Here is a 144,179-nt window from a genome sequence, read left to right as displayed (position 1 = left end):
TATGTAATTCTTCTCAAGCAGCAGTCACACATCAGCACTTTTGGAAGTTCTCCCAGGTTCTTCCAATGTGCAGTGAGGGCTGAGAACCACGAATTTGAATGATGTCCTTACTTGGCTGGCTATTGGAATCAGTGGGAGAACTGTAGAGGATAGAGGTTCTTGGGTCCTATCCCAGGCCTGCTGAATCAAATTCTTCAAGGGAAAATCTGTGGTTTGAACTAGCTCCTGGAATGATCTGGATGCAATGAGCCTTAAGATTTAAGGCTTAAGATTTAAGACATGTTTACAAAAATTTTAGTTACCTTTTTTTCCACTGAAAGACACACACAGTAAGAAGCAAAGAGAAAATTAAAGCAGTCCATTTGCCTATGCAGTGGAAAGGAAGCCTTCTCCTATCCTAGACTCCCAGTACCCCTCCATAGAGGTAACTGTACTGTTGAGTTTCATGTTTTGCGTGTATTCTAAAAATTTTTGGAACATACAATATTTGTTAAGATACTTTATGTCACAAGTCATTGAAAACTCTTCATGCACTGGCTTCAGTTTTAAAAAGAATGTGGGAATAACTGATTTCCAGAACTGATTAGTTCAGAGTTAGTCCTGGCTTCAGGAAGTCAACGTTTTACACCTCTTAGCTGTTCCTTCATTATCAGGCCCATTCCCTTCATGGCAGCAACAGGGAGGCAGCTGTTTCTGGCCTCAGAATTTCACCCCCACACACACACTTTGCTCTCTACAGATTGTGGCATTTTCTCCACCTCACTGGTCTGAATTGGGTTACACACTCATCCCTGATTGGCTTAAGCCTGTCTCTTAGCTCTGAAGACTAGGTCTTTTTTACCAAAATATGTGATTACAAATGTGAGTGAATTTCCTGAAGGAACGTTAAATGAATGTTCTCCACAGAGTAAATCATGACTAATCCTTATTGCCATTTACTATGGAACAGTACACTCTATAGTTATCCAAAACCTGTTTCAAGAAAGCACGTTACAGCGCTCTGGTCAAGACAGGTTGTCTCAGAGAATTCAGTCTAAACCCCAAAATGTCCTTTCAATGTTTGTTTTATTATCTTCTTTCCTCTTGTCTTAGCAGCAGGGTAATGGAGAGTATGCTTAGGGGCAGAAGCTTGGGGAATCTTGGAAGTGAGGGCTGTTTGGTTTGGAGTGCGCACCCACTCTTATGTTCAGCTCTCCTTCCTCCAACTTGGAAATGAATCGGCTGAATGTTATTTATTTCCCAATTAATAGGCCTTCACCTCTTTCTGAAGCAGTGAGGTTAGGTTAGCTTCCTTAACAGCCAAGATCCTTTACACACACATTCTGGAGTAGCCTCATTATCGACTGTGCTTGCTGTGGCAGCAGGGTTAGGAGGACAATGCTGGCACGTTAAGGATTCGCCTTACAGTCCCATTTAGCTCCTCAAGACAACCTTCTGGCCACCCTTTGTTAAGACTGGTTCTTCCTTAATGTCAGCCCTTAGGAAATCCAGGGGTCTCCTACTCCCACACTGATGCTGGGCAGAATGGTACCAAATGAAACAGCTTCAACATACATCCTAGGACCTGCCTAGTTAAGACCTATAAGCAACTCTCAAATTGTAAGATTTGTATTAGCAATCTTAAAAGGTTTTCCTTCCTATCTCTATTTATCAGTGATGGCCACAATAATAGGAGTTGTCTAAAACAAGAATGGAAATTGTATTAACTTAAATGAATTAATAAACAGCTTTATGGGGGGGGCATGGGAGAATTGGTTACAGTATTGTAAACTGTTGTGTGTCTTACAAACTTCCTTGTATATATATTTTATATGACCTATTTTTATAGCATAATGCTTTTGATAGACACAACTTATTCTAATGGACTCTATACTACTATCATTACTATTAATTATTATAAATCTGTTCAGGTTTTTTTCTATCTTAACAGTAGGAATCTGCTTTTCTTTTAACACTAGTCAGAACTTTCTAAAAGTATTCTTGCTTTTTGACAGTATTAGAATGTTTTCAGCCTATCTTGTTTTTTCTCTAAGACTGGTTCCTAGATCCGCCAAGGTACTCTGGCTCCTTTTCATGGCAAATAGTGAGAGAGGTCAGATTGTGGAATCTGGTACACTCCAGACTTGACTGTGACTTTTGCCTGCAGGTATGACAGAGCCAAAGGCACAATGTACCATAAAGCATGGTTCTCAGTCTGGGCAAATTTATCCCCTATAAGACTTTTGACAAAGTTTGGAGACACTTTTACTTGTCAGGACTGGGGAGAGGAGACTTTCTATTGGCATCTGGTAACTACACACTAGATGCCCATGGGTACTAAATATCCTACAATATGCAGGACAGCCACCACCATAAAGAATTATCTGGCTCTAAGGTCAATAGTGTTGACGTTAGAAACCTTGCCATGAAGCATTAGTTCATGTTGATAACATTCAATTCACCTGCTCTAGTTCCCTCCCTTTGTTTTGAACTTTCTTATTAAATATATAGGTAAGTCCCCAAGTCTTTTGTACATACTTACACACACACACGTTTGTGCCATATACATATATTTTATATATATAAAAATATATATATCCCTATCAAATTTGACATTTTATATTATATGTTATCACATAAAATTCTGTATTTGAATTAAAGGGCTGCCCAGAACAGCAGATATTACCTCCACTTCCCATATAAGAGCATTTATGATCCTCTAGTAGCTGCATTTTAGGTCTTAGGGTGACTAATGTGATTTATAAACAATATATAAGTAGAAATGTCATGGGAAAGTGTGGTGGCCATGTTTAGTTTAGTTTTGTTTTTTATTTTATTTTTTTCCTTCCTTCTCAACTCTTAGTTCAAAACCTGGGAACTTGTTCCAAACTGTGCAGAGTCTATGATGTTTTGGTTGGTCCTATCAGAGAGGAGCACCAGCTGTCAGAAAAGAAAAGCAAAATCCAACAACCCTCAAGAGGACCATCCCTCAAAGCAATCTCAAAGGCATGCAGCCCTTAGTATGACAAGGAGAGGCCCTGTTGTGGAGTCCATTTTTGTATTTTCCTATTAATAGTGTCATTTTCATTCCCTCCTTATTTATTTATGTATATATTTTAATTATGTATATATTTAATTAATATATTTTTAATTATGTATATATTTAATTAATATATTTTAATTATGTATATATTTTTAATATTAAAAAAATTTTAGGGGCACCTGGGTGGCTCAGAGGGTTAAGCCTCTGCCTTCGGCTCAGGTCATGATCCTGGGGTCCTGGGATCGAGCCCCACATCAGGCTATCTGCTCAGCGGGGAACCTGCTTGCTTCCTCCCTTCTCTCTGCCTGCCTCTCTGCCTACTTGTGATCTGTCAAATAAATAAATAAAATCTTAAAAAAAATAATTTTAAACTAGTCTCTACACCCAAATCACAACCCCGAGATCGAGAGTCACACACTCTACAGACTGAACCAGCCAGATGTCCCTCATTCCCTCCTTATTTTTAAAACTATTTTTGAAATATAGCATACATACCGGAAAGTGTGCAACTTGATGAATTTTAAAAATCTGATCACACCTGTATAACTAGCACCTAGAGTGAGACATTAGCGATGACCAGTAACCAGAAATCCCCTTGTATTTTTCCTTTCAGTTACTACCACACCTCCCAGCCAAGTCATTCTTGTAGCTTCTAACAGCATAGACTAATTTTACCAATTTTATAATGTAAACAAATGAAATCATACACTATGTATTCATTTGTGTCTGGTTTCTGCCACTCACCAGTGTGTTTGTGAGACCCATGGACACTGTTGAGGGTTATTTAGCCAATCCCTTATTTTTACTAATATATAGCATTGCAGTATGTGAACTACCACACTTTACCCATCTGACTATTGATGAACATTTGTGTAGCTTTCATTTATGGGCTATTTGAAATAGTGCTGTTATAAACATTTTTGTCAATATCTTTTGGTGAACCTATGTGACACACATATGCATTGCTCTTGGTTCCTAGGAGTGGCATTTTGGGGTCATAAATATGCACATGTCTAACTGTAGTATATAATGTCAAACAGGTTTCCCAAGTGGTTGTGCCAATTTACACACCCATCATTAGTGTAAAAGGGTTCCATTTGCTCCACATTATCACCAACACTTGATATTTTCTACCCTTTTTTTTTTAAACCATTTTGGTGGGTGCACAGTGGTATTGCAATGTGGTTCCAATTTGAATTTTTCCCTATGAGGAATGCAAGCAAATACCTTTTCATATACTGGCTGTCCATTTGGGTGTCATCTTTTGTGACAAGTCAGTTCCTTATTCTTTATTTTTAAAATCTTATGGTATTACCTTCCCTGTTCTATTTTCTCTTGCTGTGTAAAGACTTTCTCCCAACACTTACCCTGGGGAGTCATTATAACATTTGAATTTTTTAAGGTAACATTCTTTCATCTTATTTTTGAGCCTGTGCTAATTCACTCTTCGTTTGTTTCTCTTAATGAGGAGCATAGTATTTTATTTTAATGATCAGTTGTTAATATACTAAAGATATAAAATAAAGGACTTCATTTCTTCAGAAACTTAAAATGTAAAAGTATAACCTCCTCAGCAAAGCAAGTCCTCCTCACGAGGTTGGCTTTTTGGCAGATGTTTTAACTCTAGACCAAACCGGTGCCAGAGAAATCTGTCATATTGAGGGCTTTCTGCTAAATCTTTAATTTGAGTAATTTAAAATGTGGTTAAAATGCATATCAATTTTTTTTAGTGAAATACATATAAGATTACAGAATACAAGGTTATATTCTTACTCACAAGGTGGTCTGATTCATCAATACTGATTATGAAAAATACATATGTAGGGGCACCTGGGTGGCTCAGTCATTTAAGCATCTGACTCTTGATTTTGGCTCACATCATGGTCTTGAGGTCATGAGATCAAGCCCTACATTGGGCTCTGTACTCAGCAAGGAGTTTGCTTGAGATTCTTCCCCACTCCTTCCCTCTTCCCTTCACCCTGCTTACTCCCACTCTCAAATAAGTAAATGAATAAATAAATAAAATCTTTTTGCAATACTTATGTAGTTAAAAGCATATTTCAGTTAAAATTCCACCTTCATTATTACATTAGCTCAATTTTTATTAATATTTTTGCTTACAATTTTCACCTATATTTCATAATAGTCTCAGATATTTGTATAAAGTTTAACAGAGAAAGGTTATATTGTTTTGATGTTAAGTATCCAAATTTTTTTATCTTAATAATTACTGTGCTTGGAACTCCCCCCTCAATTATACATTCTGTGGGAATTATATAGCTACTACCAATAAAGTTTGCCAGTAGAAATTTATTCCCAATTTCACATGGACTTATCTTCTAATGTCCCCCATAGTGAACCCAGAAATAAACTTGCATATATATGGTCAATTAATTTATGACAAAGGAACCAATAATTTATGATGGGGAAAGAATGGTCTTGTCAATAACATTGGAAAAACTGGACAGCTACATGCAAAATTGAGAAACTGGACCATTATCTACATGATACACAAAAATCAACTCAAAATGGATTAAAGACTTGAACACAAGACCTGAAACCATACATCTCCATAAAGAAAACATAGGGGGAAAGCCCTTGGATCTCAGTCTTGGGAGCAACTTTTTGGATTTGGCACTGAAATAAAAAATAAACAAGTGGGATTATATTGATCTGAACAGCTTCTTTATAGCAATGGAAACCATCAGCAAAACATGAAAGAGCAACCTGTGGAATGGGAGTAAATATTTGCAAAAGGTATACCTGATAAGGGGTTAATTTCCAAGATATATAAAGAGCTCATATAAGTCAATATAAAACAGATAATTTGATTTAAAAATAGGCAAAGGACATGAATAAACATTTCTCCAAAGAAGACATACAGATGGCTAACAGATATATGGAAATATGTTCAACATCCCTAATGAGCAGCGACATGCAATTCAAAACCACAATGAGATACTATCTCATGCCTGGTAGGATAACAATTATTAAAAAAAAAAATAGACAAGATGTAACAAGTGTTGGTGAGAAAGTGGAAAAAAAAGGAACACTTAGGCAGTGTTGGTTAGAACCCAAACAGGTGCAGCCGCTGTGGAAAACAGTATGGAGGTCTTCAAAAATGTTGAGGAAATACCATAGAACAGAAGTAACATATGGTTCAGAAATTCCACTTCTGGGTATATATCCAAAGGAAATGAAGTCACTATCTTAAAGAGATTATCTGCACCCTGTGCTCATTGGAACATTATCAACAATAGCCATGACATGGAAACAATCTTAGTGCTCACCAATGGATGAATGGATCAAGAAGATGTGATATATACACACACATACAATATAATATTATTCAGCCATAAAAAGGAAGGAAATCCTGCCATTTGAGACAACAGGGATGAACATAAATGAAATAAGTCAGGCAGAGAAGGACAAATACTGTATGATCTCGCTGATAACATGGAATCTGGGGGAAAAAAAAAAAAAAGCCAAACTCATAGATACAGAGAACAGCTGGTGGTTTCAAGGCAGGGGGTGAGGGGAGAAATAGGTGAAGGAGGTCAAAAGTTACAAACTTCCAATTATAAAACAAGTCAGTCTTGGGGATATAATGCACAGCATGGTGACAATAGTTAATAATGCTGTATTACATATTTGAAAGTTGCTAAGTGGGGGGAGGCTCCAAAGTTGTAATCAAAAGAAATTTGATACAAATTTGTAATTATGTGTGGTGATGGAGGGTAATTAAACTTCTTGTGGTGATTATCTCACTGCATTTCCATATGCTGATCACCATGTTGTAGACCAGACACTGATACAATATTATTTGTCAATTATATATCAATTTAAAAATATTTTAAAAAGGAAATCCCTCAACTGAGATATAACAGAGTTTTTATATTGTTAGACTATTTTACCATCTTTTAATTTTTAATTTAATAAAAACTTCAAAATTACTTATCAGTACTTTCATTAAAAAGAAAAAGAAAAAGAAAACAAAGTTGTTATTCTCCCGTGCCCACATTATAGCTTAGCAGGCAAAGCAATGACCTCAGGCCAAAATCATAAAAGCTTTCCATTAACTAATAATTGCTGGCATGCTTCCATTTAAATATATTTGCTTTGTTATCTCTGGTTGCTTTTCAAACTGTTAGGTCACTAAAGTCTGCTTTTGAGACAAAGACTATTCCTCCCCCATAAGTCAGGGGAAATATAAAAAATGAAATTAGTGATTAAGGACGTAAGTTAATTAATGCAATCAATTTGGCTTAATTATTTAAAGTCCAGTTCTTTTTTCTCCAGCACACCTGACAATACACTATCCCCCCAGCTACCAGAATCATACTGAGATCTGTAATTTTTCAATGATGCATTTATAGCTCTCATATACATGGAGAGAAGAGAAAGAAAGAATCTTAAAGGCAAGCCACACAAATTCATTACCTGCAGTCACACATACACCAAGTTTTGCATGCCACACTTTTCCACCTCCATTATTTTATTTTATTTTTGAAGATTTTATTTACTTATTTGACAGAGAGAGAGATCACAAATAGGCAGAGAGGCAGGCAGAGAGAGAGGAGGAAGCAGGCCCCCTGCTGAACAAAGAGCCTGATGCGGGGCTCAATCCCAAGACCTTGGGATCATGACCTGAGCCGAAGGCAGAGGCTTTAACCCACTGAGCCACCCAGGTGCCCCCCCACCCACCACTTACTTTAAAAGATGGGTTCTTTAACAATGAGATTTTTGTTCCAACTAAGCAATGTCAGGACGTCTTTTGGGACACATTTGCCTAGTGAACAGTCACCTTTTAACCCTATACTCTCTGAACTTTGTGATCTTGTTTTTACCATTTTACCTATTTTTAAGTGTATAGCTCAATGATAGTAAGTATATTCACAGCATCCATCTCTAGAACTTTTTCATTGTCCTAAGCTGAAACTCTGTTGCCCTTAAACAATAACTCCCATGACTTCCCCCCTCTACCCCTGCACTGAGCAGCCAGTTTTCTATTTCCTGTCTACAAATTCGACCACTCTAGGTATCCCCCATAAGGAGAAGCCTAGGATTTTGTCTTTTCGTGACTGACTTAATTCACTCAGCAGTGTGTCTTCAAGTTTCATCCATGTTGTTGCTGGTATCAGAATTTCCTCCTTTTTTAAAAAAATTTTATTTATTTATTAGACAGACAGGGATCACAAATAGGCAGAGAAGCAGGCAGAAGGGGGGGCAGGGAAGCAATGCGGGGCTCGATCCCAGGACCCTGAGATCATGACCCGAGCCAAAGGCAGAGGCTTAACCCATTGAGCCACCCAAGTGCCCCTTCCTCCTTTTTTTAGACTGAATAATATTCCCCTGTACACAGGGGAATTTTGTTATTCATCCATCTGTTGACAGACTCTCCGATGGTTTCTGCCTTCCAGCTATCATGAATGACGTTGCTATGTACATGAGTGTGCAGATCCCAGTTGGAGCCTTGCCTTCACTTTTTTGAGAGCCGTGAAAGAATGCCAGGAGCGGCAATCTTGGGTCACGTGGTGAGTCTGGGTTTCATTTCGATGAGACACTGCCGGGTGGTTTCCACTGTGGCCGTATCATTTTACCCCCACAGTCATGTACAAGGGGGAATTAATGCTTTTTAAACTCATAACTTCTGAAAGCCTTTTGTAAAAGTCTTGTGCTCTCAAGACCTGCATTTGTCTGTTGACTTATTTACAGAAATATTTAGAATAAAATACTTTGCAGCTGGTGGAGGCGCTCTGAATCCCGAGGTTGTTCTGATGGGTATGTGTACCGGCCCGGCAGGCTCCTCTCTCGCTGGGGGTCTCTCATTCTTCTGACCGACTACGGAGGGAGGTGGGTGTGGGCAGGTATCTCTCCCTCGCTCTGTAGCCGGAGGGGAAGATAAGCACTGCTGGGCAAGCCCCGGTGACCCAACTGTCCTCAGTAACAGAGACCCAGTCTCTTCCAGAATTCTTTTTGGCAAATTTGTGACTGTGTTCTCCAAGGTTGTCTCCAAACAGCGCCACCTAGAGGGATTCTGCTTACAATTTACTTTATCTTTGATCATCTTGTTGGATTCTCCTCTGATTTTCTTTGTCTGGTCTTCTAATTAATTGAATCTTAAGCGTTTTCATATTTTTGATGATACATGTCTGAGAATTCCTCTGGGTTTCCTTGGACCCGGATCGTTCACATCCTAGGCAGGAATTTGCTTTTGGATGGACTTCTAGCAAGTGATGGCCATTCGATGAGGATCTGTGAGTTTTAATTGTTGTGACCCTTGGCAAGACAAGAGAAGTTTTTAATACCTGAAAAATGTGGACCTGACTTTTGTCACTTAGGGTTTGGAAGAGGTGGCAGAAGAGGAGGGGGTGACACAGAGGTTCATTCTCATGGGATGGAGAGCCTCTGGAGTGTCGCCGTCATAGTTCTGGGAACCGATGAAGCCTGAGGGTTCTCCGTGGATCCTTCTCTAGCTTCCCTTATGCCTTCTGAAAGGTCCCTCTTCCAAACAGGGCTGTAGCAAGGACTGGGACATAGAGTGATCGTGTGTGTAAGCATGTGTGTGTCTGTCCTCTGTCCTCGCTGACACTGCTGAGTTCCTCTGCCGGATCCCTTTCCTCACAGCCTCTAAGTGTGGAAGTGCCCGGACTTCAGATCTTAGAGCTCTTCACTATTCTATCTACAGTCATTCCCTAGGGGATTTCTCCCCTTCCTTGCATTAAACAGATCATTATGCTAATAACTCCCCTTTTGTCCTATTCTTAAAACCCTGCATTTGTTTATCCAACTTCCAACTTGTTATCTCAAATTGGATATCTGAGAAGAATGCTGAATTCAAGGTAATGAAGACCAAACTCTTCATTTTTTCCAGCCAAGTCAATTTTCACCTTCTTTCTTTCCTAGCACTGTAAATGCCCCCTTACCAGTAGCACAGGCCAACGTTTTTTCATCTTGAGCTTTTCATTCTCAACCATACATCCAATCCAATCTGCAAATCCTGCCACTCTTGCGTCCTAATGTCTATTCGTTCTCACCTCCTTCACTGCCTCCCCAGCAGGCCCCTGCTTCCAGGCTTGCCCCTTCACAGGGTTCCCAAGATTGTCCATTCATCATATCACCTCTGTGCTCAGACCTTTAAGGGCTTCTCATTTTATTCCCAGAACCAAACTCAAAGTCTTTGTCATGACCTGAGCGCCCCAGAAGGCTCTACACGATCTGTCTCTGGCTGCCCCTTCCGTCTTATCTCATCCTGCCTTTGCCCCTCGTCCTCCACTGTATCTACACTGGACTTCAGACATTCTTCACACTCAGTACTCCTACCTCAAAATCTTGAACCTTGCTTTCCCCTACATCTGGACTGCTCTTCTGTTTCGACATGGCTCGTTCCCTCCCTGTATTCAGGTCTCTGCTCATCTACACCTCCTCTGAGAGGCCTTGGCTCATGACCTTATGTGGAATGTCACCCTGAACCCCCAACAATATGGTGGGTTGCACCATATGAAATGGCCATCTTTGTAGGTCAAAAATGGTAGAATAGTGTCAATTTCCATTGGCTCAACACACACACACATAACATTATCATACTTACCTGTCATCCTTTAAGTATTTATGGTTTTATTGCTTATTTTTTGGCTTATTTGTCTCTTCCCTGGGAGGTAAATATCTTGAAGGCAGTGACCTAGAGAGCTCATTTCGAGACGGCACCTGTAACAAAGGGGCATGGACTGATCACCATCTGCTGTACACCTCTCCTATCTTTGGCCGAACACTTTGATAAATTAAGCTCAGTAGACTACTCTCTGTGCAGGCATACTGGCATTTCTGGAGGCCGATCTCTTTCACTCCTTGCCAAGAGCCTTACTCTTCCATCCCCAGATTTCCATTTTTGAGATCCGGTCACCCCTCATATACTATTTTCTCTTTCAGATCATCTGGCTATGGGATCAGACTGCCCTTTCCTCTGAACTTCTGAGAGCTGTGTGCTGACTTTAGGATCCATATCAAAGCCTCCCCGAATGGTTTTTCTTGGACATTTTAACCCCCCATGTGAAAGATTCCCAGCCCTGCAGCTTCCTACACTTCTGCTTCAGTAATCAGTTTTTAGTTCTTCCTCCAAGGTCAGAATTAAATCTAGGAGGAAAGTTCCTTGCGTTTCTTTCTCTTCCTCTGCAAAACGAAATTATCAGCAAGACAAGGTCAAAAGTATACTGTATGTTCTGCTTTTAGAGAAATGAGATTTCCAGTTGAAACTCAGAGGGCTGGTAAGTTCCCATTATTGCTATGACTTGCAAATGTGTCAATTCTGTGATTTTTTTAGGAATATATTAATCAGAGCTCAGTTTTTTTATTTATCTGAGGCTTTATATTCACTTATGTTATGCTAGGTGCTTTCCAAACCATTAACAGTGGATGGAACCTTCCACCACCAATATGACAATGTTTTAGACGTTCCCCAAGGAATGCACCCAAAGACTGTAACTTGAGTTCCTAATGATACTTGATTCAAAGTGGTTTTTGAATGACACTGTTAATAAAAAAATTTTTTTATGATATTTGTTGAAGGTGGTGAGACAGACTATATCAAGGACCGTTATGAATGTATGGGGAGCACTGCAATGGGATTTCATGGTGGGAGAGAGAGACGGGACTCAACTCAGAATACAGGATGGGCAAGTGGGAAGCATGGTGAGGGTCAGTAGATAGAGAATTACTGAGAGGAAACATGTGGGGTAAGGGGGATTGGTCTGGCTAAACTGACCAAACTGAATTCCTGCTGAAGACAAGTCAGGGTGACCAGACACCTGGGGGGTGCCGGAGGATGGGCAGCCAGATCAGATACCGAGGGTGGAAGGTTCTGGTTAAACTGAGTTAGTGGGGTTTTTGACAAAAGTAGATTTTTATAATGTGGTGCATGGATGGGCCTAGCAGAAGAATTTAGGAGGTTGAGTAGATCAATGCCTCTTTGCCTCAGGTAGCAAAAGGGAGTGAGAGGGAACAGCACATAGCGGGGATCAAGGTTCTGGATTTGAGTCAAACATACTTGGTTTTGAATCCTAATGCTCTGTGTATTAGGAAAACAGAAACCAAGCCAGTAACTTTAACAGAAAAGGATTTAACCAGAAGAATTGGTTAAATGGATAGTGGAGATGGAGTATTAAAAAAAATACAACGAGGTCACGGAGGCACAGAGGGATGGTGACTTCAGGAGGCAGCGACTGCTGCAGGGCTAGTGGGGCAGAGAGAAAAGGACGAGGGTATTAGAACCTCAACGCTCGGAGCAGAGCCCTTCATAACTGGGACCCAGAGCTCTGGGCTGACTGACACTGGCATTTCTGAGGGGCCCGTCTGAGGATGTGGGAAGTCGTGAAAACCACAACAGGCGAGATGCTGACCCTACTGGGAAGCCAACGGGAGGCAGCAGTCCCTTCTCCTTTGCCCAGCCCGACTGTCTCCTGCTGGCCTGCCAACGAGGAGCCAGTGACAAAGCAGAAATGCCGCTTGCAGAGTCCGGCCTCAGCATCACAGAGAAGATGGGTTCTGAAGCAGAAAAAAAAAAAAAATCGCTTCCTAACCAGTCCAATGGCCTTACAGGCAGGACAGAAGCTCTCTGAGCCTCAATTCCTCTCCCCCGATCCTGCAGCCAGAGAGTGACAAAGGAAGGGAGAAAGAAAAAATGGAAAAAGGGAAGAAGAAAGATGAGAGAAGGGGTAGGAGGGATGGAAGGAAAGTGAGGCGCACCCTGGGCTTGCCTGGCTACATCTAGAGGGAGACTCCCCCCCACGGAGGGGAGGGCTGAGGCTCTGTGGACCATCCCTGGTCCCCCCAGGGGAGACTTTTCCCCTTTGGAACAGATTACATGCTCCATGTACTTTTAATGACTCCTGGGTGTTGCTATGATTTCTGAAAAATCAAGGGAACCACTGAGAGTGGCTGGAGGTATGGGGTCATTTTCTAAGAAGTGAAGGCTCAGTGGCTTTGCAAAGGGTGGCAGCAGGAGGTCGTAATGAGTGAGACCACAAATTAATCCTGTCTTGCTTCTCCTTTAACTGTTTTTTTTTTTTTTCCCCTTGTCTTTGGCGGGCGCTAGCAGCTGTTCCGACTGTGTAATTAAGTCATTTCTGAAAGAACTGAGCAGCTGGGTCAGTACTGTATGTTCCAGTGATCATTGGCTGTCAGGCTGAAGCTTAAATTAATATTCTGAACAGTTATTGAATTTATGCTGCCCCATCTTCATGGAAACCAGCGACGGGAACGATACCGCTATTCAGGCTTCTACTTTCATCAACAAATTCAAGGAGGGATAAAATCCAGAGCCAGCCTGCTCTCTCCAGCCATAGTTCTTAGACTAGCTGTTGATGTGCAAAGTAGATAAGCCCAAATTGAGTCTGAGGAATTGGAAATGCAACTGTTGGCGGAGGCTGGATGGAGAGGCATTGCCCGGCCACATGGAGGTGTCTTTCTTGCCTTCCAGCCTCGTTTCCTTCCTGGAGAATAAACACAGATTCCCTATAATGCAAAAGGGTTACTTTTGGGAGGTGCAAATTGAAATTTGCTGGCTATATAAACTTATGAAATTAGCTTCGCTGGTGGAAGAAATCTTAATTAAGGGACTGCTCTGAAATAAGGGAGAATAATAAAGTATTTTTCAATATGTTCACCTTGGCACCAGTCACCGTCACTTTAATGATCTAATTTCTATTTTTCTTATTTAATGGATGACATTAGATTAGCTTTCCCAACAGTTTCATTTTCAAGTTAATGAAGTCAAAAGCTAAGTACATATAGTAGATCATTAGGGTTTCTGCCTAGAACCACCAAGATCCCATGGTCCTGGGTTCTGTTGTTTTGTGACAAGATGAGATTTATCAGAAAAATCAGTCCCACTTTTCATACTAAATGGCTGTGTCCTGTGTATGGGGAGATCATTGAACTATCAGAATTACAGAGGAAGCAGCGTCTCCTCCTTGTCTGTAAATTTGCTCCAGTATTGGTTTTTCTGTGACTTTTCATACAAAGAATCGGACAAAAAGAAGAGATTTAATGTATGAAAATCAAAATTTGGGAATTTAAAAATTGATGTGTAGTAACCCAATTATATCAAGTGGTGGGGGACAGGGTTTTAAACATTTATTGAAGGTAGTAACAGGAGTAAAATTTAACTTCTTATAAAATCTTTTTTGTTTGTTGGTTTGAAGGTGAGGCTATACTCACCTTCTCTTCCATCAGTCTTCTTAAGGAAAGAGCACAGGATTTGGGGTCAAAGACCTTAGTTTGCTCATCTGCCATTTCCAGTCAAGATGGAGTAACAGGGAAGAGATTTATAATTCTCACCTAAAACCACTGACAGAAAGAAAGAGAGAAACAATGGTTTTCAAAAATATGATATTAGAGGGCACCTGGGTGGCTCAGTGGGTTGGGCCACTGCCTTCGGCTCAGGTCATGATCTCAGGGCCCTGGGATTGAGTCCCGCATCAGGCTCTCTGCTCAGCGGGAAGCCTGCTTCCCCCCCACTTTCTGCCGGCCTCTCTGTCTACTTGTGATCTCTGTCTGTCAAATAAACAAAATCTTTTTTAAAAAAATATGGATATTAGAAAACAAAGGACTGTGACTCCTGAGACATGATTTTTATATTTTATTTTTATTTTTTAAAATTTTATTTATTTATTTGACAGACAGAGATCACAAGTAGACAGAGGCAGGCACAGAGAGAGGAGGAAGCAGACTCCCCGCTGAGCAGATAGCCCGATGCAGGGCTTGATCCCAGGACCCTGAGATCATGACCTGAGCCAAAGGCAGAGGCTTTAACCCACTGAGCCACCCAGGCACCCCTCTGAGACATGTTTTTTTAAAAATGAGGTGAATCTTACAATCTGTGTAAAGTCAATGCAATCCTAAACAAAATTTCAGAAGCCTTTTCTGTAGAAATTGAAAAGCTGCTTCTGAAATTCACATGGAAATGCAAACAAACAAAACAACAACAACAAAAACACAACAAGAATATTCAAAACAAGTTTGAAAATGAAGAGCAAATTTGAAGGGCTTATACTACCTAATTTCAAGACTCATCATAAAGCTATAGTAATCAGACAGTCTGGTATTGACAGAAAGATAAATAGCGGAAAAGAACAGAGATTCTAGAAATAGGGTTACATATATCTGGCCAATTGATATTCAAAAAAGATGCAAAGAAAATCCAATGGAGAAAGGACAGCTTTTTCAATAAATGGTGCAGGAATGACTGGATATCCATTTGCAAACAAACAAATAAGAAATTTGGTACACTCTCACATCATGCAAAAATCAACCAAAATGGATCAGAGACCAAAAGTAAAACCCCAATCACAGAACTTCTAGGACACATAGAAAAAAATCTCTGAGACATAGGGTTAGGCAAAGACATCTTAGATACAGCACCCAAACCATGATCTATAAAAGACAAATTTTATAAATTTGACCTCATCAAAATTTAAAACATCCACTGTTCAAAAGACATTAATAGAAGGAAAAGACAATCTACAGAATGAGAAAAGTATTTGAAAAAATCGCCTATCTGATAAATACTCATGTCCAAAATAAATAAAGAACTCCTAAAACTCAAAAAGCAAACAACCCAATTTTTAAAAATGGGCAAAAGGTGCTCAAAGTGTAACACGCTAGATTGTGGTAGGTCTTGAGGACCAAGCTCCTGGACCTAGTTCAGTACTATTTTTCCACAGTAATCTCTGCTGCTGGTTCCCTTGGCTAGACTGTGGCAGAGAGGCAATTAGATACTGGTTGTCTTAGCTCTCAGTGCTCTTGCCACGGTGCAAGGTAATTTTTTTAAAAACCACCATGAATTGGAATTAACTTATTAATTAGGGAAAAGGACACCTAGAGATAAAATCATACTAGCTGCAGGAAAAAATCCCTGTGGGCTGTACTCCCATGCCATGCATTCCCAGTTCAATCCTCAGTGTCTCTCTAGAGATGCATCCTCGGATTGCTATTGCCCCTGAACCAGAAGCCTGTTTAGAGCTTTACAGCAGGTAACTGCGGGGCTGGACTGGGAAGGAAGGCCTCCCTGGTGCATAACCGCTGTCATGGCGCCCTTCCACCACAAGATGGCACACAACTCTCTTCTTTTGGGAGGGAAGTCTGCGCCGCAGCCAAGTCTGAAACGACGCATATTTCAAATCAGTGGAAGATGCATTTATTTTTAAAACTGACTTTCTTCTTCTTCTTTTTTTTTTTAAGAATTTATTGATTTATTTGACAGAGTGAGAGACAGCGAGAGAGGGAGCACAGCAGGGAGAGTGGGGGAGGGAGAAGCAGGCTTCCCGCAGAGCAGGGAGCCTGATGTGGGACTCGATTCCAGGACCCTGGGATCACAACCTGAGCCCAAGGCAGACACTCAACAACTGAGCCACCCAGGTGCCCCGCACTTATTTTTAAAAGTTGCCCCCTTCACTCTGAAAAACGGCTGGGACAAAACGACGAGCACAGAAGGAGATTCTGCTTGCCGGAGAGGTGATGGGAGAAAGGAGGCTGCGACGGAGGGTCTCCTCGAGACTTGACCTTCACGTTCCTGAATTCCTCTTCTACTTCCCATAGAGACCCGTGTTCCTGATCTCTTTTCCCATAATGACGAGGACATGTGTTTCACGCTTCCCTCCGTGTTCTCTGCTGCTGACCATCCACTTCGGACATGCTGCTGTTGGGCTGCCAGTCCAGGCACAGAGAGTCGATGTTATTCTGTGTCTCACCTGGAATACAACCAGGCCTGGGCGGCAGCCCTGCCCCTCCTCCAAGCTGCGGCTCCACACAGCCCCCTGCTGACAGGGCCACCATCTTCCTTCCAGATCCTTCCTCCTCGCTGAGATCCATCAGCTGGCAAAAGGCATATTATGGAGCCGAAAGTCATTTTTAATGCCTCCCGAAGAGCTCATACATCTCACTCAAAGAGAGGAGTGAGCCTAAAGTAAGAGAAGCCTGGCACTTCAATCCCATGTCATCATTATTCCTAGGAAGTCTTGAGGAAATGTGGTTCAGACATACGGACAAATCAAGTGGGTGGGAAGGGCGAGTTTGAGATGCTCTCCAAAGGCTGAGTGGAAGTTAGCTAGTTCTAGGTGGGCAGAGGTGTGGGGCTGGCAGGAGGGAAAACGTTCTCCACAGACACGACCACATGCAGGCCTGAGGTGAGGAACAGCAGACGTGAGCAGTGTGCCCAGGTTGTTCTGTGGTGCTAGAGACTGAACTGCAGAGAGTCACTGAGGAAGCCACCCCATGACAGGTGGTTGCTAGACACAAGGGCCCGATGTTTCCCTAGTCAACGGCTGGGCCTCTGGCTCTGAGGGATGGACTGAACCCCTGACGAGTTTGACAAAGAGGGTGTATGATTTAAATAAATCATTCTATCCCTGAGGTGAAGGACAGATTAAGGAAAGATATTCCTGAATTCTGGGAAAGTGGTTGGGAAGCCATTGTGTTAATTCAGGCGGGAGAGGATGTGGGCTGAGCCTGGTCGGTGGTGAAAGCGTAGAGAGGAGCACCGACTGAGAAGGCTCCTGCAGGAGACTCCGTCAACCAACTGCACGTGAGGCATCAGGGCGACTCCTAAGTGTCTGGCTTACAAGAGTAAGGAGCTGTGGCTTCAGGAGGAAAAGCTGATTTGGAAGGAAGGGGACAAAATAGGATTTGGGTTTGTTGAGTCTAGAGTGCTCAGGGGACATCGAGCTGGAGATGACCAGCGGGCAGGTAGTGATAGCCGAAACCTGGTCAAGGGCCTGGAGCAGCGGTATTTACTGGGATATGGCAACAGAGAAGTGTGGTTAAAACCAGGACGGAGGGTGAGACGGTCCTGGAATCGAGTGAAGAGGAAGGAAAGCAGTGGGTTACAGCTGATTCCTTTTAACATTGACAGTGAAGGGATAAGAAGCAGAAGAGAAGTTAACAGAAAGAGAAATCCATCCAGGAGACAGAAAAGGAATGGCAGAGAGGTGTAAGTCGAAGCAGGAAAGGGCTTTGACTCCAAACGATTAGTAGGAAGGAGTCCATGGCTTCAGTGCAGCCGAGAGGCCCAGCAAGATTGGGACTGTGGCCTCTCCATACTGCTTGGTGGCAGGGAGGTTGCAGAAGGCTGAGGGGCTGGACTGGAGAGCCAAGGGAAGCTGAGAAAGTGAAGACAATAAGAGCAGATAGCATTTTGGGTGGCACAGGCTGAGAAAGGGAAAGAGAGGAGGGAGATGGGGTGGAGACTGTGGGGTGAGCAGCCAGCTGGGCTGAACTGAATATAGGAAAAGAACCTTCTGTTATTTGCTTGATTTTAAAGTACGTGAATTTTTTTATTTTTTACTTTTTATTTTAAAATCATTATAGATCCCCAGGAAGTTGCAAAAACAGGGCAGAGAAGCTCTAGGTACCCACCACCCAGATTCACCCACAAGGAACACTTTAGGTTGCAGAAGTTGAGAGTCTCCAAACCAGGAAATTGACATTGACATTGACAAGTAGACCTTATTCAAATGTTAACAGTTTTTACAGGCACTTAGTGTGTCTGACTAGTTCTGTGCAACTTCATCATCGGCCTGGATTTGTGTCACCCCCACCGTCGAATACAGAACTGTTCCGTCACCACAAAGAACTCCATCATGGTACCCCAACCCCAAGACCATGAATCATTATAACTGTCATTTCGAAAATATAATAGAAATGGCACCATAGAGTATATAACATTTAGAGATCAGCTTTTGTTCACTCAGCCTAACGTCCTAGAGACCATCAGTGTTGTTGTAAATATCAAGAGTTTGTTTTTAATTACTGGATAGTATCCCATTAGATGGAAATACCACTCAGTTTTTCACTTCTTTGAAAGACATCTGTGTTGTTTTCAGTTTGGGCCTCTTACACAGAAAGGTGCTGTGGACATTGTGTGGTAGTAGGGCAGAGGTTTGGGGGATGTTCGTTTACATTTCTCTGGCATATTTGCCATTTTTGTATCATATGGTAAGTGTATGTCTACTTTTATAAGAAACTACCAATTGCTTTCCAGAAGAGTGTACCATTTTGCATTCCCACTAGCAATTTTTGAGCGATCCAATTGTTCCATATCCTCACCAGCATTTGGTATTGTCTGTATTTTTTATTTTAGCATTTCTAATGGGTACAAGACATAGGGTGCATTTATTGTGTTGTGTTGTATTTGTTTGCAGGTTTGCTACCAAAAGGTGAGCCTCTGACAAGTTCATGGGCTGAAGGGAAGGAATGAGCAGAGATAAGGAATTGAGGGTCTAGGAGAAAGGAGATGAGTGAACGTGGTCTAGAGGAGAAGGAAGGAAGATGGGGGTGGAATGAACTTTGGCAGCAAGATGTGTGCCTTATTCTCTGACCCTGGAGGAAAGAATGTCAGGATGGCTAAAAGTGGGTAGGGAGAAGCTGTAAGTGAGAGTTTAAGAAGTTGACTCTAAGCAACACAGTAGCAGAAGCAAGATGAGAAGTGGAAGGCCCTGGAGATCATTATCACCTGGGGAAGAGCCTGGGCACTGGATGCTGGTACCAGGGCTGCCCAACCCCCTCACCAGCTACGTGACCTGGGGCACGCTATCTGATCCCCCCAAATACTCCATGTCCTCATTTATAAAATGGGGATGATAATAGGCCCTCCTTCCTAGGGTTATCGTGAGACTCGTGTAAGGTTCTATGCATGCTGTGAATGGAGAGTGGCAGTGAAGATGGTCACACAGCAAATCAAAGAATTAAATATGCCAGGGAAATTCATGGTCCAACTAGTTCGATAATTTTTGGTGTATATGTCTTTCTACTACCTCCTACAAGGCTGAAAATAACTTGAGCGTACTTTTCTTTGTCTTCCTAGCATCAAGTGCCATGTCTTCTTCCTAGAGGGCTCTCAGTAAAATTTGTGAAATTGAATAAATGAGTTGCAGTAAACCGGAAAACAGCTCAGACTCCTTGACCCTCAGGCTGCCTTCCCCTTCAGCACACTATCCCTGGGTGGAGGGGGACAAGGTGAGAGGCTCTCACGTCTGTGCTTGCTAGCCTGCTACACCAATCTTTCTCTGGGACCACCAGATGAAAGAATAATGATTCCTCGAATTGGGCTCTATAATTCAGTTCTGAAAATGCAAAAGCATATTACTTAGGATTAAAGTCAAGTGATCTATTTCTGTTGGTTACAACTTAGGGAGAATTTAAAAAGGAAAAGCAGAGGGGTGCCTGGGTGGCTCACTCCATTAAGTGTCTGCCTTGGGCTCAAGTCATGATTCCGGGGTGATGGGTTCAAGCCCCACGTCGCTTTGGGTTCCCTACTTAGCGCCGGGGTGGGGAGGGGGCTGCTTCTCCCTCTGCCCCACCCTACCTCCTGCTCTCTCTCTCTTTCAAATAAATAAATAAATAAATAAATAAATAAAATCTTTAAAAAAAAAAAAAAAGGAAAAGGAGAGAAAGATTGTCAGAGAGATTTCTTTGAATTACCTGTTTTTAGGACCGTCTCGCCTTCTGGGAAGGACCAAACTTCAGCTAGTTCAACAGTGCAGAGTCAGAGGGCTTAGTAGGCGGCTGGGAGCCGGAGAAGGCGGAGTTGGGGGGTGGCGGAGGGGTAGTGGGGCCAGCTGGCTGGTTCTCAGTGGGTTCAGGTGCGCAGTGTGGGGGAGGGGCTTAGACCAGCCAGGCTCACCAGGGAAGGGCAGCGGCCAGAAGAGCGGCGGCCACAGCACACCTGTGTCTGGTCGCATTTTTTAAACCTTGGTCTTCGCCCCAACCTTTAAAAAAATGATTGTAAAAACACCAGCTTCCGGTCCATGTCTTCTCTCTCTCTCCTCCATCGCTCGGGTAAGATATGGGGCTAACTAACAAGGGGCCTGCAGACGTTCCGGGGGCAGCGGCTCCAGCAAGATGAGTGAGCCACGGAGGCAACACAGGAATTTGGAAAATCCGTGAACTGCATACCACCCCCCGCCCCCGCCTCAAATCCTTCCAGTCTTGGCAATTGCGCCCCCGCAAGCACAGGTGGAGTGTAACTTTTTCCCCCCTGAACCTCCACGAGCCCCAAGCCCTGGGTCCTTCCTGCCGAGCCACTCGCTCTGACCGCCAGGGGGCAGGCTGCGGCCAAGAACGCGCTGGGACACCCCGAGGCTGAGCTCGAGGCCCCGCTCTCCCTCCCGCTCCTCCCCGCCAGCCGGGCGGACAGCGCCCCCAGACTCAGCCCAGCGCGTCCCGCACTGGCCTGTGGGATTCCTTCCCCATTTGTCACAGAGGCTGCCCAGGAGTTGAATTAGGCCCGCGAGGGAATCATTCCCGCATATCCATTTGAGTTTGGGAACCACGCACCTAAGAATTACGTGGGGGTGGGGGGAGACAGCGCTTATTCCGGGTCCTGATTCTGGAGGCTGACTCTCTGGGTGGGGGGTTTGGGCCCAAGAATCTGTATTGTATGCAACCTTTTTGAGGGTTCTGAGACAGGTGGTGCAGGAACACACTTTGACTAGACAGTGCCTTAAGCGGTTCAAACCAGGACAATCCATTCATGCAGGGATTTGGCTTTGTGTCTAGCCCAGGACTTAAGCAGGTCGATGGGATGAGGCGTCAGATGCGTGGTCTCCCGCCACGTGAAAGAACGCCCAAGACCGGGCTGAAGGAGGCTGAGGATGAAGGGAAATTCTTACTACTGGTACCAGATGAATACTGCTGCTCGCCCAGCCCTGTCCTGATGTCCTTCACGCCCTCTGTTCCTTCTGACCATTTCTGGGCACTGGTTTCCTTATGTCATCCTCTTCGATGTGCTTCCCGCCTCCTCATTGCTCAGAAAAAGCATCCTGGATTAGAGGCCGCTAAACCCTCTGCTCAGGATAATGCTTGCTGTCCTTCATTGGTGCTAAGACACAATCTACCACATGAGCCTCTTGATGGACTAACAGCTCTTCAGGGAGAAGTGGGAGTGAGATAGGGCATCAGATAAGCTCATCGGTCCAGTCCCAGACCAATACAAAATGTGTTTGAGAATTGAGAAAGGTTTCTTCTTCTCATGATCGAATGTTACTTTATTCGTTCAACTCAAATTCATAGAGAACCTTCTGTCCAAGAGCCTGTTGGGAGGGGTGAGCCAGGTTCCTAATGTCACCCTCATGGTGCTGCTACCATGGTGTAGGAGGCAAGAGATGAGAGCATAATAAGTGAATCAGTGAATCACAAGTTGGAGATTTTGACCAGTGCTAGGAAAGAAAGAAATAGGGTGATATAGCAGAGACGCAACGGAGAGGCCAATTTCAGTTGGGTGTTCAGGGACGAACTTTCTGAGGACGGGTCACAGAAATGTGGTTGGAAAGAAGAGAAGGACCTAAAGTGGAACATTCCAGGTAGAGAGTGCTTTCTTGTAGTTTCAACCAAGTCCACCAGGTGCCTTGGCCCATGGCGGTGAAACTTGCTCTCATTGCTTAACTCAGCGTTTTCCGGAACACCCTTTTTGAGTCACGTGATACTACTTGGTGAGGATGCGGGTGTGTACGAGAATACCGTGGCTTCTTCCCTCCTAAAGTTTATAACCCGGTGCAATTCTTAATGATAAAGCTCTGCTGAGGCTCAGTTCCTAAGTTTGCCATTAATCTTCGTTATAGAAGATTTATTTTAGATTTTGGTTTAGTGTGGCCCTGCTGGGGAGGCCTTTGTGACTGCAAATACCAAAGTCCAATGGGGAAATCATCCCCGGGGATTGGGGGTGGGGGTTGTCCCAAAAACCTGAATGGGATGTCTGGTGGCACAGATTAAAAAAAAAAAAAAGTCCAGCCATCACAGCCTGCCCATTTTGAGGGGGGGCGGGGAAGCTTTTCTTGACTCTCTAGCCTTCCCTTCATAACCATCGCATCTCACCAGTTCTGGGTAAGAAGACAGATTGGGTTCCCAAAGCAGAGCAGGAATCTTTCATCACTGAATCCCGCCAGTTCCGGCACTTTCATTTGGGGCGTCATCTATTGGTGTTGAGCAGAAGCGCAACGGCTGGGGCGGCCCGCACTTCCCAGACCTTGGAGGCTGTCAAAGGGGGGAGAACGATTTGTGCTTGAACCTCTCAGTGGCCTTTCTGAATTTCTCACTGAAGATAAACAATGCTATAGAAGTGGCAACAATCTATAGGAGCTCTTTGCTCCCACCCTTCCCAGGAAGCCTCTGCTTCTCCTATAGCATGAATTTGCAACTGCCAGATGCTGTCAACCCTCCCTGGCAAAAAGAGTTTTCCCCTGGGTTTCAGAAAGATCCTACTGCATCTGAATTGCTACTGAAGAAGGAAGAAGAGAAAGCTGAAGTAAGAGAGGACTTCCCTGGGGCCCCGTGCAGGAGTGGTCTGGAATGGTTTGGAAGCAGCAGAGCAGGGCCTCTAGGGGACGATAGAGGAATGAGTGGGCACTGCAGAATCCTGAGCCTCCCCTCTACAGGTTCTGATGGGCTGGTGGCTTTTTTGGCCTGGAAATAAATCTGTCTTTTAAAAAAAGCTTCTTTGGAGCTTCTGAGACTTATTCAGGTTTGTGGACACTTGACCGAGGGCATAGACCCATCAACAGTCCTACTTACAGTCATCTCCCATGCTGACATCCTCTGTGTCTCCACCCACTCCCTCCGCATGCAAGGCCTCAGGTTCGTTTTCTGCCCCACTTTTTGTCTTAGCCCCTGGAGGCCGGGGGCTGAAACCTGAGTCAGCCCCAATCCCATGCCAGGTGGAGCAATTGACTTGAGCCGTTTCAATAAAGGCTTTAAGTTACCAGACACCCATCTGCTGGCTGTTCTCCCCAAGGAAACAGGAGCCAGATCGCTTTCACTGGGCATCGACCCCACATGTCCCAATGTGCAGGGAGAAAGGGAGATTCATCCCGGCCTTCTGGTGCTTTCACTACGAACAACTCCCATGTGGTTGCATGAAGTCTTCTTCATTAATAGCCCAACACCTCCCAGAATAGCCTGCAGGCATTGTCAGAAAGAGTTCAAGCCCAGAGGAACAGCCTCCCTCTTCCCTTCCACCTCTTGGGTTGGTGCCCACATTGTGTTCTGTTCATTGGAGATCAACTTAACAGCCCACTCCTCAAAACAAAGCCTGACTCCCCACCCTTCTTGCTTCTATGTGCTGATCCTTTTCTCTTTATGGTCTCTGGGAACCCAGGGTTCTTTGCTAGTGACTGAAATCAGTTTTATTTTCTTAAAAAGAATTTTTAAAGTAATAGATCTATAAAGCCTCTAACAAAAAAGAGCAGTTTCCTCTTCCCTCCCCAGATGCTAACACTTTGAGTTCTTGAGGTGGTTCTAGAAGAAAAGTATTTGCCTCCATATTTTCAAGTAACATTCTTGTAATACTGGTATATGTTTATATGTTTTGTTTTTTTTTTTTTTTTTCAATTTAGGATATTATCTGTCAGCTTCCTATTATGGAAGATAAGATACCACTTAGTATACCCAGTCACTCTCCCTCTTCTAAGACTAGAGGTTCTCTGGACCTAAGAGAGCTTAAAAAGAAAGTCTTTTAAATATTGAAAGAGAAGTGCTCTTCAGTACTATACCCAGCAAAGATCTCTTTCAAAAACAAAAATGAAATAAAAACTTTTTTTTAAGGCTTGGCAATAATTTTATTTTTAGATTTATGGACATCAGAATATTCCTGTGGCAGAAATAAAATTTAACAGATAACCATACATACCTATGTTTCAACATGTAAATTATACATTTGCATTTCTTCCCAAAACTTGGTTTCAGCATCAGAACTGAAATAAAAATTTTTGTAGGCTTACAAAAGCTGAAAGAATTCAACATCAATAGATGTGTATAAGAAATGTCAATGGAAATCTTTCAGGCAAAAAGAAAATGCCAGATGAAAAAATTTATTTGCACAAAAAATGAAGAGTACCAGAAGTGGGAAATATGTGGGTAAATATAAAACACATTTTTTTTTCATATTTTAAGTCTCCTTTTAAAAATAACTGACCATTTAAAGCAAAAATAAAAACAATGCTTTGAAGTTTATAACATATGTAAAAAGTCAAATGTGCCACAACTGCAAAGGACCAGGAAAAGGAAGCAAGTATTCTGTTGTAAGTTTCTTATACTATATTTGAAGTGGTGTAATACTATTTGCAGGTGGATTATGAGAGTCTAAGATGTATACTATAAACTTTAAAGCAACCACTACAAAACAAAACAAGAAGCGTTAGAGAGAAAATGAAATAAAAATTTTTAAGGCCAAAGAAGGCAAAGAGGAAAAAAGGAACAAAGAAGAGAACGAGTAAAAACAAATAGAATGTTGGTACATTTAAACCCAATCATACCAATAACCAATTAAATGTAGAATTCACTGAAGACATTTATTTACAAGGGATAGGCCATAACTTTTTAAAATACAGACACGATAAGAACATTTTTTTCCAGAGACAAAAAAACCCCATAGAACTCCTGTTATTAATGAGAGTGATGAAGGTTAGCAAGATGGCAGAGGAGTAGGAGACTAAATTTCATCTAGTCCCAGGAATTCAGCTAGATAGTTCTCAAACCACTCTGAACACCCATGAACTCAACAAGAGATTGAAGAAAAGAATAGCAGCAACTCTATGAATGGAAAAGTGACTGACCACTTTCTGGAATTTCCAGGTCTCTTCTGATTTGTTTAGTGTATTTTTTTCTGGAGTCATTGCTACCCTTTTAGCAGTTTGTTCTCTCCTCCATCTATTCTTCTTTGGACAAAATGACAAAACAGAAAAACTCATCTCAAAAACAAAAGAACAAGAGGCAGTACCAACTACCAGGGACTTAATCAATATGGACATTAGTAAGATGTTGGAACTAGAGTTCAGAATAACAATTATAAAGATACTAGCTGGGCTTGAAAAAAGCATAGGGAATACCAGATAATCCTTTTCTGGAGAAATAAAGTCTAACCAAGTAAATATCAAAAAGGCTATTAATGAGGTTCAATAAAAAATGGAGGCTCTAACTACTAGGATAAATGAGGCAGAAGAGAGAATTAGTGATATAGAAGACCACATGACAGTGAATAAGAAGTTGAGAAAAAGAGAGACAAATAACTACTGGATCATGAGGGGAGAATTTGAGAGATAAATAACACCATAAGATAAAACAATATTAGAATAACTTGGATCCCAGAAGAAGAAGAAAGAGAGAGGGGCAGAAGATATATTGGAACAAATTATAGTGGGGAACTTCCTAATTTGGGAAAGAAAACAGCCATCGAGATCCAGGAGGCACAGAGAACACACATCAAAATCAATAAAATAGGTCAATACCCCAACATCCAATAGTAAAAGTTACAAATCTCAGAGACAAAGAGAAAATCCTGAAGGCAGCATGGTAAAAGAGATCTATAACTCACAATGGGAGAAACATTAGACTGGCAGCAGACGACCTATTCACAGAGACCTGGCAGGCCAGAAAGGATAGGCATGATATATTCAGAACACTAAATGAGAAAAATATGCAGCCAAGAATACTATATCCAGCTATTGAAAATAGAAGGTGAGATAAAAAGCTTCCAGGACAAATAGAAATTAAAAGAATTTGCAAATACCAAACTAGCCCTATAGGAAATATTGAAAGGGGTCCTCTAAACAAAGAGAGAGCCTAAAAGTAACATAGACCAGAAAGGAACAGAGACAATATACAGTAACAGTTACCTTACAGACAATACAATGGAACTAAATTCATATCTTTCAATAGTTACCCGGAATGTAAATGGGCTTAAATGCCCCCAATCAAAAGACACAGGATATAATACTGGATAAAAAAACGAGACCCATCAATATACTGTCTGCAAAAGACTCATTTTAGACCCAAAGACACCTCCAGATTTAAAGTGAGTGGGTGGAAAAAAATTTACCATTCTAATGGAAATCAAAAGAAAGCTGGCATGGCAATCCTAATATCAAACAAATTAGATTTTAAACCAAAGACTATAGTAAGAGATGATGAAGAACATTACATCATAAAGAGTCTGTCTAACAAGAAGATCTAACAATTTTAAATATCTATGCCCCTAACATGGGAGCAGCCAATTATATAAAACAATTAATAACAAAACCAAGGAAACACATTGACAATAATGCAATAATAGTAGGGGGCTTTAACACCCCCCTTACTAAAATGGACAGTTCATCTAAGCAAAAGATCAACAAGCAAATAAAGGCTTTAAATGACACACTGGACCAAATGGACATCACAGATATATTCAGAACATTCCATCCCAAAGCAACAGAATACACATTCTTCTCTAGTGCAAATGGAATATTCTCCAGGATAGATGACATCCTGGGTCACAAATTAGGTCTCAATCAGTATCAAAAGATTGGGACCATTCCCTGTATATATTTAGACCACAATGCTTTGAAACTCGAACTCAACCACAAGAGGAAAGTTGGAAAGAACTCAAATACATGGAGGCTAAAGAGCATCCTATTAAAGAATGAATGGGTCAACCAGGAAATTAAAGAAGAATTTTAAAACTTCATGGGAACAAATGAAAATGAAAACAACTGTTCAAAATCTTTGGGGCAGAGCAAAGGTGGTCCTGAGAGGAAAGTATATAGCAATACAAGCCTTTCTCAAAAAACAAGAAAGGTCTCAAGGGCCTAAAAGAGTTGGAGAAAGAACAGCAAATAAATCCTAACTACAGTAGGAAAAGAGAAATAATAAAGATCGGAGCAGAAAACCAATGAAATAGAAGCCAAAAGCACAGTAGAACTGATCAACGAAACTAGGAACTTGGTCTTTGAAAAAATTAATAAGATTGATAACCCCCTGGCCAGACTTAGCAAAAAGAAAAGAGAAAGGACCCAAATTAATAAAATCATGAATCAAAGAGGAGCGATCACAGCCAACACCAAGGAAATAAAATTATAAGAACATATTATGAGCAACAATACACCAGCAAGTTTGATAATCTGGAAAAAATGGATGCATTCCTAGAGACGTATGAACTACCAAAACTGAACCAGGAAGAAATAGAAAACCTGAACAAACCCATAACCAGTAAGGAGATTGAAGCAGTAATGAAAACTCTCCCAACAAACAAGATTCCTGGACAAGACGGCTTCCCAGGGGAATTCTACCAAACATTTAAAGAAGAATTAATACTTATTCTCCTGAAACTGTTCCAAAAAATAGAAATGAAAGGAAAACTTCCAAATTCATTTTATGAGTCCACCATTACCTTGATCCCCAAACCGGACAAAGACCCCATCAAAAAGGAGAATTATGGACCAATATCTTTGGTGAATGCAGATGCAGAAATTCTCACCAAAATACTAGCCAACAGGACCCAATGGTACATTAAAAGGATTATTCACCATGACCAAGTTGGATTTATTCCTGGGCTGCAGGGTAGGTTCGACATGCACAAATCAATCAATGCGATACACTACATTAATAAAAGAAAGAACAAGAACCACTTGATAGTCTTAATAGATGCAGAAAAAGCATTTGACAGAATACAGCATCCTTTCTTGATTAAAATTCTTCACAGTGTAGGGATAGAGGGTACATACCACAATATCATAAAAGCCACTGATGAAAAACCCAGAGTGAATATCATTCTCCGTGGGGAAAAACTGAGAACTTATTCCCTAAGTCAGGAACATGGCAGGACTATCCACTATCACCATTGCTATTCAACATAGTATTAGAAGTCCTAGCCTCAGCAATCAGACAACAAAATGAAATCAAAGGCATCTGAATCAATTTAGCAAAGAAGTCATGCTATCACTCTTTGCTGATGATATGATACTTTATGTGGAAAACGTAAAAGACTCCACTCCAAAATTGCTAGAACTCATACAAAAATTCAGTAAAGTATCTGGATGTAAAATCAATGCATGGAAATCAGTTGCATTTCTATACACCAACAATAAGACAGAAAAAAATGAAATTAAGGAATCAATCCCCTTTAACATTGCATACAAAACCATAAGATACCTAGGAATAAATCTAACCAAAGAGGCAAAGAATCTGTACTCAGAAAACTATAGAATATTCATGAAAGAAACTGAGGAAGACACAAACAAATGGAAAAACATTCTATGCTCATGGATTAGAAGAGCAAATATTGTGAAAATGTCTCTTCTACCTAGAGCAATCTACATATTTAATGCAATCCCTATCAAAATACCATCAAGTTTTTTCAAAGAAATGGAATTAATAATCCCCAAATGCATGTAGAACCAGAAAAGACCCTGAATAGCCAGAGGAATGTTGAAAAAGAAAAGCAAAGCTGGTGATATCCCAATTCCAGACTTCAAGATCTATTACAAAGCTGTAATCATGAAGACAGAATGGTGCTGGCACAAAAACAGACACGTAGATCAATGGAACAAAATAGAGAGCCCAGAAATGAACCCTTAACTCTACGGTCAACTAATCTTCAACAAAGCAGGAAAGAATGTCCAATGGAAAAAAGATAGTCTCTTCAAGAAACGATGTTGGAAAAATTGGACAACCACATGCAGAAGAATGAAACTGGACCATTCCCTTACATCATACACAAAAATAGAGTCAAAATAGATGAGCAACCTCAATGTGAGACAAGAATCCATCAAAACCCTTGAGGAGAACACAGGCAGCAACCTCTTCAACTGAAGCCACAGCAATTTCTTCCTAGAAACATCGCCAAAGGCAAGGGAAGCAAGGGCAAAAATGAACTATTGGGACTTCATCAAGATCAAAAGCTTTTGCACAGCAGAGGAAACAGTCAACAAAACCAAAAGATAGATTGAGAAAAGATATTTGTAAATGACATATCAGATAAAGGGCTAGTATCCAAACTCTATAAAGAATGTATCAAATTCAACACCCAAAGAATAATCCAATCAAGAAATGCACAGAAGACATGAACAGACATTTCTTCAAATAGCCAACAGACACATGAAAAAATGCTCAACATTCCTCCACATGAGGGAAGTACAAATCAAAACTACAATGAGATACCACCTCACACCAGTCAGAATGGGTAAAATTAACAGGTCAAGAAAAGACAGATGGTGAGCATGCAGGGAAAGGGGAACCCTCCTACACTATTGGTGGGAATGCAAGCTGGTGCAGCCACTCTGGAAAACAGTGTGGAGGTTCCTCAAAAAGTTGGGAATAGAGATACCCTACAATCCAGGAATTGCACTACTGGGTATCTGCCCCAGAGATACAAATGTAATGATCCAAAGGGGCATGTATACCTGAATGTTTATAGCAGCAGTGTCCATAATAGCCAAACTATGGAAAGAGCCCAGATGTCCATCTACAGATGAATTGGTAAAGAAGATGTGGTATATAGACACAATGGGATACTATGCAGCCATCAAAAAACCCTGAAGTCTTGCCATTTGCAAAGGTGTAGCTGGAACTAGAGGATATTATGTTAAGCAAAATAAGATAATCAAAGAAAGACAATTGGCATACGATCTCACTGATTTGTGGAATTTGAGAAACAAGGCAGAGGATTTAAGGGAAGAGAGGAAAAGATGAAATAAGATGAAACCGGAGAGGGAGACAAAAGATAAGAGTCTTAATCTAAGGAAACAAACTGAGGGTTGCTAGAGTTAAGGGGTGGGGGGAAGGGTAGGGGTTGGGTGATAGCCATTGGGGAAGGAATGTGTTGTGGTGAGTGCTGTGAATTGTGTAAGACTGATGAATCACAGACCTGAAACAAATACATTATATGTTAATTTAAAAAATGGGTGGGGGGGGGCGGGGAGATAGCAGTGAAGAATTGGTGATTTTTTTCTATAAAGGGCCAAAGAGTAAGTATGTTGGGCTTTGCAGGCCCTATGGTTTTGTTGTAGCTACTTCACTCCACCCTCACAGCTGGAAAGCAGCCCAGATGATAGGTAAAAGATTGAGCAGTGTACTGAACATTCAGTCCAAGAGTGGGGAGAAGCTCAAGCAGACCTCCAGGAGGCATGCGTGCTCTCCATTGCTGGCCCTCTCCCGAGTCTTTCCGCTCTGTGCAGCGCTCTTTTCTGGTACTCAGCCCTATGAACTCAGCCCTATGAACTCTGGTACTCAGCCCTTGGGGCTGTTGGCTTCCCCAGTTCCCCACTCTGCTTTCTCAACTCTGGGAGACCCCTGGGATCTGCTTGGGTCCCTCCTCCCTTGGTGGCCTGGAAACTCTCTCCAGGCAGTAAACTGGGACAATGACTAGGCTCGCCTTGTTTTTCTCCTCTCAGGGCTGACTCTACTACACTGTCTACTGTTGAAGTTCTAAAAATTTCTTAGATATGTTTTCCTTTTGTAGATTTGTTTAAGGTGAGAGGGTAAAATTGGTCCTATTACTCCATCCTGGTTAAGATGTTTCATTGTTGGGATTTAAAATTGATCTCCTATTATTGAGTCTTTCCTCTTAAGAACATGGGGTATTAATTCAGACCTTCTTTTAATTTCTCCAGTGGCTTTGGGGTCTTCCACATTCACTTAGCTGTCGCATATAAAGGCCCTTATCGAGGCTCCTTCATTTTTTTTCCTTAGCATCTTATTTAGACCCTGTAGCAATATAGAGATAGAATCTAAATAAGACCCTGGGGTTTCTGCTTCTACAAGTATCTCCTAGACCCATCCTCTTCCCCCTACGTGCAGATCAGTAGAGGGCCTGTGACTTGACCTTTGGGGTTCGCTTCATTCCAGCTGACTCTTTCATGACGGTAGAGCGGGGTGGGCGGCTCTGGACTGGGGCCTGGGCTGGTGCTTGGGAAAACCCTAGAAGCACTCCTCATGGGACCCCAAGGTAGAAACTGAGTTAGAAGTGTACCCGGGTAGCTCAGTTGTTAAGTGTCTGCCTTTGGCTCAGGTCGTGATGCCAGGGTCCTGGGATTGAGCCCCACGTTGGGGTCCCTGCTCTCTGGGGAGCCTGCTTCTCCCTTTCCTACGCCCCCTGCTTGTGTTCCTTCTCTCGCTGTCTCTGTCAACACATAAGTAAATAATTAATTAAATAAATTTTAAAAATCTTTAAAAAAAGAAACTGACTTAGAGTGGGTTCATTTTGGCATGGCTTGGCTGAAGCTTTTTTCTACTTTTTTTTTTTTTTTTTTTTTAAAGTAGGCTCCACACCCAGTGCAGAGCCCATTGTGCGGCTTGCCCTTATGACCCTGAGATCAAGACTTGAGCTGAAAACGATCATCAGACACTTAACTGACTGAGCCACCTGGACTACGTGCTTTTTTCTACTTTTATCTACCCTTGGGCATGGATGTGCTCTGAGAAGTAAAGCCTAAAGATTGAATTATACGTCTTTCTGTATCTGGTTGTGGGGTCACTCTACCTTCTTTGTACTCTGGGCCTCTTTGTTGATGGTTACTAATATGCAGAAAAAATAACCTCCAGTAATATCTCTGGGATAAACATGCATTTGTGGGCTAGTTAGGGAAGTTGGGGATGTTGTGTTGTAAACACCAAGCAAGGAATTTAGAAGCAAACTTGGAACACAATTCCTTTCTAAGTTGAGAACTACCTGTTTTTATGAAATCCATATCTTGTCATAATGACAGTAATAAAATGAGGAGACCTTAACTGACTACAGTTGACACTAGATGGGTAAACACCCATCCTATGTAATGAGCTGGTTAATTATAGCTGTGCCCTGTTTATAGATCTTCGATTAATCTCTTCAGAGTATATAACTCCATCACCCACAATGTCTCATGGCATCTGAGCAGGACTTTTCAGAGGCCAGACTCCTCCATTAACTCAAACTAATGTCTAAAAATCAAAGCGCTAGGTGGAAGTTAGCTTACTTTTATTCACCCTCCTCTTTATATAAGGTAGCAATCATGACCTTTATATAAGGTAGCGATCACCTTATATAAAGCGTCAGAGAAATGAAGCAAATAAAAGTGACAGGGAGGAGATCTTCGAGTATTTCACAGAACTCACATCACTTCCACTCTATACTTGGCAAAACAATTATACATACGTATGTACCACCCAGCTTTCTAGAATGTGGGTGTATTCAGACTTCCCGAAGCGGTGAGTTCCATGGACTTGAACACTGGTCCACGCTCTGACCTCTCTCTGCATTGGTAAAAACAATGTCACTCTCATAAAACGCAATAAACCAAGACACTCTGGCAAGGCAACTCAGCCCAAGTGTGGATGCCGGCTCAGCTGCTCGGGCTCACCTGCAGAACGACGGGTCGGCACCCTGATGCACACTGGCATCACTGGCCGAGCTTCTTGGTAGAACCATCCCCACTCGGACGGAGTAAATCAGGAGCTGTGGTCTGGGCCCCGGACACTGCTGTTTTAAGTTCTGCTGGTCACCCTTATGTGATGCCCAGCTTGAGAGCCGCTGCCTCCACATGAGAATGGTGGTGGCCATGGAGCCAATAGTTAACACTCGAAGCATTCATGCAGAGTAGATTTTAATTCATTATATAAAGCGGTAGTGAACTTTTTGGTCTTCCCAAGGAGGTTGCTAAGTATGGAAAACTTGCCTCTTTCTCTCTTATTTAGCTTATAAGGTGATGTGTCTGTGAGACAGAAAGGAGAGAGAGGGAGGAGAGGGGAGAGAGAATGAGAGAGACGGGGAGAGCAGCATAGCTCCGTAATGTCTGAATTTGTCTTCTCCCTGTGGCCACATCCTTTCTCAGGTCATCATCTCTCCAGTCCTGCTCCCCTCTCCCTACCTTCTAGCAGCTCTGATCCCAGTCTTCCTCTCGAACGTGTCCCTCCTTTCATCATCCCCTTTAGTGGCACCCTGTCCAGAGGAAAACTCAGCATCCTCCTCTGGGCACCAAGGGCCTTTCATGACTAGTCTGGAGAGAGTCGTTCCTCAACCAAATGGCCCTGAGTGAGCACTGTTGTCTCTGGCTTCTTATCTTTGAGCGGTCGGTTTGCACCTCACCCCAACCGGCCGGAAGTTCCCTCTCAAGGCTCTTCCTCGGAGTAAAACCTTTGTTCTTTCCACCTTCCACTTCCTACCCACCCCCTGCTCTTCACTGTTTTTGCACCAGAGCAAAACCCAAATAATCCTACCACAGGTCTGGTAGAGGGGAGCTCAAAAAAAAAAAAACAATGTTCAAGTGAATAAATTTCATTTCTTGCAGTAGCAAAATTGTAAGTCTGTCTTCTGTATTAGATTGCGAGCTCTCTCTAAGTGCAGTGGGTAACACAGTATATGTAGTAGAGACAGCAAAGCTTTTGGAGGTGGATTTGGGTTGCAAATGCTGCCCGAGATTTAAGAGCTGTAGGGTGTTGGGGAAGTCTGTTTCCTTGGCTATAAAATGAGTTGATTCCCTGAAGGTTGTGATGATTAGACATGGCGTGTGTCGTGTCAGCTACACAGCAGCTGACCAGAAACTTAACTCACAATTTACCAGGTGCACTGCAAAATCCACAAAGCTTGTCTTTTGGATTATATACTTCCAAATGGTCACGATTCTATGCAAGTTACATGTTGGTTAGAAGATCTGAAAACACTCCTCTCTCCCACCTTCGTTCTCGGGCATATTGTAACCATGACCTTATTGAATCCCCGCAAAATGGCCCTCAGAATTATTACTCCCACTGAAGGCAAGAAAACTGGAGTAATGGGAAGTTCACGGCCATCCTTTCACAAGGCTGCCGGGGCTCTTCAGACCCCTGTCTACTGACCTTAAGTGGAGGTCCAGGCTTGAACCTTGATTCCACATGGCACTCACCTTTAGCCTGGGGACTGCCTGCTTTGAAATTTAACCCCTTACTTTTTACAACTGGAAATTCAACACTCCAAAGATGATTATTTTGTGGGCAAAACTAAGGTATTATTTTCATTTAAAAAATGAAAACCATTCTTTACTGAGTGCTTTCAGCCTCTCAGCATGGGCGTGCCCAGCAGCTGGCTGCCACGGCCTCTTGGAGCCTTGGTTCCTTCCTTTCTAACTCGGGAATAAGACTGGCACCTGCCTTATATGCGTATGAGGATTAAAGGAGTTGATCTGTGAGCTCCTAGCATTCGTGGGACGGGCACAGCGTGTGGCGGGGCTCAGCCTCTGTCCTCACGAGCATCTCCGCCATGCGGGCCATCAGGCTCGGAGCCCTACCTACCACACCGGGCCTTTAGGAAGTCCCTCCAGGTGCTCTGTTACAGGAAAGAAGAACACAAAACATTCACTTCTTAATGCCTCTTGGCTAACTTGAGAACTCTAATTTAAAAAAAAAAAAAAAAAAGGCACTTTAAAGACAAATAAAAAGTAACTTTATTGACTGCTAATCTTACCATGAAATGCCTATAAGAAATCATTACAAAATACTGCAGTTTTCTTTTACACACTTTTGGTATCATCCTGATATGATGATCCTTTCACAGAAAGGATTATTTACAGTTTATGTAGATATAAAGCTCATTGTTGCAAATACAAATGTAGACGTAGAGAGGCCATATGTACCAAACAGGTATACCAACCAGCAATACTATTAACAAATGCAGAATAAATTACAGCTTCATATGTTTCTTTTCCTTTTTTTTTTTTTTTATTGTTTAAAACAATTTCCAAATACAAAATGTCAGTAACCAAAATGGATTTTCATATACATATATATAATTCTGCTGCAAACAGTGGATCAAAAAGCAAAAAAGTTCCTTAGCATGTTTCATTTTTGAAAACCCACAAGACTATTCATAAACCCAATTAGAAAGAGGGTGTGCAAAACCACCAACGATGCTGGCAAAACCCTGAAGACCTGATTCTGGTTGAAGTACAGAGAAAAAAGAAAGCACTACATACTTAATTGAAGATGCTTTTGTCTTGATGTTTGCAAGAAATGCTATGAGCTAAGGAAATGCACCACATTATGATCTGGGTTCTTTTCAGTTAAACCTCCCAGGATGTGTCTCTGAGGCATCTATACGAAATGGTGGATAATTCAATGACTTACTTGTGAGTGAAGCAGTCAGTAGCTGATCCTTCTACCCTTTCGTACAGAAGACTGAGACCCTTTTGTACATTCAGATATCTGAAACTTTGGTTCTTTTAGAACTTTTGATAAACACAAAATAATTTCATGACTATAGAACTCTACAGAACTTGTGTTCCTTTCTCAGTGTTGGGTAAAACTGATCTGCCTGGGCTTGGAGGGCACACACTGCCCAGTGGGTGTACACGCACGTGGGGGTGTGCAAGGGGCGGCACAAAGGCGGGGCTGGCCGTGTTCTCCACACGTTCATCATACCAACTCCCACCTATGCGGAACACTGCATTTTCTGCTGTACCCAAAATCTATTTCTTTGTTACCTGAAAACTTAATCTTGTATAAAAATATGACTGTTTCTTTAGAAAATAATATGTTTTTTTTTTTAAGAAAACCTGGCAGATAGAAAAAATGGTATATCAAAATATGGTAAACAAATGTTGTAAAATACGAAATCATTACAAACATCTCATAGAAAGACACGTTGTGCTAAAGTTCTCTCCGGAAGTGCGAACAACATTGTTACTATACATCTAAAGGTTATTAACAGATTCACTCTCCTGGACCTGGTTTCATTCTCTATCTTAACAGCAGTGGCAGTAACTGTCTTAGAAATGGCCCTCTCTCAAACACTAACATTTTCTGTACACTTAAACTTCGAAATTAACAGACACCCTCTGCAGCTGTGGTTTTAAACCCCAATGTGTATTAGCTCCATTTGGAGAGCTTAAAAGGAAAAGGCAAGGGCGCCTGGAACTTGCCGCAACAGACTGAGTTTATTGGCCTGAAGTGGGACCCAGACATTGTCACTTTTTCTTAAAGCTCCCCAAATAATTCTATTGTGCAACCAGGGCTGAGAATCACAGCAAAAGACCCGTGAGAAAACAGTCATTCTTAACTTGACATATATTAACTGATTGTCTGTAGGTATCATTCATTCAGCAACACATTCTCCATGGTCAACAAGAAAGACCATGTACACTAAAACAGTCCTGGAAGCCAAGAAGAGTTAGTAAGCTTTAAACACATATAAACACACGCAATCTCCGGTATTTATATATGTATAACATATACGTACAGTTATGGTATTTTGGTTAAGCAGAAACTAGCATTACCATAATTGGTTCTTGATTAAAACAAAACAAACAAAACACCAAGCACAAACATTTTCTAAGACATTTCCATAGTTTTAACAGAAACTCGTTTTGTAAACGCCACAAAATGCACACAGACATGAACACCACTGATCAGTTTTTCTGAGGAGAAACTCTGCTGGGTCCTAGAGCTTTCTGGGAGAGCAGGAAGAGGACAATGGCACCGAGCAGGCGTGAAGGGGTCACAAGGCATCAAAGCACACAGAGCCTTCTGGTTATTGCTTCATTCCCGTCTTCTGGACCTAGGCTGTGCTTCTGTTACATCCATGTCTTTGGCTTGCTAGAACTACAGGATTTTGACCACTTTGTTAGTGTTCACTTTGGGACAGCCCCGGAGAGGCGGCAATGGCTACGTACTAGACACTAGACATCGGTCTCTCCGTTAAAAGGAGAGACTCTTCTCTCCTCCCTCAAACCACGTGTGTGAGGGACTGACCAAAAAAAAATAAAAATTACAAGCAAACAAATAAATCTAACAACATCTTCCACATGATTTAAAAAAATGTGATGTCGTGTAATCAAACGAAGAAACAAAAACGAGGAACAAACACCACGACTCAATGTTCTGAAGGCCTGGTAACCAGTAAAGCACATTTCCTTCCAAAGGATCATGAACTTCTGGGCACTGGTCTTGGTGTACATTCTCTGTAGTTCTTTTATCTCTGTGTGATACTTAAAGTGCAGTTGTCCCAAGGCTTTTATTTCCATCGCAAGTATCATCAAGAAAGAGCTATATGTTCTGGGATGAAGAAAATCTGGCACAATTCCATGGCTTTCCAGCCTCCAGCAAACAGCAGGCTGCCCGTGGAGCCAGCTGTGTGCCAACGTACTCTATACAACGAACTCTGGAACTTCATCATGAGTGAGATCCAGAGAAAAGTACTTGCTGGTTCTTTTGACTGGAAAAGCATCTTGGATGTTGACACACTGCTGAGCCAAGCAGCTATTGCAGTACAGGCCTTCCTCATCCAGTTCATGGCCGCACCCAAAAGTGTAGCTCTGAGCAGTGTCTTGACACAGACCTGCGATGCGCAGGAAGTCTTTCTGATAAAGTCGGATGTCATCCAGGCTCAAGCTATGTCGATCAGTGGAGGTCTTTGGTTTCCGACATATAGTCTGCAGAATAAGGAAAGGTGAGAACAACTTTAAGAGTAAAGACCAAAGTGAAAGGTTAGCAATATTTTCCCTTGTAAAGAGAGAGCTGCAAAGTCTTAGAAGGTTATGGAATCTTTGTATGTTGGAAAGTGATTTCCAGTCTGAGGTTTCAGGGCCGCTGAGGCCCTGTGGGGAAAATGTCACAGCCACTAGTAACAGCAACAAACATTCACCAAGCCCTTAGGTACAAGGCCCTGACTGTTCAGTCTTCCCATCAGCCAATGGCCTGAGGTCAGTGCCATTATTCTCCCTGTTTTACAGATGAATAATCTAAGGCAAAGGAAGTAAATCCAACAGGAACCAACTGTCTCTACATCTCAGAAGTCAAGCAATGGTCTTGAAATGGGACTGGATAGGTAAAGATAGGGCCCAATTGTTTTTTCCCACTAGAATATGACAATTCAGCATGGTAACATTTTCATGCTGAGGCCTGTTATTATTTTAATAAGAAGTGGGGAAATGATGGGGCACCTGGGTGGCTCAGTGGGTTAAGCCCCTGCCTTCGGCTCAGGTCATGATCCCAGGGTCCTGGGATCGAGCCCCACATCGGGCTCTCTGCTCTCCAGGGAGCCTGCTTCCTCCTCTCTCTCTGCCTGCCTCTCTGCCTAATTATGATCTCTGTCAGATAAATAAAGAAAAAATCTTAAAAAAAAAAAAAAAAAAAAGAAGTGGGGAAATGAACCCATTATTATTCAAGAAACACAACTTAAAGAAGTGTTTTTTTGTTTTTTTTAAAAACTAGAATTCTTGGATAGAAAAATAATACAAAGTACGGAGAAGGCTGGGAGGCAGGAGTCGGGTCCCGAACACTGTCAACGGTGTTCTGCCAAATACTTCATACAGCAGGCAGCAGACTTCTAGAACTCATTATCCTAACAAGTGCTACTGGCTGAAAATATAAATAGGTTAAAAAGTGGTTCAGATAATTACATGAATGGAAGATGCTTAATGGGTGATGGAAGGAAACAAGGCATCATTCCTCTCAACTCAAGAGCTGCTTGAAAATGCACAAGCCAACCTTGTCAGAATAAGTGCTCACGTTTTACTAAAGGCTAAAGTGCTGGGAAAAAGAACAGGATATGAACCCAAAAACATTTTATTAGGAACTACCACCTCCGGGCACCCTCTGAAGATACCAATCGGCTGTACTCAGGCAGGCCTCCTGGGGACCGCCAGGGTCTCCCACACAGAATGTGTTAGGTCCTCTCGGCAGGCACACAGGGGTGCTCCTGCCTTGTAGCTGTGAAGCCCGAGCTGGGCCCCACGGACATTTCTGTACCGTCAGACCTAACACCGGGGGCAGAACTGGGGGACGAACCCAGGCGGCGTGACCCTGGAGCTCATAATCATCATGCTACACATACTGCTTTAGAAATGACTCAAAAGCATTTAATAAAACAGCAGGTGCGCATTAAGGCTACTTAAATGAGACAGATGGAGAAAAGGGAAGAGAGAACCATACACAGAAGACAAAAAAAAAAAAAAAAAAAAAAAGAATTTAAAAAAAGACGGAGACAGTTCGAGAGAGAGAGGCATAAAGAGGAGAGCAAGAGAATGCTCAGGAAGAAGATGTGAGAATCAGTTATAGAATAAACCCGGATACTGCAACCACGAGTTTCAGAGTGCTTTATCTTCTGATATGTTAACAGTGTAGCCAGTGACCACAGGGTATCAAACAGCCTCACTCAGCATACTTTGAAAATCCAATCTGGATGGAAAAATCAGGGTGTGGAAACACTTCTGCCAAACACTCCTCACGAGAAAATCCTTCTCCCAGTTGTTGAGGTCAATAAATACACACACACACACACACATACACACAGTTAACCAGAAGTCTATAGAGGCTTCCCAGCTATAAGAAGTGTGAAACAAAGTACCTAATTTATCTGAATGAAAATCAACTCAAAGATGAATGGAACAAGCAAATAAAATGGACATAGCTTTCAACAAAACTGGAATATCATTTCCTGAAAGTTTTTAATTTTTGCTCATTTATATTAATAGAACAGTGAGTTCTATTTCAAGTTTTCTATAACTTCCAATTCCTTCTGTACCTGCGGAAGAGAATCAGTGCTCTGGCCGCGAAGCTTGACGACGGTTTCTGAGGAGCTGGAGGTGGAAGAACCGATTTCTTTCACAATCAACCCTAAAGTAAAACACAGGGAAAAAAATAGTAAAACCAATGAAGACTTCTTATTAGTCATACCTCTTGCCACATATCTGACATATACGACCATCAAGATCAAAAGGTCAAATATTGGCTGTGACTGAATAATCTGTTACTCTTCCGTGGTGTGCGACCAGGATGGAACACATTCTGTCTCTTGTCTTACAGCAAACAGGGAGGAGAAGGGTTAGAGGACAGGGAGGAGTTTAGAGCCTGAATTTTTCTTTCTTTCTTTCTTCTTCTTTTTTTTTTTTAAGTATTTTATTTATTTATTTGACAGAGAGAGACACAGGGAGTGAGGGAACACAAGCAGAGGGAGTGCGAAAGGGAGAAGCAAGCAGGGAGCCTGATGTGGGGCTCGATGTCAGGACCCTGAGATCATGACCTGAGCTGAAGGCAGAGGCTTAACAACTAAGCCACCCAGGCACCACTAGAGCCTGAATTTTCTAAACAACAACTTCTAATTAAGGTATTTATGAAGTCAGTGGCAAAAAGAAAGACCGTAGGTGAAAAAGCAGTTTATTGCCTAAAGTTCCCTCATGTTCCATAGAGCACGAAGTCTGAACTTAACCCCAGCTGAACCACGACATGGCCTTCTATGTTTGCTTCCCCTTAGATGTGAGACAGTTTTGTAGGGGCTCTGACCACATGGATCTGGGATGGAACTCGGGCCAGATGAGTCATTACTGTGATTACTGTGTCTGCTGGCCAGTGACATGGCCTCCCTGTGTCGTAGTCTCCTCCTATAAAGGGCTGAAAGCAGCATTTAACCCACAGAGTTTAACAATGACTGAAGAGCAAATGCATAGAAAGGGCAAAGGGTTGGACCTGCCTGCGGGACACACTCAACTCACAGGACCTTCTTGGGCTGATAGGGGCCCTGTGGCACTTGCTTCCTGCAGCAAATCCAGCTGGCAGGGGCCACAAATGGGAGGTCGTCCTGAACACTTGGTTCTGGATCTCTGAGAGCAATAGGGCTCCTAATCTTCTAATATTTGGAAGCAGAAATTCAAAGCTGAAACTTCCCTCTGTGGCTGTGGTATGTGAGTGAAACGTCAGAAATTAATGTTTCAGAAGATAAAGCTGCTAACAAGAACTGGAGATGGGAGTGAAGATGATCACTGACATTTTTCTTGCAGATCAATGAAGCAAGTCAGTCAAACCCCAGGTCCTCAAAGGTGAATGATTTCTTAGGTAAAGTACGTTTCCACCTTATAAAAAAAGAACCTTGAGTAATGTGATTTTTATTTAGCTACTGTTAATTACCTCAGAAATGGCCTTTTGTGTTCTATCTCTTAATTCTTTAGAAATGACTCATAAGTGACTAGTATAGGCCTTGCATATATTAAGTGTTTGATAATTAGTTCAACTGAAACACGAAAGGAAGACATTCTTGGTTTACATGTAGACAGAAACTCTCAGGTGGATACTTACATCTTGAGGGTGATACAGACTGCTTTGTAGGGGGTCTTTCTCTAGAATATCCTTATATTTTAAAAAGCTTCAACTTTTAAAAAAAAATTTTACTTATTCATTTGAGAGACAGCCAGAGAGAGCATAAGCGGAGACAGAGGCAGAAGCACACTCCTTGATAAGCCGGGCACCCGAAGTTGGGCTTGGTCCCAGGACCTGAGGATCATGACCTGAGCCAAAGGCAGACCATCTGAGCCACCCAGGCACCCCAAAGCTTTAAACTTTTAATAAATCCTCACAGAAAGATGTAGACTGGTGCACTAGGACCTGGAATGGATCCTTCTGGATTTCCTGGTAAATGTGCTCTTGGCCCTTATGCCTGTAAATAATCTGCTTCTAAACCCAGACTCTGCGTTAGATAAATCAGCATCAAGTCTGGGGCTCAGAACACTAAACTGACATTGCCCAGACTTCCACCACTACTCAATGTGAGCTCCACATTTTAAAAACAACGTTTAAATGCTCAAATTGTAGAGAATTTGGAAAAGTAGGATGACCCAAGAAATAAAATAAGATCCTCTGTAACCCCATCATCCAGAGAAAAGGCTATTTTTATGTATTTTTTCATATATATACACACATTTTTATAATTTGAGATCTTACTGTTAAAACAATTTGTGTTGTTTTTCTTGCCTTTCTCATATGATTAAATATCCTTTGAAAATCTCATTAGTTAATAGTTGTACAATATTCCACCATATGGACAGAATAAACTTTTCACTGTTACCTGTTGAGGTTTTCTCCTTTTCTTTACTATTATAAATAATATTTCGAGAAGTGCTTTCATATATAAACCTTTTTAAACAACTATCTAATCTATACTTCATTTCTATTTAAAATTACAAAACCTGGGTGCCTGGGTGGCTTAGTCAGTTAAGCATCTGCCTTCGGCTCAGGTCATGAACCCAGAGTCCTGGGATCGAGTCCCACATCAGGCTCCCTGCTCCACGGGGAACCTGCTTCTCCCTCTGCCTCTAGATCTCTCTGTGTCTCTCATGAATAAATAAATAAAATCTTGAAAAAAATACAATAATTACAAAACATCATAAAAGTTAAACGTAGGAATATATAAATAAAAAGCAAAAAACTGTTTCCCTCCCACCGCCTCTTCCCACCGACACTTTGGTGTCTATTGTTTAGAGTTTTCTTTCCACACAAACACACATGCACAAACCGAGAGCATGCACCTATAATATGCATACAATTTTAAGTTTATATTTAATGTATATTAAAATGTATTTATAAGGAAAAATGTCTATGTAATAAAGCAAATGGGCAAAAAAGCCAAAAAGGGTCAAGTGTGGCACAAGAAGTCTAATTACAGGACTAGGGCAAGCAGTCTGATGATTCTGTGTTGGTTCGGCAGAGGGATTCTCTGTAACCGCTGTCAGGCCTTATCCTGGCGGAACATTAGGGGGCCACGGTTCTGCTAGGTCAGCAGGTAAAATTCTGCAATAAAGGAGCCTCATGCTCTTTTGATTAAATGCCAGGATGAGGGGGCCCTGCATGCTGGCCTTGTTCATCTCTGATTCCCAGCACCTGTTGCAGCAGGGAGACCCACTATCGGGGACCATGGGTCTTGACCGAGCAATCGCAGGTCATCCCTGTTGTCAACAGGGTATCTCACTCAAAGCTTGACACGGCTGAGCCATAAGCCCCCACGCTGTGTCCCCACTGCTGATTCCGAACGCGTGGTTTTGTATGGATCGGAAACCAAGGCATGAAATGTGACAAGAGCCATTAGGGTAGACTGATGCTTAAAAACAAAACCCACAGTGCTGGTGTCTTTTTAGGGTAACATCTTTTACTTCATAGAAATAGTTTTTATATAAACCTAGATTAGGGTTCCAGTGAATGTGTGTTCTCTAACAGAATTAATTGAATACGGAATTTAGTAAGTGTCTTTTTATGTCTACCTTTTTTGACACTTTTTCCTCCAGACTCCTACAGCCAGGATAATCTAGAGTGGGGGAAAACAAAACAAACCCAGAGACCTGTTTCTAGGTGCAAGCATTTGTCCCCCTCATGGACAGGGTTTCCCATCTGTAGAAAGGTTTCTGAGGCCCCTTCTAGAAGTATTACAGGAGCCTCTGATTATCATTTAAAACAACAAAACAAATCAACAACAGGAGGAAACTGTACTTCGCCCAGAGCTTGGGGTGGAGGGTGCTTCTTCCCCTTCCTTTCCCATACTCCCTGGGAAGATCCTCAAGCCGGCAGTCTGCGGTGCTGATCTGGAAACTTAATTCCAGTCCAGTCGGACCTAGAGCCCCACCCCAAACCTCCTGTTTTCTGAGACCCCTGCTTCTCAGCCTGGGACGGTGCACTCCTGAAGAAGAACTTCCCGTAAGAGCTCACCAGAGTGTCCATTCAGCTTCCGCGACAGGAGCATGTCCTCGGTGATATAGATGCACATGTCTGGGCTGACTTCCAGGGACTCTTCATTCATCCGCTCCAGGTCCCGGGGGTCGTCGACCAGCATCTCTATCTCTGACACAGAAGAAGGAAAAGGCATTTGGGGATACGAAGAGAAATGGACACCAGAATGCACAGCCATACTGTGAAGGAGGCTATGTGATTCCCTGTATTTTAAAATAGATTTGCTGATGAGAATCTACACTAGGAAATTCAAGGGGAAATTCTCAGCTAGATGTATTCTCTTTTTTCACAAGATTGGTGTGTTATCGACATGTCTTCTCGTGCCACGATTTGTCAATTTTTCTTTACTCTTTAAGAAAGCAGGTTAACTGACTCTTGATTTCTGCTCAGGTCATGATCTCGGGGCTGTGAGATCGAGCCTGGGTCAAGCTCCTCACTCAGCACAGAGTCTGCTTGTTGCTCTCCCTCTGCCCCACCCTTTATACATGCTCAGGCCCGCACACTCTAAAATAAATCATAAATAAACTCTTAAAAATAAAAAAAGAAGGAAAGAGCTCTACCACCTTGCTGAGATGACAGAGGGAAAACTAAGACTGATAGGCTGTTTGCCTGAGGCCAGAGCATAAAGAGTTGTTCACGAGGGGTGCCATTTCCCATAGCTGCCTACTCGCAAGGCATTGAAGGGACTTCATTTGAGATCCACATGAATTCTACAGTAACCACACCAAGCAAATGTGCTGCAGTTTTCCTTAATGAAGTCAGTATCTTTTTCCCAAACGTGAATGTTACAGCACTTGAGGCAGAAAAATAAAAAAAGAGAAACATACAAGGGCGCCTGAGTGGCTCAGTTGGTTAAGCATCTGCCTTTCACTCAGGTCATAATCCTAGGTCCTGGGATCGAGCCCTACATGAGGCTTCCTGCTCTGAGGGGAGCCTGTTTCTCCCTCTGTCTCTCACGAATAAGTAAAATCTTAAAAACAAAACAAAACAAAAGAAAGAAAGAAAGATGCACACATAGGCTACGTTTGTCTGATACATGCTGGAGGTCTGGTTTTCTCTCCTTAACACAGAGTTAAGCAGCCAGGCGCTAACTTTCTATTATAGTCCCAGAATTCCAGTTGCATAGGAGGAATTTAAGTAATACTTACTAAATAACCAATGGCCTGGACTCAAATCTTTTTTTTCTGCAAAAAGTTGAAGACATTTCTGTCACCACTGTTGCATCTACTCTGCTGTCGGAATCAATGTCTACTTAATCTGGGAATCAGAAACGCAGACCTGAGCACTGCAGGCTGACTTCTGCTCTACTTCATAGAAACCACTAGGACTCAGAAGCCACTAGCACCCCAGCCTGTGGCCACAACGGATCACCCCCAGAGGGATGCTTTCTTTACCACACAAGCAAGTCCACCGAATCACGGGGCAGGGAGGGGGCATTAAGAACCCTCTTCTCTACCAGTACTTCCAAGTGGCACTCACACAGCATGTCTCCAGAACTGGTAGTTGAAAACAATACTAGGCAGGAGGAAGGAGGGGGCCAGTGCTGGCGGGGCAGCACTGCAAGTGGGGAGAGCCCCGGGGAGCCCTTACCGTCATCCTGTGAGTCCTCCTCCAGCCGGTCCTTGCCGCTGCTCTCCACTCCGGAGGTGTGCGAGCTGCCGTGGCTGGTCATGGAGCTGCAGGTTTTCAGCTTGCGGTGGATGGCGCTGCCGGAGTAGCTGTCCTCCGGCCCCGCGTCTCGGGGCTTGGTGTCCGCCTCGATGCCCGAGGTGTGGGAACTGCTGTGGCTGGCGGTGGAGTGGCGGGACAGGCGTTTGTGCCGGACGCTGCCCGCGCTGCTCCCGCTGGCCCGGGACCGCTTCTCCAGCTGGTCCACGTCGAGGTCCAGGCTGTCGCTAATGTAAGATTCCCGGTACTGCTTCTTCTCTGTGGGGGGAGGAGCACAGCGCGTCATTACAGGCACCAAGACAGAAGGAATGGCCGGCTGGCTTACATGAGGCTAAGAACCAGGGTGCCTGCGTACCCAGAATGGAGGGGTTGGAGGCTGCTGGGGTTTGTGACAGGAGCACAACTTAAGAAGACTGCAAATGAACAGAAACCAGGACAATAGACCTGAAGTAGTATTCACACCACTCCAAGAGTTTTAAGGCTTTAAAACTGGAAAAGTGCTCTTCCGAAGAGAGTCGCCAGGCCACCTCTGCTCCTCAAACCACTATGGGTCCACAGTGACATGGGTTCAGTAAGTGCGGATAAATACTCAGAAGTGTTTGGAGCCGTGGGACATCGCCACGACAGCCACTATTGTGATTTTGTATTATGCAGAAGTATCAGTTCCTCAACGGATTAGACATTTTAAGATAATTTCAGAAGCACTGCTATAGAAGACTGTTTAAGAAATATAATTATACTAATTGCCATTGATTTTATTTATTCAGTTTGGCCCATTATTAGTTTAGTTCTGACTGCTGAATATAATTTAAAATAAAACTACTCTTCTGCAAATTTCTTCCAAAGAGTTCTAAAATTTAGTTTCTCATTAATGAAGACTCCTTTTCTCTATTTTGGGTGAACTAGTGAGACTTTATTATCTATTTGGAAAATACAGAAATCGCTACTGGTTTGGAGATTTATACCGGGGTGACCTCTGACTGATAAAACTGTTCTTTCACAGGTCAGTGCCATTCTTTAACACAAAGACGTATTAGAAAGTCCCTTTTGTCAAATGCTTAACTAACCATTACATTAAAGCACCAAATCACAACTGAGTTGCAGGTATACATTTATACCCTTGTGTTACAGGTCAGAATTTTAAAACAGGGAAGTATATCAGATTCTTTGTCTTCTTAATGCAGATGAGAAATAACACATTAGAACAATGTTAAAGATGGCAAATGCACATGAGGAAGGTTAAATTGGTATTATTTCAGAAATTGGTAACTTGTAGACTAACTGGGTTCTCAGGGGACCTACTAATGGATTTAATTGTCTTGTTTCTTGGTAAGTGAAAACACTTGTACTCCTGACGTCTAAATTCAACTATGAAGTATAATCACCATGGGCTCCCCAGAGAGGAAGGAGCATCAGCAGAAAGAGAAGATGTTCTTTCCAGGAAGCAAAGTGCAAAAATGCTTGCAGAAGGTTACGTGTACATTTTTGCGCTCCGGCCATTCATATCAATTCTAAGGAGTCCAGCTACACCACAACAGTGAGTACGTGTAGCCATACAGGAGGCAGACCGGGACTGGAGACCAGAGCCCAACACACCCATACATCTGAGACAATTCTCACGTGCATCATCTACAACCCATCTTCTAGAGCTAGACCGGGTTCCAAAGATTCCTATTTCCTGAAGGCAACCGCGTTTGAGAGGAAGATGGAGAGCTAAAGGGGTATACAAAATTCTCATACAATTTCTGTTCGCAGTAGTTTCAAAATCATAGCCACGGGGCACTGGGAAGGTGGAAAGCAAAGAGAAAATAGCTTTCTAAAAACTTCTTTAGGGTGCTGGAGTTCTAAGACAATTGGGAACTATGGTTCTAATAACTTAAAAGCTTTCTACCTTTTTACAAATAGCCCTTTTACTCTCGACACTTCCCAGCACGTTCAGAGTCAATCACAGTTACTCTATATTCATTAGGATAGCAGAAGATAAGCTCTTGTCAACCTGTCCTCTACCTCATAGGAGCCTAGCGTTAATCTACTTCCTGTCAACTTATAGGAACAGCCTCGGTGTTCTATGTGGCTGGCCAGTGTTCCTTTCTTAGGGCTGAAGCACTTAGACCCAGTGCAGACATTTAAAAAGTATCATACCGCTCGGTTACTAACTGAAGGATATGTTTACATAATTCTGAAATTTATTTATTGCAAAAATGCAACCTCTCGCCTCCCTAGTAATCAATGGTGTCAACAGCACAGATCATCGATGTGTTGGCCTTCTTTGTATTCCCTTTGTTGTAAAAGCCCAGAGACCACAAAGCTTTTGATACATGATTTCGAACAGATTGCAGTCAGTGTGACATCTTGACATAAGACCTAAAAACTAAGCTCTAACTGCTGAATAAAGTTGGGTTAAAAAATCTTTTTCATGACAAAGCAGTTCTTTTTTTTTTTTTTTTTTACTTCTCTTTTAATGCTATGGAAGAATTCTTGCGATCATTTCCTATTATAAAATGCTAAAAGAGTGTTTCAGACAAGGTGACTCTAAAGAAAAACAGTCTCTTTTTGTGCTGAGCTTTTTGTTTGTTTGTTTTGCTAAACTAAGACTGGGAAAAGGGCTTTCTTGTAAAAATGATGAAGCCCTTAAGTATGAATGAGATAAATGGAGTCAGGTCAAGGCTGGCCCAGAGAAACTTAGTTCAGGCTTTCTTTAGACCTAGACGAATCTCTAAGTAGAAGAAACTAAGAAACTAAATCTGGTTTAGAAAAATAAAGAAAGATGTCCCCCCAAATCTCTCTGCATTTATCCAAATAAAAAATCCAATTTACACCTTTATCATTTCTTCATTGCCCTCCTCATGTAAGCCCCCAAACAGGCACTTGGTACTATATATGGTAAGAGAGAAACCCTGCCCTCTAAGAACTGAAAATTCTTTGTAATTTTACCTTAGAACCTATAAGGGAGGTTCGCGAATTCTCAGGCTCTAAAGGGCTCTCCTTAAGGTCATCTAAACAAGAATGTACTAAAATGCTGATGGCAAAGCTCATGGAATAACTCTCAATGCCCTACAAGCTGGCCATTTAGGAATGTGGCCAACTTGACAAATAATGGGCTCCACATGGAGGTCACCTACTCTTACAAGTTTCCTTGGTGCTTCTGTCCCATCTTCCTTCCTCCTGAGATTCATGTCAGCACTGGAGAGATGTGATCTGCTCTACCGATGAGTCATGGTGGGGAGGAACTGGCTGTGTGGCCGCGGAGGAAGCCGGGACACCTGGCAGTGACGCCAGTTCTCTCCAAAGACAGAAGCAGTTTGGTGGCAGACGGTGGGGAATGATTCATGTTCTAATGGCTGCTTACAAAGCAATGACATCTCCAAACTGTGTCTCATTCAGTTAGAGATAGCTTTGGGGAGAAATCGCTCAGATGTGCAAACCGCTATAAGGTTTTTTTGTTAAGAGGACAGGTATCTGTCAGGTTTCTGTAGGAAAGGTGGGGTCTGAGAGGTCAAAATTTATTTCCACATACATGACCCTGAATATGAATCTGCATCCAAATGTTCATGCAGATATCCTAGATCTAATCTAATTGAATTGTAAGAATTACCACAATGTGAATTTGCAAAACAAATTGAAGACATTAAAATAGGCAAATATGCAAACTAACATTTGGGGGGATTAGAAGCTGAAGTGTGTTAAGTGGAGACTCCCTGGGGTGCCAGAGCTCAAGATGAAGGGTTAACCATCCGGTTAATATTATAGAGCTCTTCCTTACCATGACTGGTCCCCTGTTTAAGGGGCCCCAAATAATTTGCTCTCTTCTGCGTCTCAGCAAAGCCCCTGTGGGACTGGCTGATAAAATCCTCGAGTAAGAAATCCTTTCTCCTTTGTCATTCCTGCTCACTTACACTGGGAGCCTCCTGGCAGTCTATGAGAGAGACTGGAGACATTCTGTCACCCACCTTTATTGTCACTCTAATCTAAGGAATAATTGCACTGGAAAAAATTCCAGATCCCAAGGTGCTCCGAGCTGCCAATAAACCTTGGCCTGCACCTTCAAGACATGGCTTTCTGTAGCCATCTTCAAGGCAAGTGTGGGGAAACTTGAGAGACCAGTACCCAGGGACAGCTGAATGACAGGGACAGCCTCAGGTCTTCCACACAGGTGCTGCAGCTGGTGGGCCTCAAGGCTACCCCTGGTCTTCCAGGACAGTGAGGAGAGGCGAACAGGAATGTTGCTCTAAATCTGAGAGGCCCAACCCTTGCATCCTATTCTTCAGAGCTCTAGATAGTAAAGGGCCCCATGTGGCAAAGGCACCACTGGCTGCCCTGCCCAAGACGCCGCCATACCTTCATTTTCCTCCAGCTTCCGGATGTGGCGCAACACGGGCTGCAGATTCATGTAGAGACGGTGGCTGTTGCTCAGGAGCTGTAGCAGGTGTCGGGAGCGCATGGGGCATCCCGTGTAGTAGATGAGCTTCCTGGCTGAGGGGAGGCCATCTGGCAAGATCTCAAATTTCTTACCCTGTGGAGCGAAAGCACACATTGGATTTGGGAAGAGAGGTCTCTTGTTTGCCAAGGTCCCCTTCATTGTCTTCTTACTAAGGAAGACTCCAGACTCAGAAATAGATGTAGAAAGCTCCATCCAAAATTCACTCAGAGACAAATTATTATTTTTTTATTCAAAAATGCCACAGGACTACATTTACCAAAAAAATTCAGGAAGTGTCTAGCCAGGGTCTTCTGGTAAACACTGACTGGGAATGATAGTCAAGGAGTATCTTTAGTTTCTCTGGCTAAAGGGGCCGTTTATATGATGGAGAAAAGAGGGGCCCATCATGGAAGCATCTTCTAATGCAATTCCAACACCCTAGTTCAGCAAACAAGTTGACAAATTCTAGAAGCATAATGCAGTCACATATTAGTTAAACACTATGTACCAAACACTGTGCTAGTCACTGAGAAAATGACAGTGGGTAGGACAGAAAAGGTGCCTACCTTCATAGAGATATGTTCTGGTGGGAGAGACATACATAAACACATAAAATAACTATAGTTTATCATAAACTCTGGGGAGGAAATAAAAAGTTAGGAGAGCAAACACCACAAATTCCTATTTAGGGTTAAGAAAAAAAAAAATGGAAAAACTTCTTTAGCTGGATCAAAGAGGGAGGCTGGGGCGGGGGCGCGGGGACGTGGGGAGCACCTGGCTGACTCAGTCAGTAAACCGTGGAACTCCTGATCTCAGGATTGTGAGTTCAAGCCCCAAGCCCCACGGGGCATAGAGTCTTAAAAAAAAGGAAAAAAAAAAAAAAAAAAAAAGGAAAAAAAGAGGGAGCTGGAAGCTAGAGGGACAAGAAAAGAAGAGATAGAAGTAGTGTAAGTATCTCTATCAGTAGAGATATAAGGAATCTCTTGTTCTTTAAGCCTGGGATCATTAACATAAAGTTCATTAACGTTAAGTTAAGAAGGAGAGTTTGGCAAAGTTTCTTATAGTCATTGGATATTATAAATTCCTTCACCTCTCCCATTAATGAATACAGCAGCAGGCCTGCAAAGGAATATTCCAAACAATTCTCAGCCAGAGGGGAAAAGTAAAGCAAAGCGGGAGGCATCTTCCAATTATATACTTCAAGTTAATACAAAACAATATGGCTTTGTGTCTCTCAGATGGGGATGGAGTTTTCACCCCTCGACTTTTCATTTTAAAGGAATCACTGGTGGATCCCAATGCTAGAATGGTAATAACTGTCACTTAATGAGCACTAGGAAGGTATTAACTCATTTAATCCTCACAATAAGCCTATGGGGGAAGACAAATTATCCCCAATTGGGAACAAAGAAACCAAGGCACACAGGGTAAGTAACTTACTTAAGGTCCTACAACTTGGGCAGGAATGGGCTGGCCACGAGAAGAATCAACTGCGACATTCATCAGAACAGATGCCTTGTTCCCAACCCACATCCACTGAATCAAAAATTTCAGAGGAGGAGGGCGAGACCTAGAAATCTTTATCTTAAGCTCCTCACATAATGCTAATGCACAACTCAATTCAGGAACCACGGAGTCCAGGACCCTTAAAGCACTCAATTTCATAAATGCATTTTATTACTACTCAATTTGGGACATGACAGGGACAACTGGGGTAATAATATCCTCATTTTCATATTGCTCAGATCCTTTCACAAAGGGCCTGGATGAGAGAGACCAAGTGAGGAGGAAGTCAGGCCCCATTTGATGTATGAGTAAAGTGGAATCAGATTGAAGTATGCCCAAGTAATTAAAATAATGTAGAGTCAGGAACAGATCTTTTGACTTCACAGGGCAGTGTGGAGTCAGTGCCCAAATGCTAGTTGGCAATACAGCCCTTTGTTTATATATGCCATCTTCCTTATGGGAGAGAAGCACACGTGTACAAATCCTTATTGTCCTGCTTTCTTTGGGCATTTTTTCCAACAATTTCTGAACAAATAAAAAAATATGGATTTTAATGACCACTAGACATACATATCATTAACTGTAATTCTTTGAACCCTACCAAAAACCAGATATAGCTGGCAAGGTAGAGAAACAGCTGGGAAAAATCATGAATTTGCTCTTACAATGAAAAAAGAATACTATTCTCAATATTCTAAAAATAACAGCGTTTCTGCTATTAAGAACTGTAGACCTTTCTTTGTAATGATGAGTTTCAAAGAGATAGATATGAATAGAAACATCTTGTTATCATTCTTTATTCTCTGCTCAAAAGAAGCAACCTCCAAAAGAACTGGTGAACCCCCATGCTATAAGTAATTTATCCTGTGATTATGGCTCTGTTTTCTGATCCCTTTGCTTTTAAAAACAATTCTGTCTGATAAACTCATCTTGTACACTCCCCCTACTACATTTCTTCTGTAACTAGAGTAACTTAGGAAAGCACAGTGGGGACCAAACCCACAAGTTAAAGTTAGTAATTCCTTTGCTGTAAGATTCTTTAATTTTAGGTTCACTCTTAGTGAGTGGCAAGGATTAAAGCACATACAGTAAGAAAATAAGAAAGCTAGTTGTCTTCTTTGACAACTTTTTAAAAATACAAACTTTTTTTGCCTGGGACAGTATTATTTTTAAAAACAAAACAAAAGAGGGTACAACAAAAATCCACAAAAACAAACAACGGGGCAATTTTTCTTTACTCGGTTATTTTAAACTTACCACAAACACCAACTTTCCAACATTTGTCCAGGGGAAATCATAAAGCAATTGCTTCTCTTCATCTAAATTCTGTGGGAAAATTATAATGCATACAGAGTTACAGGGGAAAATGCCGGACGCTCTACAATGGCTCTAACTTCTCTCCCAGAAAACTAAAATACAGTAATTAAACTCTGATAGGGGTCCTCAACTCTCTTTGGAGATGTTCAGATAATAATGAAAAAATTAGTGACACAAAACTGTAGCTCTGGGTTCCTGAGTGAGTCATTATCTGGTCTTTTAAGGCAATCTTTTCCCTTTGAGCCTATCCTTAAATTTAAATAAAAAGTCCAAGACTCAGGCATTCAAGAGATGAGATAAGGCACTTAGACTTTCATAACTGGATATTTGCCTAAATCAAAGATAAAAGAACCTTATAGTCTCCTTGGTCTCATAGAAAGAGGCATTCTCTCTCCCCTGCTGACGGCTGCAGTATAACACTACCCCACTTGCAAGAACGTGACAGGTATTACTTATTCAAGTGACAGGCTTTATCAGAAAAGTGTAATGGAAATTAAAATGTCTGGTCTGGCACTGTATTAAAATGTCACTTTTTTCTTTACACAGTTATAATGCTCCAGAGGATAAAAGAGAATATTTGAAATCCATAACCACAAAGAAGAATGTCTGTATATTAATGATCTATTAGTGATGAAATTGGGTCAATCTTTGTTTATTCTTTTCTGTTCTGGAGGACTTACTACTGTCGAGGTTTGGACTGTATCACTTTATCTATCCTACCTCATCCACATCTGGAAGAAAAATAGGAAGCAATGGCCAGAAATGAACCAGTGAACCTATCAAAGGACCAGACAAGAGCACTTGTCAACATAAGGCATAGTAGATACCGTATGACACTTATTCCTCATTTACGAACCTGAAAAATCTGTATTCCCCGCATGGTCAATCCAAGGGTCAGAGAAGCTTCAATTTCCCTTTTATCCTATAGAAATAAGATCACATGAAAAAAGTACGTTTTTCTAGTATAATGGACTACTAAGCACCAAAGAAGAGAAACAGAAGGAGAAATTCCAGGATTAGAAAGTTTTTGACTAAAATAACTTTGCTCATTTTTTTGCATCCCTACTTTACTATAAGATTTAAGAAAGTCTTGAGTACATACTAAATCAATAATGATATATTCTACTTTTTAAGCCACTGAGATTTCAGAACATTAGTATTGTCACTATATCATATAACACTCTCATATCTGATAATATTCTAAATATTTACATTAATGAAACTCTGATAAACAAGACTATTTTTGCCCCTTATCTTTATTTTTCAGTTTTCTACCTTTTCTCAGATATTAGAATATTGAATACAATATTATAACTATATTCTGAGATGCACTAGATTTTATAGGTTTCAAACTGTGTAACCCTCCAGCTCTGAAGCCAAAATCAGAGGCAGCCTAATACTTAAGGGTGTCATTTCATGAGGAGAAAAGGCTGCATGTAAAGGCTTTATTCTTAGTTTGGAAAGAAAATACTTATATCTAAGAAATTCAATTATCACTTGCCAATATAATATGCATTCTTTTTTTAGCTTTATTTAAATTCATTTAATTAATATGTATTGTATTATTAGTTTCAGAGGCAGAGTTCAGTGATTCATCACTTGCATATAATAAGATATCCATTCTATCAGCTAAACCATAAAGTATAAAAAATAAACTACAATGAGCATATGGGAAAAAAATTCCTGAAATGGTCTCTGAATTTTAAATGTATTCTGAAAGTGCTTATCTGTAATAATGGGATATAAGGTATGAAGTTCTAAACAGAATATAAATAAAATTACTCAGTAACCAAAATATTTTCATATGAGATTCTTCAATAAAAATAAATGAGTCTGTTTAGAGCCTGTTTTCCCATGAACATGGGAAGAAATGTGTTTAGAAAATGCATCCTTGTCTGGCATAGTAAAGACAAGACGTGGCCTATTTTCACTATTTGGGCTGTTTTTTCTAACGTGTATGTTTTTACATCAAGAAAGGCACATACAGTATAGGTTTAACAGGAGAAACCAATCTATTACTGTGAGTTTAGGTCAATTTCCTCTTCAAGGCTACTCTGATTGCTTCCTGAAATAAGACTGTGCTCATAAAAACTCTGGCTGGGTGGGCACAAGGTGTGTGTTACTGTGAAAAGGGCTCAGGAGTTTCTTTTCCCAGAATGTTGCCTGTCCTCTCTCTACTTTATAATTTCCACTTTACAAGCGGGTCTTAAAAATGAAGCATTTTAAATAGCCACTTGATTTCTCTAAAGAATGAGAACTCTGCCCAATATCTGTTTCCCCACTTCATTCAGTTATATTATTATTAATTATCTTGTTTTAAGCAGGTGAGAGGGTCATTTTCCATGCCATACAGAAGTACCACACCGTACGCCAGTAAAAGATTAACTTTTACACAAAAAATAAGTTGGGGAGATTTACTTTACTAAAGAATTCTTAATTCTTTAAAATACTAAGTTCCCCTATCAAAGCAGCAGCAGTTGATATTTACTGAGCACTGATTAATGTGCCACACATTCCACCTGGTCATTTCAGATTCACTATCTCACAGAATTTTCCCAACCTTGTGAATTGTATAGAACCCTAGATGGCCAAGGATTAGAGTTGTATTTGCCTAGGACCCCATAATAGTGGTAATGTAGGGTTTCTAATATCTGACTCTAAAGCCACATTTTTCCTTATACACCATTCATGCTTCCAGTACATTTTAAAATACAAACTGATCATCAAATGTCATTTTCTCATACACTGAGGTGTCACAAATGAAGTCTCTTAAGGAAAAAAAGAAATAACAACACACAATCCTTCAGGAATTTGGCCAAAGAGATCTTATGGAACTCAATTATGCCTCTCGAGGGTGACAGGACATTAACGATGCTTCTCTTGGGCATGGAAGCAAGAAAAAAAATTTTTTTGGTACCGTATTAAGTTTTCTGACCCAGCCAGGGAGAATATTCAGTAACACATCCAAACTATACTCCAGCCTCCATTGGTCCGGTTATGCTAATCTTACCACAAAGGGTGTGGTAGTAAGAAAAAGCCTGACAGTAACAGTGATGAAGCTAACAGCTGAACATCAGGCTGAACAAGTGCTGGGCACTGTTTTTAACACTTTTTATCCGTAAATTCTTCTAGTCGGGCAGACCTGGGTTGAATCCTGGCTCTGCCACTTGCTAGCTTTGTGCTCTTTGGTCTGTTTCCTCTTCTGCAAAATGAATATCACAGTTTCTATCTTACAGAATTGTGATAATTAAAAAAATAAATAAATAAAGTGTGCCCCAAGGAAATAATACTCAATAAACATTAGCTGTTGTGGTGGTTCTTATTTGTGGATACAATGAAGTATGGCTTCACTCTGAGGAATATTAAAAATTACTAATCAAATAAGTTGCAAATGTTAGTCCCCAAGGCAGACATGCAGATTTGGAAAAGAGAAAAATAACTATTTCATAATCACTGAAAAGCCAGATTCATGATCTGAAGCCACTTTTTATCTCAATATTAGAACCACTGAAGAAGAAAGATTCCATTGTGCTTCCAGGCCTGAGAAAAAGCATCATTAACTCCAAGACTGACCTACGACAAGAGTTCACCTGAAACTTTTTTTTTTTAAAGCCCTTTTAATGGGGCACATGGGTGTCAGAGTTGATTAAGTGTCCAACTGTTGGTTTCAGCTCAGGTTGTGATCTCAGGGTCAGGAGATCGGGCCCTGTGTAGGGCTCCACATTCAGTGTGGAGTCTGCTCAAAGTTCTCTCTCTCCCTCCCCTCTGTCCCTTCCCCCACCCTCGCCTGTGGGCCTGTGCGCTGTCTCTCTCTCAAATAAATTTTTTAAAAAGTTACATATAAAAAGACCATTAAAAAATGAAATGACAAATTTTAATAAAAGCTTCTTCTAATCGAGAAGGTATTTTTTGCTCAGAAGCTGTAGACACACTACAGTTCAGTACCTTATACAATCTGTAGTAATGCACGGCAACGTCATCCAGTCGGACAGCCTCTTTGATGTATTTAAGATGAGCCTCAGAAGCTGTCAGTGCGAACTGATCTTTGTGCATGTTTGGAATGTGCTTCAGGATGTAGTCCTTCCCTCTCTTGGAAACAACCTGTTGGAATACAATGGGCATGCAATGTGACATTTGTTGGAAGGATGGAAGTCCTACCCTCACCCCCAAAATGAAGAAAGGACAAGAACCTAAAATAGGCCATGTAAACTGGCTAATTTCCAGTAGGAAATTTCCCACTTTCATTCCATTTTCACCATCTGTTATCTTACTAGGCTGAATCAGCTAATACTAGAAGCTACAAAGACGATTTAGCTGTAATACTGCATATCTGAGAAGAAAAATCACAAGAAATGAGAAAAATATGTTCTCTTGGCTCTAAACTCATGGAGAGAAAAAAAAAACATGCAAACTTGCGAAATTTGGTACACATCACTGTTTATACTTGCAAAATGACTGGTACCATGAAATACACTGACTGTCAACATTATCTTCAGGTTCTGGATCCTACTTAACTCTTCTAAAATTACAGCCAGAGTGGGAGGTTCTAAATGTTAATCCAAAGAAGGCAGGGGACTGAGAGGAATTCTCCGAAACATTTCTGGTTTTTACATAAAACGCTGTTATGAACGCTCAATTTGAATACTTGTGAGAAAACAAGTTCATTCAAGCATTCATTACAATTCACCATGGCTCAGGTTTTCATGGGACAGTAGCCTGAGCCTTTAAATGCCCCAAATATACAGTAGCCAGCAGCTTCAGACTAAGAAAGGTGCTGATTAGTTCAATGAGGATTATAAAATATGGAAAGAATTATGTGAAGGCAGCAAAAAGATTAGTGCTTAAAACGATCAGAATAACAAAATTAAAGAATTTTTAGATTGAAAATGTTTTTACAGATACTGACATTATGTTTCTTCCTACTGAATTATACATGATCAATTACTGGGCCATTTAAGAGGTTTTGCTGAGAACTCAGAGTTACAGATTTTTTCCTTCTAGCCTCCTTTTACATGGAGATCACCTAAGTGAGCATTTGTCAAACTTTCTTCAGTCAAAGAACTCACAGAAAATAGTATTTGTAGGGTCACCAAAGTAGGTGGCTTTGGTGATCCCAAAGATTGAAGGAACTCAGATCTCAGCATACTGGAGGCTGTGGTGCCCTGACAGGGAGCTCGGATTTTTAAAGGACCAAGATTCAGTGACTACCTGACAACAACCAGGCAATGAAAATATGGGCTAATCAGAGACACTGATATGTAAAAGCCTGACACCTTTTGTGGTTTCTCTTCAACAACTGGAGCACTGTTGATCTGTCCACAAAAACTTACGTGGAGCACCTCACTCTGAAATGCTGAACAAACAGTAAAGGTGACGTTTGTGCCTGTCCTTCAGAAGATACTAAACAACAGTTTACTTGAGGAAAAAGATAAACATATCATTTGAAAAGGAGATGCAAAATGTTCTGTCGAGAGTCTTACAGAGCCCAGAGGTGGGGGGGTGGGGGTGAGTACTTTGATATTTTTTTTTTTTTTAAAGATTTTATTTATTTATTTGACAGAGAGAGATCACAAGTAGGCAGAGAGGCAGGCAGAGAGAGAGGAAGGGAAGCAGGCCCCCTGCTGAGCAGAGAGCCCAATACGGGACTCGATCCCAGGACCCTGAGATCATGACCTGAACCGAAGGCAGCGGCTTAACCCACTGAGCCACCCAGGCGCCCACGATCTGACTTTTTAGAGTTATGTTTTTCTCCCTCCAAAGGGAAGAAGATGGAAGCTTGAATAAGAAGAAAGCAAAGACAATGCAAATGCCAAAAGCAGGCCAGCAACTCCAAGTTGCACCCTAGTTAGTACGGATAGCAATCTTCTTGCCTGTTAACTCTAAGGAGCAGATGAGCTGTATCGAGAGATCATGTGTACAGTGCTCTCAAGTGTTAAATTTATATTTGGGCATCATGAAAGGTTTTCCTGGCCACAAACATCTGGGTTCCCATTTCTTGAAGCAACACGAGTAGCAGCATAATGAACTAGAAATGTGCTAGAGAAAACACTTTAAAATTTGAAAACAGTGCCTACCCAAGATGGGAAGTAAGCCTCTGGCTCAAAGTATTTTCCATAGTGCTTATTCCTTTTGAAGTTCCCAAGATCAGCCTGCAGGGCAAAGGCTGCCAGCAGGAAATAGGCCTCTTCTCGGAGCACACACTGAGAATGAAGCACTTGTTTTCTCAGGTGCCAGTAATAATAGTATCTTGCTGTTCTGTCACTGGGAAAATAAAAGAAAACCGAACTCACATTTGATGGAACAATCTGATGGCATGTAAACAGAACCCAAATCCTGCTATCCATCTGGTGACAAGAGCTCTTCTGTTTCTGCTCCCTCTTCTTCCCTCCCCCCAATCAACTCCATGAAAAAAAGGGGGGAGGGTTATAGCTAATACCTGATTGCTGTCTCACACAGGTCACAGGGAGGCAGAACTCCAAGTTAGACTACCCAACAGCAAACATACCATTTCCAGAGGCCTATAACATTTGATTCATTCAGAGAATAGAAACAAGGTCTGAATCATTCCACTCCAATATGGTAAACATTTCATTGAAGAAGGATTAGTATAGAAGCCTAGGCATTTGTTGTCCACATTAAAATTATTTTGCTGTAATAATGCTACACATATTTCATAAACAAGGACAAATCTGAAGGGACAATCCTGGCTCTAATGTTTTGCTGTTCTCTTTTGGTTTGGTTTACAAGTACTCTAAGGCCCTTTTAAAAATATTTCTGTTTATGTGCCCATTAAAAAATTTATTTAACTCTACATTTTTTTTTCTTTCTCAGAATGAATGAACTGGGAAAAAAAGTGTGCCTTAAATCTATTTTTTAAGCAGATGTTACCTTATGGGTGTGGTTTTATAAGCACATGTTATGACAATCATGATGCTCCTCACCAATGGAAATACTAATAATGCACTCATTACAATCTGTTGAGGTCAGAAATAAATATAGTTCCCATTAAATACATACAGTAAGAAGTGCTGACCGGGGGAAAACATGGTCAAGCTCCAAAAAATGTCACAGGCAAATGGGATGCCTTGTGATCAAAGTAAAAATGCAAGGGGAAAAAAAAGTGTGTGTGTGTGTGTGTGTGTGTGTTTAAGGAGTTTATTTGCCTTCCTATTATTTTAGGTCGAATGTTTACCTGAGATTCATAGCTCATTAGCTGATGACAATAAAAACATGGGTTGACTTCAACTAAGATGGTGTTTAAGTATGAAAAGTTTAAAAATAAGGCATTTATGTAACTTTTTTCCCCCTTGGGACAGAATACTCTCCAGAACACTTCTTTTTATAATGCTGACCACACAGTGTTTGGACTAGTTCATCCCTGGGGAAAAGGACAGAAAAATGTGGAGAATTAAACATTCATTAGTCCCAGAGGGTTAATTAGTGGCTACATAACATATTTTGCTTCTTTTCAGCACATTCCACACTTAGTAGGTAAAATAAGTAAAAACTTTACATAAACTTGTAGTAACTAAAAAAGTTTCTTAGCCTTTTAAAAAAATTATTTATGGGTTCATATATTTTTTACTGTTAAATTTAAAATATTGGTATTACAAAATACAAATATTAAGAGTGAACTTCACATATAACTCATTAGCCAAATGTATCTGTCTCTTTTACATGGTGTTTCTCAGAGTTTAAAAGTAAAGAAATAAAACAGAGTCCACATTTCCCGTATTTTCTATGGGTCAACAAAACCACCACCTCTGAAAGTTTCTGGCACTGAACCCTCCTATAAAAGTGATAAACTGAGCTTCTGAGATGGTAAATTCTGGGTCTGTATCGTGAGCATAGTATTGTTCACGCACCCACTTCCGGAAAAAGAATCAGTCACCTGCCCTTGCCAAACTGCATCTAGGATTCTCACAGGAAAGCTCCAGTGGGTGTAATCTTAGCTTTAAAGCTACTGCCAACAACAGAAGCAAGACCCCAAAAGTGAAAAGAAAACCAGGCTGTATAAACACCATGCATTTTTATAGGGCAGAGTTCTTGCTTGCTTGCCCTACTACTCCCCTCCCTACCCCCAGAAAAGAATAGAATCCTTTAGTTTTTCTATTCTTCACAAAAATGCTAGTTCCTTCTCGAATGAAGTATCTTTTTGTTGACTGATTTGTTATAAAAAACGTGGAGTATGGAAAATGTGCGGCAGTGATATTATTAACATTTTTATCGATAGTTTATCATTCATTCATTCAACAAATATTTATTTAGTGTCTACTGAACCTCTGTTCTAGGAACTGAGGATACATGAGTGTATAAAAAGATTTTTTTTTTTTTATTCCTCCCCTTTGGAATTTTTATCATAGCAGCTGGAGACAAACACATGCAGGGACTTTATTCAGTATGTTAGAAGGTGAGTGTTGCAGGAGAGTAAAGGTATAGAATTCCTGTCCTCATACCTGATCAATCTGCCATTTTCCACATAGTACTGCACACGGAAGTGAATGATCATGGGAGGTCCAAATTGGTCAATACCCTAAAACAAAGACACATATAAAAAGCAATATATTTTTAGTTACTACAAGGGGTTTCCAAATCAACAAAATACCATTATTTACAGGACAGTTTTAGAGTCTTGAAAGGTTTTATCTACTTCTAATGTGGGAGAGGGTAGTAGAGGCAGGCAGAGGACAGATAACTGTCCCATATGGATGGATACCAAGTTCATGCAAACCTGGGAAGTTATAAAGCATCATCACGTATCTGATACTCATTCACCGTAATGCCAATGACAACACAAGGGAAGATAAAAATAAATACCGGTGGAAATTTCTAGTTGAGATCCAGCTCCTCTCTCAGCTCTATCCCCTGTGGTGACCATTTGCTCCTCATTACAAATGTTCTCTTGTTCCTCTGACATTCCACATACCAAAACCTAATATGCTGTTTGTTTATTTAGGCTTTAATGTGCCTTACTTTGTAGTTGGCTTTCAAGAAGCCTTCCCGTTTATCCCAAGAATTCTTAAAATACAAATTGGAGGATCTGGGATTAGACACTAGGGATTTATTCCTGATTTACTAGGATGGTCCTGGAAACACTAGGTGAACTCCCTGTGAATGATCTCCCAATGTAAACGGAATTGATGTTTACTAAATAAAGACATCACCCAAACAAAAAGTAACAAAGTATCAAAGGTTAGTAAAAGTAGATTAAAAAATTATGAGTAACTTCTAGAACATCAGTTTTGACAGCTAATAATAGAGTCACAAAAGAGGAGTAAGCATTTTTTCCATGGTTTTCATTTCAAAGCATTGTCCCAAAATTACTACAAAGTTATTATCCAACATTATTTAAGAGATTTTTTTTTTAAAGATTTTATTTATTTATTTGACAGAGATCACAGTAGGCAGAGAAGCAGGCAGAGAGAGAGGAGGAAGCAGGCTCCCTGCTGAGCAGAGAGCCCAATGTGGGGCTTGATCCCAGGACCCTGGGATCATGACCTGAGCCGAAGGCAGAGGCTTTAACCCACTGAGCCACCCAGGTGCCCCTAAAATATCTTTTTTTAAAAAAGATTTTATTTATTTATTTGAGAGAGAGAAAGAGAGAGAGAGCATGCACACAAGCAGGGGAGTGAATGGAAGAGGGAGAGGGAGAAGCAGCCTCCCAGCTGAGCAAGGAGCCCAAAGTGGGACTCGTTGAACCCTGGGATCACCACCTGAGCCTAAGGCAGACACTTAAGTAGCTGAGCCACCCAGGCACTCATATATAAGCAGAGATCTGAAATCTACTGTTATATGCTATAAGCTCCTAACACTTGATTAACATGATATTGTGGAACTTAATTATTCATTTCCCTTTCCCATTCTCTACAAAATATTTTTATGAATTAAAATTTTTTAATTTAATATTTTTTCTAGTGTATAACAGCTAAAATAAACCCTTTAAAAAATCAAAATAATTTTGCTTATAAATGTAATCTCACCCAAGTGACTTCGTATTGTCGTACCTTGCTGGCCTCTTTTTTCCATTCTTTTGGACAATACTTATACAGCTTTTGTGACAACTCCATATAGACATGTTCATTATCTGCACATTAAAAAAGGAGACAAGATGACAAAGAAAAGGTTTAAAAGAAAAGAATATATACAAAGACAGGTTTTTTTTTTTTTAAAGCCTCAAGATTTGTAAATGTGTTCTGAAGTCACACAGTACCACAAAAACTCAACAAGATACTAAAAGACAAAAGGTTGGTTAGACATTACTGAGCTATTTTATGAATTATTTTGCATTTTCAATACAGAACACATACTATTAAAAATCTGTAATATTTAGAAGAAACAATAGCTTCTCCCTCCTGTTTTTACTTAGTTTCTATGGTCATCCTAATGCACAAACTTCCAGCACTGTGAGCTTCCTTGCTCTTAGAGAAACATGCTTTTGTTGAGTTCACAGAGTATTATCATCAGAGATGCAGAATAATGAAACAGGGCAGAAACACCATCCTAACTGCTATGTAAGAAATTAGGGGACATTGAGGATAACTACCTATTTCTAAGTGAGGGGCCTGACCCACAATTTGTGAACAACAGCCTTTAAGACTATTGCTTCTCTATTCTCCACTATAACACAGCCTGATAAAATGGCAAGCCATTGCTCTCACTGCCTTTGGGATTGATCCTGTGGAATGAGAAGAATCTCATGCAAAAAAAGAATGCCAAAGTGTTTCCTCAAGGGGATGATGTTCTTAAGATGAGCACAAACTATGATTGTTGAAAACTCATGTAAAAATGATCTAAACATGTTAAGACAAGCTGGTAAAAATATTAAAATTTTCAGATTTCCCAAAGAAAATCTTTTAAAAGAGATATTTCACAACAAAACCTTTCAGCATTCCTATCTCAAAGTTCTAAGTCTTCTTTTTTAAAGATTTTATTTATTGGAGCACCTGGGTGGCTCAGTCATTAAGTGTCTGCCTTTGGGTAGGATCATGATCCCGGCATTCTGGGATCAAGCCCCATATATCAGGTTCTGTGCTCAGAGGGGAGTCTGCTTCTCCCTCTCCAGCTCCTCTGTGTTGTGTTCCCTCTCTCGCTCTCTCTCTCTGTCATAAATAAATAAAAACTGTTAAAAAAAAAAAGATTTTATTTATTTTAGAGAGAGAGCAGACGTGTGTGCAGGGAGAGGGGCAGAAGGGGAAGGGAGGAGAGAGAATCTGAAGCAGACTCCTTGCTGAGCTCAATCCACAACCATGAGATGATGACTTGAGCCAAAACTAAGAGTCAGCAGCTTAACTCACTGAGCCACCTAGGCTCCCAAAGTTTTAAGCTTTTTTAAAAAGTTTATTCCTTTTTTCTAAACACCACTAAGGGAGTATGCTCATGGAAAGCGCTGCATAAAAATGTAGTGTCTGTTTGACTACTCCCAGGATAACAAGCCTGACCACACTGTCACTCCTGTCTGAACGCTGGAGGTGGGGGGAGGGAGGGGGGTTGATGGAAAAAGAGCCCTAAGACCATAGGAAGGGTAGAGCTACTGTTTATAAATGACATATTAATCCAATCAATTTGAATGAAAGGGATAGGGAAAAAGGTCCCAGGGACAAAAAAGGGTGCTACTTAAATCCACTTATCAGATCAACTAAATTATCTCCCATCTCTCATATGCCACCAATTAACATGAAATGAACAAGACCAGACAACCTTCCTATTGAATAGGATTTGAGTTTGGCTTGAGCTGCCATCTGAGGAAGCAATATAATAAACAGAACTGAGACTGTTCACTGTGTAATAGCACATACTTTTAAACTACCACCACATCTCTACCATCTGACAGGTTGAGCATGGCCTTAAATTTTAAGAATTCAAGAGCACATATCAAAATCTGACAAAGCAGGTGAAGCAGTAATATCCAGTTGACCTGTGAGAAAAGTGAAGTCAAGAGAAGTCAAGTGATATTTCTAAAGCCACACAGCTAGCTAGCAGTAGAACCACAATTAGAACCAGGTCATCTGATTCCTTTTCCAATGTTCTTTTGCCACACTACAATCTCTCTTTTAAAAAAAAGGTATCTTAAAGACTCTCGTTTTGAAATCTAAGGAAGCTGTAAACTGGTTTTATTAGACTGACTTGTTGAACGACACAGACCAACAGTCTGGCTGTTGTCATAGAATTAAAAGAATCAACTTTGAGTTTAGAATAAAAGGAAAGTTTTTTAGAATCTATAGGGCATCTTATTTCTCCTGGACCCTTCCTCAAAAGAGTGACTGAAGGATACACTGTTAGAAGGATGGGGCTAAGCATTTGTAGTTTTATCACTTTAACTATTACAGGAAGAAACTGAAGAGCAAATAGTGGATTCACTGGTTCTTGAGTTGCCCCCTGCTCCATGTTCTCTGGCCTCTCCTAAAAAGACAACTGAAAATGGTTCACATTTTGGTGGAGAACGGCCTTGTTTATCAGCTGATCATGACACACTTTCCCACCTGGCAGATCTAAGCATTTTATGGTACTAACCAGATTCTCAACATGTCATAAACCTTTAAATTTAAACCAATTCCAGTAGTAGAATACGATCCATAAAGAAGTATAAAATATAATTAAGTACATTTCATAAAAACGTATTCTTGAAAAACTAAACAAAGATATAAAAGATATGTCTTTTGACATAAGACTAGAGAAATTTAAAAACGTGATTTGGAAAAAAAAAATAAAGCTCATCAGGAATTGTTGCAGATAAATCCCAGTAACTTAACTCAAGATATTATGGGGGTGGGGTGGGGAAGAGACTTGTATTGAGCCCTTTATGTGGAGAAAACCTTTACAGAAAATATACAGAAAAAACTGATCCCTTATCTCCATGTCATATAGGCTAATTGGAAAAAAGAGAAGGTGTGAAGAGGGAAAACAGAAAATAGGAGCAAATTAGTAGATCACTTTGTTATACTATATAGTCAAGAGTAAGAGAACTTGAATAGAGTTATTTTTCTTATGCTTTAATGCTTTAATGTCAAAAATCATAAAAGAAATTATAAAAACACTCAAGAAATTGCCTACTAGCTCCAGCTGCTCCCAGAGTGCAAGGAAACAAAAACCAAGCTTGGTTCATTAAAACACAAAAGAACAAACCACAAAATTTAGATTCCTACAAAGGAACCCATTTTTAAGTTCAAACTATAATACATGGCCTAAAATACTAAATCTTAAAAGAAATAGATCAGTTAAGATTTTAAAAATGAATACTAGACTAAAAATAATGACCAGCTTATGGGTATTTTGATAATCACAATCTTATCACCATGTGCCTAAATTAAGTTACAGCTATAAAACATCATTTCCTCAGGGATAGTTGGCTAAATTCTATCACAGATGGGACTAAGACCTACTTTGTATGACACTGAGTCCAAACAGGTGACAGTCCTTTAGCCTGAGTAGGTCACACACCTGAACCAGCAACTGGTGACACAAAATTTTAACCTGTAGAGAAAAAAACAAAACAACACAACACAACTTGAGATAGCAAGTAAACCAAACCCACTCACTGAGCCACAATCAGGCAATTTATTTTTTTAATTTTTATTTTTAAAAGATTTTATTTTTAGAGAGAGAGAGAGATCAAGCTTTCAAGTGGGAGGAGTAGCGAGTGGGAGGGAGAGGCAGGGGGAAAGAATCTCCAGCAGACTCCATGCTGAACTTGGGAGTCTGATGCCGGCTTGATCCCATGACTCTGAGATCAGGATCAGATGCTTAACTGACTGAGCCAATCAGGCACCCCCACAATCAGGCAATTTAATCCACCCTAAATATACATCTTAAAACTACAAGCAACACTAGTGAAACAACCGTTGGTTCAAGGAAATTGCTTTACTCTGTATTGTGTTTCAATAATGATTATCATAATACAAATGTTTATGAAATGGTAGTAAGGTACCAATACTGTCTTGTACAAGACTCATAAATCTTAGGACACACGGACAAGGTCTTATTCTAAAACCATGGTGCACAATAAATATTTCAGAAGGTATCCAAAACAGGCTACTCAGATTATCAAAAGCTGAGTCAGACAAGTATCTTTACAAGGAAGCTTTTCTTCTTGATAATATACTACAAATTTAAGATTTAAAATGTCATACCATCCAAGGAAACCTTAATCCTTAGTTTTGACTGTATTTTTAAATGTCATAAACAAAGCTCTTAGGATAAAACATGATAAAAAGTTAACTGAAAAATTACAAACCACAAACTATGTACACAAACAAACCATGCTGTAACTCTGTGTAATTGCTATTCAAATAATGCTGTACATTTCCTCCATATATATATGTGTATATATATGTGTATATATATATATATCCCACATACTTTTTATTGCTCTGCTAAATTTAAATCAAGTATTTGGAGCCTACTGATAAACCTCTAACAACTACAAGTAAGTAGTATTCTTGTTTAAAACTGTAATTAAGAAAGGCTGTGGCTCTGAAGTCTTACCTGCTGTGAAAACAAGCTTGAGTTATTTGTATTTGCATATTATGAGTCTTTAAGGCTACGTTTTAGCTGATTGTGAAATTTTTCAAGTTCTTTAATCTTCAGGGGCAATGGAGCTTTAAAAAGTGCTATATAGAGTATGAGCTATTAAGAATTAAAGTATTATCTAAAAATACACTCCATATGGAACGTGGTAATAAAAGCAGCATTTGGTCCTAAATGTCAGTGGCTTGGGAGCCTGGCTGGCTCAGTTGGTTTAGGGTCTGACTCTTGGTTTCAGCTCACATCATGATCCCAGGACCCTGAGATCGAGACCTGTGTTAGGCTCCACACTCAGTGGGAAGTCTGCCCAAGATTCTCTCCTTCTCCTTCTGCCCCTCTCCCTGCTCATGCTCTCTCTAAAATAAATAAAGATTTGAAATAAATAAATAAATAAATGTCATTGTTACTGAGCAAGCACGTTTAAAATATATCCCCCTCCCCCAAAAAAGAAGACTTGTTCCTTTAGTCTTAGTGAACAGGTATAAACTCTTGGCCACTGTTTATATTACTCAAAAATTTTTTGTACATTTACCATAATTTTATTATCAAAATTTACCAAGTTTCCATATTTAACATTTACTTGATGATTAAAATCATTTAAAACATCCCCTACTAGTTCAAACTCATGGAGAAACTAGAAGGATCAAAACAAAGTTTACCCCACATGCAGAAAGACAACACTATCATATCAACCACACATGTCAAGGAATAAACTATCTTTGTTTGAAAAATATTTAGAAATGAGGACAAAATGAGACCATTAATAAAACTGTTTTTGCTACAGTTAATTTGTTAGACAACAACACCACAAATATCAACTGCAGTCGTATGAATACAAAGATAACACTGTGGAAAAAGACCTTTGGCAGCCCTGAATTGGTTTTCTAGCAATGAGGGGCCTCCACACTACTTAACTTGGTCCCTCCTCCTTCCTTTGTTCAACAGCTTGCTAGAGAGGAGTCTGGACATGGCAGGGGAGTATACGTGCCCTGGAATAAGAAAATCTTATAGGCCTAGAGGGAGTCCAGATTTTCCATTTGAGCTTCATTAACAGAGCTCCCTAATGAAATGAACAAACAGCTCAGAGAAATTAAAACAAGTGCTACTCTATTAAGTGCTCACTTACTGAGCAATTCCCAGCTGCCAGGCACTACAATTAGCGGTTTATTCATGTTATATCTTTAAATCCTCACAATGACCCTGATGAGGAGAGGAAGATTATCTCTACTTTATAGATGAGGAAACAGAAGCAAAAAAAAAAAAAAAAAAAAAAGACAAAACAAACAATGAAGCAAACAAGAAAACCAACTAACTTGCCCAAGGCTATAGAGTATGTCAAGGAGTAGGGATTTCAAGTGAGGTCCCTATGACTCTAAAAACCCTCCTTAATCATGATGACAGACGGCTATACAATCCATAGTCCTGACCATCCTGTGAGGATATTGCACTAATTTTGCAAAATAAGGGAAGTGAAGACACGTAAAATTAATCTCTGATGAGGAATTAAAGTAATAATAGCAGCTACTATGTTGTGTCAGAAAGGATGCTACATGCTAACCTTCAATTCTCACAATCACATAGTACAATTGTAACAGAAGTGTTATTCCTAACGTTCCTCAGCTGAGATTTTAGTACAAATTAATTTCTTTGAAAATTCTAAATTTTTCATGAATAAAATTCCTCATGAAGACAGATTAGTCTGCCTTCCACTTACCTGAGGTCAGGAAGGTTTCGTTCCATATCCTATGTGTGGATAAGTGTTTACATGAACACAACGGATATACAATGCAATCAGTGGATTATGTTTAAAGACATAAACAGAACTGAGAGAAGTTTCTTTACTTTCTTTTTTTAAATTTATTTATTTGACAGAGAGAGATCACAAGTAGGCAGAGAGGCAGTCAGAGAGAGAGAGAGAGAGAGGAGGAGGAATCAGGCTCCCCACTGAGCAGAAAGTCTGACTTGGGACTCGATCCCAGGACCCCGAGATCATGACCCGAGCCAAAGGCAGAGGTCTAACCCAGTGAGCCACCCATGCGCCCCCTGAGAGAAGTTTCTTAAGTGCTTAGCCTATATGCATTGATTTTGAATTTTTTTAAAAAATTCAGTGGGTATCTTTTTATAAAATAATTATATAAAAACTGAAATAGCATAGTAGAATTACATGTTAACATATTCTGCCCATGACCAAACTGAAAAAGATTAGCTGCCGAGTTTCATTAGATTTTTAAAAACAAAGTGTAAAAATAATAGCCCATTACTTCACATACTCAAAAACAACTTCAGTTACTCTGAATAATGATGTTGTTAATCAAAAGAAATTCTGTCCAACAGATGATAAAATTCATCCAAGAGGTAGGTTGGATGCTCAAACAATCCCTCTGAGCAAAAACGAGGTTACGTTAGTAAATCAAGAAACTAAAACTGAGAAACTATGGCGATTGTCAGAATAAAACCAAAATAATTATGGTAATAAGTAGAACCTTTTCTTGTCTAAATTTTTTAATGAAGCTACTTAAATGTCATATATATTCAGTGTAACACTGAGAGATTCTTTTATATAGCAATTGAGTTAAAGATATATTAGCATATAGCAAAGAAAACCAATTTAAGGCATGCACTGAGGCAAGTTTCTCCCTAATTCCATCTGAATACAATCAGTGAAAGGAAGAATATGAAAGCTGTGAGAGGGGCTGAAAAATGCTAGGCGTGATTCTGATTACTATAAACCTGTTTGGCAACCTCTGCCAAAACTTAACACAGACATGCATAGATTCTCTACTCTTGAATAAACCCCAGAAAAGTATACGTACAGGTATACACACAAAATGCTCATAACAGTTTTATTCATAATAGCCCAATACTTACAACAACCTAATATTCATCAACAATAAATGGATAAACAAATAGGACAAACAAATAGGGCATATTCACAAAACGGAATATTACACAACAGTCAAAAGGAATTAGTGTTACGTGCAATAGTGTAAATGAATTTCACAGGCCAAATGTTGACTGAACGGAGTCAGATACAAAAAAAGAACACAACACATAATTTCAGCTGCATGAAGTTCAGAAACAAATTACAGAGGAGGAAACAGTTACTACCCTTTGGGTAGAGACTACTGTCCAGGTGGAGTCACAGAAGATCTTTCCGGGGTGCTGAAAATACAGCATATCTCAAGCTGGATGATGATTACACGTGTATATACACGTGTATATACACTTCTCTGAGCTGCACACTTAAAATCCCTACACCTTGCTGTAGATATAGCTCTATTCCTCAATGTCCAGGTTAACTAAGAAAGTTAACTCTGACTCAAAAACTGAAAGCCAGAGCTTAGTGCTCAAGTGCACAGCCTTTCCTGAAATTGGCTAGACTTAGGCTACTATTAACGATCAAGACGCACAGTAAGAAGCTAGCAATTACTACCATTTCATGTGTGTGTCAACTCAAAAGCATTTAAAAAGCAAACACATTATATATTAATAAAAATTTATATTTCAGTAAAAAGTTGTAAAATAGTACGGTGTTAGTTTTTCTATAATACGGTCACCAAAATTCTGCTATTTTGCCCCCAGGTGAAAGAACATTGAAAGCAGCTGCTCTTAAGCCATAATTCAGTTTATCCTTGTATAGATAACTTTAACACCCCAGTTCTGCTCCATTACTCACAGTCGCATTCTGTAAGGCTTTCGTCCTTCACCAGGTAGTAACTTGAATGTGGTCACCGCTGGGAACAGAATATTCAAACATTTCTAAAGTTGGATCTACTTACATTTATGATGATGTTCAAAGATTCATCATTGGGGAGGAAAATACACACACTCCGGCGGTCTTGCATGACTCTGTTGTTATGGAAGTTCAATTTGTTCATTGTGTTGTGGGCTCTCTAGTGGTCAGGGCTGGGCTCCAAGTCCTCGGCAATTCCTCTGGTTCCGAGCACTCCAAAGCCAGACTCCGCTCCTCATCACACGCCCTGCAGGAGAAGCAGCATGATGTTCCACTGCGTAGGTTTCATAGCTGTAGGAAAAGCCCCAAAGCCAGCCATAAATAATGGCAGCGAGACTGGCGAGGAGAGAGCCAGGAGATGAGCAGCCGCACAACTGCTCTTGGCACCGGGACAGCAAGTCTCAGAGCTGGGGTTGTCTGGCTTAATAAATGAGAACTCCCTGAAATGTGTTTTGTATTTTGCCCACTATCAACTGCTTTAAAACTTTCATTCACAGTCATGAATTAAACATAAAGCCAGTGTGTACCTCATACATTCAAAGCAGTGCTATGTGCTGCAAGGCTTGCAAAGGCAGAGAACCTGCCTTCGAGGAGCTTCCAAGCTCCCGTGGGAGATAAACGAATGACAAAACAGCTGCAACAACAAAATTCTCAATCTTGCTCTTTTTTTCCATTACAAACTCAAGTTAAATGTCTTGGCATTTTCATTACATTCCTTCTTCAACCACTGTGGTCTGGCTTTTACTCTTTTGCTTCGCCAATGTGGTTCTGCCAAAGGCAGTCAGGATCTCCAGACCATCAGCAGAATCTCTAGGACTCATTCAGTTGATCTCTCTCCCTTAAGGAGGTTAAGCCCTACTTAAAACTTTTTACTCCCTGAGTTTTTACGGCATTGCTCTCTCTCTCCTGATCCTTTAACCTGATGACACAAACAATACCTCTATGTACTTTACCAACCAACTAACATGTAAAAATAACAAAACTGTATATATCGACCATGTTTGTATACAAAAGAACTGTGGATATCTAATCAGTTTATTAAACACATTATTTCTTTTTAGATTTTATTTATTTATTTGTCAGACAGAGATCACAAGTAGGCAGAGAGGCAGGCAGAGAGAGAGGGGGAGGCAGGCTCCCCACTGAGCAGAGAACCCAATGCAGGGCTCGATCCCAGGACCCTGGGATCATGACCCAAGCTGAAGGCAGAGGCTTAACCCACTGAGCCACCCAGGCTCCCCTAAACACATTATTTTTTAACTTCTCTCAGGTTTCAATGTATACATTTTTTTTTTTTGGCAAGTAATGAAGATTTATCTCCAATCTTCAATACTCACATCATTTCTGTGTTTCATGACTTATTGCTGGCAAAACTTTGGAGAATAATTTTAAAACAATGGGGGATAATTTCTACTTTTAAATGAGTGTGTCTACACTGTTTCATATATTATTGCAAACATAACACTATTCAACCAAGATATGTTAAGGCTAGTTGCCCCTCAAGCCAACAGTAATTATTTTTCTCCAACAGTATTTATATTGTCTCTTTCCGGCAGACAGAGCAGAAGAGAATTTCCATGAATACAAATTGTTTTACCAATCAGAGAGTATAACCACACAGTTTTAACAAAAAAGCTCATATAAATCAAAGCATAAATGAGATATAATCTGGTCTATTTGCTTAAGGTTAAATGTCCACCTGTTATCAGCAGGAAATGGGAGAGAATATGATCTTATATGGCATTAGGAGTAAACATAAACTATTATTTATTCTTAAAGTATGAATAAAAATATCATCCACAAGGCAGCTATTCAAACTGAGTAAAAACAAATGGTAATCTTATATACAGTATTTCCTTATTAGAAAGGTGACCAGAAGCCCCCTTAGAAGTATTCTGCTTTTCTTAAAGGATCAATAGCAATTGTTTCACATTAAGTTGTAGCCAGGACCTTACACTATAGGATCACCGAAGTTCAGCATGGCAGTTCATCTCCAGTATGGGATGGTTAGGCCATGTTTCTCCAACCATGAATTAAGTGCACCCCAAGTCCAATCCACTTTTAGTTCAACAGTTCCAAAACACCAGTTGTAAGACTGGGGTTGGTTGCCTCAGAATCACCTGGGTATGTGTAATAAATACAGAATCCTGAGCTCTCTTAGAATCTCCCAGGTCAGGGTTCAGGAATCTTAATCTTTTTAAAAAGCTCCCAGGTATTTCTGACACATAGATATAAAAACCACACTTGAATGAACAGAAGGAAGGTACCGAGCAGATTGTTGGTTATAATACCTTCACAGCATACACTGGGAAAACATCATGAGGTATAGAACGAGGAATAAGCAACATATGTAACTTTGCTTCATATCATTGCTGTAACTGGAAAAAAAAATCCTCAATATTAAAGGCTCTGAGGAGTCCTGCAGGCAATTTCTTAAATTTCTTTAATTTACTTGGTCACTGAATACTTTCCCTCTCCTCTAAGTCCTATCTATTAAGGTCCTGTAGAATAAATTCTTAAACATACCATTTGAGAAGTATGGCTATAAAGCAATTCCCTTGTCACATCCTAAAATGACAGATTTTTTCTTATATACTGATCTATTCTAACACTTAGGTCTCCTCTCTATTAAAATATTTTCAAGAAGAAATTACAGGCTATCATTAAAAGCATCTTACTTAAATTCAAAATCTTAAATGATATTAATCCCAGTGTAATTCTTATTTAAATCTACACCTCAAATTGAGTTACTCCTATAATTTTCTATTCCTAATTAAACCAACTAAAGGGGGAGTATTTCTCTTGACCTACTTTCTAGAATTAAAAAAATAAACTAAGGAAAAAATATTTTCTGAGGCTTGAGATGTTTCCAGAGCTTCATTAAGATAATTTTCAAATTTCATTTGAGTACAATTTTTACTTATTTTATGATTCAAATAATGCATTAAAAAACAAAAAAGATTGGAGGGGGATTATTAAAGAAAATTTCATAAAAAGTAGAGTCTTTAAGAAGCAGTACTGCTCCTTGGCTGCCTTTTCTGCTTTGAGGATGGCAAACTAAAAAGTCCTAAAAGAGAGATAGGATGAAATTTTTACTTCATCCAAGACTGCATGAAAGCTGATTAAAAGGTTCCAATGAAACAGTAAAATGTCTATATCTCTAATATGCTCCAGTATAAAATTTAATCATACATTGCAGACAGTCCTGGGGAAAAGAATCAGACTCAATTTATACCAATTTGAATTGCAGGAAGTAGCCTCTGAGCCACTGGCTACCTATGCTCTGTTCTCAGCTGAGTCCCAACTCAACCCCAGGAGAGCAAATGTCCTACTCCAGGCAGCCCTTTTCTGTCCAGGGATCTCAGGGTGGATTATTGTTTTTAGGATAGATATTTATGAAGAATACATCATGTTGTAGTGTCATATTCTCAGGTAACAACAAAACAGCTTTAATAATGATCAAACCAGGGGTGCCTGGGTGGCTCAGTGGGTTAAGGCCTCTGCCTTCAGCTCAGGTCATGATCCCAGCGTCCTGGGATTGAGCCCTACATCGGGCTCTCCCCTCTGCGGGGAGCCTGCTTCCTCCCCTTTCTTTCTCTCTGCCTGCCTCTCTGCCTACCTGTGATCTCTGTCTGTCAAATAAATAAATAAATACAATCTTTAAAAAAAAAAATGATCAAACCACCTCCTGTCATCTTTATTAATATCTAACTTACAAATAAAATATGTTAAGCTAGAAGATTCCCCCAGTTGAATTTTAAACCCACATTTTTATAAGTCCCTCATTTCCTGATAAGCCCCATTGGTTCAAAGTTACTTTGTTTCTTTTAAGAATCAGGAAGCCACCACCTGATGTGTGTACACTGAATACCAGTTTTCATTTTTTAGAAATTATAGGAATTATATAGGAACTAATTATATATACAAATATAATAATATATAATATAGGAGTATTATATAGAATATATATAAGAATATTATATAGAAATTATAGGAATTAATCTTTAAACTGGTTCATAAAAGTATGAACTCTAGTTTATGATAATATATCAACACTGGTTATCTGTTATGACAAATGTAGCACCCTCGTGTAAGATGTTAACAATGGGGGAAAGTGGGTGCATGTGGGTTTCTACGAACTCCTGTGCTCTTCGCAAGTCCTATATATCTAAAAGTATTCTAAAATAATAAAGTATACTAACAAAAAAGAACCAGGTTGCCAGATATCTCCAACACATGATATAATCTCACTCTGAATGGAGGCAAAGGAGGATTCTCAATTCTGAGATTGTCACCCTAAAAAAAATGAACAGGTGGTACTGTGATATGATGACTTCTATAAGGCAAGCATGGTGAGTTAGCCACTTTTCAACAGTCAACAAGGTGTCTTTATTACCTAACAAAAACAAGATCAAAATTTACCTTGGAAAACTGGATCACAGAGAGCCCTTTTAATTTAATTATTATACATTTAGGAAGCTCACGTCATACACACAGTACCATGATATTTATTTGCTAATAAGCAGAATACAATAGCAATAGAAGATGTGCTCCTACACCTTTGAGCTCAGGATCTTGTTAGGGACATACCTCTTGCCGAGAAACTTAAGATAATGATACTGTCTTTGCTTCCCAAGAGCACATGTATTCTGATGGGCGACTCTCATGGGAAGACATCTGACAGCATGAAATATATGAGTACTGCGGTATCATTTTTCATTTTGGAATAAATAGTATACAGCCTCTTTAGTGTCTGGTATTCGTAAAAGTGATATCCAAACACCATTGGTAAAATGGCTTGGTTTTTTTCCCTCATTGATTTATTCATTCATTCCACGTATACACATTAAACACCTACAACATTCTAAGTGTTGTCATAGGTGCAGAGCATATAACACTGAACAAAAAAATTTAACTCCACTGCTCTGGTGGAGAGAGACAATAAACATATAATGTAGATGGTGATATCTACTGTGAAGAAGAATAAACCCAGTAGATGAGAGAGTTGACGGAGATAAGGTGGTAGCGTAGATGCTATTTCATACAGGGTAATCAATCAGGAGAAGCATCTTTTATAAGTTGATATTTGAGCTGGTAACAGAATTAAGAGAGGGATATCATTTCCTTCTCTCCTTCCTTCCTTCCTTCCTTCCATTGATCCATCCATCCCAGGGGAAGTGTTCCAAAAGAAAACAGTAAATGCCCAGGTTCACCTACTCTTCAGAAAAGACAGAATAATAGCACTAATTATAGCTAACATTTAGTACATACTTAGTATGTGCCAGGTGCTACTGTTGAGCACTTATGGTATATTAAAGAAAACTGTAGACTCTTTGCCATGCTTCCTATTAAGAGATGGGTTCTATATCCCCTTCCCTTGAATCTGGGCTAACTCATGTTTGGTTAGAAATTCTGCATCATGGATAACTCATTTGTGTAAATGCTCTTGGTATGTTACTTCAAATCTCTACATTACTGACATTATGGGTCAAATATCCTTGTAGTGTGGGACATCTGGGGGATTGTGGGATGTTCAGCACCATTCCTGGCCTCTACCCACTAGATGTTAGGAGAATCCCCCCACTTCCCAGTTGTGACAACCCCAAATTTCTTTGGATATTGTCGAATGCCCCTTTGGGGCAAAATCATCCATTGTTGAGAACCAACTACTGAGAGTAAGTTTCCTTAAATTCATTACTCTTCACCATCAGCTTTTTTTTTTTTTTAAATATAGGCATATCTTGTTTTATTGAACTTTGTTTTATTGCATTTCACAGATAATGTGTTTGGCGGGGAGGAGGGGTTATCAGTTTTGTTTTGTTTTGTTTTTAAACAAATTTAAGGTTTGTAGAAATCCTGCTGGCAACATTTTCCCAACAGCATTTGCTAACTTTGTGTCTCTGTTTCATTTGGTAATCCTCATAACATTTCAACCTTTTCATTATTATTATATTTGTAATGGTGATGTGTGATCAGTGATCTTTAGTGTTACTACTGGAATTGTGTGGGGTGCCCATATAAAACAATGAACTTAATAAATAAATGTGGGTGCTCTGACTGCTCTGCCAACCACCCATTCCCTGTCTCCCTTGCCTTCCTAGTCTCTGCAAAACAATGATACTGGAATAAGAACAATTAGTAACCCTACAATGGTCTCTAAGCGTTCATGTTAAAGGACAAGTTCCATGTCTTCTACTTAAAATCAAAAGCTAGAAATGATTAAGCTTAGTAAGGAAGGCAATGCAAAAGCCAAGACAGGCTGAAAGGTAGGCCTCTTGCACCATTTAGCCAAACTGTGAATGCAAAGGAAAAATTCTTGAAGGAATGTGCCACGTCAGTGAACAAATGCCAAGAGAGAAGGAAGGCTGAAAGAGTTGAGGAAGCTACAGAAAATGTATGCAGCTAGCATGAAGTTAAAAAAAAAAAAAAAAAAAAAAGCCATCCCAATAACGTACAAGTACAAGGTGAAGCAGCAAGTGCTGATGTAGAATCTGCAAGTTACCCAGAAGATGTAGCTCCAATAATAAATGAGGGTGCTACACTCAACAACAGATTTTCAATGTTGTGAAACAGCCTTCTGTCAGAAGATGCCATCTAAAAAATTCATAACTAGAGAGAAGTCAATGCCTGGCTTCAAAGCTTCAAAGGACAGGCTGACTCCCTTGCTCAGGGCTAATGCAGCTAATGACTTGAAGTTGAAGCTAACACTCATTTACCAATCTGAGAATCCCAGGGCCCTTAGGAATAATGCTAAGTCTACTCTGCCTGTGCTCTGTAAATGGCACAACAAAGCCTGGACGATAGCTCATCTGTTTACAACATGGTTTACTGGATATTTTAGGTCCACTATGGAGACCAACATTCAGGAAAAGATTCTTTTCAAAATATTACTGCTCATTGCTTGCATACCTGGTTACCCAAGAGCTCTGATGGAGACACACAGCAAGATTAATGTTGTTTTCAAGCCTGCTAACACAACATCCTTTCTGAAGCCAATGGATCAAGGAGTCATCCTGACTTTCTAGTTTTATTATTTAAGAAATACTTTTCATAAGGCTCTAGCTGCCATGGGTAGCCATTCCTCTGATGGATCTAGGCAAAATCAATTGAAAACCTACAGTCACCATTCTAGATGCCATTAAGAACATCATGATTCATGGGAAAAGGTCAAAATATAAACATGAACAGGAGTTTGGAAGTCGTGGATTCCAACTTTCATTGATGACTTTGAGGGATTCAAGACTTCAGTGGAGGGAATGACTGCAGATGTGGTAGAAACAGTGAGAGAACCAGAATTAAAAGTGGAGCCTGAAGACAAGACTGAATTGCTACAATCTCAAGATAAAACTTGAATCAATAAGAAGTTGCTTTTATTATAGATGAGCAAAGAAAGTGATTTCTTGAAATGTAACCTACTACTGGTGAAGAAGCTCTGAAGACTGTGGAAATGACAACAAAGTATGCAGAATACAACATAGGTTTAGATGATAAAGCAGCAGAAGGGTTTGAATATTGAAGCCACTTGTGAAGTGAGTTCTACCGCAGGTAAAATGCTATCACACGGCATCACATGAGACAGAGAAATTGTTCATGAAAGGAAGAGTCAACTGATATGGGAAACTTCATTACTGTCTTATTTTAAGAAATTGCCACAGCCACCCCAACCTTCAGCAACCACCACCCTGATCAGTCAGCAGTCATCACTGCACAGGCAAGACCTTCCAGTGAAATAATTATGACCTGATAAAAAATGAGATGATGGTTAGCATTTTTTTTTTAGCAATATAGTATTTTGAATTAAGATACATACTTTTTTTTAAGTTTTATTTATTTTATTTTTTAAAATATTTTATTTATTTATTTGACAGAGAGAAAGAGAGAAATCACAAGTAGATGGAGAGGCAGGCAGAGAGAGAGAGAGAGAGAGAAAAGCAGGCTCCCTGCTGAGCAGAGAGCCCGATGCGGGACTCGATCCCAGGACCCTGAGATCATGACCTGAGCCAAAGGCAGCGGCTTAACCCACTGAGCCACCCAGGAACCCAAGGTACATACCTTTTTTTAAGACATAATACTATTGTGTACTTAAAAGATAACAGTATAGTGCAAATACTACCTTTTGTATGCACCGGGAAACCAAAAAGTTCATTGGACTTGCTTTACTACCATATTCACTTCTCTGCCGTGATCTGAAACCAACTTGCAATGTCTTGAGGTATGTCTGTAATAGTACAACATTTACTAAACACATACTGTCCAACTAAATGTCAGCAATTGAGTCAAAACTCAGAAACCTGGCTTGAATCTTGAAGACAACTTTTTCAACTTTTTGAATGTCTTACTAGCCTCTGGCTTCAGAGGCCACTTTGATGTTTAGCCTTCTTGAAACTTAAATTTTTAATGGAGTGTACTGCCAAACTTCTCACATAAGTACACTTCCATTATTATCAGGTACTTATTCCTGAAGAGTTCTAGATTTTGATTTTATACCTGGAAATATAGAAACAAACATGGAAACAAGTAATACCTGAGTTTCAGTTTGTATGCTAGGCATTATGAAGTTATTTTTTCTTAAGTAAGGGTAATTTGCTTATATTAAGAGTCATTTTGGGACTATAGAAATATTTTTCTCACTTAATTTGAAGAATAAGTAAATTGAACACTTTTCATTTCATGTCCTTTTTTTTCCAGTTACTGTTTTATCTGAAAAGGAAAGTAGTTGCTATCTATCAACTACCTGGAGCCAAACCCTCTAGAAAGAACATCACTCGTTGCTCTTTGCCATGTTCCAACCATTGCTCTCCAAGATAAATGAAGGACTGTGAAAAGCTTAACATCACCTTTCATATGGTTGAACCTCAGCTATTTAGAGGCCACAGGGAAAGAATACTGATTAAAAAGATGGACTTAACCTTTCCAAAGAGTCAAACCTGAGTCCTAATATGGATTCTACAATGGCCACAGGCAAGAAACCTAATCTCTGAGCTGTAAAATATGTAATTTTGGCCTTCTAGAACTATTAAAAAGGTGAAACTGAGATAATGAATATAAAGTATTAGGTATCAGGTTACTGGGTGGATGGTTCATTGAAACAACAGTCATGTGCTGCCAGGTCATAAAAAGGCACATCTACAACTGATCAGCAAAAATACATATCACCTAGAGATCTGGAATTTAGAGCCAGATGCAACAAGTCGGCTAAACTTTGGGGTGGGGAAGGTAAGTGTAATGTTGATTATAAATGGGGCAGTTACATTATACTAGGTGGTGACTCCTTTGAAATTTTATGATTGAAAAAGAGAAAGTGTATATGAATGCATAGGTTCCAATATGCTGGTTGACCAAAAGATGCAATGTCGAAGACATCTGTGTAACTCTCTTTGGCACCTTCTTTCCACCAGGAGTGCCCCCTCTCCAATCCCACATGTTTCCAGTGGGGCTATCAATCAGTGTATTCTCTACTTTGGAAGGGTGAAGAGATGACATAGGGTATGAATGTGACCAAAGCTGGCCAAACGGGTGCCCCATTCTCCAGTCCCAGTGCTTGGTCTGAAGGGTGAATGTATAACCCAAGTGAAGCCAGAATTCTTCCATGAAATCTGTTATACAAATGCTGGGTTGGAGAGAGCTACTCCTCTCCTTGGACAAAGGATAACACTCTCTTGGATGAATATTCATCATTAGCAAAGAAGACCTGGAAGGCCAAAAAAAAAAAAAATCTGAGTAACTGAAAAGTTTAGGTGTTTGAGTTGCAGTTCTGACACCACTATTCTGGATGAGTAGAACACATAGCAATTTGAGAAGGGATCAGTTTACAGTACAGTCGTAGCAATTTTAGTAAAAGCATGTATTTTATTTTATTTTTTTTAGTAAAAATATCTTTAATTTGGGGTCTATTATACAAATGTGGCAAGGAGAAAATCTGCTAACTACCAAATGCAATCTATAACCTGACTCTAGCATTTTTACACTACACACTATAAGTGGCTGTGTATGTTACTTGAAATGCAGCTGTGATATATAGTTAGCATATGTAAAGTAGTATGCAAATATACATATTTTATCTATGTGAGTATATTTATAAATTTTACATATATGACATGTGCATGCAAGCACCTACATATAATACAAGTAATAACTACACTTGAAATGCAGTTATTGAATCAAGAGAAATGTTAAGTTTGGAAAGTAGGAACATAGTGAGAGGCAATATAATGTGCGGCTTAAGAACCTGGATTCAGACTGCCTGGATTTGGATCCAAGCTGAAAGGCTTGGAACCTGGGTATCCTTGGGCAAGGCTCTGTATTTCTTTGTGTCTATTTTTCTCACCTCTGAAATCAAACTGTTGTGAAGAGTATTAAATTAGCTACTCTTTACTACCAAGTACCATTATTGATGTTGTGTTATAGAAAGTAAGGGGAAGAACTGCTATTTGGTAGTGGTATGGTGGTTAAATCAATCTATTCTGTCAATCATCTCTTGAGTTCTAAAAGAAATAATGCTTTTCTCTTGTTTGTAGCTAATAGATTATTTTGTTTCTCTATTTATTAATGAGATTTGTTACAGGCACCTTGGAGCTGGGAATGGCAAAGCACCTTTCAATCAAAATGGATTTGAATTGGTGCCAACTAACGCTTATCATACTCTAAGGAATAAAATTACGTTGCTGGTCCTACAAATGTTTGTGCCCTTTGACCCAATAGTCTGACTTCTGGCGAATGTATAAAAAGGAAATAATTCAACCAAAGTACATCATTTTTTTTGTAAATATAAATTAAAACTACAATAAGATAATCAACAACACAAGAAACAACAGGTGTTGGTGAGGATGTGGAGAAAGGGAAAGCCCTCTTGCACTGTTGGTGAGAATGCAAACTAGCGCAGCCATTCCGGAAAACATCATGAAGGTTCCTCAAAATGTAAAAAACAGAACTACACTAAATGATGTAGTAATAGTACTACTGGGTGTCTACCCCCAAAACACAAAAACACTAATCCAAAAGGATACATGCACCCCTCTGCTTATCACAGCATTATTTACAGTAGTCAAGAAATGGAAGTAGCGTCAGCATCCACTAATAGATGAATGGATAAAGAAGATGTGGTATAAATATACAATGGAATATAATTCAGCCATAAAAAGAAAGAAATCTTGCCATTTGCAATGATAGGCATCCTATGAATGGGAGAAGATATCTGCAAATGATGTATTCAATAAGGGGCTAATATCATATACAAAGAATTTACACAACTCACCACCAAAAAACCCCAAATAACCCAATAAAAATATGGGCAGAGGGCCTGAATAGATATTTTCCCAAAGAAGACATACAGTGATGTTCAACACCACTAATTATCAGAGAAATACAAATCAAAACCATAGTGAGCTATCACCTTATACCTGCCAGAATGGGTAAAATCAGAAAGACAAGAGATAACAAGTGTTGGCAATGAGTGGAGAAAAAGGAATTCTCATGCGCTGTTGGTGGGAATACAAACTAGTTCAGCCAACTGTGGAAAACAGTATGGAGGTTTCTCAAAAAATTAAAAATAGAATTACCATATGACCCACTAATTCCACTACTAGGTATTTACCCAAAGGGAAAAAAAAACTAATTCTAAAACTAAAAAACTAATTCAGAAAGATATATGCACCCCTATGCTTATTGCAACATTATTTACAACAACCAAGATATGGAAGCAACCCAAGTGTCCATCAATAAGATGAATGGATAAATGGTGGTGCATATAGATAAAATAGAATGTCACTCAGCCACAGAGAAGGACGAGATCTTGCCATTTGCAAAAAAAAAAAAAAAAAAAAAAAAAAGGATGGACCTAGAGGGTATTACACTAAGTGAAGTCAGACAGAGAAAGACAAGTACCATATTCACTTGTATGTAGAATCTAAGAAACAAAACAAACAAAAAGCAGAAAGAGATCCAAAAATACAAAGAACTGGTGGTTGCTAGAGGAAAGGGGAGTGGAGGGCTAGGCAAAATGGGTGAAGAGAGTGGGGGATACAGGCTGCTAGTTATGGAATAAAGAGGTCATGGGTATTAAAAGGTACAACATAAGGAGCAGTCAAGGACACTGTAATAGCATTATATAGTGACAGATGACAGCTACACTTGTGGTGAGCATAACACAGAACCTTGTTAAACCACTATGTTGTACACCTGAAACTAATGTACACTTTGTGTCAACCATACTTTAACTTAAAAAAAAAAGGTAATGAGAGCTTTACAATTATTTTTAATATTTCAAATATGCTGATAAAACTGGTACAGTATATTAAAAAAAGAAAACCTGGCACGTTTATCCTTGGTAATATTTCAAGGAAAACTGAGAGTGTTCACTTAAGCAATTTTAATACTGCTTTTCAAGTGCTTATTTTGATAACACAGTTTTACGTGTCTGATTTAAAAAATCAAAACAATTTATTTTAATAGACAATCTTTTCAAACATGAGGGCCGAGGAAGATGGGGGAGAAAAAGGACAGCAAAAGTGAACCTCGGTGGTCAGAAGGTTGGGATTTCGTTGCTATACATACACTTAAAAAAAAAAAAAAAAAAAGCTTAGTGAAAAAAAAACAAAAACAAAAACAAACAAAATCCTTCCTTCTATCTAGTCTATCCTTCTAGTGCCTTTCTCCTCCACCATACATATTCACTGAATTCTCACCTGGATTTCTAGATGTTCTGTCTTGTCTCACTCTTGAAGTCGGCCATCGCCCCAAATGCTGCCACGGCAATCCTGTTACACTGCACAACCATCTCTCACATCCCAGCTCACACACTTTTTCATGCTACAGCACCTCCATGGGAAAACACCTCAACTCTAAGGCAGAATCTTTCACCATCGGCTTCCACCCAGCCTCTGTGTGGCCTTCTCTAACTCATATCTTAACATTTATTACAATTGTTTTCCTCGTAGTCCTCTGAGCAAGTCTTGCTCTCATATGTCTGTGCTTGACTGTGTTGTTCCCTCTGCCTAGATATCCTTCCTTGCATATTATCCACCCACCTTCAAAAGAATAAAAACAAAATATCTTCTTTCTCCCCCCAAAATTCAAGATACTTGTCTGGGAAGCTTGCTTCCACATAGGCAGGCAATAGAGGGTCATTTCCCTTGCGCTCATATCACCCTCTGTAGTTGTCTCCCCATGGAGAACTGGAATCTCCTCCAGGACAGGATTCATCAGCATCTAATGTCTCTAATGTCTGCGGTAGTACTGGGTCTATAATAGGCACACAGTAGGATGTGAGGAGTAAATTATTTATAAAATCACCAAACATGCGAATTCTCTAGCAATTAAGATTAAAACTATGAGGACACCTAGTCAGTTAAGTGTCTGCCTTCAGCCCAGGTCATAATCCCAGGGTCCTGGGATCAAGTTCTGCATCAGGCTCCTTACTCACTGGGGAGCTTACTTATTCCTCTGCCTGCCACTACCTCTGCTTGTGTTTTCTCTCTCTCTCTCTCTCTGTGTCTCTCTGACAAATAAATAAATAAGTTGTTTAAAAAAAAAAAGATTAAAATTATATTTTTAAAGAAGCACTCTCCTGTCCCCACTCTAGAAATGGGAGTCAGTATTGGTCACAGCTTCTTAAATATTTTCTGCATGTTAATTACAGCGGAAAGGTGCATATTGTTCCTTGTCTTTAAATGTAGAAGACAAACATGAAAAAATAATAATCTCCAAATTGTCAACAAAAATACAGTTTCTAGGAAAGTTTCCCTATGTATCAAGTTAAGCCAGCTTTGTTCTTTTTATTGGTTGTCTATCTTACATCTCCCCTCATCTCCCAGCTTATGTGAAAGCAAATATATAAAAAGATACATTGGGGGCGCCTGGGTGGCTCAGTGAGTTAAGCCTCTGCCTTCGGCTCAGGTCATGATCTCAGGGTCCTGGAATTGAGTCCTGCATCGGGCTCTCTGCTCAGCAGGGAGCCAGGTGCCCCCCCCAACCCCACTCTCTGCCTGCCTCTCTGCCTACTTGTGATCTCTCTCTCTGTCCAATAAATAAATAAATAAAATCTTAAAAAAAAAAAAAGATATATTGGTTTGGAGGCATTAAATCACAAGTGCCAAAATTATCCAACTCAAACTTGAACTCCATTAGTCAAATTATCTGGTTTGACTATTAGTCAGCTATTTTGTAGCTATATGACCTTGGTCAAGTTCTATCACCTCTCTACATCTCTGCTTCCATGTCTGTAAAATGGAAATAACAACAGCATCTACTTTAAAGGATGACATAAGGCATACGTAGAAATTACAGAAATCTTAACTACTAGTAAACTAGTTAAATACTATAAGGGAGATTTATAAAAACCAAAGTAACTTGAAAACTACAAGTAGGCTAAAAGGGTTTGTGGGTAATTTGATGTAGTTTGAGATGTCATGCAAAATCTAGTTTCTTCCTGTTAACTTGGAACCACTGTGTTTTAAGGCTTGCATCTCTCAGAATGATCAAATAAACCAGAATGAGGAAGTAAACAAGAGTAATGATACTTGGCCGAACTGGATGTCTAGGTCACCAGCACCCCCATCATAGGGCAGGGACACGGAATAGTTAGCCTAGTTGAGGTCACGTGAGGCCCACCTCTAGAGCTAGAGAAAGGATCAACTTCCCCTGCACTACATGGATATCAAAAAATCTGAGTACCTTTGGGAAGCTGAGAGATGAGGGGAGATGTTAGATAGGCAACCAACAAAAGAACAAAGGCAATGGTAAAATTCATGAATTTTCAACCAGATAAACTTTAGTATTTCATAGCCATCTGTATTCAGAAGTCATATCAGGTTTAGCAACCAGGCACAAAAATTCCTTTCAACCAAGATGAATTTCTAGCATGACATCACCAACAAAAAGTGCTGTTCTCACGGAAAATCCTCCAACTTAGAAGCATCTGCTTCTAATTTCCACAATGAAATCTTTGATTCCTTCATTCATGGGACTTATACACAATTCCCTCTGACACTGGAACTGCAGCTTTCTAGATAATGATTTTGCTAATAATTCTCATTATGTGGTAGTAATACAGAAATTCTAATATCACATAGGAATTTTAACATTAACTTTACTTATTTTTTTCCCCTGAAATACTTTTTTTTTCCTAAAAGAGTATAATGCTTGTAAGAAGATTGAATAAAGCATTTGGGAAGTTGCTAACTTTATTTTAACACTGCAGAAGGATTTTCTAGATTATTAACAACAACAAGATAAATGTAAAAACTGTATTAATAGTAGAAGAAATAAAACATGGTATGTGAAACAATTCAATGAACATTAATGATCCACAGCCATACGATGATAACAGCTATGAATCTCAGACAGTTAGCAAAAAAAAGTTATAGAAGAATATATACAATTCCTTCCTATGAATACAAAGTTCAAAAACAGGTGACTAGGAGTGCCTGGGTGGCTCAGTGGTTTAAAGCCTCTGCCTTTGGCTCAGGTCATGATCCTAGGGTCCTAGGATCGAGCCCGCATCCGGCTCTCTGCTCAGCAGGGAGTCTGCTCCTCCACACCCCGCCTACCTCTCTGCCTACTTATGATCTCTGACAAATAAATAAATGAAATCTTAAAACAAAACAAAAAAACAGGTCACTAACCAATAAATCATTCAGAATTACATAATATATATTAGTAAGACAATAAAGAAAGGCAATAACCTCAAAACGGTGCTGGATGGGATAGTCTGGGAATAGCGAAGTCTTCAGAAAGGGATGGGAGCTACAAAGGAGCTAGAGGAATATTACTTTTCTTATGCTTGACAGTGGATACAATAATGTTGATTACTATTATTGTTTAAAATGTACATAGATTGGGGTGTGTGGGTGGCTCAGTCAGTTAAGTATCTGCCTTCAGCTTAGGTCGTGATCCCAGGGTCCTGGGATTGAGCCAGATCAGGCTCCCTGCTCAGCAGAGATCCTGCTTTTCCCTCTCCTTCTGCCTGCTGCTCTGCCTACTTAAGTTCTCTCTAGCTCTCTCAAATAAATCTTTATTTAAAAAAAATAGAAAACATAAAAAGTAGACATTATAGGCACTTTTCTGTGTATTTCCTAATTAAAAAATAAAACTTATCAGAGATGTTGTTGAAAATGCTGTGAATACATACTGGTGATTAGACTTGAAAAGATACATAAGGTAGGACAAGTATGCAATCCTGTTATAATAGCCCGCTAATACATCCATTGAGGATCCTATACAAACACTTAGACAGCAGCAAACTAAAGTAATCTTTGTAAAATATTATTGTGCTTACTACACAATTGTTTCCATGGTCCAGAAATAGGGAAAAGCCTTAGATATTCTAGTGTTGTTAGTGAATCCCTATAGGAGTATTTACAATCTGGTAGTATGCATAAGTTTTAATTTCTGGGATTCTATCTACCACTAAGTAGAAAAATAATGCAACAAAATAACCACCAAATGAAAACTTCACCACTCTGATTTTAGAGATGATCTCTTCCAACTCCATAATTTTATTGGTAATGAAGCTGATGCTGTGAGACATTGACCTGCCAAGTTAATACCAGTTAGTCTTAGGTGCTTTTCTTTTCAGGATTTTTCTTCTCTAAAGTCTGTCCAAAAGCTCCCATGAGTTGGGGACAATTTAATCTAGTCTCTTCACAAAGTTCATTTTTTATATAAAGTTAAGAAACATGCTAAAATGACTTACTAAAGTGAAAATATGCAAATGCTAATAAAGTTGTAGAATTATATGCAAAATAGTCTATGAAGCCAGAAAAAGAGTGTGAGATGTTAGGAATCCAAATTTTACCCTTTTATGGCCTGCAATTATTTTGTTAACCAGACACACCTGAAAGTAGCATTTGCAGCAGGACACACCCTCATGCATGTACACATACTATGCACCTGCCGTATGTGCGGAATGGTATAAAGTAAAATTATCAGGTCCAGGTTCTCTTTACGGTAGAAAAAGATCAAAATCACAACCTACAGACTTCAAAGTAAAAGATTCTTCTGGACATTCTAACAAGGCTTTGTACTGCTACAAAAGGTCTTCTTAACACCCCAATGGGGGTTTGGCAGTGAATAAGTAAGTTAGAGACAAAGTTGTCACATAATCTTATAAATACATCTGAAAATATTGTCAGAGAAAACAATGATTCTTTTTAATCATTAAAAAAAAGGCTGAAATTCTGATTTAGAGTTTTAAAAGCCCTTATTTAAGAAAACTGATAAGAATGTTTATTTTATATAGGGCTTCCCTGTTACTTCTGGCTACCCCATTACCCAGGAGCACCATCCAATCATTAGCCAATCTACTCTAAGAAGACTGAGGTGATTTGTGTTATTCTGGAGAAACACAAATCCAAGACTGTGAAGGCGGCCGTAGGGAACTGGGGAGCAGAGGCTGCATCCCTTAGGTCTCCCCCAAGGTAATCTTCAGTCAGAAGCTGGCTCTCTTCTACCTGTCATCCAGCATTAAATTCCCTTAGCTTACTTTTAGAAGATAACTACCATAAATATGCCAGTTCCATCAAGTGTGAAATCTCATTTCCAAGTAGTATTTACCTATATAGTAATATTCCATTTCCCTTATACCAACTCACAGGCCTTGTTTCTAGAACTCTTCTCAACCCAAAGCCAACTCAATTAATAGCCGTATATTCCGAAGAGAGTAGAAGTAGAAGCCATTTGTCAGTGAACCTCTGGGCTCCCAGGTGTGTCAAGTTTACACAGTCCAACGGTGTGTCACTGAATAGCCCAGTCAAGTTGTCTCCATTTGACCTACCTGCTCATTTTTTTCTGGCTTTGTGATGTGCATCCCCCTGGTGCACTGCCAAAAGACAACATTCCTTCTTACAGTAATCATCCGCTAATACTTTGAGAGAGACTTAAAACTCTGGTTTTAAAAGGGTGTGGAGGAAGGAAATCAGAATTACACTTTACCCTACAATGACAGGGTTAATCTCCATGAAAAATGGAACCATAACTCAACCTCGAACTTAAAGACAAACAATGCAAACAAACAAAAAACAGAAACCAACCTATGTCTGGTCAGCACTTGCATGCTTTTTCTATACGGCTCTCATCATTCTGAAAAGGAAATGAGTCCTGAGGTTGAACTATAGACTCTGATCCTGAAAAAAACAGATGAGCAGCCTATTCCGAAGTCAACCATTCCTCAAGGCAGGATCACTGCCCAATACCAATGGTGCATCACTGTCATCTTACTGCCTTAATCATATCCAAGAAAATGTTATATAATGCCAACAGATGCCTTGGAATCTTATCTCAGATCCAAGGGCAAAACTATTCAAGTGTTCAAAAAATACTCATTAACAGAAGAGTGCCTATTTTCCTTCATGACCCTCACATTTGGAAAAGTGAATTAAGAGAACATGGTGTTAGCACTAATTATGGGCTTTCCAGGGAAAGCTGGATGAAAATTTTTTTTCAGATAAGAGTTAGAAAGTTGTAAATTATATACTGGTAACCTTTGATACAGTTCTCAATAATGAAGAGCCAAGTCCTGAAATTCCCTCTAAAGAGTCTTTCAAAAATATCTTCCAATTGCATTAATTTGTTTAGAATTTGGAAATTACATGCTCTAAGAGTAGAAGTAATAACAGTTTATGAGAAATCTATAGCTAAAATGTACTTAATAGTGAAAGACTGAATGGTTTTCCCCTAAGATGGGAACAAAACAAGTATGTCTGCTCTTACTACTCATATTCAAAGTTGGAAGGCTTACAATCTAATTTTCAGATTTACTATAAAGAATATGCACATTAATCAAAGCAGCATAATGTTGGCCTAAAGAGATATTGGTCAATGGAATGAGAGTCCAGAAATAGAGGCATCCTAAAAAGTCATATGATTTTTGGTAAAGGTGCTAAGGTAATTTAGGGAGGGAATAAACTTTATTTTTTTTTTAAGATTTTTTTTTTTAAAGATTTTATTTATTTATCAGAGAGAGAGAGAGGGAGAGCGAGCGAGCACAGGCAGACAGAATGGCAGGCAGAGGCAGAGGGAGAAGCAGGCTCCCCGCTGAGCAAGGAGCCCGACGTGGGACTTGATCCCAGGACATTGGGATCATGACCTGAACCGAAGGCAGCTGCTCAACCAACTGAGCCACCCAGGCATCCCTAAAGATTTTATTTATTTATTTAACAGATAGATCACAAGTAGGCAGAAAGGCAGGCAGAGAGAGGAAGGGAAGCAGGCTCCCTGCTGAGCAGAGAGCCCAATGTGGGGCTTGATCCCAGGACCCTGGGATCATGACCTGAGCCCAAGGCAGAGGCTTTAACCCACTGAGCCACCAAGGTGCCCGCCCCGGGAATAAACTTTTTTTTAACAATAAAAGACCTGGAGGATAATAATGCTAAATGAAGTAAGTCAGATGGAGGAAGACAAAACTGTATGATTTCACCCATACAGAATTTCATTCATATGGAATTTAAGAAACAAAACAGAGGAACCAGACTTTTAAATAGAGAAAGTATTTAGTTGTACAAAGTACAACGAAAAGTACAAAGTTGTACTTACCAGAGGGGAGGTGGGTGGGGGAATGGGTGAAATACATAAAGGGGATTAAGAGTGCACTGGGTGGCTCAGTGGGTTAAGCCGCTGCCTTCGGCTCAGGTCATGATCTCAGGGTCCTGGGATCGAGTCCCGCATCGGGCTCTCTGCTCAGCAGGGAGCCTGCTTCCTCCTCTCTCTCTCTCTGCCTGCCTCTCTGCCTACTTGTGATCTCCGTCTGTCAAATAAATAAATAAAATCTTTAAAAAAAAAAAAAAAAGAGTGCACTTATCTTGATGAGCACTGAGAAGCAGAATTGTTGTATCATTATATCATACACCTGAAACTAATATAACACTGTATGTTAATTATACTTGCATAAAAATTAAAAAAATATAAATGCATTGACAGGTGTGCCTCAGATTAAAAAAAAATTTACACACGAACCTTCATTCATAATGAAGTTCCGTTCCCTACTCGAAACAATCCAAATATCTATTAATAACAGGTGAATGAATAAACAAATTGTGACAAGTGAATATTACCCAATAATAAAAAAGAACTATAGATATATGCAGCAAAATGAATTAAAAAAACCATTATTATGCTAAGTGACATAAACCAGATACAAAAGCAAGCCACAAAATCTATAAGTCAGATGATTCAATTTAAAAGAAATCCTATAAAAGACGAAACTAGGGACGCCTGGGTGGCTCAGTTGGTTGGACGACTGCCTTCGGCTTAGGTCATGATCGTGGAGTCCTGGGATCGAGTCCCGCATCGGACTCCCAGCTCCATGGGGAGTCTGCTTCTCTCTCTGACCTTCTCCTTATTCATGCTCTCTCTCACTGTCTCTCTCTCTCAAGTAAATAAATTTAAAAAAAAAAAAAATCTTTAAAAAAAAAAAAAGACGAAACTAAAACCCAGCAATTGTTGTGGATAATGAGGGTGAGGGAGAAAGGAGGAAAAAGAAGAAGTGGTGGAAAAAAAAGAGGACCGACTAAAAGGGGGTGAGTAGAAAACTTTTGGCACGACAAAATATTCTGTATCTTGATTGTGACATTAGTTATGTGATATATACATTTCTCAAAAGTGACCAAATTATCTACTTAAAATGTGTGAACTTTATCTTTACTGTGTGTAATTTATATCATTAAAAAGCTGATTTTTAGCGGCGTCTGGGTGGCTCAGGGGGTTAAGACTCTGTCTTCTGCTCAGGTCATCATCTCAGGGTCCTGGGATCAAGCCCCACATTGGGCTTTCTGCACAGCGGGGAGCCTGCTTCCCTCTCTCTTTGTCTGCCTCTTTCTACTTATCATCTCTCTCTGTTGAATAAATAAATAAAATCTATAATAAAAAGGGCTGATTTTTAAAAATTTCATGAATCTACACGTTCATTAAAGTGCCATGTTTGTTAAGTAATACCACATTACCTCAAACCCCTGCTGCATGACACAGGGTATGAACAAAGTGGTATCATATGATATTAGCTAACCTGGCTAAACCCATGGCTTCAGAAAGTTTAAACCAGACCTTAAAAATTAAAACACAGGCTTCATGTGACTTGGAAAAAGAGTATAATTTTAAATGTTTTACTAAGTAAAAACAGAGGTCAGCCTTTTAGGTATACCAACAGTATCACCTAGTAAGAGTTTTGGAGAGATCAAAGAAAATTTCTTGTTAAACAAAAGCTGCACAGCAGAGTTTAAAACAGGTTGCATTTCATTTGTCACCTGGGTTAAGTGTTCACTTGTTTGTCTGTCCCTCATCATCCAGTCTCTAACTTCCAGAGGATAGGTGCATGCCTTGTGCATCACGGAATTTCCAACAAAATGCTTGGCATATAAACGGATAGCTGAATGACAGAACTGCAGATGTTCTCATGCTAAACTTGGGTTCATTTGCAAAATCCACATGTAAGTTAAACTTCCTACAGAAAGGCCTGTGGTATGTGTCCATAAAACATCAGCACTTAAAGATTACAATGTTCTAAAGATAAATCAAGCAAAATGTATTTAGTGTTTCACCTTTAAGTGTACAACGTGCAATCATTTCAAAACATCTTTATTCTAATTTTCCTTTACTAACCAATCCTACAAATTACTAGAGATTTTTTTCAAGGTAACAGCTGTTCCGAACAAAGAATTAATAGTGTAAAATTTTATGTATACTTGCTATCTTCTAATAAAATCCAATGATCATGAATTCCATGCCATGTTAAATGCATTATCACAGGAAGTGCAGTATGTTTGAAAAAACTACCCTATCTAGTTTGGCCTGACACAAAAATTCTCTATGGTAAAATCAATAAGCTACTTAAGGAGCACAAGTTGATGTAGTATCTGGCAGAAACTAAAATTGACTTAAAAAGGTACTGAAAAAAGAAAAGAAATAAAAATGTCACACTTTTTTTTGCAAATACTCTAGAAATGTTTTATCAACAGGATGACTGTGACTGGTAGCAGAGGAAAAAAGCACAGGTGACAGAGTTAGAAACAGAGTACCATGTTCTGATTTTGTCACAAACTGTATCAGGTAAAGCTATCAAATCATACAAATTATTTAACCTCCTCATCTGTAAAATAAGGGGACTACTACTCTGAAGATCAAAGTAATAAAAAGTATGGTAAAAATTCCTTTTAAAACTATAAAATGTCACATATTTATGATATAATTATGATAATGCCAGACTATCTAGTTAAAGGAAATATATGCTCACCTTCAATTTTTAGGAAAGAGGTAACATATGTGACTCATGGTTCTTACTCTGATGAATACTCTGCATCCTTGCCCTACAAGTATGTGTCCATGTACACACATACAACATCTGTGCTTCATCTGAGAGTGTCACAGTCTCCTTCTCATGACCTGCAGCCCAGGGTAAACATTGCAGCACTTTCTACTCTTCTTTCTCTTGTTGATACCTACTATCAGTAGTACATGACCATCCAGATAACTATCTAAGACCCTGAGATGACAGGGTATCATGTTTACAAAGCACCTACAAATATACTGTTTTATCTTAGTAGTATCTTCCCTTATCTAACAATACTTTAAGATCTGGGACTTCTCAAAATCAGATGTAATTCAACTTCTGAATAGTCATCTATTTTAATATCAAACTCTAATGATAGAACTCTCAATCATACCATATGGCTATATTTCTATCTGCATTTAGGCAGAAAAACCTCATTAATTAACCTACATATACCATTCTGAAGATCTATTATTTTATTTTACATTTTGGCATCTCAGAGAATTGAAAGAACACCATTTGGAATTATTCTTACAATTACATAATTATTCCCATAACCAAACATTAAAATATATATATATATATATATATATATATATATATATATATATATATATAATTTTTTAATTGCCAGAGGAAGCAAATCAATGACATCTTCATTTGTTTCTTTGAAGAAAATGTTCTATTGTATAGCTAAATTCTATGGGTAATCAAAACACTATCTTTACAATTTTTGAAAACTTAAAATTTATATTTTTCAATGCTACATTAAATCTAACTACATATTACTGTTATGAAAGTTATATTTTATTCATATATCAGACTTGGAAATATATTACGTGCATTTTCATAAACATAGTTTATAGTCTGTGTTATGAGTCAACTGCTCCTGGCCTGTGGAAGGTTCAAAGTCATAAAGACACTTACAAAATAACTATCATTATCATCTCACTCCTAGGCCACTGGACCAAGCACAACAACTCAAATGGTCAGAGGCCCATGTCATTTTTAAGACTACTTCCTCACAGAAAACTTGATTACCAGAACAAGAGTGGACAAACCACTTGTCAAACCAAGGAGAAAAAACTGCAGAAATGGTTAAATGGGTGTTTCCAATGGATTAAGCTTTGTGTCTCGGGTCAGCCCCAGGAAAGCAGAGGAACGCTATGCATACTGTACTGTCACTTCGAGAAGACTCATGGCATGAGGAAACAAGAAACCTGTTCTGATGCAGGCTGGGAAGAAACGCCAAACTCAGGTATTTCTAAAAAGACCTTGTCTTCTTGCACTGAGAAATTAGAAATAATTTCTATCACAGCAGTCTGTTGATGGTTTTTAAAACACAATATTTACTTACGGTCTTTTGAAAGTTTATGGAACAAAATTTGTATTTTTCAGTCTTTTGAGCATTTAAACAACAAAATGTATATTTCCAATGTCAACCTGAAATATGAATATGTATCACTATTGTACAATTTACACATACATATCATTTACATGTCAGACTTGGGAGGTACGCATAAACACAATTCTGTTACCTTTTATTTTTTTAATGGGTCAAATGCTTGCTTCCCTGACTTGCTAAAAGGTTTAAATCCAGATGACAGTTCTCTCACCTCATACATACCACAGAGAATAAAACCATAATACTGGTTTACATCAAGAGCCAACAGTTTTCCAGGAGCTATGGAAGAATTCAAGAGAGTAGGAATATAGCATCTCGTGTGTCCTCAAAACATCCTATTGCCTACCTGAAAATACATGACTAACATCCAAAGCACAGATCAAGAAAAAGATAACACAAACACAAATTACCACCACAACAGGTCTGGTTAGGATTCAAGCTCTAGAAAATGGAATTCAACTGACCACTAGCCAGCCTACCAGGCCCCTGAACAACATTTCATAGCCTTTCCCATCCCTTTGGCAATTATTTATTTCAGTCTCCTCAACTGAAAATAATTCATAAATTAAAATGCATTCTCTTAGATCCTGTGTTTATGAAATGCAGCTTACAAGTTCCCCAAAAACTTGTTGGTCAGAAATACAAGTCTAGTTCCAGAATACATAAGCCAGAAAAAAAAAATCATTAAAGGAAACTTTATAAGTTAGGTAACTTTCATTAGCTTTCCCTGTTGGTTTTTACTCTACAACTAAAATTCATGACAGTGTCTCTTTAATTTCTGTAGGCACCAGGAAAAGCAAGTAATTTAGTAAATTACAAATAATCAGTTAAACATTCTCTTGGTAACTTAAAATTAATGTGGGCTCAGTTAATGCATATTTGGGATTAAAAAGATTTATCTGGCATTTATTTTAAATTCTACATGACATTTGACATTTCTTAAAAACTATGCCCTGATTTGATTTCCTTAAATCTCCTTAAGCTCACATTTGAAAAGCCTGGGTTTATTTGAACTAAAACTTCCTCAAATATGTTAATTTTCTGAATCTCCTTCTATAATTACCAGTAACATGAGTTTCTCAACAGAAATTTCAGAAATGGCACCACGGCAGCTGACCTTTGTTTCAGTGTGACACTAAACTATGCAAAAAATTAACTTTCCCACTATATTTGGATGGGTTAAGTATAGAATTCTATTTTCTTTGGAAAAAAAAAAAAGCCTACGACATTTCTGATTGCTGTGATAAAATATATGCACCACACAAAATTCCACTCTATTTTTTGGCTCACATATGCCACTAACTTTACTGCTAAGGTTTTTCATAACACTATTATTACATCACTCCAAGATCAGACCAATAAACTATTAATATTTTTCTGTCATGGACTTAGAAATAGAAAGTAAAGGTACTAACCACTTGAGGGGGGAAAAAATCAGTTTATTTTTTTATATCCTATTTTGGGAAGCTATAAGAAAAGTCCTTACTTCAAACATCTTTAAAATAATTATAGTTTCATAAAATTTAAGTTGGTTTCCAAGTTAGCTATATCTGAAATTTCTAGTCCAATTTCCCTTTTGTCTCTCATTTACTTATTTAAATCGAGTTGAACTTAGGTATCAAACAAAACAAACTATGAAGTTATTCCCACCCTTACCAGAGTGCCATCTTATAAGGTCTCAGAACACCCTACATCTTGGTAGTACTTATCAAAACTGGGACACCTGGGTGGCTCAGTGGGTTGGGCCTCTGCCTTCGGCTCAAGGTCATGGTCTCAGGGTCCTCAGATTGAGCCCTGCGTTGGGCTCTCTGCCCAGCGGGGAGTCTGCTTCCCCCTCTCTCTCTGCCTACTTGTGATCTCTCTTTGTCAAATAAATAAACAGAATCTTTAAAAAAATACTTATCAAAATTGAACAATTAGATACTCTGTTATTTCATATCTGCCTTTCCAGCCAACGGGTTAAAGCTTCAGGAGAGTAGGAACAATGCCTGTTGAACTCACACTACCGCCAGGGCCTTCTGCATAGGGTACATACTACTTGTCAAAAGAATGAAAAAATAAGACATTAAAAGAGTATTAGCCTTAGAAGGAAGCATGTCTAAAATAAGAAAATGCTATGTAATAATGATCCACTTATTTGGAAAATTCATCCATCTACAATAACAGAATCAGAATGGGCAATAAAAGAGGTGTTTAATGAATTAATACTCAAATAAATTACACAAATCCTGCTACAAAGAAATAGGCGTAGTAAATTAAGAAAGCTCTATTTGAGGAAATACATTTTATATAAATTTTTGGTTTTTTTTTTTCTTTCGCCTTTTTTTTTTTTTTAATATTTTATTTATTTGGCAGAGTAAGAGAGCACAAGCATGGGGAGCAGTAGAAGGAGAGGGAGAAGCAGGATCCTGGCCAAGCAGAAAGCCAGATGTGGGGCTTGACTGCAGGACCCTGAGATCATGATCTGAGCCAAAGGTAGGTGCTTAACCATCTGAGCCACCCACGTGTCCCAATTTTTGTATTTTCTAATTCTTCTAAAGCATCATTATAATCATATATTATCATCCACTAGGAGGTAAATCCAAACAATAGCTAACCTAGTACATCTAAAATAAATTTGCTAGGCACTAGTAAATTATAAGATATGGTTGTTGCCCTCAAGAAACTTATAGTTTGGGGAGCTAGAAAATACAGATAAAAAGGGGATTACATAAAGTAGGATGTACTAAGTTCTAGTGAAGTGATACAGACATTCTGCAGCACTGGTCAGTACAAGCAGAAGAGCAAGGAGGACCCAGACTAAGTATCAGTCTGATAATGGAGACAATGGGGGACAACAAAGAGCACAGTTGGTTAGACTTAACGATCTGTGAGATGACACTAGAAAATAATCCAAGGGTCTATAAGGACAGCCATTTCATGTGCCTACTGGAGCAGGCAAGAAAGGAGGGAAGCCTGCAGGATGAAAATGCCAACAGCCACTTGGTCTCAGTGTTGGGGGCAAGACGATCTCTTCTGGGGTCGATGGTGGCCTGCACAGTATAAACCCCATATAAAAGGGGAAGCTGTTATGTTGCCCACAAAGAATCATTGTCCCGCCTTCTGGTTTTTCAAAAGGCGGTGCAGGGTTCAAAAAAAGTTCTTTAATTAAAAAATTTAAGCTTTTAAATGTTGGTAAAAGAATGTTCTAATACTGTGTTAGAAACCCAAACATGTCTTCATCCAGTCTTCCCAGGGGGCCGCAGAGTGCAGCTCTGGTTTGGCAGGTTGAGTTCCACGCTTAAGAGCTCTGGATTTCATCCTGTAGTCACTGACTTAAAAGACTTAACATTTATTTCAAAATTTGCTTAGTTTTATACCTCTGCACACTCTAATATTTACCATGTAAAACACCTAGGGCTGCCAAATTATTTCACATTGGCCTTGTGTCAGAATTTCTCTGTTACAAGCCAATTACGCTCATTTAACTAACTGTGGAGTGACTTATAAGTTTCAACTGAAAAAACATTCAAAATGATACTAATAAAGCAGTGTTGACAGCGCAGTACCCAAGAGAATGCTGACATTATGTGTATACCACAGTCCACTGGAAACACATATAGCCCCTGGAGCTCCACTTCTCAAAAAACACGCACCATAATCCCCTGCAAAACAAAAGCCCCTGTTCTTTCCAGCATTTTCCCATAATTAGCAACCTTCTAAAGACTATTGCTATACTTTTCTTTTATTACCAAACAACACTCAAACACATGTAACAAAGTTTTAATTCTACCATTTACTGTAAGCCTTTAACTACCCAAAAACAATATTTTAAGCATTAAAGGCCTATATGTTAACATTTTAATAAGCTCAGGGAAAGAAAAGATAATTAGTATCAGAGACTTGCAGATTCATTTTGATGATAGTATTACAGAAAGTTAGCATTATAATTGAAAGGTAATTCCCAGAAGAGAAAATTCTTGGTGCATAATTATGATATACAATACAGAACTATGAAAATTGCATAATCACATGCTTTGAAATAATATTCACAACGGAAGATACCAGCAAGGTATAAAAGAAATATTAAACGAGCAGTGTTTCTATTACTTAATTTGTTCTGGCTCTTGGGAACCCCTAACCTGAACCATCCATTCCGTGAATGAAGGCTCCCAGGTCCGTGGGGCACTAGGATATGTGGCTGGTCAAGCTGAAACCTATCAAGATTGCTGAAAAAGAAGCCAACTCGAAGCACAGGTCTCCCTGGGGCTCTGTTGTATCCTTTTCATAGAAAGGATCAACGAGTTGAAGTAAAGAACACGTCTTTACTAGAGGCAGAACAAAACAGGCTCAACACAAGCGACTGTGCTTCCAGGATATAGTTCTTACCAAAGGGATGCAATTTAGAATAAAGAAACCGCATTAGAACTGTTTTTCCTATTTCTAAAGAAACTGACTACAGTCTAAACACTAGGAGCTCTACCAATCATAACTCGAAGGAAGCTCAAAGGTTCCCCACATCCCTGTCAGAACCTGTTGGAAGACCTTCATGGCCTCTAGTATTCTGAAGTTCCACCCCACAGTCTATCAGACATATTAAAGAGTACTCAAATTCAATACTGGATATTTATAAGAAATATCACTGAACTGAAAATAAGAATTCTCTTTCAAAAGTGTTTTATTCCCTCTTGAGCCCACTCCAATCGGGTTTTCCCCCCACCCCTCCACCAACACAGCTCTGATCAAGGTCCCAGTGACTTCTCTTGCTAAACCCAATGAGCAACTCAGTCCTCATCTTACTTGACCTCTCACACCTCTCAACCTATGACACCACTGATTCACTCTCTCTTCCTTCAGACACTGTCTTTATTAGACTTCAAGGATATTCTTCCAATTTCCCCCTTATCATTCTGGCTGTTCCTCCTCAGTCTCCTTTACTCCTTTACTGGTTGCTTCTTACCAACTCAATCTCTCCACGCTGAAACACCTCAGGCTCAGCCCAAGAGCCTCATCACAAAAAAACAACTCACAGTTCATTCTTCCTGCCTTGTGGGTCAACAGAAATAGCAGCATCTTCTAATAACAATAGGGATGGAGAGAATGGAGACACTTAGGTCCACTATGTTGGAAATATGTGCAGAATTCTTATGTTGTAAGATAATTTCTTAGGAGATTTCTTCTATTCTTCAACAAACTGTAAATACTGGTATAACCCAAGGCTTGGTCCATGGATTGCTTTCTCTGTCTAAAAACATTCCTTAAAGGAGCTTATCCAAACTCTGTTGGCATCTTCCAAATTTGAATCTCCAGCCTGGATGTCTTTAACTCCAGATTCCTATATCCAACAACCTACTCAACCTCTCCGTTTGGAAGTCAAGCATTACATGTTTAAAGCAGCTCGTAGTCGTCTCCTCCATCAGATCCCCATCCTGGTTCATAGCAACTCAACAATTATGCAAAAATCTTGAGGTTATCCTTATTCCAATCTCTCTCACACTCCTCTAACAGTTGGCCAGGCAATCTCAGTGGTTTGATCTACAAAATAAACTCTGGTCATTTCTCACCACTTCCTCTCCTGCTATTGACATTTCTCAGTTTGGATCATTATCAGCAGCTGCTAACTTGTATCCTGGCTTCTGCCCTTGACCGCCCTACTCCATTTTTGTCTCAACATAGCAGCCAATGATTCTATTAAAATGCAAATCAAATCCCCTTGCTCCCCTGCTCAAAGGTCTCCAATGATTCCCCATTTCACTCAGTAAATGCTGAAGTTCTTAAAATGGGCCACCAGTCAGACCCTATAGGATTGCCACCTAAACCTCTCTGACCTCATCTACTACTATTCTGTGACCTCACTGTTCTTGAAACACACCAAGCACACTTCTGCCTGAGGCCTTTGTTAATTTCTGATGGAATGTTCTTTCTCCCAATTATCTCTGTATGGCCAACTTCCTCCTTCAAGTCGTCTTCTCAGTGAGTCCTACTTTGACCATACTATTTTAAATTGCCAAGGGCCCGAGTACCCACCTCCAGCACTACCAGCATCCATTACCCTATTCTAGTTTTCTTTTTCCAACTACAGTTAGTATTTTCTAAAATACTATAAATTTGCTTTGTTGTGTTTATTGCTTGTCTTCTAATAGGATATATGCTCCATGAAGGCAGGCCTTTTGTCTTTATTTTGTTCACTGACATATCTCTAAGGTCTAGAAGAGTGCCTGGCACACAGTAGGCACACATTATATTAAATGAATAAAGTTGGATAAACATTTAATAATTTCAATTTCATAGTTTTCTCTTAATATTTGAGCCTTTTACTAGATCCTAACCTTCTTATTGTTTGTTGTTGTGCCTGAAGAAGAGAAAGATCCCAGCCTGACCTCAGGGCCCAACACAAATTCGGAAGCCCCAGGGAAGCAAGGGACATCCTCCCTTTGGCCATTAGTGATTCTCCCTAAAACTAGGACTCCATTTAGCACTTATCTGGAAACATCTAACTCCTTTCGACATACAAGTATTTTGTTTCCCCACCTAGACAAGACGTACTTTGGCAGGACTTGCTCAAAGTATTCATCCTGGCCCTGGATATCTTATAGAGGTATAAAATTCATTTTTCAATGGTCTTAGTAAACTGAATGCTTTATTTATTTTTTAAAACATTTTATTTATTTATTTGACAGACAGAGGTCACAAGTAGGCAGAAAGTGAGGCAGGGTGGGGGGCGGGGGGAAGCAGGCTCCCCGCTGAGCAGAGAGCCCAATGCGGGACTCGATCCCAGGACCCTGAGATTATGACCCACTGAGCCACCCAGGCGCCAACTAAACTGAATAATTTTAAAAAACGCCTGCTGAGTTCAAGATACTACACAAAGAAAAAAAAAGATACTACACAACGTGTAACAGGACATGGGGTTACACAGAGTATGTCCTGTTTTTAATGAACACAGTAGAATGATACATCATGGTTATTCTGAAGGAGCCTGTGCCTATTTTCACTGAATTTACAATTATACTGTTTAGATGTAAATGTGTCTTTCTAATGTGCTCAAGTTTGTTTTTCTTAAATGGTCCTTTTGAAACTTTCAAACTTTCAGACTATTAATTTCCATTGAATGAATGGCTTAAAATCGTAAGCTTTTATAATAAAATTATAAAGGGGTCTAGCCCACATTATATAAATGGTGCCAATGGTTGGGGGGTGGGCATGAGAGAAATAAACAATTGCTTTATACCAATAATCGTGGTTTTCTCTATAAAGTACATAAAATCTGTGTAGAGCCAAAGACATCAGCCATTTGGTACTCTTTACATTTAAAAATACTTTGCTTAAACTTAATTATCATAAAGAGAATATTTTTTAATCTTCAGATCTATCTTTTGGCATCTGGAAAGAAATTATTATCTAGGGGCTCCTGGGTGACTCAGTGGGTTAAAGCCTCTGCCTTCGGCTCAGGTCATGATCCCAGGGTCCTGGAATTGAGCCCCATGTCGGGATCTCTGCTCCACGGGGAGCCTGCTTCCTCCTCTCTCTCTCTTCCTGCCTCTCTGCCTACTTGTGATTTCTATCTGCCAAATAAATAAATAAATAAAATCTTAAAAAAAAAAAAAAATAATTATCTAGCAAGCAGAAGCTGAGAGACTGAGTGAGACTACTGGAAATTAGATGAGAATTAGGAAAGATCAATCAATTAGTGATCAATGAACAGGCCAGCAGCTACTCTTAGTGCAGCACCATAGACTGCCCGATATCTGTAACTGAGAAATTCTAGGTTTTGTTGCCTGCTGAATGTCATCAAAACCAAAACATAATAAAATCTTAAGTTGATTGTAAATGAAAGGTTCAGGCACTTCCAAGAAAACTAAAAATCCTACAGCATCATTTCTTTTGTCCTCAGTAATAAGAGCTAACATTACTAGGCAATTTAGTGTGTCAGACCATGCCATTGTTTTATGTGTACTATTTCATTTAATAATCAAAACAACATGGTGCTATAGTTACTAACATTATCCTCGTTTTACAGATAAGGAAAAAGAGGTTCAGAGAAGTAAAGAACTTCCTCAAGGTTACACACTGGAAGACCGTGGAGCCTGGATCTCCACCCTAGAAGACTGATTTCAAAGACCTCGTTCTTACCATTGTACTTTCCTGCTTCTCTTCCATGCTGCCTCCAAAACACACTACTCTTTCTGCAGTAATTTCAGCGAGCAACTTGTCAGAGTTGTGACCCTATGGTAAGCACATTTTTTATTTCCTAAGATTATACATGCTAAGCTTTTGCTGTTCCAAGCAGTATCTCATCTGAACAAAATGTATATACTACCCATTTGTAAAACTTCTGTTATTCTGTTTTTCACCTTCCTAATGAGCCTAAGTCAAAATTCTAAGCCTTTTCTTAAACCACAAATTAAAAAAAAAAAAAAGAATGCCCTTTTCCTCTTCAGGGAAACACGAGAGAAAGATGGGTATATATCTCATTTGTTTCCTTTCGTAAGCACTTTGTTTTATCTATTAGGTTTCTCATAATCCTATGTTTTACAGTAAATGCTTCATGGATGCTGCAGTAGACTTCAACAACTGAATTTCACTGTTGTTGTAGGTAGAGACAGGATGTTTCCAGGGATGTTTACAAAAAGATAACTTGAAGGAGGTGGAAGGGTTTCCAGGGGAGGAGAAAAGTGTGTAAAAGGTGGGGGAAATAATGGCAGGAAGAGGCAAACAAAAAACAAAAAACAAACAAAAAAAAAAGAATTTTTTACACTATCTTCTTAAGAGTGAACCATTCTGAAAATATTTAGAAAGCAGTCCTTTGAAATTGGGGTCCAGCCCAGATCATTTATGGATCACTGTTATGAAACACCGAATCAGGAGGGACCTTGAGATGTCACCTACCCATCATTCAATCCCCAACATCTCACTGGAAAGGCCTAGAACACAGGGAGAAGGAAAAAAGGGAGAAAGAGACGTTCCAAGAGACTTCTGTATGGGAGCAGAAGTAGATCAGCCTTGAGGAGGTTAAATTCTGCCTCACTGTGCTATTCCTCTGTTTACTCTGGGCAGGTCTGAGTCTATCTCAACAGAGCCACAGGAGACCTTGGTGTCAATCAGAAAAGGGCACCTCATCCTTATGCCAGTGGACTCTCTGCTTGGGCTGCAGAGTTGGGGGCTAGGTTTTAGCCCTTAGACGGCACTAATGTAGGCTAGACTGGGCCTCAGTCCCTCCACTTCTAAAAAATGCTAAGGCTAGCTGCCACCTAAGCGCTCCTCCGTCTTCTCAGTCCTCAGTTAAAATCTGGCAATATCCAGCTGGTATATTCCAGTGTCCCTGAAACACTAGGATTCTGTGGACTGAGTTGAGACTTCCGTGTTTTTGTAATGCTGCATTTTTTTTTTCTCTCACATTTCTGAAGTACTCTTCCCTTTTCATCTTAAGACTACACTCTCCTTTCAACTCCAAAGTGCTCAAATTTTCTTGAGCAATCAAAAGGTCATACCCCACATACCAGCCCCAAACCTCCCCAAATGTCCACCAACAGAATGGATAAATAAACTGGGTACATTCATCCACAGAAATAAAAGAAAAAAGCACTGCTATCTGCATCAATTTGGACATGACACTATGTTGAGCCGAAGAAGACACAAAAGAGAACTTATATTTGATTGCACTTAAATGCAGTCTGAGAACAGGTTAAAGCTAACCGGCGGCAATGAACGTCAGAATAGCGGTTATCCCTGGGGCAGGGATTACGAATGTAAGGAGAGGCTTGGCTGGGGGGAGGTTGGGAGTGGGGAATGAGGTACTGATCTGTTTTTCTGATTTGGATGCTGGCTGCCTGGATATAATCACTTCATGGTATACACTTCTGATCTGTGCATTTTTCTGGTTGTATGTAATTATTCAGTAACAAGTTCAAAGAAATAAAGCCTCAGGGACACCACTCCCCAAGCCATCTACTGAAACTGGACAGTACAAGTGTTGCTACTTGTGGGGAGAAAAATAACTACTCATTTAATGTAAACCACACAAAGAACTACCTAATTTCCTAATATCTTCATCCAGAACTTGTGTGATTTTTATGATTTCCTCCTTCATAGGAAACTATGGCTATAAGTTAGTATAAAATAATTGCTTTTCTGGGTTCATATATCTGAAAAACCTTACTGCTCAATGCTTTATAATAAATATGTATAAAGGCAGGGTTATTAGAAAACCTCTAAAAATATTCCTGGATAATCAATTAGGAATGCTGACAGTTCTAAATCGTTTTTTTTTTTTTTTTTTTGTCAGAATTATCTCAGTCATCCCATTAATGAAACACACTGGATAATTCCCAAATCGCTACTTAGTTTTCCTCCTGTACAGGTTAAACTGTTAGGTAAGGCCACACAGGTGGGGGAAAGGCATTCAAGAAAACATTATGCTCAGGCAGCTCCAAGGAAGCTCCAGTAAACACTGCCTTCTCCTCTGGCCTATAACTGGCTCATGTGAATTTGGTGCAGCACTCCATTTTTCTCCTCCTGAGAAAATTCTTCCTGTCAGATCAGTGATTTCTTTCCCCTTCCCAGTGTTCTAGAATCTCTTCTCGATCAGTACGGTATACTACATGATTGTGGCACTACATACAGATTAAAAGTGATGTGATACAAACGTGCATCAGAGGTAATTACACCACCAAATCATATCAGATAACCTGGAAGCATAGGTAGCTTCTTTTCACTCAAAATTTTAGGATCACTATGGCCATTACTACTGTAGAGCCCCTCTGGTCCCATGGCATGACAGGCAGACTCTAGGGCTCACAAACGTTTGGGGTAATAATTAGAGATTTGTAGAATCCTTAGAGTTTAGACAGAAAATGTTCCCAGTCTTTGAAATGAGAAGTGCTATAGGCTGGGGGCGCGGACCACAATGATAAGCATCCAGTCCCCAAACATTATTTAACACCAACGCAGCAGTTTGACACAAATGCAGGCAAGCTTTCCAAGATAAATACCACTCAACAACCTAGGTCATGTTGTCTCTAGACTGTGCTGGGGACCTTAATACTAATCCTTTTTCTCCTCAGCTAAAAAGATCTTACTTTTTAATTTCCACTTTTAAATAGAATTTTTCCCCTACTTCAGCCTTGTTTTAAATATTCATCTTCCCAAGTTCAGATTTCCCTTGCAACTCAATGCTCAGTACTCCACTTCCTCCTTCCTTTCAAATTATTCCTTTGACTTGTTTCTACTTAAATTTATAGGCCCACAAAGCCTTTTTTTCCAGATAACATGCAATTTCAAAAGTATTTTCTACTATCCCCCATGTCAAAGTTTAACTATAAAGGTCAACAAGTACTATTTTTCCTGTTTGGGTTTAGGAAAGATACATTTTTTTTTTTTTAAGATTTTATTTACCTATCTCAGAGAGTCAGAGATAGCAAACACAGGGTTAGGTGGAGAGGGAGAAAAAAAAAGCAGACTCCCCACTGAGCAGGGAAGCCCCAGGATGTGACCAACTGAGTCACCCAGGTGCCCCTAGGAGAGATACATTTTAACTAAAATTTCACCACTCATAAAATTCCATCTTTGTATCTTTTCTATTCCCCCCACCTACACTCAATTGTTTAATATACAATCAAAATGTAATTAAACTCCCAAATGTGTAATTATATAATCAAAGACTCCTTAAAAGTATATAATTTTAAGTGTGCAACACACACCCTTTATAACTTTAGTACTAGAACAACAGATTTTTTTTAAACTACTGGAGACTTCTGAGGTTGTGTTTGCTGTTTCTTAAGGGTGAGGGAGCCGGGTAGAAGAATCATCATGTAAGGACTAACTGCTTTATAGAAAACCAGAAACAGTGTTACAACAGGATTCTACTGAAGACTGCAAACACACAAAACTCTTTATTTTCTTTAAAACAACGTTGGAATTTCCTAAATGAGAGCCAAAGATTCTATGCTTTGCCCATAAGAATACACAATACTAAATACTTCTGGCTTTCCTACAGAGACTTCATTTACCAAACCAGGGTATTTATAAGGTTTGTATTAACGTGGAGTAGGAAAAACCCATCTCTGCATAAAAACAGAAAACTTTTTGTCCTTTAGAACATTTAAAACAGTATTAAAAGGACTTTAAAGAAGGTCCCTGAAATCTAGTTCTGAACTCAGAAAACCACCTAAGGGATAATTTGTGAATGCCATCTGGGATCCAGGCAGTTTCATCAACAAAAGGGAAAACTTGTTGAGATCATCCGAATCTAAAATTCACATACATTTTTACATCTGGACTGAATTAATCTTTTCTTAGTACTGGCTTTCATGTAATAAAATAATTGTTTGCAGGTTTTATTTTTTTTTTTTAACCCTCAGTCTCAAAATCAGAATGTGCAGCATCCAAGCTGAAAAGTACAAAGAATTCCTTTATCAAAAAAGTTGAGAGACGGGACTCATTTACACTAAACTCTGAACTTGACAATTCAGTCAAAAACAATTGTTTGAAAACTTTCATTTCAAGCATCTGCCATAAAAAGGCTACACAAGTCTATTATGTCAGAAGTTCTGAAAGCCAAAGGCTTTATAACTGTAGTTAAAAGTAGAAACAAAGTCCAGAAACTAGAAAAGCTCTACAACCCCCGCTTCCCTGGATTCAGCTGGCCCAACTGAATGAGTTTTTACAGGACGGGTTACCAGAAATGATTACCTAGCACATGGACTCTGCTTTCAACCACAGTGTCTCCAGCCTAGCCCCTATTGTTTTCCTGGAGAGCCAGGAGCATCTTAAACCAGCAAGTTCAAATTCCGTACTTGAAGCTGGTAGCTTACCTAGGTTGCCCCCCCAAAAAGGGAATGGAAATAGAGAAAGATTTCCTTTCCCTTAAGATGTTTTGAGTTCTGCAAGAACTGCTGATTACTGTGGTCCATCAGTGTCAGATCTCGGGTATTTTTACAAGCAATTCAAAAGGGAGAAAATTAGTTCATATTACAGTCAGTCTGCTTTCTGGAGAAGACATTCTGCAGATAACTTACTTGATAGGAGATATCCCCTGGGGGACCCTTCTCATCTAATGATCCCAAAGGTCCATTCTAATATGAAATATAAATCCAATATGTTTATAAACATACTGAAAGAGCATTTAAATGTCAGCTGTCTCATACTGTGGAGTAATTTCATTTTTCACATAATACTTTTATTTCTCAAAACCACACCCAAGGAAAATGATTAAGTTCTACAAGTTTTATACTACAAAGGACAACAGCAAAAGCATCTGTTTTCCTGCCTCTCTTTTCTGGTCTTCTCCCCTCCCCCACTCTCTATGGAGCACGCTGTTTGTAAATCTTGGTGGTTAAAATTAGTTTCTACAATACTCTCATAATGCTGTAAATTCTGAGAAACTTCTTATCCTTTAACATTGCTGGGCCTGAATTTATGCGCTGCTCTAAGAAGAAAAAAATCCAAAAGTCAAAAGCCTTTTTAATGACAGATGTATTACGGAAAATTTTCCCCACAAAGTTTTGATGCTGTGAAATATCAACTCCCTGAAATCACAGAAAGGAAATGACTTACATTCTTGGAAAATGAAGCCACTAGCAGCTTTCTCCAACAGTATTTTCTAATCCCTAAACTACACCCTGTGGCAACAGGGAGTATTTCGTGCAAAAGCTAAATTTAAATAGATGCTTATAAAACCAATAAACAAACATTGTGGGATCTCAGAGAAGAAGGGACAGAATCAAATACTTTTTCTGCACACTCAAAAAAAAAAAAAAAAAAGCTGGAGAGTACGGGCTTGAAGTCAAAAGCAACCCGAGAACACTTGCTGAAGTTTTCCTTCCCCGCTGTGGGCAATACAAAGCTCCTGAGGGAAATTCTGGCAACACAGATTTTGCCAAAAAATAAAAACGAAAAGGGTGTAAAAGAGCTAATATTTCTTTGGACACTAACTACACAACTGCACGGCCTGAAAATCTGCCAGCTTTCAATTCAACTTTAAAATACGCTTGTTTTGACAGCTTTCCATTTATTCGTGCCCTTAAAGAAAACGCCCTCCCCATTAGGTTGTGCTGTCCCGGGACTCGAGGTGCTGTTGAAAGCCCTGTGGATCTCACAAGGGTGGCCCCCAGCGGTCCATACCTGACAGTTCCTGGTCCTCCTCGAGCACAGGATGGTGGTCTCCTCTGCCCGGGGCCCAGCCTTCACGCCGCAAGCACCTCCAGGAACCCAAATTCTGCAGGCCGCGCCCCCCACTCGCATCCCACCGAGGCCCCCTTCTGGCGCCGCCGAGCCCCAGCTCAATCTCCGGCTCCCCGACCAGACACTTCAGGGACCGTGGGGCAGACGCTGCGCTCGGGTCTCTGCCCGCAGCCCGGTTGCCCGGCCCCGGCGCGCGTACAACAGGCGGCACGGCACCCAGGAATCCAGGGTTTAGGGGCTGGCCCCGGCGCCCCGTCAAAGGCGCGACCGATGGGGCGCAACCGACAGGCGCCTCCAGAACAGGGCGCCGGAGACCACCGGGGAACCGAGCGCGGCACCGTGAGCCCGCGGCGCAGCCCGCAGCCCCGGTCGGCCTCCCGCCCTCGCCGCACAGGCGGCCCCAGAGCTCCGCGCCTCCCCCGCTGCCTGGCTCGGCTGCCCCGGGGCCCTGTCCTCCCGCCCCGGTGTGGGCGAGCTCTGCCGGTGGAGCGGCGACCTTCCAGCCCGGTGCCCGACGCCCAGAGCGGAAGAAGCAAAAAGAAGGCGAAGAAAGACGCAGAGAAGGAGACACTGCTTTGGCTGGGGCTCTCCACTCGCAGAAACCTTCCCAAAGTCCCGTCCAGCCGCCGCCGCCGCCGCCCGGCCGGCAGGGGGCACAGTGGGCAGCCGGGGCGCCGTGGCCGGGCTAGGGGGTCCCCTGGGAGGCCCCCAGGCGCCGAGTTCCCGCTCGTACCTCGCAGAAAGCCCGGAGCACCCGGCGTCGGACTCTCGTCAGCACCCCAGCCCCTCCTGCTTGCACCGCGCCAGCCCGGCTCTTCTCAGCCCCTCTGCCCTGGCAGCCAGACGAGCGCTCCGTGTCCGCCCCGCCCCCCGCCCACGCCTCCCGCCCCGCCCCGCCCCCAGAGGCTCCGCCCACACGCCCGCCCCGAGGTGGCGGGGGAGGCCGCGGAGCCGCGCGTTCGGAGAGCCTAGCTTGCGGCCGCACGTGGAGCGCCTGCTGGCCCCGCCCCGGACCCAACCAAGCGTCCCGCGGAGGGGTGCCGCCGACTCGGGGGTGGGAGACAGCGGAGGGCACCACACCTCCCGGGTCCTGAGAAAGGAGGAGAATGGCAGAAGGGCGCTGTGTGTGGACCACTGCGATCTAGGCCTTTCCCCACGCGACGGAGGCGGGAGGGGACGCGGTCAGCTTCCCCCTTCTGGCCGAATGGCCCTCTCTGACGCTCGGCCCCCGCTCCCCTGGAACACTCCCTCCCGAGCCCAGTCGGGCTGGGCGGGGGTGGCTGTTTGGCCTGGGCATCGTCTTACTAATTCGGAACGACGGAGTGGAGGCCACTCAAAGAGGAGGCGATCCCAGCGGAGGAGGCTTCGTGACTCCTAGCTTCTCCCCCTTACTCCTGTCCCGCACCCACCGGCCCACCCACCACTCGGGACGCGCCCTCGTGGGTTTTTATACTGGATGGAGGGGGCGCCGCCAGGAAGCCAAGCCTCCCCCGCTAACTCTTGTTTCTGCAATTGTAAAGGTAGACACAGCCTCTATTTGCTGTGATTGTAGCGAATGTGACCCCTCAGAAATTCTTTTTGTCCGCCCCCGAAGGTGGCTGGAGGGCTTGGCGGAAGGTGCCAAGGGCCGCTGGAAGTTGTTTTTATGGCACTACGAATCGAATCAGAAGATTGAGGTTTGTTTCCTATTTAGTTGCTGGGTCTGGGGAAGAACTATGCCTCTTTGGTCAGCGTGTGCCCGCTAGGGAACTGGAGACACTGGGGAGGACCCAGCCTCCCCTGGACCCCAGGCCCCCGACGCACTGTACTCCCACCTGGTGGGCTTCTGCCCTCTGAGGCCTTATGCTAACTGCTGACCCTGTGACCCCTGGCCCCACGGGGCCCCTCACTAAAGGAGGAATAGGGTGTATGTTTCCGGGTGTGACAAATGGGTGAGGAGACAAATACAGGAGGACCTGAGAAAGGACATTACCAAAATCAGATTTATGCTTGCAGAAGCCAACTTAACCGGTCTGCTCTTTAATCCAAACATCAGTATGTTAGGCTGGCTGTGACTGCTTGACAGTGTGCCTGTTTGTGTGCCTCCTTTACTTGGCAGAAGAAATTCAGTTTTGTGTTCATTAGGGCTGAAGCTAACTTGGAATAGTTGCCTCATTCACAGCTTTTACAATTTGGGAACCATGACACTGGAACTGAGTATTAGAAGCTGTGATCTTTTTTCACAATTGATAATACATTCAGAGTTTATTTCTGATAAAGCAAAGCAGCAGTGTCTAAGGATATTGCACTTAAAATTTAAAGTCATGACTTCGTTATGGAAAAGAGAAGAAGAGCTACATTTCAACGACTGCCTTCTAAATTAGTTGTATTTAATTAATAGACTAAAATTTAAAAATGGTTTATGGTAGTTGATGACAATGTAGGCATTTAAAAGTGGAGAATTACACTTTTCTCTCATTTTTATCTTTTTACATGCATTCGGAATGAGTGCACAGTGAACACAAGTTGGTAAGGTCTTAAATTAATTTGATGTCTAATGAAATAGTCCAGCATTTCATATGTAAAGATGAATGAGTAATACTTTACCATCTTGGAAAACAGTTCCTAAATCTGCTTTCTTTTTAGGCTTTCTCCATCTAGCAGATCAAGAACAACATATTGGGGTGCCTGGGTGGCTCAGTGGGTTAAGCCTATGCCTTCATCTCAGGTCATGATCTCAGGCTTCTGGGATCGAGTCCCACATCGGTCCCTCTGCTCGGTGGGAAGCCTGCTTCCTCCCTCCTCTCTCTCTCTCTTGCTCTGCCTCCCTTTCTGCCTACTTGTGATCTCTCTCTGTCAAATAAATAAATAAAATCTTAAAAAAAAAAAAGAACAACATATTGTTAGATTGTAAAACATTGCTACAATATAAAATAATTAGGTAACCCAAGGAGCAAAATATTTTAAACAGCTTAAAAAAATATATGTTTAAGATTGGGTTTATGGTCTAGAATTAGATTGTAGCAAAATTTACTATGTGAATATTTTTTGAATCATAATGGTCATATTAATAGTGAGTACCACAAAAAAAACATGGACTCTTACATAATACATTTTGTAAACCAAGTACTTTAAAACTCTTAAAAACCGTTTTATAACCCCCTGAAACATTGTAAAACTCTGAAAGGATTGACAAGTAATCCACTCTGCCTGAAAGGAAATGGAGCTGAGAGAGGATGGGTTGTTTTAAATATTTCTTATCTTTGGAAATATTTTCCTGTACTTATTACAGCAATGAATACAAATTCAAAGGTAAAGTTATATTTTATGATTCTTTTTGATGTTGAGATACAGTTCTATTTTCATCAATATGATGGGATGTTTTCCTAAACATGAGACTGCCCATCAGTGAAATATTGCCTTAAGCACATCTTAAATTACTATTTTTTCCATGGCACGTAAATACTAACATAATTCTATATTATTGCTTTTTTTTTTTTTTTTTTTAAGGAAGAAGATATTCATTCCATGAATTTATTGAGTACTTCCAAATGCCAGGTACAGGATTAGATTCTGGGATTCGAAGGTAAAAATATTCCTGCATTTTATAGTAGTTTGAGGGAGCAGGTATGTTAGTAAGCGGTTAAAATACACTTTAATGCTTGCCAGCATAGGGCCAAGCAGGAGGAATAGTGGGAAAGCTTAGGACCTGCAGAGAGGGCATCGGACATCCTCTGTCTGGATGAGAACGATGAACTGAGATGGGAAGGATGAACAGTTTGCCTGGGAACAAGTTGTTTGAGGTGGTGGGTCTCAAACTTGGAAGCGCGTTGGAATCACATGGGGACTTTGAAAAACTTTGTCCTAAGCATGTGATCTAATTGGTCTGGGACGTGGCCTGGGGTATGTTTTAAAATCTCCAGATTATTCTAAGTGGAGACACGTGGGAACCTTGTGTCATGGCATCCCGGGTAGAGGGCACAGAGTGAGCATGTACACTGAGGTGTGTGTTTAAAGCATGATGGCCAGAGCCTTGTTTTGTAATTGAAGAGGCTTAAGCTTTGGTGGTTGATATTTACACATTTTTGGCATAAAGAACACATTTATATGGAAAGCAAAGAGATGTGAGCTGCTATAGTTCACATTCCTTTCCAAATATTTTCCAAACATTATACAAATAGTATTATGAGAAGTAAGATCAGGGGTGCCTGGGTGGCTAAGTGGGTTAAAGCCTCTGCCTTTGGCTCAGGTCATGATCCCATTGTGCTGGGATCGAGGCCCTCGTCGGGCTCTCTACTCAGCCGGGAGCCTGCTTCCTCCTCTGTCTCTGCCTGCCTCTTTGCCTACTTGTGATCTCTGTCAAATAAATAAATAAAATCTTTAGGAAAAAAAAAAAAAAGAAGTAAGATCAGCTCAGTTTTTTAAAAAGAAAAAGATTTACTTCTTTATCTTCCATATATAATTCAGGGTCATTTGAGACTCAGAGTATGTTTCAATGCTGAAATAGAAGTTTGTTTGTCTTTTTTAAGATTTTATTTATTTATTTATTTGACAGAGAAATAGCACAAGTATGTAGTGCGGCAGGCAGAGAGAGAGGAAGAAGCCCGCTCTCCGCGGAATTAGGAGCCTGACACAGGGCTCAATTCCAGGCCCCTGGGATCATGACCAGAGTTGAAGGCAGACGCTTAACCCACTGAGCCACCCAGTCATCCCTGAAATAGAAGTTCTAGACAGAGAAAGAAGTCAGTAATTTGACCTACTGGCTTTTAAAGAAGACCTTTCCAAAATTAAATACTATTCTTCATTCTGGGTGAAGTTCACAGTAAAAAAATTAGTTTATTTTTCTTTTTGGTAACTTCTGAATTTCCATTTTAAAGCAAAACAAAATTCATTCAAATAAGTCCTACTCTATGGTCTTAAATGTCCATTTAGCTTATGTATATTTCTTTGAAAGACAAACTAATCAGATCTGGAAACTTTACAGTGATGTAGTCCTGATTCGCACTGCCTAGCATTTAAAATGATCTTCTTATTATTCTCAGTGGCATATCACTATATTCTTTTAAACAAAAACACACCAAAAGAGATTCTAATATTTCAAGTCAGGAAAATAGATTACCAAATAATATCTCATTATTTTGCACCAGGAGCCCCTAACCAGGACAAATAATTATTCTGCAGAGGCAGACCAGCACAAGGCTTAATATATTATGGAGCAATCTAATGCAGAAAGATTTTACCTTTACCCAATTTAGAGGCACAAAGTTGAAAAAATTAAATTAATTGAATTCTGCCCTTACGGCCATCAAATTTTGAGAAAATATTTTAAAAAGAGGATATTTGATTATCCTGGGACAAAGTTTGGTTTTAATGCAACATGTAAAACTTTACAGGAGAAATATTTGAAGAGCCACCTTTCTTTCCATTCTATTATGATGTTAGTTTCACCAGAACATCGCATTACTGTTCCTTGAGGGCTTAAATACTTAAATACTCCAGACAAAAAGTTCGATAAGACTGGGTGGGCCAGGCCAGGCCCTTCACTCTTGAGGAGAGGCAGTTTTAAGTGGGGGCAGTAAAGGTGTTAGCTGCAAAAGGTAGGATACCCCAGCCCTGAGGTCTTGGAGGTAAACAGGCATGGTGTAGGGAGGCCATGCTTGTTTGAGGGCTTCACATTCTAGAGGAGGCTGAGGACAGGTATAGAAAATTGTCTAGTCGAAGGGACAAGACAAGGGGTAGGCTCCCTAGAGGATAAAGCTTCAGGATGCATAGCATTTGTGTTTATACAGTAGGCCCCAAAGGTCCACCCAAAGCACCCAAAGGTGCTTCAGCTCTCATTCCTTGATTACTCTCTGAAAAGCTGAAAGAAAACCTTCCCACCCCCAGATCGAAGGCAGCTCCCTCCACTCCCCATTGTGGGAGATAGATGTGCACTGAAAAGAAGTAGGAATCTGGTGACAGACTGGTTTCTCCAAATTTTGCCCCAGGCACACTCTGATTATCTATATCGGATGGGCTGTTCCTAGAGGAGTCACTTTCAAACCCAAACGATAACATTAGAGATGTCATTGAAATTCTCTTCAGTATTTTCTGACATCTTATCAATTTGTGCCTAAGACATGCTAAACTGGAACAGGAGGAGATGGGAACATCCCTCTTCCAGAACACAGGCTTACAGCCGGGCCAATACTGGCTTTCTTGTGAATACCAACCAATGTTTCATTTATGAAGACAATTTATGAAATCTACCCATTCAGTTTTAATTTGGCCACCTTGTGTAGAATTTAAGCCTAACAAATGTGCCTTTTAGCTTCTTTTTATCTGCTTGAAAAAGAACGATGAATCAAAGTACAGGTAAGATGTGCTAGCTCTGGATTCCTCTGAAAGTTCACTGAAACTAAAGGTCTCTGCCAGCAGGGCCTCCAAGGAACACCCTGTCCGTCCATGGCACGTGGGGTACGGGTTGTAACTCAGGGTCCTCATATGCTGGTTCTATTGCCCAGCTGTATACAAGGGAAAAAAACATTTATGAACACCCACGTTGGATCCCTGTTTTCCTCTCTCCTGATCCTAGGTTAGAAACAAAATCTACACTCACCCTTTTTTGGTGTGGCTATGGAACCAAATGCCGAAAAAATCTTAAGAAATTCTTCATACGCAGGGTACTGGGTCTATTTTTCTTTTTCGAGGGTAGCCTAATGTGTTATTCTGTTCACCTAAACAGAATTCTTACACTATAGTTCCTTGAAGAAAGAACACTGGTAATTTGGCATGGAGCTTGAATTAGAAACGAAGCATTGTGAACTTGTTCTCCAATGGCCTCTAATCCAGATACTTGGTTGTCAGGTCTGGAGAAGAAAATGCTGGGGGATAGCACTCGTAACTGGATCTGGCTTTGTAGGTAAGACTTCTGGAGTGAAGAGCTAGGGCTAGGCTGCCTGAAACATGCTTTCCTTTAAAAAGCTTTTTATGTATTTACGATTCATATATGATTAAACATTTTATGTGATTTCTTGGGCAGAAAAATAGAATCAGAAAATCAGTGATTTTCTGTTCTGCCCATAGTTCTATGTTGGATAATCATTTTTGTCCTTTACACCCCAATTTCTTAAGAGATAGGGGGATATTTACTCAACATATAACTTTATGTATATGTATATATAGAATTCATATAATATACAAATCGATGTAAAATACTTGATCATATCACTTTTTTTTTAGCACTTTTCTCATTATCTGAAATTATTTATGAGTATGTTCGCCTTTTTGTCACTGTCTTTCCCGTTAGAATTTAAGCCTCATATGAACACAGACCTAATCTCACTAACTGCTGTGGCCCCAACATCTAGAACAGTGTCTGGGGTGTGTGTGTGTGTGTGTGTGTGTGTGTGTATGTACAGGCATGCATGTTAAGAGTGGATGGAAAAAAGAGAAGTCACTGAGGTGAGAATGGGAAAAATTTAACATTTTTTGAGAAGCTTCTTGGACAATATCCCAGGTAACCTGAGAAAGGCTCTATCCCTTAAAAAGATTTTTGGTTGATTTGAATGGGATACCATATATCAGCCAGTTCATATAATGTTTATATTTAAAGTTTAAATATATAATCATCAATATTATACATCTATTGATATTCCTTAATGTGTGTTTTATTTCTGTTTGCAGCTTTCCCTCTACCTGTACTCACCCTACAGACTTTTGAAATATTAAGAAGAATGTTAAAGGGATTTTACTAGAGGAGTTGATCGATCATTGAATTCCTTGCCAGCAAAACGTTTTGATGAGATACACTTGGGAACAGAGTGGTTTGAGTCCAGCAAGGGAAGAATTGGTGACCTTGCTTCCATTCGCTCATAGCGCACGTCCATGTCAAGCTTTCCTTGTGTCATCCGGAGGTGCTCCTCCTCTGAACACCGGAAACCTCTCTGTCCACCAGAGCCTGCCCTTCGACCTCTCCCACCAGAGATGTTGTTTGACTTTCAGTCACCAAAACCTACCCAGTTCTTCCAGTTTATTAGCCATTTTTGGCCTCACTTCTTTCCTTTTGAATTAAATGCCTAGACTCACCATTCTGAATTTATTCTCCCCTGTAGTCTATACTTCATCTCTCCTTGACCTTCTAATACAGCTTTGCTAACAACCCTAATAGTCAGGAGAACTCAGTCACCCATTCCTTGCATTTTGTTTTAAAGTCACCAAGGAAGACCAAAGAAAATCTAATGACTGTGTTGATCACTAAGACAACATTTGAGCAGTGGAGCGCTTACAGATGCTTGGTCAATTTTTTATTCATTCCCAGTTGGCTCCCTTTCCCTTTCACCACAGTGTTCAGATTTTTTTTTTTTTTTTTTTATTTATTTGACAGAGAGAAATCACAAGTAGATGGAGAAGCAGGCAGAGAGAGAGAGAGAGAGGGAAGCAGGCTCCCCGCTGAGCAGAGAGCCCGACGCGGGACTCGATCCCAGGACCCTGAGATCATGACCTGAGCCGAAGGCAGCGGCTTAACCCACTGAGCCACCCAGGCGCCCCCAGATTTTTTTTTTTTTTTAAGGATTTGTTTATTTATTTGAGAAGACGGAGAGGGAGAGAGAGTCTTAAGTAAACTCCATGCTGAATGCAGAGCCGCATGCAGGGCTCTATCCCATGACCCTGAGATCACGACCTGAACCGAAACCAAGAGTCGGACACTTCACCAACTGCACCACAGTGATCAGATTTTAATAGCTTTCTTCAAGTCTGTCATCCCAGTCTATAACCCTGCCACACTCAAGGCTCAACCTAGCCCATCTCCTGGTGGGTCTGGCCACTGGTCTGAAAGGCTTATAAGTATTACCTCATTGAATCCTCACAACAGTCCTTTGAGGGAGGCACACTCATTTTCCCTGGTTTATGGATGCCTAAGATCTTAAGGAAAGTAACTGTTGGATCTGAACTCAGGACATCTGTCTCAAAGCTCATACACACTCTTCCTGAACTGCCTCGCTTCTGCTGCAGAGCTGACTCTAGGCTTTTCTCCTTAGGGATTTAGTTCCCTCCACCTCCAAAATTCTGTGTGTCTTCCTCTGACTCCATTCCCTCCTGACCCCTCTCAGTCAATCCCCTACCAAAGCCCCATATCCCAAGCCCACCTAGCTGTTCAGGGTCTTCTCCATCATTTGTTTATTCATTTAGCAAATGCATATTAAGTGCCTGTTGTATACCAGGTGTTGGGGACAGAAGTAAACAAGGCCTAATCTTCCAACCTGGGAGATTAGCTAATTATGCACTCTCCCTCTTAAGTATTCAACATCTGGCAAGCTCCTAGACCATTCTTTGCATTGAAAGAAAATCACTGGACATTTCATACTACATCTAGCATTGACCCTGACAGGTGCATTGCTGACAGAGGGATGAATGATTTCAGGTAAAGTATATTAGTTTGGAGGTTTGTCCTTAGTCCTCTTTCTGAAAAGTAGCCCACTTTAGGTGGGCCTCCAGCTCATACCTTTTTGTCCACAGTTCTGAGAAGGTTTGGAAAACTAACCGTTTGCCATTACTGACTGACTAGTTGCACTTTAGGTGAAATATAGTCCCAACAAAGGGACCTCAAACTGGTTCTTGTGGCTTAAGCCTTGTAATCTATGACTGAAAAGAAAGATATAATCTTATTAAAAGAATTTCAGCATTTGCAAGGGGGGAGATAGATATTTGTGAGACAAGACACTTTTTAAACTTGTATTTTGCCACTTTTAACCTAGTGGTTCTCAACTGGAGGGTGATTTTGTCCCCGAAGAACATTTGGCAGTGTCTGGAGATGTGCTTGGTTGTCGGAACTCGGGGTTGGGAGGAGTGTCTAGTGGACAGAGGTTACAGATGCTACTAAGCATCCAATAATGCAGGGCACCCCACAACAGAATTACTGCCCCTGGTTGAGAACCATGGATCTAACAGGTGAACTCGACTAGAGCATTTAGCTACCCTGTAAGTTGGGTTTGAGGGACAGGTGCCTTTGGGGGTGCTGGCTGAGCCTGCTGAAGGTCTGTTGAAGAGTTACTAGAGGGGAAGAATCATTTGGGACCTACAGAGTAAGGTATTTGGGCCGAGTTTCTCCATCTCCTCTCCCTAACTCTACCTGGATCTTGGTCTTAGCCCCCAAGACACCTGATACACATTTTATTTCTTCTTGTATCACCTATTTAGTGTGTGATCACTTCAAGGGGGGATAATCCCTGTGTCTGACAAAGCAATTTTTTTTTTTAATGCAAGTATAATTTCTACCTCTGGCTATAAAATTTCTAATGTGGCCAGAACACTATTCTGTTTGTCAACAGAGGCATAGTAAGATTGATCTCAATCCAAATTAAATGATAGGTCAAAGAAGAAAAAAGCTGGAAACATTCTTTTCACTTCTATCAGTGAAGAATCAACTTTTGAACTAAAATTAGTGTTAAAGACCTTTTAATAAAATTTATAATTTAACAGACCTGACCAGTTATTCACGTTTATAGTGAATAATTATAATTAAATAATCTGCTAAATTTTATTTTTAAGTAGAAATGCATATAATAAACCATGTGTGTTTTGAACAAAGAGCTACTGCCAAATATATAGAAATAAATTTTGAAAGGATCACTAGGATTATTAAAAATGATTTGCATGAATCACACTCTTCACATTCTTATGGCTTAAAGCCATTTCCTATCTATATACTTCCTTCCATTATTCTTCATATCACTAGCATTTATAATAATGAATGTATATGTATGTATTCAAATATATTCAAATTCTCAGGAAAGCAAAAACTATAAAAAGTACATCATTAAACACATTTTCAAATATTGCCACTTAGACGTATTAGCTGATTTATTTTAGACTGTTGTTTCCAAACCTGTAAATGTATCAGAACCTGTGTAAGAATTGGGTGGCAAGGCTGGGAATCTCAAATTAATATAATGGCAACAAACTGCAAAGAGTTCTGTCACCTATTTGTGACCTTGTGTGTAGTTGCACTATTCATGCTTATGCTAAAGTAAGATTTACATGAAGAGGCCAGATTAAAGATACTTTGGTAATGTTTGATACCCACAAATTCTTTAGGTATTGTAACTCTCCCAACCCCTTCCAATGAATAAAATTAGGTGGGAGGGGAGGGGGAAGGAAAATACATTAAGATGTGTTTAATAATCTTTTATCACAATAATGACAGTGATGTCAGTGCATCCAATTCAAATTAGGGAAAGGTTCCCTTTTTCTGATTCTTTGTGACGTGAATGGAGTAACTAAAGAGATTTTTAATTTGGTCCATAAGAAGCCATTCGACTCAAGATAAAGCAATAGAGCCTACCAGTCTTATTGAATAACCTAATTGCATCTAGTCCCCAGAAACTTCCACATCAACCTAATAGCGTACAAATGAATCACAGTCTTAAGTAACATTGCCAATAAATACGCTGAAGGACAGCTCTGAGAAAAAGGAATGTGGACTGAACGGGATATGTAAGCATCCCAATTTCTATTTCTTCCCATTTCACAGTTTTCCTCTTTTTGATGCTGCCTAATAAACATGGACGTGTTTCATCCCCACAACACTGACTCAACTCACGACTTTGAAAGGGGACACGTCACTGATAAATAGAAGGTTGCGTGGATAGATACTGTTTTGTTCTATGAATGACAAGTAGCTTCAGAAGACTGGTTTACAGGAATGCCATGTATTTAAGATAATGACAGGCGAGTGTTTATTGATCCTTTACAGTGTCTTAGGTATTGTGCCAAATGTTGTTAAGTTTATGATCTAATCGTAACAGCCACCCAATGAGATATGTACCATCACAGTTTCTATTTTACAAGTAAGGAAATCAGGGCAGTAAGGAAATCAGGGCACAAATAATTTCCCCAAATTTAAGTAGCCCATTAGTACTGGAGTTTCTAAATAATTAAAAAAAAAAAAAAAAAAGGGAATAGAAAAAGTCACATGAAAATGGAAACACCTTGATTTGATAAAATTTTTAAAATCGAACACTACACTGTCTGTCCACCTTTCTTTTTTTTCAAAATTTTTATTCATTTATTTGAGAGAGAGAAAGAGGGAGAGCACAAGCAAGGGGAGGGGTGAAGGAATGGGAGGGAAGCAGAACCCCCAGGGGAGCTGGGAGCCTGAGGCAGGCCTCAAGCCCAGGTCCCTGGGATCATGACTGGAGCCAAAGGCAGCGCCTTAACCAACTGAGCCACCTAGGCTCCCCAGTGTCCACCTTTTTATCAGAGTATCTGATTTTCAGACAGCAAGCTATAGTGTCAGAAGAAGTCAAGAAGAACCCAAGATATGTGCCCACTCAGACTGTTTCCAACCCAGATTTGTATATGGGACAGAAAGGGCTAGGAACAAAATCATCAGCCCTATTTTCAGTAGGTAATCTATTTAACTTATTTAAATAATCTATTAAAAGTAATTCTAGAAATTTACATGAGGTCATCTGGCAGCAACGTACCAAGGGCATCACTTGATAACACCCTTCCACTCCAACAACTTAAATCTGTCTGTGTTTTAAATTGATCAGGCTAGGGGCGCCTGGATGGCTCAGTGGGTTAAAGCCTCTGCCTTCGGCTCAGGTCATGATCCCAGAGTCCTGGGATCGAGCCCCGCATCGGGGTCCCTGCTCAGCAGAGAGCCTGCTTCATCCCCTCTATCTGCCTGCCTCTCTGCCTACTTGTGATCTCTGTCTGTCAAATAAAATAAATAAAATCTTTAAAAAATAAATAAAATAAATTGATCAGGCTAAAGGAATAATGCCCAAAGCTCTCAGTAAGTTACTACACCCCTTTGCATTCATCTGCAGCTCAGCTTTGTCCCTTCAAGTTTTCAGTTACTCCACTGGAGCCACAAAGGAGAGAGCATAAAGGAAAGAGGTGAACAGTCCAGGGGAACCTATGGGGAACCGACTGGCAGTCCCTGGAATCACCTCTGCCTTTAGTCTCTTATGATTTTATCCTCGTTAGGGCCAGGTGTAAAATCTAGCATGTGACAAGAGCCTCTTCTGTCAGCGGTGGCTCCCAGAACAGTGGCTGTCAACCCTGAGTCTCCAGGAGGAATTCAAACAATGCGGAACCACCCACAGCTAGAGGCTCTCCATCTGAATGGGGTGGTGGGGAGCAAATTACTGTTCCCCCTGGCACTGAACGTTGGGCACTGCGCTATCCTGTCTCATTCAGCTCGTTATCTGTGGAAAGAACTTGGCAAACTTTTAATTTCTTAAATCACAGATTGCCCTCTTACTCTTAGCAAGTTGGAGAACTCTTGAAAAAAAGTCCTTGAGTTTCAAGAAAAACCAGCCATTAAAATCGTTGGGAGGATTTGGGGAGAGATGATTTAAACTGGAGGATGATTTTTTTTTTAATTTTTTTTTTAAAGATTTTATTTATTTATTTGACAGAGAGAGATCACAGTAGGAGAGAGGAAGAGAAGAGATCACAGAGAGAGGAAGGGAAGCAGGCCCCCTGCTGAGCAGAGAGCCCGATGTGGGACTCGATCCCAGGACCCCGAGATCATGACCTGAGCCCGAAGGCAGCAGCTCAACCCACTGAGCCACCCAGGCCCCCTGGAGGATGATTTTTAAAAACGGTTTTAGCTGGGTGAGGGGTTGGGTTAAAGGGGGTGGGGATTAAGGAGGGCACTTGCTGTGATGAGTACTGGGTATTTTAGGGAAGTATTGACTCGCTGTATTGTATGCCTGAAACTAAAATTACACTGTATGTTTACTAACTGGAATTTAAATACAACTTTTAAAAAATAATAAAAACTGTTTTAGATGGACTTGTGGATTACATTAATGAAGGTATAAACATATCAACAACTTGTATTATGAATTTCATCTTTATCCTCCCTTATCAAAATTGCTCCTACTACTTGTAAGTCCTACTTAAAACAAATCCTTTTAGCTTTATGACTTATTATACTAATTAACAGGGGAAAATATTTTTCTTGTTCTTCATTCCCTTTACATTTTTTTTCATTTGAATATGGTATAACACAATGTTATATTAGTTTCAGGTGTACAACTTAGTGATTTGACAAGTTTATACATTATGCTAATGGTCACCTCAAGTGTATCTACCATCTGTCCATTATGTCGCTATTGCACTATTATTGACTGTATTCCTTAGGCTGTGCCTTTTATTTTCGTGACTTATTCATTGCATAACTGGAAGCCTATATCTCCTTCTCCCCTTCACCCATTTGGCCCAACCCATTCTCCCCTCCCCTCTGGCAACCATCCGTTTGTTCTCTGTTTTTAGGTCTGATTCTGCTTTTTGTTTATTCATTTGTTTGTTTGGTGTTTTGTTTTTGTTTCTTTGTTTCTTTTTTTTTTTTTTTAGATTCCACTTATGAGTGGAATCATATGGTATTTGCCTTTCTCAGAATGATTTATTTCACTTAGCATAATACCCTCTAGGTTTGTTTTTAGATACACCAAGCATTGCAACTGTGTTGAGTAGAATAAAATGTTGTTGCTAACTGTGCTGTTCTGCAGGGCTGATAACATGCCATTTGCTTTATGTCAGTTTTTCCCTCCAGCAACTATTTCCAGTCAATGGTATCACTTTTATGTGTTATGTTCCAAAAAATAAAAATAAAAATTTGCAAAAGTATCTTCCCAAAATTAGGGAATTGCACATGTATTTAGCATCATTTACATACTAAATGGGGACACATCAATTCTAGAGTAAATAACAGTTTCAAAGGATTTTCATTTAATGGTTGTTATGTAAAAGGCATTTTCTTTCCCTTAAATGGGAGACATATTCATAGAAATAAACATTCCTGCTAATTATTTTAAAGAAAAACAAAAATTTATTTTTAAATGTAAAATAAGATCAAATTGCTGTTTACTTAAAATGTTTAATGAATGTGAGAAGATGGTTCAGAACAAAGCTGGCCTTTTCCTGCTTTAATCTTGGTCTGCCTTCTGAGGGAAGGGGCTCTCCTACCCCTCAGGTCATTCCTCTTCAGGGCAGGGAATCAGGACAGACCCTTGGGAAATGAGCACTATATCTCATAACAATGAGAGTCCTTTCAGAGGTTACATCCCATATTCTGGCCTTCTCCCCTCTAGATTTTATCTTCACATTGGACTTTACATGTAAAAACCGTTCTATTTCAACAGCATTTTGCAGTTTCTTTCTTTCTTTTTAAAGATTTTATTTATTTATTTGACAGAGAGAGAGAGATCACAAGTATGCAGAGAGGCATACAGCGAGAGGGGGAAGCAGGCTCCCTGCTGAGCAGAGAGCCCTATGTGGGGCTTGATTCCAGGACCCTGGGATCATGACCTGAGCTGAAGGCAGAGGCTTTAACCACTGAGCCACCCAGGTGCCCCCATTTTGCAGTTTCTTAAATCACAAGCATCTTCTCGTTGGCCTCACAAAAACAGTAGGGGACTTGTGAACTCTCTTCAGCAGGTCAACATTTCATGGGACTACTTCTCTCCAGCTGCCCAGAATGAGCCGACAGCACATTGCCAGACAGAGAAATGGTCAACTGTAAGCAAATTTGATAAATCAACCAAAGAAATTCAATTAGTTGCAGAGAGGCCTAGGACTCCAGGGTAGGAATGGACAGGAGCAGTCAAGTACCAATCCCGACCTGCTCTCCTCATTTGTTCTGCCGAGGTGAACCAAAACAGGTCAGAGTCAAGAGACAGGTACATAGCAAATGAACACTTTTATTGTATTCTACTAGTTAGGAGGGAAAAAAATGTTTTTCTAGATAAAGAATATTTTAAAAAGACCAGTGGGTCTTTATTGGGTGATTACTACATGCTAGGCACTCTGCTACAAGTGCTGTGTACGTGGGTTTATTTATTTATTTATTTTGTCCATTTAATTCTTATGCCTCCCACAAACCTGTAGAGTAAGAAGCATTTTTTTTCCTTTTTGTAATCACTTGTAGAAAATGAGGTAACTGAATCATAGAGAAGTCCCTTGCCCTAAGATCTATTTTCTGCCCAGCTTTATTGAGATCTAAGTGACATATAACATTGTGTGAACTTAAGGTATACAGTGTTGATTTGATACACACAGAAATAACAAACAGATTACCACAATAAGATTAGTTAACACGTCTATCCTTGTGTACGTTCTTTTTTTTTTTTTTTTTTTTTAAAGATTTGATTATTTATTTGAGAGAGAGCATGAGTCAGAGGGAGAAGCAGACTCCTCACTGAGCAGGGAGCCTGATGCAGGGCTCAATCCTAAGACCCTAGGATCATGACCTGAGCCAAAGGCAGACTCTTAACTCACTGAGCCACCCAAGCATGCCTATCCTTGTCTAAGTTCTAAAGCCAGGATTCCAACCCAAACAATCTGACTACAGAGAGTATGGTCTTAACAGCTAGACAGGCTGCCTCCTGATAAAATGTACTTCAAATATTAAAAAGAAATGAGAGTATTTTAAATTGTTTCTAAATATGTTTGTTAAAAAATTGAGTGACAAAGAGCCTTTATTTATATGTGAAATGTTTGCTTGCCACTACCTGGGCTCATGTAATTCAGAACGGCACTGCGACTGTGCCCAGGGCCATGCCAGACTGTGTACTTAATTACAGAAAAGATCTGAAGCTTAACACTGGGCACTGGTCAGGGGCCTCTGGCGAAGAAGAATTTCAAAAAGAAATAATAAGGGGGCGCCTGGGTGGCTCAGTGGGTTAAGCCTCTGCCTTCAGCTCAGGTCATGGTCTCAGGGTCCTGGGATCGAGCCCCTCACCGGCATCCCTGCTCAGCAGGAAGCTTGCTTCTCCCTCTCTCACTCCCCCTGCTTGTGTTCCCTCTCTTGCTGTGTCTCTCTCTGTCAAATAAATAAATAAAATCTTTAAAAAAAAAAAAAAAAGAATTTTAGAGCTGGAAGGAAACATATAATTTAATCTCACTTTTTCATTTTATAAATGAGAACACCGAAGCTCAGATTAAGTGACTTTACCAGCTTGTACCCCGCTAAAGAGTAGCAGCCCAGGATTCCAACCCGGGCTTCCATCTGCATTCTCTCAGTTACTCGAAGCTTCCTTTCAAATTTCCATTTCCTTTTCTAATGTTTTAAGAAATGTCAAAAGCTAACATCCATGTATTTAAGTACGTTTTTCTAGATTTATTTTTGCCTCTATTAAATACATTGGTAAATAAAAATGTGTTTGGGTTTCCCAAGAGTACTTGAATATCATGAGTTTTACATTTTCTACAAAGGGGCCTGGCTCGGCAATTTAATTTTCATGGGCTAAGAGCTCTAATTAAAGCCTTCACCTCGACAAATAATTGGTTTTGAGAATAGGGGATAGGGCTAATTCAGAGATATGATAAGCATTCATTCATTTACTCAGACTTGTATTGCATGCCTATTATGTTTTAGGAACTATGCTAAGTACAGGTCATACAAATATAATTATGACATAGTTCTTTCCCTTTAGGAATATTTTTTCACTTTCTTTCCTATTAGCAAAGGATCTGATATATTCTTGCTGCTGTCAAATTAGGTTGATGTCTCCCCAAGGTATATGAAGAGTATTACTTGTGGTATGCTACATTTTGGATGGTAAGGGACAAATATTTCCAAAATATAGTTTTACGTTTATCTTACTATATTTTAGAAAAATGAAAACAGCTCAGAAACCAGTATTTAATGGATGTTACAGCCTGGGACGCAGCTACTTATGCACACGATCCACTCTATGCAGACAAGACGACCTACAGGCATGATGCTCAGGCATGTTCTGCAACAATATGGATTTTTGAAAAGTACAGATGATATGGTTTAATGGCATAGATTCTGCATGTACCAAATTTCTATGTTCATCACTGCATTTTTAATTTTTTAAAATTGTTTATCTTTTTAATTTATTTGACACAGAGAGAGAGATCAGATGTAGGCAGAGAGGCAGGCAGAGAGAGAGGGGGAAGCAGGCTCCCCGCTGAGCAGAGAGCCTGATGTGGGGCTCGATCCCAGGACCCTGAGATTATGACCTGAGGCAAAGGCAGAGGCTTAACCCACTGAGCCACCCAGGTGCCCCTCATTACTGCATTTTTTTTTAAATAAAATTTTTTTTTAGATATTATTTATTTATTTGACAGAAGGAGATCAGAAGCAGGCAGAGAAGAGGAAGAAGGCTCCCCGCTGAGCAGACAGCCGATGTGGGGCTCGATTCCAGGATTCTGGGATCATGACCTGAGGCGAAGGCAGAGGCTTCAACCCACTAAGCCACCCAGGTGCCTCCACTGCATTTTTTAAAAAGACGTATTGCATGGAGCACTGAGTGTTATACACAAACAAGGAATCATGGAACACTACATCAAAAACTAATGACATACTGTATAGTGACTAACATAACACAATAAAATAAATAAAAATACAAATGCTAAAAAAAAAAAAGATCGAATTGTGACTTCTGAAGTTGACTCTCATTTAGTATTGGAAGCATACTCTATAACGTTTTTTTAAAAAAGATTTTATTTATTTATTTGACAGAGAGTTATCGCAAGTAGGCAGAGAGGCAGGCAGAGAGAGAGGGGGGAAGCAGGCTCCCTGCTGAGCAGAGAGCCCGATGCGGGACTCGATCCCAGGACCCTGGGATCATGACCTGAGCTGAAGGCAGAGGCTTAATCCACTGAGCTACCCAGGCGCCCCATATGTAACTTTTTTATGCTACTCATGCATAATGCCATTCTCTAAGCAATTTAGTTTTAGATACACACATTAGAATTGATTAGAGTTATTATTATTTAATATTTATTTATTATTATTATTATTTATCTTATTTTATTTGTGAAAGGTAACAATACACTTTCTTGTAATTTTATGGTTACCTCGTAATTATGGCAAGTAATTCACTCTTTCATTTTTAACTCAAAGGTGTGTTCATACTATAAACAGTAAATGTCAAAACTAACCAGTAAACACAAGCCACGTTAACCGTAATTGTTTACTGAGTTGGTTGAGCTTCTAGTTAGCATCTGTAGCTTCAGTCTGCCTAGCCGGGCAACGGGCTTTCTGCTATATTCAAACCCTCTCCCCCACCTCCCTCACTGCTTCATAAACTCTTGAACAAAACACCAGGCTAGGTGAGGTGGAAAGGCTGCAACATTCTAGAGGAAGCTAGCGTCCTAGCTTTCCCAACTAAGAAACCCTGATACTATGATTTTAAGAAAGAGCAAGGGAGAAGGGAAGGGAAGCAAGAGCAGACTCCCAGGCACAACCTCCAGGTCTGATTTAGTAGCTCGGGGCTGATTATGCTGCATTTAAAAAATTACTCATCAACATCAGAAAATTCAAAACTATTAAAAAAAATCTATATCTATAGATATAGATAGGTACAGATATTGTGTAAAAAAAAAAATCCCTACCTATCCCATTACTTAAATTGAACAGTTATTTCCTAGTTGGCAGTATATGTGCTTCATCTATTTTTGGGGGAAGGATTTTGGTTTGCTGAAATCCAGATCCGAACCAGTGCCATGAAGTGCATTTCGTTATTAGACAGGTTAGTTTTGTTTTTCAATGAAGAATCCCCCTTTCCCGTGATAACTACCATGAAGGAGTGCTCAGTCAGGCTGGCCCCTTGAGGCTTCTGGAAGAAAGCTCAGATTTAGAGAGGGGTACAGATAGCATTTCTCTTTCAACATACTTCTGCGCTTCAGGAGTTTACCAGCAGGGGTCTTTATGGCAGATATTAGACAGAATGCGGGTGAAAAGGCAAGAGCTGCCTGGATGTGCGAACCTTGGGGAGACATGAAACCCTACTCCTGAAGCAACTGCAAATTTTCTGTGCCCTCTTTCCCTGAAGTGTGTTAGAGAATATTCCGGCAATTAACAGTTTTTCTTTCGAATGGATAAACTTGTGGGAGCGCCACGTTGTACACCTGAAACCAACGTGGTAACATCGTGCATCAACAACAAGGAAAAGTTTTCCTTTTCAAGCAGATCAGGAAATCTGCCCCCAGGCAGTATCCTCCTCTTGGAAGCTCCTAATGGACATTTAATACATTCAAGGCTCTTTGGTGTGGCAGAAATTTTACTCAGTGTTTCCCAAGCTTATCTGATTATGCAGCTGGGCTTCTTTTCCCCCGCAAATCACTTACTAACATCTTTTAGAACCCCAATTGCGGAGTGCATTGATCTATGCCGCTATTATTCCTGCTTTTCTTTTCTTTCAAAGATTTTATTTATTTATTTGAGAGAGAGAGAGAGTGTGAGAGAGAGAAGGAGCATGAGAAGTGGGAGGGTCAGAAGGAGAAGCAGACTCCCTGCTGCGCAGGGAGCCGGATGTGGTACTCGATTCTGGGACTCCAGGATCAGGACCTGAGCCGAAGGCAGTTGCTTAACCAACTGAGCCACCCAAGTGTCCCTATTCCTGCTTTTCTTAGGTACACCAATGACCGTTTGTTCTGGCAAAGCACCTTATAATCACACTTGATAGTTTTTCCTCTCACTCTTAAATCCTGTATTGTAAACTGGGATTTTTATTCCCATTGAAAGGTAAGTGCTATTAAGTGCACGATATGAGCCTGGTAACAAAATGCTGCCAGGGTTAGGGTTTAACTTAAAACCCTACATTTGAAGACTTAATTGGTAAAAATCCAAATAATCCCCAGCTACCTGACTGGGTTGGCTGTTGTCAGAGAAAAAGTAATTTCCTAATTATTACTCATATTCTCATCTCCCCATCCCCTGCCCCTTTGATCACATTTCTAAGCTACTTGTTAACAGCCTCGAATTTTGATGCTCTAAGGAATTGAAGAACTTAGGGAACTAGTGCCATTTCCCTTGAAATGAGACATGCTACAGATGAGTTCTCACTTTTTTCTTTGGTGATGATCATATAAACATTTATGAAAAATAAATGAGGTAAGAGACCATAAATCAAATATTCCTAACGATGGGGATTAATGAGGCTTCCACTCTGGAGTCTGTAAATGTGTTTTCGTTTTTGTCTTTTGGGGGAGTTCCTCCAAGCACCCTGGAGCTTTTTGCAACTGTTGCTCTCCATCTCTGTACTGCTGTGACCGCCACCATACAGGGATGCCAGGTGGCAGTGGGTGGCAGTGACATCACAAGAAATTCCAGGCACCCGAGGGAAGCAGAACTATTACTCAAAAGATGTACCAGTTTAATTCTGGAACTTCTTAGTTTCTCACCCTGGGTGGTAAAAATGTGTCTGTGGATTTTCTCTGCACTCTCTGGGCAAGGGGTTTGAATGAACAATCTTTTTTCAGCTGGGAAGAAATCAAAATGCCTACTCAATAAACAAGAATACCACTTCTCCCCATTCCTCCTAAAGCTGTGAGTTTGGTTCTTTGTCCCCAAGGTTTGAACTATGTCTATGTATAAGGCACCCAACTATGGCAATAAAGAAGTCCAGCACCGCCAGAGAATTGTTGGGTGTATAATACAGGTATTATAATTAACCATGATAAATCTCATTGCTAAATTTTCTCATTAGTTAGCAGTTGCATGAACTTTCCCCCCTGCTCATCAGAATCTTCCTCCCTTATTTATTTATTCTCAGTGGGCACCGTGAAATAAAATTGGATTCCAACTAGGTGGCCTGGGCTTGAAACCCAGCTTCACTTATTAAGTGTGTGTCCTAACACAATTTACCAAACCTTCTCTGAGCTTTCATCACAAAATTATCTCAAGGATTATGAGAATTTCACGATCTAAAAAATATGAAAAGGTTCATCTCATATCCTGTACATGGGCAATTGGCAGATGTTGGCTTATTTGCTTTCTTTTCTTCTTCTCTGCTTGTAGGGGATTTGTTTATCACCCAAGCCCATCGTTTTGGGAGGAAAATCAAGAATAAATGACTTTACTGAGTCTGTGGGCATTTCTTTGACATGACACAATGATGTAACACTGCGAAAGGTTTATCCTAAAAAGCTCAGCTTCAGTTTGTTGGAGGAGAGAGGGAGAAGCAGCTGCTTATGTTCTTCCTGGAGGAAGAACATGCTCAGCAGGGATCCTCTACCTCCACCCACATCAAGTGCTAGGTTTTCATTTTTGTTTTTAACTTATTCTAATTGGTCAAAACAAGAAATGGAAACTAAACATTTTTTTTTTCTGCTTGTATAGACATCAAAGGGCTATTTCAAATCAGAAGGAGACTCTGGCCCATGCAAATGCTTGTGATCCTACTGAATGGGCATAATTAAAAAGACTGACTATAGTAAGTGTTGACAAGGAGGTTGACAAGGTTCCCTCAGGAGAACCCAAGATTCTCATACAAAATAGATAAAACATATTTTTCAGTTTGAAAAATAATTCGGTGGTATCTTAAGAAGTTAAACCTACAATCTCAGGGCACCTGGGTGACTCAGTCATTAAGCATCTGCCTTTGGCTCAGGTCATGATCCCAGGGTCCTGGGATTGAGCCCCACATCGGGCTCCCTGCTAGGCAGGAAGCCTGCTTCTCCCTCTCCCACTCCCCCTGCTTGTGTTCCCTCTCTTGCGGTCTCTCTCTGTCAAATAAATAAAAATCTTAAAAAACAAAAAAACAAAACAACAACAACAACAAAACCAACCAAACAAAAAGCCCTCTCATCTCATCCAGCAGTTTTGCTCTTGGGAATCTACCCAAGAAAAATGAAGATATATATCCACACAAAGACGTGTATGTGACTATTCACAGATGCATTATTTATAAGAGCAAAAGACTGGAAATAATTCAAATGTTTATCAGTTGGTACATAGACAATGGAATAGTATTCAGCAATAAAAAGGAACAAATGACTGATACATGCTGCAACAAGGATAAAATCCAAACACATGATGCTGAATGAAAGAAGCCAGATGCAAAAGTCATTGGATGATTCCATTTAAATGTCTAGAAAAGACAAATCTATAGAGACAGAGCATATTGGTGGTCACCTAGGGTATAGGGTAGAAATAGGGATTCACTAAAAATAGTCACAAAAGATTTTGAGAGGGATGTCGGAAATGTTCTCAAACTGGATTGTGGTGATGATTAGATAATTATAAATTTATTAAAAAGTCATTACAGTACACATCTAAAATAGATTTTATAGTATGTCAGTTATGCCTCCATAAAGGTATTTATTTATTTACTTATTTTTGAAGATTTTATCTATTTATTTGACAGGCAGAGATCACAAGTAGGCAGAGAGGCAGGCAGAGAGAGAGGGGGAAGCAGGCTCCCAGCTGAGCAGAGAGAGCCCAATGTGGGGCTCGATCCCAGAACCCTGGGATCATGACCTGAGCCGAAGGCAGAGGCTTTAACCCACTGAGCCACCCAGGCATCCCTGCCTCCATAAACGTATTTAAAAACAATGGTTATTGTTACACAATTCATGAGAAGATCTCTGTATCAAAAGCAGCAGAGATTGTGCAGAATATCATAATCAAGCTGTATGCCTGGTAATAGTCATGCATCTCACTTCTAGCTCAAATATCCAATATTCTATGACTCTGATTATAAATAACTCCAAAGCTCCAGCTTTCCAACTGAGTAAAGTATGGGAAGGTAAGTGAGGTAGTGAGCAAGGGGGAAGCAGAACTGGGTGATGTCAGCCACAGAAGAGAGGACACAGAGAGAAGGTGAGCAGGCCAGGGCTACTTCTGTTTATCCACATCAGGAGTGGAGATGGTAGGACACCTGCATGACCTGATCTTCTGGGACCTTGGACCCAATATGCCCAACCTGCCATTTTTCATCTTGGCCAGAAGTTTCTCTTTGCCCCACCTCTCCCACTCCTCCTTTTTCTTGATTTCCAACCTCCTTGGGCTGTCCTTTTCTATCTGTCAGTCTTTCTGTCCTTTGTGCACCAGGGTGTCCTATCTGGCTAGACCTTCTAAAGTGTCTTAACCCCTATAGGCAACAGTTTAAACCAAGGAAAACCCTGTCTTTCAATCATTATTTTTCTTATACTTAAAAAACTTAGAAAACTTCTTTCTAGGTCTCATTCACAAGCATATACTTAAGAAGCTAAGATTATGAACTGGGAATTCGTATTACTGAAGAAAGTGAATGTGGGTTAGAACCTCAAAGAATAGTGAAACATGACTATTTGGGACCTTGATAGCTTAATAATTCTCCCTTTCGCTTCATTCAGTCCCAGTATTTCAGAGTAAAATTATCGAGAGAGGAAACACTGTAATCATGCAGATAAATGTGATATACTCCTAATACTGATGGTTGCACTTCTACAGGCACATAAAGAATAATCAGGTTGGTGTGAATCAATTAAATATCAGATAATGTGTCATATAGTGCTTGTTTAAAGTAAAAGCCTGTTTAAAATCTACTTAAGACTGAAAATATCCTCCCAAACCTGTATCTGCCAGTTGAATAATTTGGATTCTGAATTACATGGGTTTATTTTCTATAAGAAGCTTTAAGTATTTTACAAATAATAGCTAATAATTATTGATTTATTGTGATGTTCCAGGCACCTTATTTAATCTTCACACTAGACAATAATTACCCTCATTTTACAAGTGAGAAAAAAAATAGACAAAGAGGTTTTCAGCTCAGACTGACAGTTGATAAGTAACATAACCAGGATTCAAGTCCATGTCTTTCTGACTTCAAAGCCATTATCTTCAATCACTATACTGTACATCTAAATAGAACTCATGATGGTATCTTGCAAAAACTGTCATCCTCATTTTTAAAAATGGAGAAGCCACAGGGAACAGGGTGTATGATTCATTCAAGAATAGCCAACAAGTTGGTTCCCTGTAGATTTTTGTCTTTGAACCATATGGGCCTCCTCTTTAGTGCTTTATAAATTGTTCACTAGGCTATAAGACTCTCTTGAACAGGACTCTCTTCTTTTATAGGGTACTTACCTGAATTCTAGCTATAAGTCCCAGAAAGCAAGAACAATTCAGATTCTTCATTTTCTGGAAATCACTGGAGTGGCTGAAAATAAAAAGGGCCATTTGTGTTTAGCTTACCAGGTCATTAGAGATAATTAAGTAGCAGTTTTATTCAGTTTACATTTAATGCATAGATTCTGGCATCGGTCCCACTGAGAAAAAGACATGAGGTTATGGATCAATAACATTATCACATGGTGGATATATGCATATCTTTTAAGTTACTAAAAACTAGGCATTTTACTCAAGGTACATCATTACATATCAAATCTCCTTAAAAAATCTCTCTTTGGTATGTTTCAGGCTTATCTTCTTAATCTGACATCAGGCAAGAGTAGCAGAGAAGAGAAATCCTGAGAATTGAATGAATGAATTATAGAGGAATATGCTTTAAAAACTAAACAACAGATGTTGGTGAGGATACGGAGAAAGGGGAACCCTCCTACATGGTTGGTGGGAATGCATGCTGGTGCAGCCACTCTGGAAAACATTATAAAGGTTCCTCAAAAAGTTGAAACTAGAGCTACCCTATGACCCAGCAAATTCACTACCAGGTATTTACCCTAAAGATACAAATGTAGTGATCTGAAGGGCACCTGTATCCCAATGTTTATAGCAGCAGTGTCTCCAATAGCCATACTATGGAAGAATCCCAGATGTCCACCAACAGATGAATGGTTAAAGAAGATGTCCTGTATGTATATACAATGAAATACTATGCAGTCATCAAAAGAAACAAAATTTTCCCATTTGCAGTTATGGGGATGGAACTACAGGGTATTATGCTAAGTGAAATAAGTCAATCAGAGAAAGGCAGTTATTATATGATCACTGATATGGGGAATTTGAGAAACAAGGCAGAGGATAATAGGGGAAGAGAGGAAAAAATGAAGCAAGAAGAAACCAGAGAGGGAGACAATCCATAAGAGACTTCATCTCAGGAGACAAACTGAGGGTTGCTGGAGTGGAGGGAGGTGGGAGGGATAGGGTGGTTGGGTTATGGACATTGGGGAGGGTATGTGCTATGGTGAGTGCTGTGAATTATGTAAGACTGATGAATCACAGACCTGTACCCCTCAAACAGATAATATGTTATATGTTAATTTAAAATACTTTCCTTATGAAGATGTGACTGCTGCTCTATTAACTGTGCAGAACAACCCAGGCCTGATTTTGATGCTGATAAGGAGTTGCACAGGCAACTGGGCTCCTCAATAAATTTATTCTCCCTCAGTAACAGAAATCTCAAAATCCTTTAATTTATTTTGTAAATGAATACAAAATAGAATCATGATTTCCAGGTCTTGGTTTCACAACCGACAATGACTCCCATTTATTGAGAACCTACTACAGAGGAGGCACTCGCCTTGGCATTTCACATTTATTATTTCTCATCCTGAAAACTAGGCAAGTTAGGGGTTCTTATTCTTACAGGGAACAAAAACCCAAACACCTGAGGACAAGAGATATTAGAAAATTCTGACTAAAAACTCACCTGCTTTCCATTGCCACTATCTTACCCTTCACTAAATCTTGGAGTCTCACCAAGCATTAGAGTAGTTTTGGCCACTTAAACAAACATTATCAGTGGCCTTACTGCGTGCCTAAATAAACCTAGGATATGACAACCTCTCCCAAATAAGACACAGACCTTTTTTCTCCAGGAGCTCATAATTTAGTAAAGAGAAAAGGATGGAATTAAGTCATACAAGGAGTGACTCAGACAGCATGGGCCAGGGGAACCTGGAGAAGGCACAGTTATAAGCTCATGAGACTGAGGGTAGCCTCCTCAAGTGAAGCCAGGCCCAGAACAGAAGGCATGGTTTGGCTTGCAAAGAAGAGTGGAAGAGCAGTCTACAAAGACTGGAACTAGGACCAGGCCTGATCCGGATGCATCAAAGAACAGTGAGGACACTCCCCTGTGGGGGGTCAGGGGATGGGGTTTCTGCTAAGGAGCAAAAAGATTTGAATGTGACAGTGACTTGTCCTAGGGCAGCTTGTGGCACTAAGGGAATTCCAATCCAGTCAGGCAGGGCCCTGGGAATAGTTATCCAGGTGCGGCTTCCTGTCCTGGGTAAAAATATGTCTATTTTTTGCCCGCATTTAAGAGAAGAAAGAGAGTGGGCCGCCTGGATGGCTCAGTCGGTTGAGTGGCTGCCTTCAATCACGATCACGATCACGATCACAGGGTCCTGGGATTAAGCCCTGCATTGTGCTCCCTGCCTGGCAGGGAGCCTGCTTCTCCCTCTGCCTCTGCCAGCCGCTCTGCCTAGTTGTACTCTATCTCTCTGTCACATAAATAAATAAAATCTTAAAGAGAGAGAGAAAGCGTAAATGTAATCCCAGAAGGGTCAGGGGACAAACACAAGGTTAGAAATCAGAATTTCCAGGTTTTGTTTTCATTTTCAGTCATTTATTCTCTGAAAACGCAACAGCAGAAATTACTGAAGCTCTTCTGAATAAATTTTTCCTAACAGAGAAAACTATTCATCATCTTCCTCACCACACACACAGATTTATCCCATTCAAAATATGCAGATTGTTGGAAGATACCCAAGTATTCAAATTACTGATTTAGGTACTGAAAGTGCCCCCAAACTACCCTGTTTCATCCCCTTCCAGTACGTACTATGCTGGAGACAGGCTGGGTGGCAAATGATCTTTTAAAATTAGAACATTGTTGGGATTTTTTTTTAGGTTACAAGAGAGATGGTGCTAACCCTCTGCATAGTTTTCAAGCATACTTGCTAGATACAGTGTAATTTTTTTTACTGTCATAATTTTCCTCCTACCTGGACAACTTGAAAATTTTCCAATGTGTTTAATTACACAGTTATAATTGTGTAAGACTGGGGTGAGCAATTATTTTCGTGAGTTTTATGAAGGCAAGTTAGCCTCCCAGACAAATGTTCCCAAACTCCCGCAGTACTAATTTGGATTTTAAAAATTCATTTTACTAACTTGCTGAGCTTAAAAGATTTGGTGCTGATGTTTAGCTGTCTCAGCACTACAGTTTAGAACGGCAACTGAAGAACATCCCTCTGGGCTTTGGAAGCTGGATGGAGGCAGATCTAGACAATGCCCATGCCCCTGGCTAAGCTGAGCCTAGCAGAGCCCGTTTTATGAAAGACAGAGTAAAGGGATAGACATATATACTCCACAAAGGGATGACACACCCGTATACACCCATCCTACAAATGCATCTTGCTTTTACAGAGGCAGCAATATTAAAATCCAGGAATGAAAGGGACCAAGGGTGAAGGTTCAGAAATTGGAGATTCCAATTTACTCTTTTATGTCTCACTCAGGGCCTCCCAGACCCTTGAAATTTTCTTTCATCCCAGCTGGGAAATAGTATTGTCCATATGGCATTCCCAGTAAGGGCTGCAGTTTCTAAGTTGGGAAACACCAGAATAAGGTTCACAGGAAATTCTTGGAATTTTTTTTTCAGAAGCTCTGAACCACAGCCTTTACCTTACAAGTGCTCTACAATGCCATCTTGCTTCCATACGTTTGTTCGTTTATTCCACATTTATTGGAGGTCTACTACAGTTACAGTAAATGTAGTCCCTATACTGAGACTTTTCGTAGGCCAGACAATAAAACTTGATGAGACAGTGTAGAAAAATGTGATATGATCATGAACTAGTTGTTCCTGATGACAGGAGGAGGACAGCAATGGCGAAGTCTTCCAGGAAATGGTGATGGCTATGGAAACGCTGGAGGATTAGGAAGTACAGTCCAGGTGGAGAAGAGGTAAAGCAGCTTTCTAACAGGAGAAAAGCGTGTCCAGAGGCGTGAGAAGATGTGCACGACCTTCACCAAAATATGAAAGGTGGCAGAACTGGAAGAGGGATGATTGGCAGAATTTAGCTTTCAAAATCATTAGCTGGGCTCTGTTTTTCACAATATAATGAATCCGACTATTTGGACCTGTGGAATTCAGGAGCTCATTATTATTTTTACATACATACATTTATTTATTTATTTATTTATTTATTTATAGCATAAGCCAGGGAAGGGGCAGAGGGAAAGAATCTCAAGCAGACTCTGAGCATGGAGCCCCACCTGGGGCACAATCTCATGACCCTGAGATTGTGACCTGAGCTGAAACCAAGAGTCACATGTTCAACCAAGTGAGCCACCCAGGTGCCCCTCAGAAGCGCATTTAAAAGCCATTTCCTTGAATGGTAGTGAGGAAACATGATGGTAGAACTCTGAGGCAGAATTTCTACAGTGTATCCAGTTGGTGTTAAAACAAGAGCATCTCATTTCATTTCTCGAAGTGTGATCAGGAATTTCAAGATCATTTTCTGTGTTATTCTGTTTTAACAATCAGCTGTCCTGTTCTCATATTCCATAATGCAAAGGTATTTTAACATGCTCGTAGAGGTCAGCTGATTTTAAAATCTGATCTCCTATTTTTTTGAGGAGCAAAATTTCATCTCCTATATCTTGAGGCATTAATTCATTTTCACTATACAGCCAAGAGAACTGAAGGCCTTATGATAAATGACAAAGCCAGAAAATTCAATGCCAACAAAGAATTAGATAGAAGAACTCCCAAAGCTTGGTCTGGATGAATCTTTAGGGTGCTGTGAATAGAAGCAAATATTCTAGAAGCTGAGCAGAGTATGTAGCGTTGGGGTTCAGGCAGCAGCAGAGCTGGGTCAGGGACTGACTCCGAGTGAAGATTGAGGGCAGGAAATAACCCTTCCAGTGAGTACTATAATGCTCACAAACATGCAATGAACCATTTTCTCCTACATTTCTTCCTCTAACCAAGGACTCGAAATCAGGACCCCTGCGACCCCTTTCTTTTGTCTGTGACCCTCGGTTCCAGCTGGGAGATTGATTTTCTTCTCTGGAGCTGCCTTTAGTGATCATTTTGTCCTGATCCCATTGATATAAATATGACGAGGATAAGAAAGTCTGATTTACACCTTACTGGGATGATGCTGATTTCTACTTCTCTTGCCAGACGCCCCCTCCCCCCTTTCTGGGCAGGTGCCCTTATTACAAAGTGTGGAACTTGAGGCTTATACAATTTGTGTAGGAGGTAGATGGTGAGAAGATGGATGCTCTTTAAAATAATAATAATAATAATAATAAATTATGTATGTAAAATTAAGGACAAAAATGAACAACTATTAAGGAAAGAAATCACAACAGATAATTGAAGGCTTGGAGATATGGAACTTTTTCTCAAATATTTTCAGGGCAATTATCAGTGATGCTTTACATAGAAATGCTTCCTGATCACACTCTAGTGTTCCCTCCACACCTGCAACACTCTACACATCTTGGTCATGCCCAGCATGCACAGGGACAGAGGAAGTGAGGAACCTGAAGCTTATGTTTCATTGGCTTCATGGTTCTCCCAGATATGGTATACCTGATGAAAGCTGCAGGAGGATGACTTGGCTACACATCCTGGTTTACCAGAAAGTCTCAGGTTATGCCTGTTACTCTTGCTTAAATTTGAATAATTCTCTTTTCATCCTGAATCAAACAAACAAACCAGTACTGGTTGGCACATTAAATTATGTGTTCACCCTATTTTTGTCAGTCACCTCTAGAACCACGCAAACCAGGCTCAGGTAGGAAGCTCTCCATTCTACCTTTGGCATCTTCATTGCCTTTCTGCCCCAGCTGGACCTAGGCGAGTCTCTGTGTTCCAGTCTTAAAGTGGGGGTAATCACATTGACCTACTTAGGGTGAATGGCAAGAAAAGCTCCTGTTGTGTGGGCTTTTTTTTTTTTTATCTTCTTAAGTCACTGATATAATATAAATTAAAACTTAAAAAAAAGTAGTCATTGGTATGTAAGTCTTCTTTGGTTTAGAAACCCAAGAATCTGTAAGTAATACCATCTGGTCCAGTAGAATTAGTCCTCTCTGTTCTGCTTTCCTGAAGACCCACCCATCTTCTCACACAGCCTGCAGGGTGGAGCAGCAGGAAGGCCTGGGTCAAAAGATCACTGGGTGCCTGTCCTTTGGGTGGTCCACTGAGATGGAATGTGCTGGTGGACTAAGGACATGCTTTCCATGCAATCACTTCATCTTGGTGGGTCCCACTGTGTCCATTTATCCCTACTAGAGAAACACAAGCAGGAAGAGCAGGCAGAATGCTCCACCCGCACCTGGAGCTGCTTTGCACGGCTGGACCAGCCAGGACAACAAGACAGCTTCATCGTGGGCAGGCTACTGGATCCAACACACCACTTCAGAGCCTTTGAGTCATACGTCAAGTGCAAATAACCAGGCTTATTTTCCCTGCCAAAGTCACATGCAATGTCGAGGTAACATCAAAAAGTTGATTTAAAAGGCAGTTTCCTCTGAGTGCTGATTTAGGCACATAAACAGTGGCTTGGGTGAATGCCACTCTGTGTTTAAAGTAATTACACTTCAGCCCTGGAATGTGGTGATGGGGAAGGCCCACTGCTGCAAACAAAGTCGATTCTATCAGCAAACTCTGGAAAGTCAGCTGGCCCGGTTGCTGCTTCTCCCCGAATTTACTACTTCCTACTTGGGGGCTATCTCTGGAAAAGTCAGAACTTGAGGACCAGTGTGGGTACACAGCCCAGATCTCTAAGGCTGGTGCCAGTTCGCAACCAACAATATGTCTGCAAGATGGCTTGGGAGCCTTGGCCTATAGGAGCTGCAGTTGCTCATGTTCAGTGGGAGCCCTTGGAAATACTGAGGCTCTTAGTCTCTGCATTACCCTGTCTGCCAGATCCTGCTAGGCTGGACAGCCACTGCTCAGCCAGCCAGAGAAATCCAGCTGGAGAAAGGCTGGTAGGTTTGGGGCAAGGCTTCCTGGTGGGGGATTGGGTGACATCCTGAGGAGCAAAGAGATGATGGCTCTCGCTGCTGGTTCTAGAGGCCCTGTCTTGATGGCTTATGAAATGTCTGGTGTAGTCTAACTTCATCCTAAATAAAAGGACACAGGGGCTCTTTTATCCATTTCCACTTTGGAATCATACCTTTCTCTGAGAAAAAGACCTAGTAATCACCTTTCTGCCCTGCGTCTTGGCAATGAATTCCCAACCATGTGCCAAATCAGTGGAACTTTTCTTGTGTCTGGGAAGAATCATTTCCCTTTATCCTTACAGACTTCCTTCATAAGTTACTGCTGGCAACTATTTTCGTGCTAATTAGCTGCCCTTGATGGATTTATTTCAACCAGTTGTAAATTTTAGAGCAGACATTCCCAGGCCAACTTTAAAGTAGAAATCACAGAACAAGCTGAGTGGAAATCAGGTTTGGATGACCTCCACAGAGCAAGTCACACCAGTTCCCATGGGGTCTGAACACAGCGTTCTCAGGGATGCGAGTCAAAGTCCAGTGACAGACCTGGAAGAAATCTTAGGGAGATCTTTTAGTTTAGTCACTTCTTCTTACAATGAGGGACCTGGGGCTCAGAAAGTGACTGAACTTGCCCTGTCACACAGCTACTTACTAGTCACCTCAGAAAGTGAAAAGTCTAAGAGTAACACTAGGACTACAGGGGAAATTCCTGCTTGTCTTCAGAGACAACTTGAATACAGTTGTCATAAGCAAAAGCCTGGTCTGTTTTTCTCAAGTTCGTCTTTCTTTTCACCTTCTAACTTTTTTCCATGGAGTCATGTTGTATCCCCGAAGAAAACACATGGAATCCAGCTGATGTTTTAGATATTCCAAAAAGTATACAAAGAAGCTGATGTAATTTTGGTAGGTACACTGGACAAGCTGTTGGAAAGTACAAAGCTCCCCAAACATCTGGACTGATCTGTGTGGTAGGCTCCCATCATAAACTGTCCATTAGCTATAAGTCTCTATGCTCTGAGTCTGGAATATTCTCTGATTCCCCATCTGTCTCTGACCTTTTAGGAATAGTTAGGGAAGGTGGTGATGGCAGAAAGATTTGTTTTATGGGGTAATTGAGAAGAAATCTTTCTGGTCATATTTGGGACAACTCTTCCAAATGGCATTTTTTCTTTGTATGTTGGCCTCAGATGTATTAGAAGTGAATCAGAATTTTCTTTTTTTTTTCTTTTCTTTTCTTCCTCATTTCCCTCCTCATTCCTTCCTTCCCTTTCTCCCTTTTTTCCTTCCTTTCTCTAACCTTCCAACTCCATCTCTTTATTTGTCCTTCTTGTCCTCTTCTTTCTTTTTTTCTCCTCCTCTTCCTTCTTCTTCACACCCCAAAGCCCAACTCTGCCATTTAACAGTCACCCACAATAAATGTTTGTGGAAGAGAGACTGTTATCAGTTGGTCACCTGTTGAGCCCTGGCCTCCTGTGCATGTATTAAAAATGAGCATTCCTTCATATTGCTCAGCTTTTATATAGACTAGAATTATTCACATTTTAATATAAAATATAAGATGACTCTTCATTTTACAGAGTCAAGATCAAGAAGTTTCAGTACAGAACTTTTTTTTTTTTTAAGATTTTATTCATCTATTTGAGAGAGAGAGTGAGCGAGAGAGCAGAAGCTGGAGGAGGGGCAGAAGAAGAGGGAGAAGCAGACTCTCTACTGAGCAGGGAGCCTGATGGGACACTCAATCCCAGGACCCTGAGATCATGACCTGAGCCAAATGCAGATGCTTAACAGACTGAGCCACCTAGGCACCCCTTAGTATAGAACTTCTATCATGAGAAACTTCTGTTTTGAGTGCAGCTTTCTATGGTTAAATTTAAATGATGTCAAAATAATAGTCAGTCCCAAACCACCAGATGACTGATTATATATTTGGCCGCAGAATCAGTCTTTTGAAACTCTTTAAATATACGGAGTCCAAGGATCCTCTGGGCTTCCTTAATATTAATTTATGTATATCTGCATCAGTTGAAACCTTGTCAGTTCTTCATAAAAGATACATTTATAATTATATCATAATAATTATTTACTGATTGTGATGAACTTAACAATTTGCATTTCAATTAAACGATTCTGAAAACAAATCACAGGTAATCATCTTCTCCACCCAACGTGTTCCTCCTACAGACTTCCTCATTTCTGTTGGCCGCACCATCTACCTTCATGTTCAGTCCATCACCAAGTCTTGTCAATTTCACTCCCACATTATATTTTACTCTGCCTGTTTTGCTTCTCATCTATAAACTCCAAGCCACCATCGGTTCTTTGCTGGACCACTCATCCCATAACCTCCCACCTGGTTGCTCTTCCTCCACACTGGCCTCTTCCCATCCGTTCTGCTCACAGCAACACAACAACCCTTGAAATGAGTGAACAAGGGCAAGCTGTTCCAAATTCCTTAACACAGGTCTAAATCTCTTGCCCCTTTTCTCTTGGCTCCCTGAACTCTAGCACCTTTGGCCTACATACCACATTTCCTCCTTCTTCCCTTTATCCCCACTCCGTGCCTCACTAGTCTCTTTTCATCCTCAGATTGGTCTTAACTGAATGTCAATCCTCAGAAAAGTTTGGTACCCAAACTCATGTAGTTACCATTGTTATTCTTATACATAATAACTGGCTTTTCTCTTTCAATACTCTTACCACAGTTGACTGTGGATTTGTGTATTTATATTGTATCATAATGATATATTTTTATTGTACTATATATAATGTCTAACTTCTCCTGAAGACTATAAACTGTATGAGGGCAGATACCATGTATGTCCTAGTTCAGAGAGGCATTTAATACATTAATATGTATTCAATAAATGCGTGTGAACAAATGGATCATCATGGTAGTGCATTTGTACATTGCATTTTTTCAGTTTAAAGTGCAGGGGTATAATATACCCCTAAATTAATAAATTTAACCTATTGACAAGATGACTGTATCCCCCTTTCACAGATAGTAAAGCAGGTTTTTTTTTTTTTTTTAATTTTATTTATTTGTCAGAGAGAGAGAGAGCACACAAGCAGGGGGAGTGGCAGGCAAAGGGGGAAGGCAGGCTCCCAACTGAGCAAGGAGCCCAATGTGGGACTCGATCCCAGGGCCCCGAGATCATGACCCAAGCTGAAGGCAGTTGTTTAACCAAATGAGCCACCAGGTGCCCCAGTAAATCAGGTTTAAAGAAAAAAAAGAAAAAATCAGGTAGGAAAAGTGGTTTAAGGTCCTCGAGTTCAGAGTTGCCTAATATAGAAAAACA

At 40.2% G+C, this 144,179-nt stretch overlaps 2 protein-coding genes across 6 annotated transcripts; one reads left to right on the top strand and one right to left on the bottom strand.

The window, feature by feature from the left end:
- Positions 1 to 36,114: 36,114 nt before the first annotated feature.
- Positions 36,115 to 110,108, bottom strand: FRMD6 (FERM domain containing 6). Of its 5 annotated transcripts, none has more exons than XM_059182082.1 (14): positions 109,972 to 110,108; positions 71,465 to 71,665; positions 66,545 to 66,635; positions 63,146 to 63,249; positions 61,622 to 61,698; positions 59,240 to 59,426; positions 57,111 to 57,266; positions 54,022 to 54,087; positions 53,106 to 53,174; positions 50,261 to 50,435; positions 45,845 to 46,180; positions 44,234 to 44,365; positions 40,290 to 40,381; positions 36,115 to 38,196 (listed from the first exon to the last, which is right to left on the bottom strand). In XM_059182082.1, the coding sequence occupies exons 2-14, from the start codon at positions 71,561 to 71,563 to the stop codon at positions 37,912 to 37,914; spliced, it is 1,869 nt and encodes a 622-aa protein (XP_059038065.1). In that variant the 5' UTR covers positions 71,564 to 71,665; positions 109,972 to 110,108; the 3' UTR covers positions 36,115 to 37,911. The 5 variants fall into 5 exon arrangements, with proteins under 5 accessions (XP_059038065.1, XP_059038064.1, XP_059038069.1 ...); XM_059182081.1 differs by having other exon boundaries at positions 71,465 to 71,709; positions 109,972 to 110,094; XM_059182086.1 differs by having other exon boundaries at positions 63,170 to 63,249; positions 71,465 to 71,709; positions 109,972 to 110,094.
- On the top strand, positions 109,509 to 117,297 carry LOC131837238 (putative uncharacterized protein FRMD6-AS1). The gene is made up of 5 exons (XM_059183429.1): positions 109,509 to 110,087; positions 110,384 to 110,914; positions 112,728 to 112,775; positions 116,064 to 116,118; positions 116,883 to 117,297. Exons 1-5 carry the CDS (start codon positions 109,509 to 109,511, stop codon positions 116,951 to 116,953), a joined length of 1,284 nt encoding a protein of 427 aa, XP_059039412.1. The 3' UTR covers positions 116,954 to 117,297.
- The last annotated feature ends 26,882 nt before the right edge of the window (positions 117,298 to 144,179 follow it).

This window comes from Mustela lutreola, chromosome 7 (assembly GCF_030435805.1).
Source record: "Mustela lutreola isolate mMusLut2 chromosome 7, mMusLut2.pri, whole genome shotgun sequence".
Lineage (NCBI taxonomy): Eukaryota > Metazoa > Chordata > Mammalia > Carnivora > Mustelidae > Mustela > Mustela lutreola.
The sequence above is the reverse complement of the archived record's forward strand: the minus strand, read 5'-3'. Positions and strand labels throughout refer to the sequence as shown.

Bases quoted from the DNA above. Each gene is read 5' to 3' on its own strand.
- LOC131837238 (XM_059183429.1), top strand. From the start codon at position 109,509: ATGGGGCGCAACCGACAGGCGCCTCCAGAACAGGGCGCCGGAGACCAC. The intron at 110,088-110,383 runs GCTCCGTGTCCG...ACTGCGATCTAG, and splicing joins GCCCTGGCAGCCAGACGAGC to GCCTTTCCCCACGCGACGGA. The intron at 112,776-116,063 runs GTACAGGATTAG...CTTGGTTGTCAG, and splicing joins TGAGTACTTCCAAATGCCAG to GTCTGGAGAAGAAAATGCTG.
- FRMD6 (XM_059182082.1), bottom strand. From the start codon at position 71,563: ATGAACAAATTGAACTTCCATAACAACAGAGTCATGCAAGACCGCCGG. The intron at 54,088-57,110 runs GTACTGAACTGT...TTATTTCTATAG, and splicing joins ATTACTACAGATTGTATAAG to GATAAAAGGGAAATTGAAGC. The intron at 53,175-54,021 runs GTTCGTAAATGA...ATTTTCCCACAG, and splicing joins GGGGAATACAGATTTTTCAG to AATTTAGATGAAGAGAAGCA.